At 63.4% G+C, this 102,730-nt stretch overlaps 9 protein-coding genes and 1 long non-coding RNA gene across 12 annotated transcripts; 5 read left to right on the top strand and 5 right to left on the bottom strand.

Moving 5' to 3' along the window:
* The first annotated feature begins 502 nt into the window (after positions 1–502).
* Positions 503–8,161, top strand: RELB (RELB proto-oncogene, NF-kB subunit). The gene is made up of 9 exons (XM_072029976.1): positions 503–546; positions 627–718; positions 798–929; positions 3,016–3,120; positions 4,308–4,523; positions 5,603–5,671; positions 5,751–5,828; positions 6,734–7,072; positions 8,070–8,161. The coding sequence occupies exons 3-9, from the start codon at positions 830–832 to the stop codon at positions 8,159–8,161; spliced, it is 999 nt and encodes a 332-aa protein (XP_071886077.1). The 5' UTR covers positions 503–546; positions 627–718; positions 798–829.
* Positions 8,162–9,238: 1,077 nt separating this feature from the next.
* Positions 9,239–19,239, top strand: CLASRP (CLK4 associating serine/arginine rich protein). Its single transcript, XM_072029977.1, is given in 21 exon segments — positions 9,239–9,362; positions 10,687–10,784; positions 11,019–11,120; positions 12,081–12,160; positions 12,261–12,345; positions 12,424–12,569; positions 12,654–12,750; positions 12,848–12,926; positions 13,032–13,105; positions 13,225–13,266; positions 13,378–13,460; positions 13,463–13,543; positions 13,817–14,057; positions 15,750–15,929; positions 17,596–17,635; positions 18,144–18,204; positions 18,349–18,407; positions 18,500–18,546; positions 18,646–18,728; positions 19,018–19,042; positions 19,130–19,239. Coding segments are annotated over 21 exon segments (1,845 nt in total). The 5' UTR covers positions 9,239–9,263; the 3' UTR covers positions 19,173–19,239.
* On the bottom strand, positions 19,235–22,212 carry GEMIN7 (gem nuclear organelle associated protein 7; the record flags this gene model as incomplete). The annotated part of the gene is made up of 2 exons (XM_072029930.1): positions 19,235–20,761; positions 22,008–22,212. Coding segments are annotated over 2 exons (768 nt in total), but the record flags the coding sequence as incomplete, so codon positions are not given.
* PPP1R37 (protein phosphatase 1 regulatory subunit 37) lies at positions 22,205–36,157 on the top strand. The gene is made up of 13 exons (XM_072029928.1): positions 22,205–22,586; positions 24,300–24,397; positions 24,822–24,867; positions 25,340–25,440; positions 27,611–27,730; positions 29,237–29,387; positions 29,805–29,960; positions 31,358–31,470; positions 31,789–31,930; positions 32,243–32,409; positions 33,544–34,297; positions 34,710–34,797; positions 35,246–36,157. The coding sequence occupies exons 1-12, from the start codon at positions 22,376–22,378 to the stop codon at positions 34,790–34,792; spliced, it is 2,142 nt and encodes a 713-aa protein (XP_071886029.1). The 5' UTR covers positions 22,205–22,375; the 3' UTR covers positions 34,793–34,797; positions 35,246–36,157.
* Positions 36,158–36,617: 460 nt separating this feature from the next.
* On the bottom strand, positions 36,618–41,910 carry NKPD1 (NTPase KAP family P-loop domain containing 1). Its single transcript, XM_072029929.1, has 4 exons — positions 41,663–41,910; positions 39,973–40,123; positions 39,195–39,326; positions 36,618–39,059 (listed from the first exon to the last, which is right to left on the bottom strand). The coding sequence occupies exons 1-4, from the start codon at positions 41,681–41,683 to the stop codon at positions 37,405–37,407; spliced, it is 1,959 nt and encodes a 652-aa protein (XP_071886030.1). The 5' UTR covers positions 41,684–41,910; the 3' UTR covers positions 36,618–37,404.
* A 1,900-nt stretch (positions 41,911–43,810) lies between these two features.
* LOC140000282 (uncharacterized) lies at positions 43,811–46,462 on the top strand. Its single transcript, XR_011805452.1, has 2 exons — positions 43,811–43,988; positions 44,711–46,462. It is a non-coding gene; the product is annotated as an uncharacterized lncRNA (long non-coding RNA).
* Positions 46,463–46,543: 81 nt separating this feature from the next.
* On the bottom strand, positions 46,544–53,728 carry CCDC61 (coiled-coil domain containing 61). Of its 2 annotated transcripts, none has more exons than XM_072030125.1 (13): positions 53,559–53,728; positions 53,386–53,468; positions 52,340–52,527; positions 51,486–51,587; positions 51,298–51,382; positions 49,891–49,970; positions 48,811–48,905; positions 48,653–48,732; positions 48,473–48,537; positions 47,790–47,838; positions 47,620–47,684; positions 47,477–47,534; positions 46,544–47,381 (listed from the first exon to the last, which is right to left on the bottom strand). In XM_072030125.1, exons 1-10 carry the CDS (start codon positions 53,707–53,709, stop codon positions 47,835–47,837), a joined length of 933 nt encoding a protein of 310 aa, XP_071886226.1. In that variant the 5' UTR covers positions 53,710–53,728; the 3' UTR covers positions 46,544–47,381; positions 47,477–47,534; positions 47,620–47,684; positions 47,790–47,834. The 2 variants fall into 2 exon arrangements, with proteins under 2 accessions (XP_071886226.1, XP_071886225.1); XM_072030124.1 differs by having other exon boundaries at positions 47,620–47,687.
* Positions 53,729–55,772: 2,044 nt separating this feature from the next.
* NANOS2 (nanos C2HC-type zinc finger 2) lies at positions 55,773–57,116 on the bottom strand. The gene is given in 1 exon segment (XM_072030147.1): positions 55,773–57,116. A coding segment is annotated over 1 exon segment (747 nt). The 5' UTR covers positions 57,093–57,116; the 3' UTR covers positions 55,773–56,345.
* A 961-nt stretch (positions 57,117–58,077) lies between these two features.
* Positions 58,078–79,675, top strand: SYMPK (symplekin scaffold protein). 2 transcript variants are annotated; one of them, XM_072030102.1, is made up of 27 exons: positions 58,078–58,414; positions 61,008–61,151; positions 62,515–62,580; positions 62,676–62,729; positions 63,178–63,251; positions 63,330–63,456; positions 64,362–64,611; positions 65,912–66,082; positions 66,823–67,062; positions 68,699–68,853; positions 68,952–69,102; positions 69,178–69,391; positions 70,973–71,123; positions 71,227–71,459; positions 72,542–72,623; positions 72,727–72,840; positions 74,049–74,196; positions 74,266–74,426; positions 74,501–74,609; positions 74,704–74,804; positions 75,619–75,709; positions 76,203–76,304; positions 76,378–76,565; positions 77,676–77,852; positions 78,782–78,868; positions 78,975–79,182; positions 79,497–79,675. In XM_072030102.1, exons 2-27 carry the CDS (start codon positions 61,041–61,043, stop codon positions 79,658–79,660), a joined length of 3,729 nt encoding a protein of 1,242 aa, XP_071886203.1. In that variant the 5' UTR covers positions 58,078–58,414; positions 61,008–61,040; the 3' UTR covers positions 79,661–79,675. The 2 variants fall into 2 exon arrangements, with proteins under 2 accessions (XP_071886203.1, XP_071886204.1); XM_072030103.1 differs by having other exon boundaries at positions 58,330–58,432.
* A 3,601-nt stretch (positions 79,676–83,276) lies between these two features.
* DMPK (DM1 protein kinase) lies at positions 83,277–94,486 on the bottom strand. The gene is made up of 11 exons (XM_072029978.1): positions 94,446–94,486; positions 92,830–92,921; positions 92,640–92,728; positions 92,282–92,372; positions 90,760–90,908; positions 89,794–89,887; positions 87,919–88,119; positions 86,546–86,849; positions 85,240–85,742; positions 84,204–84,421; positions 83,277–83,439 (listed from the first exon to the last, which is right to left on the bottom strand). The coding sequence occupies exons 3-11, from the start codon at positions 92,711–92,713 to the stop codon at positions 83,277–83,279; spliced, it is 1,797 nt and encodes a 598-aa protein (XP_071886079.1). The 5' UTR covers positions 92,714–92,728; positions 92,830–92,921; positions 94,446–94,486.
* Positions 94,487–102,730: the final 8,244 nt, after the last annotated feature.

The raw sequence follows: 102,730 nt of genomic DNA on the forward strand, positions 1-102,730 counted from the left end.
GCCGGGGGGGGGGGGTCTCACCTTGACCCCCCCCCTTTTTTTTTTGGGGGGTGGGGGGGGGGCCCTGATGGCTCTCTCCATATTCACCACCCCCGTGTCCCCATATTGTGAGACCCCCATTTTTTGGGGGGGAGGATCTATTGTGAGACCCCCAGGTTGTTTTTTTTTTTGGGGGGGGTCCATTGTGAGACCCCCTTTTTTTTTTTGGGGGGGGGGGGGGCCCTGATGGCTCCGATATTCACCCCCCCCGTGTCCCCAAATGACCCCTGGGCGCAGCCCTTTCCCCGCCACCCCACAACAACCAGCACAATGGGGATGGCCGGGGGGGGGTCTCACCTTTTCCCCCCCCCTCTTTTTTTTTTTTTTTTTTTTTGGTCCCCCCCCCAGCTGCTAAACTGCCAGGCCATCCCCGAGGTGAAGGTGACGGCGTGCCTGGTGTGGAAGGATTGGCCCCACCGCGTGCACCCCCACGGGCTGGTGGGCAAGGACTGCAGCAACGGGCTGTGCCAGGTCCTGCTGCAACCCCAAAAGCAACCCCAAGCACAGGTGGGTTCCCCCCCCCAGACCCCAAAAAAAACCCTCCTTGCCCCCCCCCAGCTTTTTTCATGCGCCCCCCCCCCCGGCAGCTTCAGCAATTTGGGCATCCAGTGCGTGAAGAAGAAGGAGATCGAAGCGGCCATCGAGAGGAAGCTGCAGTTGGGCATCGACCCCTTTAAAGGTGGTCCCGGGGGGGTTTTGGGGGATGGACCGGGGACCCCCCCCAATGGGTTCTGACCCCCGGTGCCCCCCCCTCATAGCCGGCTCGCTGAAGAACCACCAGGAGGTGGACATGAACGTGGTGCGCATCTGCTTCCAGGCGTCCTACCAGGACGGCGCGGGGCGCACCAGGATGCTCAGCCCCGTCCTGTCCGAGCCCATCTTTGATAAGAGTATGGGGCAACGGGGTCGATGGGGTCTATGGGGTGAATGGGGTCAATGGGGGCGATGGGGTCAATGGGGTGAACGGGGTCAATGGGGGCGATGGGGTCAATGGGGTCAGTGGGGTGAATGGGGTTAATGGGGTCAATGGGGGCGATGGGGTGTATGGGGTCAATGGCGTCTATGAGGTCAATGAGGGCGATGGGGTCAATGGGGTCAGTGGGGTGAATGGGGTTAATGGGGGCAATGGGGTCAATGGGGTCAGTGGGGTGAATGGGGTTAATGGGGGCGATGGGGTCAATGGGGTCAGTGGGGTTAATGGGGTCAAGGGGGGCGATGGGGTCAGTGGGGTCATGGGGTCAAGGGGGTGAATGGGGTTAATGGGGTCAAGGGGGGCGATGGGGTCAGTGGGGTCATGGGGTCAAGGGGGTGAATGGGGTTAATGGGGTCAAGGGGGGCGATGGGGTCAATGGGGTCTATGGGGTCAATGGGGTGAATGGGGTGAATGGGGTGAATGGGGTTAAGGGGGGCGATGGGGTCAATGGGGTCAAGGCGGTCAGTGGGGGTGATGGGGTCTATGGGGTCAATGGGGTGAATGGGGTCAATGAGGTGAATGGGGTCAAGGGGGGCGATGGGGTCTATAGGGTCAATGGGGTGAATGGGGTTAATGGGGTCAAGGGGGGCGATGGGGTCAATGGGGTCAATGGGGTCGGGGGGGTGGGGGGGGTTCCAGGACGGTTGTTGTATGTGGTCCCAGTGCCCGGTGTTTGATTGTGGTCCCAGTGTCCCTACGTGGTTCCTAATCCCAGTGCCTCATCCTAATCCCAGTCCCAGTGCCTGGTCCTAATCCCAGTCCCAGTGCCTGGTCCCAGTGCTTCATCATGGTCCCAGTCTCCCTACAGGGTTCCTAATCCCAGTGCCCCATCCTAATCCCAGTCCCAGTGCCTCATCCTAATGCCAATCCCAGTGCCTCATCCCAATCGCTGTCCCAGTGCCTCGTCCCAGTCCCAGTGCCTCATCTTAATCCCAGTCCCAAATGCCTTATCCCAATCCCAGTCCCAGTGCCGGTCCCAGTGCCCAGAACATTCTCAGTGCCTGTTCCCAATTCCCAGCCCGTTCCCAGTCCCCAGCCTGTGCCCCGTTCCCAGTCCCATTCCCAGTCCCCAGCCTGTTGCCATTCCCAGCCTATTCCCAGTCCTGTGCCCGTTCCCAGTCCCATTCCCAGTTTCCAGCCCATTCCCAGTCCCATTCCGATGCCTGTTCCCAGTGCCCATTCCCAGCCCATTTCCAGCCCCTTCCCAGTCCTGTTCCCAGTCCCCAGCCTGTGCCTGTTCCCAGTCCTGTTCCCAGTGCCCAGCCCATTTCCAGTCCCATTCCCAGTGCCCATTCTCAGTTCCCAGCACCCATTCCCAGCCTGTTCCCAGCCCCTTCCCAGTCCTGTTCCCAGTTCCCAGCCTGTTCCCAGTCCCATTCTCAGTTCCCAGCGCCCATTCCCAGTCCCGTTCCCAGTCCCATTCCCAGTGCCCAGTCTCATTCCCAGCCCCTTCCCAGTCCTGTTCCCAGTGCCCATTCCCAGTCCCTTCCCAGTGCCTGTTCCCAGTGTCCATTCCCAGTTCCCAGCCCCATTCCCAGTTCCCACCCGTTCCCGCCCCGCAGAGTCCACCAACATGTCGGAGCTGTGCATTCCCAGTTCCCAGTGCCCATTCCCAGTCCCTTCCCAGTGCCCATTCCCAGCCCCATTCCCAGTTCCCATTCCCATTCCCAGTCCCGTTCCCAGTGCCCATTCCCAGTTCCCAGCCCCTTCCCAGTCCCGTTCCCAGTTCCCAGCCCTGTTCCCAGTTCCCATTCCCAGTTCCCGCCCCGCAGAGTCCACCAACACGTCGGAGCTGCGCATTCCCAGTTCCCAGCCCCATTCCCAGTGCCCATTCCCAGTTCCCAGCCCCATTCCCAGCCCCATTCCCAGTTCCCAGCCCCATTCCCAGTTCCCAGCCCCATTCCCAGTTCCCAGTGCCCACCCCCATTCCCAGTGCCCATTCCCAGTTCCCAGCCCAGTTCCCATTCCCAGTTCCCAGCCCCATTCCCAGTTCCCCCCCGCAGAGTCCACCAACACGTCGGAGCTGCGCATCTGCCGCATGAACAAGGAGAGCGGCCCCTGCACGGGGGGCGAGGAGCTCTACCTGCTGTGCGACAAGGTGCAGAAAGGTGCGGACGCTCCAAAAAATCCAGTTTGGGTTTTTAGGGGGTGGCCCCCCCTCCCACCCCACCCCCCGGCTGACCCCGTGTCCCCACAGAGGACATCGCGGTGGGGGATTTCTCGGGATTGGGGACACAATTATTTTATTTTATTTTATTTTATTTTTTTATTTATTTTTTATTTATTTTTATTTTATTTTATTTTTATTATTATTATTTTATTATTTTATTTTTTTTTCTGGGGTCCCCCCGGCTGCCCCCCTGTCCCCACAGAGGACATCGCAGTGGTGAATTTCTTGTGATTGGGAACACAATTTTATTTTTATTTTATTTTATTTTATTTTAATTTAATTTAATTTTTTGAAATTTTTAATTTAATTTATTTTTTTTTAATTTTAATTTAATTTAATTTTTTGAAATTTTAATTGAATTCAAATTTAAATTTTTAAATTTAATTTAATTTTAATTTATTTTTTTTAATTTAATTTAATTTAATTTATTTATTTTATTTTTTTTTTTCTGGGACCCCCCCCGTCCCCCCCCCGTCCCCGCAGAGGACATCGCGGTGGTGTTCCGCAAGGAGACGTGGGAGGTGTGGGCGGATTTCTTGGGATCGGAGACACTATTTTATTTTATTTTATTTTATTTTATTTTATTTTATTTTATTTTATTTTATTTTATTTTAATTTAATTTATTTTAATTTATTTTAATTTTTTTAAATTTTTAATTTAATTTAATTTTTTTAAATTTTTAATTTAATTTAATTTTTTTTAATTTTAATTTAATTTAATTTTTTAAAATTTTAATTGAATTCAAATTTAAATTTTTAAATTTAATTTAATTTATTTTTTTTTTTAATTTAATTTAATTTAATTTTTTATTTATTTTCTGGGCCCCCCCCCGCAGAGGACATCGCGGTGGTGTTCCGCAAGGAGACGTGGGAGGTGTGGGCGGATTTCTTGGATCGGGGACACTATTTTATTTTATTTTATTTTATTTTATTTTTAAATTTTTAATTTAATTTATTTTTTTTAATTTTAATTTAATTTAATTTTTTAAAATTTTAATTTAATTCAAATTTAAATTTTTAAATTTAATTTAATTTAATTTTAATTTTTTTTTTTAATTTAATTTAATTTAATTTTTTTTTTTTTTTTTCTGGGACCCCCCCCCGTCCCCCCCCCGTCCCCCGCAGAGGACATCGCGGTGGTGTTCCGCAAGGAGACGTGGGAGGCGCGGGCTGACTTCTCGCAGGCGGACGTGCACCGGCAGGTGGCCATCGTGCTGAAGACGCCCCCGTACCAGCAGCTGGAGCTGGCCGAGCCCGTGCAGGTGGAGGTGTTCCTGCAGCGCCTCACCGACAGCGTCTGCAGCGAGGCCTTCAGCTTCACCTACCTGCCCCGACAGCACGGTGAGGGGGGGGGGGCAAATGGGGGGGGGCAAAAAATAATGAGGGGGGTACCTGCCCCGACAGCACGGTGAGGGGGGGGATTTGGGGTGGGGGGGGGGGTATGGGGTTATGGGGTGGGGGGGGGGTATGGGGGGGGTACCTGTCCCGCCAGCACGGTGAGGGGGGGGCACAACATGGGGGGGGCAAAAAATGGGGGGGGGGTATGGGGGGGGTACCTGCCCCGCCAGCACGGTGAGGGGGGGCACAAAAAATGCGGGGGGGGCAAAAAATAATGAGGGGGGTACCTGCCCCGCCAGCACAGTGAGCAGGATGTGGGGTTATGGGGACAAAAAATGGGGGGGGGACATAGGGTGGGGACAGGGATGGGGAGGTGGGGTGGGGGTGGGAGAAATGGGACAGGGACATGGGGAGGTGGGGATGAGGGATATGGGATGGGGAGGTGGGGTGGGGTGAGGATGGGGGGGCTGGGGGTGGGACAAATGGGATGGGGACATGGGGATGGGGACAGAAGTGGGATGGGGACATGGGGACATGGGGACTGGGACAGAAAAAATGGGATGGGGACAGGGATGGGGACAGGAGAGGTGGGATGGGGACATGGAGATAGAGATATGGGGAGATGGGATGAGAGAAATGGGATGGGGACACGGGGATAGGGCCATGGAATGGGGTAGGGGACTGGGATGGGACGTGGGGCAGGAGAGGTGGGATGGGGATGGGAGAAATGGGATGGGGACATGGGGTGGGGACAGGGGGATGTGGGATAGGGATGGGGACATGGGATGGAGATAAAAAAAGTGGGATGGGGACATGGGATTGGGACAGGAGAAGTGGGATGGGGACATGGGGATGGGGACGGGGGATATGGGATGGGGACATGGGGACAGGGGCTATGGGACTGGGGTGGGAGAGGTGGGATGGGAATGGGAGAAATGGGATGGGGACAGGGACGGGGCCATGGGGTGGGGACAGGAGACCCCGGGACAGGGAACACAGAACCGGGGGGGGTCAGACGGACACAGGGGACCGGGACACGGGGATTTCCCCCCCCCACCCCCCCCCCCTGTGCCCCCCCCCAGACGCTTACGGGGTGAAGGTGAAGCGGAAGCGCGGCATGCCCGAACTGCTGGAGGAGCTCTCGGGCTCAGGTGGGTGCTGGGGGGGGCCGGGGGGGGCACCCTAAATACGGGACCCCCCCCTTTAACCCCCCCCGGGACCCCCCCCCAGATCCGTACGGGATCGAGGCCAAGCGCAGGAAGCCGCCCCCCCTCTACATGGAGCACTTCGCCCCGCTGTCGGCAGCAGGTGGGGGTCACGGGGGGGGGGGGGGGAAATTTTGGGGACCCCCCCGGGCCTGGGAGAGCCCCCCCCCCAAAACCTGGGGGAGCCCCCCCACACGGTGCTGGGGGTCCCCGTTTCGGGGGGGTGACCTCAAGGGTGGGAGAAGCCCCCCCAAGGGTGGGAGAGTGCCCCCCAAAAATATTGTGCCCCCCCAAAAAATATTGTAGCCCCCCCCAAAAAAAATTCTAGAGCCCCCCAAAAAATTATAGCCCCCCCCCAAAAATTTATAGCCCCCCAAAAAATATTGTGGGGCCCCCAAAAATATTTTGGGCTCCCCAAAAATATTGTGGGGCCACCCAAATTATTGTAGCCCCCCCCAAAAATATTGTAGCCCCCCCCAAAAAAATTATACCCCCCCAAAAAATATTGTGGGGCCCTCAAAAATATTTTGGGCTCCCCAAAAATATTGTGGGGCCACCCAAATTATTGTAGACCCCCCAAAAAATATTGTAGCCCCCCCCCAAATATTGTGCCCCCCCCATGTTGTGGGGTATCCTCCCTATGTATCGTGCCCCCCCCCAAATTGTGCCCCCCCCCATCTTGTGCCCCCCCCCATGTCCTGGGATGACCCCCCCATCTCTCCCCGGCTCCCCAGCCCCCCCCCAATTGTTGTGCCCCCCCCAAATCACGGATCAAACACCGGGGGGAGGGCACTGCACATTTTGTGTTGCCCCCCCCTTATTGCCCCCCCTCCATCTCCCCCCCCCCACTTTAGGACCACCCTCCATCCCCCCCACCCCACACAACCCATTTTTTGGGGGGCACAAATCTCCCATTCTCCCCCCCCCAGCTCTGTGTGTGTATGGGGGGGAGGTGACCCTGACCCCCCCCCAATTTATTTATTTTTTTTTCCTCCCCCCCCCCCCCAGAAGAAACCTACGCCCTCCTGGCAGCCGAACCGGAGCCCCTGGTCCCTTTTGCTCAGCTTTACGCCCCTTTCCCCCCCCCGGCCCCCCCCCGCTTTGCTGGTGCCCCCCCCAGGAGCCCCCCCCCCGGATTTAGCCGAGCTGTTGGCCGAGCCCCCCCCGCACCCCCCCCCGGACCCCCACCCCACCGCCAGCCTGGTGGGCACCCACATGTTCCCCGGCCACGACCTGCGCCTCGGGGACCTCGGAGCCCCCCCCCCTCAAAATTTGGGGGGGGGTTCCCGCATATCCCCCCCCCACCCCACAATGCCCCCCCCCACAACCCCCCCCCACATGGGGGGCGCGGAGCCGCTTTGCACTATATTTATGGGGTGGGGGGTCCCCGGCACCCCCCTGCGCCCCCCCCCCCCAAAAATACAGGCAGCTGGGGGGGGGGGATGGGGGGGGGGGGGGGTCCTGTGTCACCCCCCCACACCCCCCCCCACGTTGTCCCCTTGTCCCCAGAGGGGGGGGGGGCAACAAGCCATCGAGTCCTCGTCTGCCTCTGTGCTGGGGGGGGGGCTGGGGGGGTCTGGGGGGGTTATGGGGGTTTGGGGGGGGGGTTGGGGTATGGGGGGGGCTGGGGGGGTTAATGGGGGCTGGGGGAGGTAATGGGGGGGTTATGGGGGTTTTTGGGGGGGTTTGGGGGGCATGGGGGAGGGTTGGGGGGGTTGGGGTATGGGGGGGGCTGGGGGCGGTTATGGGGGTTTGGGGGGGGGTTTGGGGTACGGGGGGGGTTGGGGTGTTTTTGGGGGGGGTTGGGGGTGGTAATGGGGGGGTTGGGGGGGTTATGGGGATTTGGGGGAGCTTGGGCGGGTAATGGGGGTTGGGGGGGTCGGGGGGAGTTGGGGGGGCAGGGGGGGTGGGGGGTGGGTTTTGGGGCATGGGGGGCTGGGGGTCAGTGGGGGGGTCGGGGGGGGCAGTGGGGGGGTTTAGGGGTATGGGGAGGGCTGGGGGGTCATGGGGGTGGGGGGGGAGAGAATTGGGGGGGTGGGGGGGGTTGGGGGCATGGGGAGGGTTTTGGGGTTGGGGAGGGGATTTGGGGGCACGGGGGGGGTTGGGGATTTGGGGGGCTCTGGGGGCACGGGGGGGCTGCGGACGCGCGAAGCCACGCCCCCAGCCCGAAACCACGCCCCCAGCCTTAAGCCACGCCCACAACCCGGAAAACCCCGCCCACCAGCCCCAAAGCCACGCCCCCTGCCCCGAAGCCACGCCCCCTCCCGTGCCCCCAAACTCCGCCCCAGCGAGACCACGCCCCCAACCGCCCCAGCTCCCCACGTGACCCTCCCTGCCCAATGAGCGGCCGCCGTCCCGTCCCGTCCCGTCCCCCGCCCCCGGAAGCGCCTTCACTTCCGCTTCCGGGGCGCTCCGTGGCCGCGGGCCCGGCGGTGAGTGGCTCCCGGCCCCCCCCTCCCCCCCCGGTACCCCCGGCCCCCCCCCCCCCCCCAAGCCCCCGACCCCAAATCCAACCCCGGGGTCTCCCCTTCCCCCCCCCGTTTCCCTCAAACCGGGGCCCCCCCGGGCCCCCCCCCGCCAAACCGCGGCCTCCCCGCCCCTCCCCCACCCCAACCGGCGGCTCCCCCCCCCCCCCCCCAAAAAAAACCGCCCCCTCCCCCCGAGAAGGGGGTCTCCCCAGTGCCCCCCCCCTAAAAAAAAAATCACCCCCCAATTCCCCCCTCCCCCCAGTCAGGGTCTTCCCATTCTGTTGGCCCCCGAAAAAAAAATAGGGTTTTCCAGTACCCCCCCCCCAAAAAAGATTGGGTTGTGCCCCCACCCCCCCAAAAAAAAAAGTTTGGGTGCTCCTCAGAATTTGGGCCCCCCCCCCCCAGAAAAGAAAATTGTGGGGGAGACCTGGGGTTTCCCTATCTCTCCTTCCCTAAATGCACCTCCCCCTGTTCCCTCTCCCCCTTCCCCCAAATAAATAAACGCCCCCCCCCCCCCAAAAAAAAACAAATTGGGTTCCCTCCCCCCCCCCCCCCCCCCCCCCGAAAAAAATTGGATGTGTCCTCCCCCAAACCTGGAGCCTCCCCATTCTCCTCCCCTAAACTCCCCCCTCTATTTCCCTACCCCCCCCCCCCCCCCCCCCAAAAAAAAAAAAAATTGGGGGTGCCCCCCCCCAAAAAATTGGGTGTCCTCCCCCACAAAAAATAAAATTTGGGTGCCCCCCCCCAAAAAATATTTGGGTGCCCCCCACAAACCTGCAGTGTCCCCATTCTCATCCCCTAAACTTCCCCCCTCATTTCCACACCCCCCCCCCCTAAAAAAAATTAATTTGGGTGCCCCCTCCCCCGAAAAACTTTGGGTGCCTCCCCCAAAAAATAGATACCCCCCAAACCCAGAGCCTCCCCATCCTCCCCTAAACCCCCCCCTCCCCATTTCCCAACCCCCCCCTTTAAATGACCCCCCCCCAATTAACCAACCGCCCCCCCCATACACCGGGGGTCTCCCCCCCAGGCGGGCCCCCCCCCCCGAGAGGGTCCCCCCCCCCGTCAGGATGTGGCACGAGGCGCGCAAGCACGAGCGCAAGCTGCGGGGGATGATGGTGGACTACAAGAAACGCGCCGAGCGCCGCCGGGAGTACTACGAGAAAATCGTGAGGGACCCCCCCGGGACACCCCCCCCCGGGACCCCAAAAGTCCTATGGGGTTGGGGGGTATGGGGGGGGGATATAAGGGGTTTTGGGCGGGGGTTGGGGGGGTCTTGGGGGAGATATAAGGGGGTTGACGGGGTGTTGGGGGGGATTTAAGGGCGTTTTGGGGGCGTTGGGGGGGATTTAAGGGGGCCTGGGGGGGGTTGGGGGGGATATAAGGGGTTTTGGGGGGGATTTAAGGGGGTTGGGGGGGATTTAAGGGGTTTTGGGGGGGGTTGGGGGCTTTGGGAGGGGGCTTGGGGGGATTTTGGGGGGATTTGGGGATTTTTTGGGGGGATTGGGGGAGTTGGGGAAGGAGTTTGGGGGATTTGGGGGGATTGAAAGGGGGCATTTGGGGAATTTGGGGGGTGTTGGGGGGATTTGGGAAGGGGTTTGGGGGGTTTTGGAGGGGGTTTGGGGGAATTTGGGGATTTTGGGGGGATTTGGGAGGGGGTTTGGGGGGTGTGGGGGGGTTGGGGGAAGGGATATAAGGGGGTTGGGGGGGGTATATCAGGGGTTTTGGGGGGGTTGGGGGGGGATATAAGAGGTTTTGGGGGGGATTTAAGAGGGGATGGGGGGGATATAAGGGGATATGGGGGGGTTGGGGGGGATATAAGGGGGCTGGGGGGGATATAAGGGGTTTTGGGGGGGCCGGGGGGATATAAGGTGATTGGGGGGGATATAGGGGAAATAGGGGAGGGTTGGGGGAGATTTGGGGGGGTTGGGAGGAGATTTGGGGGACATTTAGGGATTTTGGGGGGGTGTTGGGGGGGTTTGGGAGGGCGTTTGGGGGATTTAAGGGGGTTTGGGGGGAAGGAGGGAATATAAGGGGGTGGGGGCATATAAGGGGGTTGGGGGGTCATATTGGAAAGGGTTGGAGGTTTTTTGGGGGCGGGTGGAGGGGGAATTTAGGGATTTGGGGGGGTTGGGGAGGGGGGTTGGGGGGATTTGGGAGGGGGCTTGGGGGATTTGGGGAGGGTTGGGGGCTTGGGGATGGGGGTTTGGGGCATTTGGGGGGATTTGGGAGGGGTATTGGGGGATTTGGGGAAATATTGGGGGATTGGGAGGGGATTTGGGGGGGTTTGGGGGATTTGGGGGGGGGGGATCTCAGGCTTTGGGGCTGGGGGGGGCAGTTTGGGGGCAGCGCTGCCATTTTATTCTCAATTTTGGGGCAGAAAGGGGCAGATGAGCAACTTAGGGCCTGGCTGTGGGTTCCCCACCCCCCCGGCCTTGCCACAATCCCATTTTTTGACGTTTTCTCCCCATTTTTGCCCCCCCCCCCCCCCAGAAAAAGGACCCTGCCCAGTTCCTGCAGGTGCACGGCCGAGCCTGCAAGATCCACCTCGACTCCGCCGTCGCCCTCGCCGCCGAGAGCCCCGTCAACATGTCAGTGACACGGGGGGGGGCCCAAATCCTTCCTGGGGGGGTCCCCATTACCGGGGGGGGGCCCCAAACCCATCCCGGGGCCTCTCCGCCGCCCCATGGGGGGCGTTTGGCTTCTTCCCAGCCCTAAATCGGGGTGTTTTATCCCCCGGGGGGGGATTTTTTGTCCCGGGGGGCTTTTTTTTTTTTTCGGGGGGGGGGTTCAGGGTGCTGAGCCCCCCCCCCGTGTCCCTATAGGATGCCGTGGCAGGGGGACACCAATAATATGATCGATCGCTTCGACGTGCGGGCGCACCTGGATTACATCCCCATGTACACCCCCCCGCTGCTCAGCCCCGTGTAAGGCCCCGGGGGGGGGTCCGGGGGGGCTCAGGGGGGGCAGGGGGCTGGGGTAGCCCCCAGTTTGGGGGGCCCGGTATTAATGGGGTGAGCTGGAGAGTTGTGTAATGGGGGGGGGGGGGGAGGAAAAGGTCAGAATTGGGAAAAAATGGGGAAAGAATAGGGAAAAAATGGGGAAAAAAATAGGGAAAAAATAGGAAAAAAATGGAAAAAAATGGAAAAAAAAATAGGGGACAACTGGAAAAAAATGGAAAAAAAGGAGTAAGGACCTGGGGGGGGACACGCTGCGATGCTTGGAACGGGGACCAGCCCCGTTTTTTAGGGTTTTTAAGTGTTTTTTAAGGGTTTTTTTGAGAGTTTTTGAGTTTTTTTAAAAAAGTTGGTTTTTTTTGAGGGTTTTTAAGGTTTTATTTGAGGGTTTTTAAGGGGTTTTAAGTTTTTTTTTTAATTTTTTGAGAGTTTTTAGTTTTGTTTTGAGGGTTTTTAAGGTTTTTTTTTTGAGGGCTTTTAAGTGTTTGTTTTTGAGGGTTTTTAAGATTTTTTGTTTTGAGGGGTTTTAAGTATTTTTTGAGGATTTTTAAGTTTGTTTTTGAGAGGTTTTAAGGTTTTTTTTGAGGGCTTTTAAAGGTGTTTTTTTGAGGGTTTTAAGTTTGTTTTTTTGAGGGGTTTTAAGGTGTTTTTTTGAGCGGTTTTAAGGAGATTTAAGGTTTTGTAAGTTTGTTTTTGAGGGTTTTTAAGTTTCTTTTTGTTGTGTTTTAATTTTTTTTGAGAGTTTTTAAGGGGTTTTAATTTTTCTTTTTGTGAGGGTTTTAAAGTGGTTTTTTTTGAGTGTTTCTAAGGGTTTCTGAGGGTTTTTAAATTTGTTTGAGGGAATCCCACCCCAGCACCCATTTTTTTGGTCCCCGAGCCCCCAAAAGGGTGCAGCCCCCCCCACCCCAATGCCCTCCCCCAAGTTTCCAGCTCCCCCGAGCAGGAGTCGGACGAGAGGAAATGCAACTACGAGCGCTACCGGGGCCTGGTGCAGAACGACTTCGCGGGCAGTGAGTGTCCCGGGGGGGGCCCCCAATTCTGGGGGGGGGCTTACACGATGCGCCCCCCCCCCCCCCACACCACGCTGACCCCCCCCCGGTGCCGTTGCAGTCTCGGAGGAGCAGTGCCTCTACCAGATCTACATCGACGAGCTCTACGGGGGGCTGCAGAAACCCAACGAAGACGAGAAAAAAAAGTGAGGGGGGGGCAGAGGAAGGGGTGGGGGGCTCTTTTCTCCCTGGGGGCTGAATTAACCCCCCCCCCCCCACCTCAGGCTGGCGGAGAAGAAAGCCTCCATCGGCTACACCTACGAGGACAGCACCGTGGCCGAGCTGGAGAACTCCTTGGAGAAGCGGGGCGAGGAGGAAGACTCCGAGGAAGACAGCAACACGGACGAGGACGAAGTCATCCCCGATATCGGTAACGCCGCCCCGCGCCCCCCCGATTCATTATTTTTTTTGGGGGGGGGGCACTCTTTCGGCCCCCCCCCGTGCTCTGCCCCAGACGTGGAGGTGGACGTGGACGAGCTGAACCAGGAGCAGGTGGCCGACCTCAACAAGCAGGCGACCACCTACGGGATGGCTGACGGCGATTTCGTCAGGTAGGGGACCCCAAAAACGCCCCCCCCAATCCCCCAACCCCCCCCCCCCCGCCACGTGCACCCTCCTTGCTGAGGGTCTCTGCCCCCCCCGGGGAAGGATGCTGAGGAAGGACAAGGAGGAAGCCGAAGCCATTAAAAACGCCAAGGCGCTGGAAGAGGAGAAGGCCATGTATTCGGTGAGGGGGCTGCGGGGGGGGTCTGGGTGTTTTCGGGACCCCCAAAATTCCCGGGGTGGCCCCCACCGAGCCGTGCCCCCCCCCGAGCTCCGTTTTCCCCCCTAGGGCCGCCGCTCCCGCCGGCAGCGGAGGGAATTTCGGGAGAAACGCCTCAAAGGGCGGAAGATCAGCCCCCCGAGGTGAGCACCCACCACCCCCCCGCCCCCCCCGGCCCTTCCCCGTCCCCTAATAATTCCCCTAATTCCGCTAATTCCCCTAATTTACCTAATTCCTTCTTTTTTTGGTCTTTTCCCTGTAGCTACGCCCGCAGAGACAGCCCCACCTACGACCCTTACAAACGGTGAGCCCTAATTCACCCTTTGCGTTCGGGAGGGGGGCGATTTTTGGGGCGATTTTTGGGGCGATTTCCACCGCTTTTTTTTTTTTTTTTTTTTTTTTATTTATTTTTCAGCTCCCCTTCGGAATCCACTTCGGAATCCCGCTCCCGATCCCGCTCCCCTTCCCCGGGCCACGAGGAGAAGATCACTTTCATCACCAGTTCGGGGGCAGCGACGAGGAGGCAGCGGCCGCTCAAGCCGCCGCCGCCGCCCCCCCGGGCAAGCAGCGCTGCCCCCCGGGCAACCCCCCCGGGTCATAGCGCCTCGGCCCGGTCGGTAACCCCCCCGCACGCCCCCCCCCCCCCCAATTTTTTGCCCCCACGGGTTTGGGGTTTGAGGCTCCGCACCTCGCAGCCTCCCCCGGGGGGGTGAGAGGGAAGAGGGTGGATTGGATTTGGGTTGAAATTAAAGGGTTTTGGTGCTTTTAAAGAGCCGGGGAGGGAGCTGGGGTTGCGACGCCCCCCCCCCCAGCCCACGAACGGCTCGCTCTGTGTCCCCCCCCCCCCTTTCCAGGCGCCGCTCTTCGTCCTCCTCCTCCTCGCCCTCCTCCTCCTCGTCCTCCAGCTCCCGCTCCAGCTCCCCGCTCGCACCGGGCCCCCCCCCGCCGTTACCGCCGCTCCCGGTCCCGCCGCTACTCCCGGTCCCGCTCCCGCAGCCGCCGTATTCGGGGGGGGGCTCCCGGGACAGTCGTCGCCACCTCCCGCTCCTATTCCCCCGACCGGGGGTACCGCTACGGCTCCCGACGCCGCTCCAGGTGAGACCCCCCGGATGGGGACACCCCCCCCATGGTGGTGGTGTCCACCCCCTCTCTGGGCACACTTTGTGGGGTCTGGGGGGGTTGTTTTGGGGTGGGGGCGGTGTGGGGCTCGTTGTGCCCCCACAGAGGGGGAGCCCCCACGCATGGCGGCCTCTCCAGTGCAGCTTGGGCTCGTCCCTGGGGTCCCCAAATTGTCCCCTGGCTCCCCAGTTTGTCCCCGGGATCCCGGGTTGGTCATTGGGATCCCTAATTTGTCCCTAGGGTCCCCAGTTTGTCCCCGGGATCCCGGGTTTGTCCCCAGGGTCCCCAGTTTGTCCCCGGGATCCCGGGTTTGTCACTGGGATCCCCAATTTGTCCCCAGAATCCCCAATTTGTCCCCAGGATCCCCAATGTGTCACTGGGCTCCCAGATTTGTCCCCAGGATCCCAGGTTTATCATTGGGATCCCCAAATTGTTACCAGGAGCCTGGGTTTGTCCCTGGGATCCCCAATTTGTCCCCAGGATCCCAGGTTGGTCATTGGGATCCCTGATTTGTCCCCAGGAGCTCAGGTTTGTCCCCAGGGTCCCCAATTTGTCCCCGGGCGCTTGGGTTTGTCCCTGGAGTCCCCAGTTTGTCCCTGGGAGCTTGAGTTTGTCCCCAGAATCCCCAATTTGTCACCAGGATCCCCAATGTGTCACTGGGCTTCTAGGTTTGTCCCCAGGAGCCCCAAATTGTCCCCAGAAGCTTGAGTTTGTCCCCAGTTTTTCCCAGGTTTGTTCCCGGGATCTCCATTTTGTCACCAGGAGTTTGGGTTCGCCACCAGAGTTCACAGTTTGTCCCCAGGATCCCGGTTTTGTCATTGGGATCCCCAAGTCATCCCCAGTTTGGCCCCTGGATCTGTCCCCAGGATCTCGGGTTTGTCCCTGGGGTCCCCAGTTTGGCCCCAGGAGCTTGAGTTTGTCCCCAGGGTCCCTAATTTGCCACCAGGATCCCCAGTTTGTCACTGGGATCACGAATTTGTCACCAGGAGCTCAGGTTTGTCCCCAGGACCCCCAGTTTGCCACCAGGATCCCCAGTGTGTCCCTGGGCTCCCAGGTTTGTCCCCAGGGTCCCAGATTTATCATTGGGATCCCCAAATTGTCCCCAGGGTCCCTAATTTATCCCCAGGAGCTCCAGTTTGTTACCAGGAGCTTGGGTTTGTCCCCGGGGTCCCCAATGTGTCCCAGGGTCCCCAAATTGTCCCCAGGAGCCCGGTTTTGTCCCTGGGGTCCCCAATTTGTCCCTGGGAGCTTGAGTTTTCCGCAGGACCCCAGTGTGTCACTGGGATCCCCGGTTTGTCACTGGCTTGGGTTTGTCCCCAGGGTCCCCAATGTGTCTCTGGGATCCCCAATTTGTCCCCAGAATCCCAGGTTGGTCATTAGGATCCCTAATTTGTCCCCCAGGTCCCCAAATTGTCCCCAGGAGCCCGGGTTTGTCCCCGGGGTCCCCAATTTGTCCCCAGGATTATGGGTTTGTCCCCAAGCCCCATATTAGTGTCCCCAAACCCTCACCAAAACCCCAAAACCCCCCCTCCCATCCCCCACCTCGCCCCCTCTCCCCCCTCCCCACCCTCCTCCCTTCTCCCCCGACCCCGTTACCCCCTCACCTTTCAGGGGGGGCCCTTTTTCACCCCATAACCCCCCCTTTTTTGTTTTTGTCCCCCCCCCCAGGAGCCGATCCCGTTCCGGGAGCGCTGCCGGAGGGGGGGCCCGCTCGAGTCGCCGCTGGAGCAGCAGCAGCCGCAGCCCCAGCCCCTCGCCCAGCCCCAGCGCCTCCCGCTCGGCCTCGCCGCCCCGCGACAAGCCCCCGCGCCCCCCAGCCTCGCCGGCCGTGGGGGAGAAACTGAAAAAGTGAGCCCCCCCCCCTCCATTCTCTTCTAATTTTTATCAATTTTCATGTATTTGCTTCCTTTCCCCGTGCCGGGCTCCTCCCGTGCTCACCTGTCCTCTTTTATCCAAAATTTCCATCAATTTTTATTTATTTTCTTCCTTTCCCAAAATTTCCATCCATTTTTATTTATTTTCTTCCTTTCCCAAAATTTACATCAATTTTTATTTATTTTCTTCCCCTGTACTGGCCTGCACTCACCCTCCCTATTTTATCCTAAATTTATCTCAATTTTTACTTATTTTCTTCCTTTTCCTGTGCCAGGCTCCGCCTGCACTCACCCTCTATCTTTTATCCTAAATTTATATCAATTTTCATTTATTTTCTTCCTCTCCCAAAATTTACATCAATTTTTATTTATTTTCTTCCTTTCCCCATGCCAGGCTCCACCTGCACCCACCTCCCCTCTTTTATACAAAATTTATCTCAATTTTTATTTATTTTCTTCCTTCCCCTGTGCTGGCCTGCACTCAGCCTTCCTCTTTTATCCTAAATTTATATAAATTTTTATTTATTTCCTTCCTTTTCCCGTGCCGGGCTCCGCCTGCACCCACCCGCCCGCTTTTATCCAAAATTTCCATCAATTTTTATTTATTTTCTTCCTTTCCCTGTGCTGGGTTCCACCTGCATTCACCCTCTATCTTTTATCTTAAATTTATATCAATTTTCATTTATTTTCTTCCTTTCCCAAAATTTATATCAATTTTTATTTATTTTCTTCCCTCCCCATCCCAGGCTCTGCCTGTGCCCACCCACCCGCTTTTATTCAAAATTTACATCAATTTTTATTTATTTACATCAATTTTTATTTATTTTCTTCCTTCCCCTGTGCTGGCCTGCACTCAGCCTCCCTCTTTTATCCTAAATTTACATGAATTTTTATTTATTTTCTTCCTTTTCCCGTGCTGGGTTCCACCTGTGCCCACCCGCCCTCTTCTATCCAAAATTTACATCAATTTTTATTTATTTTCTTCCTTCCCCATGCCAGGCTCTGCCTGTGCTCGCCCTCCCTCCTTTATTTAGAATTTTTACTGATTTTTCATTTATTTTCTTTACTGCTATTCAAAATTTGTATTTACATTCATTTCTTTTATTTTTCCCCCATCCCAGGCTCCGCCTGTGCCCACCCGCCCTCTTTTATCCCAAATTTTGATTTATTTCCATTTATTTTCTTCCCCCCCCCCCCATCAGGCTCCGCCTGCACTCCCCTCCCTCCTTTATTTCAAATTTTCCTTTATTTTCATTTATTTTTCCCCTCCCCTGTGCCTGGCTTCACCTGTGTCCACCTCAATCTTTTATTGAAAATTTTGATTTCTTCTTGATTTATTTTCTTCCCTTCCCCCTGCCGGGCTCCACCTGTGCCCCCCGCCCTCCATATTTCAAATTTTCATTTTTTTTCATTTTTTTCATTTATTTTCATTTTTTTTCTTTTATTTTCATTTATTTTCATTTATTTTTCCCTCCCCTGCTATTTAAAATTCATATTTCTTTCTTTCCACCTCCCTCCTTGATCCCAAACCTTCATTTATTTCACTTTATTCCCTCCCCAGTGCCAGCCTCCACCCGCGCTCCCCCCGTGTTATTTTTTTTTGACTTTTTCCTTAATTTTCTTTATTTTCCCCCCCCCAGGGCTGACGCTGCTGCTGGTAAAGAGACAGGAGCTGCCAAAGTCAGTAAGAATTTAACCTCCCCTCCTTTATCCGCACCAAGCCGAGCAGACTTTAAGGGCTGGAGGAGGTGCGGGGCCGGCGCCCGGCCCCCCCCGCGCCCCTCCCTGGGGGGGGGAGGGTGGTGGGGACCCCCCCGGGCTGCCCCGGGGTCCCTGTGGGGCTCGGGGCTGTGCCCGGTGGTCCCTAAAAGGTTATTTTGGGGGGGGGATTTTGGCGGTGTCACCCTGTGGGGGGGTGGTCCCTGAGGAGTGGGGGCTGCGTTTGGCCCTGCTCGGCCCCCCCCCGGGGGGAAAAATTGGGGTGGGGGGGGATGCTCAGGGAGGAGGGGGGGCAAAAGGGGTGTGGGGGGGCCAAATGTCCCTGGGGGTGTTGGTGGCTCGGTAGGGGGCACGGATGGGGAGCTGGGGGGCTCGGGGTTGGGTTGGGGGGGGGATTGGGGGGGTCGGGGGGGCTGTCTGTGTCCCCGCGCCCCCCCCCGGCTCACACGCGGCCCCGCTTTGCTTGCAGCCCAAGCTGACGCCGCAGGAGAAGCTGAAGCTGCGCATGCAGAAGGCTCTGAACCGGCAGTGTAGGCACTAAAACCCCCCCTCAAAGCCCCCCCCCACCCCAAAATTGCCCTTTTCCACCCCCCCACCCCCAAAACCAACCCAAATCCCCCCCCCGAGCTCTCCTCCCCCCCCCTTTCTGAGCTCCCCCCTCTCTTCCCCCCCCGTTAAAGCCGACAAAAAGGCAGCGCAGGAGAAAATGCTGCAGCAGGAGCACGAGAGACAGGTGGGGGGGGGCATAAAGGGGCTGGGGGGGGGCACGGTTTGTCCTGGGGGGGCCCTTTTGGGGCTCAGGGCACGCTGGTTTCTCTCTTTCAGGAGCGGGAGGACGAGCTGCGGGCCATGGCGCGGAAGATCCGCATGAAGTAAAGCCCCCCCCTTGCTTCTTCCTCACGGGGGGGGGGCAAAATTGGGCGTAAATTGCCCAAATTCCTCGTTTTTTAACTTATTTTGCCCCCCCTCAGGGAGCGAGAGCGGCGCGAGAAGGAGCGGGAGGAGTGGGAGCGGCAGTACAGCCGGCAGAGCCGGTCCCCGTCCCCTCGTTACAGTGAGTGCCCCAAATTTTATTCTGGGGGGGGCCCAAATTTTTTTTGGGGGGCCCAAAATTTTGGGGAGGGACCCTAAAAAAAAATTTGAGGCCCTAAAATTTAAAAAAGGGGCGAGGGGAGGGCAGGGGGGTGCGGGGAAGGCAGCGCCCTCCTCCTGCAGCTCCTGGGGGGGGGATAAAGTGGGGGGGGGGAAACGGGGAGCAGAGGCTGATTTTGGGGGAAAAAAGGGTGGAAATGGGTCTGGGGGGGGTCCTGGTGCTGTCTCATCGCCCCCTTTTTGCCTTGCAGGCCGGGAGTACAGCTCCTCCAGGAGGTAGGTCCCCGTGTGGGGCTGGGGGGGTCCCGGGGGGGGGTCCTGGGGGGGCCAAGCCCCTTCTCAACCCCTTTCCCCCCCCCGCAGGCGTTCCCGGTCCCGCTCCCGGAGCCCCCACTACCGCCACTGAGGGGCTGCAGGGAGAGTTTGGTGTTAATAAAGGAAAAAATGTTTAAAATAAAAAACAATAAAAAGTGTCCCGGGGGTGCTGTTTATTTTTTTTTTGGGGGGGTTGGTTATTTTGAGGGGGGCCTGCGGCCGTTTTTGGGCTTATTTTGGGGAGGATTCTCTTGTTTTGGGGAGGCTCCGCTGCTGTGTTCAGTCCGGGAAGGGAGCACAAAATTTTGGGGAGGATTCCCTTGTTTTGGGGAGGTTCTGCTGCCATGTTCAGTCCTCGTTTTGAGCTGAAATTCCCTTATTTTGGGGAGGCTCCGCTGCAATTTTGGGTCCTCTCGTTTTGGGGAGGATTCCCTCATTTTAGAGAGGCTCTGCTGCTGTTTTCAAGAGGCAAGGGGAGCTCAAAATTTTGGGGAGAATTCCTTTATTCTGGGGCAGCCCCGCTGCTGTTTTCACTCCTCTTATTTTGGGGAGAATTCCTCTATTCTGGGGTCTCTCTGCTGCCGTTTTCACTCCCGTTTTGGGGCAGATTCCCTCATTCTGGGGTATCTCCGCCGCCATTTTCGCTCCTCTCATTTTGGGGCAAATTCCCTCGCTCCGGGGGTGCGGGGGGGGGCGGCATCTGCAGCCGCATCCAGTCCAGGAAGAGCTGGAGATTTTGGGGAGGATTCTCTTGTTTTGGGGAAGGCTCTGCTGCAATTTTCAGTCCTCTTGTTTTGGGGAGAATTTCCGTATTCTGTGCTGTTTCCAGGGGATATGGGGAGCTTGAAATTTTGGGGAGGATTCCCTCATTCTGGAGAGGCTCTGCTGCTGTTTTCAGTCCATGAGGGGAGCCCGAAATTTTGGGGAAGGTTTCTCATATTTCAAGAAAGGTCTCCTGCCGTTTTCACTCCTCTTATTTTGGGGAGGATTCTTTTCTTCTGGCGAGGCTCTGCTGCCGTTTTCAGTCCAGGAAGAGAGCTTGAAAATTTGGGGAGGATTCTCTTACTTTGAAGAAGGTCTCCTGCCATTTTCACTTTAATTTTGGGGAGAATTCCTTTTATTCTAGGACGGCCCAGCTGCTGCTTTCACTCCTACTTTGGGGCAGATTCCCTTGTTCCGGGGCCTCTCTGCTGCCGTTTTCACTCCCGTTTTGGGGCAGATTCCCTTGTTCTGGGTTCTTTCCGCCGCTATTTTCCCTCCTCTCATTTTGGGGCAAATCCCCTCGTTCCGGGGGGGCCGGGAGGGGCACCTCGAAGGCGTAGGCGATGATATCGGAGCAGCGCAGCAGCGCGGCCACCTGCAGCCCCAGGGGGGTGCACAGGGCGTCCACCTGGAAGGCGAGGGGGGGGGCGTCGGCGGCCGCCACCACGGCCCCCACCCGCCCCCCCTCGTGGAGGGTGAAGCTGACCGGGAGCCCCCGCATGGCCCCCAGGCTCCGCAGGTAACGGAGCCTCAGGGCCGCCCGCGCCGCCTGGGGGGGGGACGAGGTTTTTGGGTGCCCCCCCCCGGTCCCCAAAAGTGCCTGGAAGCGGGGGGAGGAGGGGCTGAAGCCCCTGCTGGAGCCCTCGGGGCCGCGAGGGAGGCGCAGGACGCTCACCGGGACCGCCATGGGGGTGGGGGCTGCGGGGGGGGGAAAAAAAGGGTCGTTAGGAGAAGGTAATTAACCCCCCCTCAGGGTAATTAAAGGTAGGGAACTGCCCCCCCCCCACAGCCTATGGGGAGCCGTGCTCATAATGCCCCATTGGCCCCTGCCTGTAGGGACCCCAAAAGCCCTCGGAGGTCCTAAAATTCTTCAGGGACCCCCCCCAGCGCCACCCCCCAAAACCTATGGATCACCCCCCCCAAAAAAACACCCCCCTCCTGAAGCCTCTGCCCCCTCCATCACCCCCCTCAAGCCCTCCCCCCTCTCCGTAACCCCCCCATGCCCCTCTCCAGCCCCCCCCAAAGACCTGTGACCCCCCCAAAACCCTCCTGAAGCCCCTGCCCCCCCGCTATCCCCCTGTGCCCCTCTCCAGACCCCCCCACAGCCCTGTGACCCCCCCAAACCCCTCCTGAAGCCTCTTCCCCCCCTCTAGACCCCCCCACTACCCCCCATGCCCCTTTCCAAACCTCCATGACCCCCCCAAACCCTTCCTGAAGCCCCTGCCCCCCAATTACCCCCCCAGTTACCCCCCATGTCCCTCTCCAGACCCCCCCAGCCCTCTGTGACCCCCCCAGCCCCCTCCTGAAGCCCCTGCCCCCCTTTATACCCTCCCCACGACCTCCCCCACGTCCCTCTCCACCCCCCAGCCCCCTGTGACCCCCCCAACCCCCCCATCCCTCCCCCACGACCTCAGCCCCCTCGGTGTCCCCCCCAGCCCCCTCCTGAAGCCCCTTACCCCCCCCCGGACCCTCCCCCAGTAACCACCCCGTGCCCCCCCCAGCCCCCTGTGCCCCCCCATCCCCTCCATCACCTCCCCCCCCCGACCCCCCCCCGAGGCCTTCCCCTCCCCCCCCGAGCCTCCCCCTGCCCTCAGCCCCCCCCAGCCCCCCTCCCATGACCTCTGCCCCCCCAAATCCCCCCTGAGGCCTCTGAGCCCCCCCATTCCGCCCCAAAATCCCCTAAAAACCCAAAAACTCCCCCAAAATCCCCCCCTCGTGCCCCCCCTCGTGCCCCCTCACGCCCCCCCCTCACGTTCCCGGGGTCTCCGCGCATGCGCGGCGCTTCCCGCCCGGAAGTGCGTCACCCTCCCCCCTACTCCCCCGCAGATTCGCCAAACGGCTCCGCGCCCCCCCCAATCCCCTCCCGGTTCCCGCCGCCTCCCCCCCCCGTTCCCATCCCCTCCCCCCCTCCCCGGTGCCCTCCGCCCCCCCCTCCATTTTTTACCCCTTCCCGGTGACGAAAGTGCTGTTGGTTCCCCCACACACACACTACAGCCGCCGATTCGCTTCCGCAGATTCGCCGCGCCGCTGCCCCCGCAGAAAAACAAAAAAAAATTACAAAAATTAAAACACCACGAAACGATTCGGAAACTCGACGCCTTCCCCCTTCTGGTGGTAAAAAGAAAAAAATATATTATTATTTTATTTTTTTATCGTGACGGCCCGGGGCTCCGTGACGAAAGTGCGGCGCTGAGGCCGCGGTGGCGGCGGCTCCGCTCCCGGTGCGCGGCGGCGGCTCCGGCCCGGCCCGGCCCGGCCCGGCCATGCCCCGCTGAGAGGCCCCGGCCCAGCCCCGGCCCCGGCCCCGCCACCATGGACGAGGCCCCGGTGCCGCCGCCGCCGCCGCTTCTCCCCCCCCTTCCTCCTCCTCCTCCTCCTCCTCCCGGCCCCGTTCCCGGTGAAGCGGGCCCCGAAGCGGCCCCCGAGGACGCGAGGCTGAGGCACGGGGCGAAGCGGGTGACGTTCCCGTCAGACGAGGACATCGTGTCCGGGGCTGTGGAGCCCAAGGATCCGTGGAGACACGGTAACGGGAGGCGGGGGGGGGACGGGGACGGGAGCCGGGGGGGAACGGGAACGGGATCGAAGAACGGGGAGCGGAGGGGAATGGGGCTGGGGGGGAGGAGGGGGCACCGGGAACCGGGGGTGAGCAACGGGAACCGGGAACCGGAGGGGAAACAGCCCCAGGGGTGAGGGGGGGGGGGACCTGGAATCGGTACCGGGAATCGGTACCGGGGGTGAGAGGGTGAGGGGGGGGGTGCCGGGAACCGGTGGGGAACCGGCCCCGGGGCTGAGCAACGGAGACCGGGAACCGGAGGGGAACCGGGGGTGAGCAACGGGGACCAGAGGTGAAATGGCCCTGGGGGTGAGGGGGGGGGGGACCGGGAATCGGTACCGGGAACCGGGTGAGGGGGGGGGCAGGAACCGGAGAGGAGATGGCTCCGGGGGTAGAGCAACGGGGACCGGGAACCGGAGGGGGAACGGGGCTGGGGTTGAGTGGGGGGGGACCGGGAACCAGCCCCGGGAGTGAGGGGGGGGCACCGGGAACCGGTCCCGGGGGTTGAGTGGGAGACTGGGAACCGGAGAGTTTTGGGTGCGTTTTGGGGGTTTTGGGTGCGATTTTTGGGGTTTGCGTGCTTTTGGACAGGTTTTGGGTGTGATTTTGGGGGGTTTGGGGTGTGATTTGGGAGGTTTTGGGTGCAGTTTTGGGGGGGTTTTCTGTGCGTTTTGGGGGTTTTGGGTGCCTTTTTGGGGGTTTTGCCTGCGTTTGGGGGGTTTTGCGTGCACGTTGGGAGGCTATGGGTGCCTTTTGGGGGGTTTGGGGTACATTTGTGGAGGTTTTGGGTGCGTTTTTGGGGGTTTAGTGTGCGTTTTGCGTGCCTTTTTGGGGGTTTTGCGTGTGTTTTGGGGGGGTTTGCGTGCGTTTTTGTTTTTTTGGGGGGAGTTTGCGTGTGTTTTGGGGGGGTTTATGTGCGTTTTTGGGGTTTTTGCGCACCCCCAGTGCTCGCAGGAGCCGGGAGGAGGGCGCTGGGGGAGCGGGGCCGTGGCTGGGCGCTGCCGCTCCCCTCGGCACCGCGATCATTTCCCTCCCTGCAGCTCAGGTTCCCAGCTCAGGTTGCAACGAGGCCACGAAATCGCCCCCAACCCCCCCCAAAACCCCCCCGTAACCCCCCCGCAGGGCCGGTGCCTGCGGTGTCGCGTGTGCTCTGCACCCCAGCTCAGTTTTCAGCCCCCGGGGGTTAAAAACCAGCCGAGGTTTTGGGGCAAGAAAGCTGGTTTTAGGTCCTGCGTGGCTGAGAGGCGCCGTGGGGGTGCGCAGTTCTCTGCCGTGGCTTGGGAAGGGGAAAAAAGGGTCAGGAAAAGGGGATAAAAACCCCAAAAAGAGCCAAAACGGAGCCAGAAGCTGCTGAGAGCTGGGCTTGCGCAGCCTGCAGCCCGGCAGGCTCGGGGCAGAGGGTTTTAGGGTGAAAAAGGAGAGGTTTGGGTTGGGTGGAAGGCAGAAATCGGTCGCGTTGAGGCCTGGATGGGGCCGCCCGGAGAAATTTTGGGTTCCCCTCGCTGGCGTTGGGTCGGATCCCGTGTGATGGGGAAACCGAGTCACGGAGCCTCGGGGGTGGGCAGTGAACATTTTTGGGGTAAAAATCCAACATGAGAGAGCCTAAAAACGAGGAATCTGAGGGGCTGGGGGGGGTGAGCAAGGGGGGGCTGCCCTCACGGGGCTCTTTTTCTTCTTTTTCAGCCCAAAACGTGACCGTGGACGAGATCGTGAGCGCCTACAAGCAAGCCTGCCAGAAGCTCAACTGCAAGCAGATCCCCAAACTGCTGAAGCAGATCCAGGTTTGGGCACCCCCGGGCCCTGCCCCTCGCCCAGAATTCTGTGGGATCGCCTCCAAACCCCCCTGCTCCCACCCCACAAAAGGCTCCCGGCCGGCTGCAGAGCGCCTAATTAGGCGAGGGAGCCTAATTAGCAGCAGCTTTCTGATTAATTCGTTGGCCCAGCGGTTTGGCCCTGGGATGTTTTTGGAATTAAAACATGCCCGTGCCTGCAGGGGGAGCGGGGCTGAGCCGGGTTTTGCCCCCCGGGCACCGAGGCCCGCTTCAAACCTCAGTCCTCAGGCACAAAGTGTAAAGATTTAGCTCTTTTTGGCATCAGAATTTACCCAATTTTCTGCGTTATCTCCTCATTCTGGTGCTGGAATCCCCCTCCCTTCCTCCCGCGTGCCAAACTCCTGCTTTTTGTTTTTTTTTTTTTTTTTTACAGGAATTCAAAGATCTGGCCCCCAGGATAGACTGCCTGGACCTGAAAGGTAACCCCTGCCACCAGGGGAATGAATTCTGCTGCTTTTTGGGCAAAATCAGGGGGGTTTTGGGGCCAGCTGGAGCCGGGCTCTGCTCCCCAGGGGACAAACACTCACTTGGGGTCTCTTTTTGAGCCTCCTGCTGCCCCCACACCAAGCACCCTCAGCCTCTCGTTCGGAAAACAGCCGCAGGAATCCCGGTTTGGGTGAAAAAACAGCATTCTGGTGGCTCAGGGCTGGCCAGGATGAGGGTTTTGGGGGCTCCCGTGCTGCTTTTTGGGTGGATTTCCACCTTTCCTGGTGCTGGAGCCTGCCCCAGGATGGGAGGTGAAGACAAATTCATTCCCACGTCTGGCATCGGGCTCTGAATTTGCCCCCAGCTGGGTTTTTGGGGGGGCTCAGGGAGGAGAAATTTGCCTTCGTGTGCACCCCAAAAGCTCCCAACCTCTTTTTTTTTTTATTTTGTTTCCCTGCCCCCCAGGGGAGAAGCTGGATTACAAGGCCTGCGAGGCCCTGGAGGAGATTTTCAAGCGGGTCCAGTTCAAAATCGTCGATTTGGAGCAAACGAGCCTGGATGAAGACGTAAGGCTCCTCGGTCCCAATTCCACAAAACCACAAAAAACCTTTTGGGGTTTTTGGCACTTTCTGGGCTCTGATCTTTGTGGGGTCCCCGTGCCTTTCCCCCTCATATTTACACCCTCGTTTGTTTCTGAGGGTGCAGCGTTCGCTGCTCCAAACCCAACCCTTTGAGCGTTCTGGGTGTAAAACCCAAGGAAATGGTTAAAAAGCCTTTTTTTGGGGCATCCCTGTGGCTGTCAGAGCTGTGCTCATCAAACAAAGCGGGGCAGAACCCACCACAGTGCCCGGTTTGTCCCCAGCTGCCTGCCCCCCGCCTGCCCTGCTCCTCTCAGCCCCCTGGCTCCCCGTGCCCTGTTTTTTTTTTTCCCCAAAATCAAAGTTTCTCCCCTTTTTTACCCTAAATCAAAGTTGGGTTTCTCCATCCCATCCCCCTGCCAGCTCTGGAGCATCCCCTCTCCTCGTGTCCTCCCCGTGCCATCCATCCCCATCCCACCCCACTGCGCTGCCGTGGCCCCTTGCTGCTTTTTTTCCCCTTTTTCCCCCTTTTTTTCCCCTTTTTCCCTCTTTTTTTCCCCCCCTGATTTTCAGCAAGGCCCCGTGGCATCAGCCCAGGAGAGGTTAAGGGGGGAATTCGTGGCTCTGGCTGCGCTCAGCATCGTTTTCCCCCTGACCCCCTCATGTCCCGGCATTTTGGTCCCCCGTGAGGTGCCCAGTGGGGCAGGAGGAGGCCGTTTCTGGGGACAGATGGAGCTGTTTTGGGGGACAGACGGTGCTGTGCCTCCCACCCAGCCTCATTACCTGGGACTGGGATCCCACAGAGTGCCCCAAGCTCATCCCATGCCTCTAGGAGGGCACCAGCAGGGTTTTTGCACCTTCCCTTCCAGCAGCACCCACGGGTGCCCGCGCGGGGCCGGATTTTGGCCCCTCTCCCTCCCTTTTATTCACCAGAGCGAGCCCCAAGCTCCTCCTGGCCGCGTGCTCCTCCGAACCCCGCTGCAGGAAAGATGAATTCCACCTCAGCTATGGTGTGGGAGGGAGGTTTGGGAGCCCAGCCCTCAGCAGGAGCTCGGCCAGGGCCAAAAATCACGCTCGGCCCCGTACCAAAAGGGCTGATTCACGCCGCCCCAGCCGGCCCCTGACTCACCCAGCGGCCAAAAAACGTGCCCAAATTCCCCTCGTGGCTTCCACCACGTTCCCCCAGGAGCTGTTCTCCTCCTGCTGCCCTTTTCCAGTCCTCCAGGTCCCTCTGCGTGTTTTAATTCCTGGAAACCTCGCAGCAAACACTTCGTGGCTCAGCCCCGCCACACGTTTCGGCTCGTCTCGCCCAAATGAGGCTCGTTATTCATTATGTAATTAAGCAAATTGGCCCCCTGCTGCTGCAGGCAGCTCCGGGGGCGCTGCACGGGCACAGGTCCTGCTCTGCCCGGCCCTTTCACTCCCAGCCTTGGCTTTTGGACAATTTTTTTACTGGTTTTGTTCAGAAATCACCCACTAAATGCAGCGTCACGCCTGGGGACCCCGCAGAAAAAGCCCTCGGGCAGGAATTTGTTTTGCCCCCTGGGGGGGACACAGTGGCCTCGGGCTGCCTGCAGGGGATCCCCCGGGAGCAATTTGGGACTTAATGCCCGAAAAGTTACCTGTGGGAGGCATCTGGAGGAGAGAGGGTGGTTCAAACCGAGCTGCTGGTGCCCCAGCGCAGCAAAACCACCTTGACCCCTTCTCCTCCAGACCTCTTTTACCCCTTCTCCTCCAAATTTTTTCCTCCAAACCTCCTTTCCCCCTTTTCCAAACCTCCTTTCCCCCTTCTCCAAGCCTCCTTGGAGAGAGGTTTGGAGAAGGGTTTCCCCTTCAAGGGTTGCCCCTCCAAGAGGAGCAACTGTGCCCTACAAAACCCCACAGCCCCTTGCTCCAAGGTGCTTGCGCCATTTCTGCCCGAAGGCAGCTTTGCCACCCCTGCTGCTTTCCAGCAGCACCAGCATTTGCAAAATAAGAGGGAAAAATTGAAAAATAAGGATAAAAACCAGGGTGCAGCACTGGGTGTTGCAAGCAGGGCCACAGCGATGTTCCACACACCCCTCCTGCGTGAGAGGAGGAGGCCTGGCCACAAATCGTTATTTTTTTTGACCTTTTATCCCCTTTTTATACCCATTTTCTCCACGCCTTCGTTCCTTAGGGCGCCTCGGCGCTGTTCGACATGATCGAGTACTACGAGTCGGCCACGCACCTCAACATCTCCTTCAACAAGCACATCGGCACGCGGGGCTGGCAGGCGGCTGCACACATGATGAGGAAGGTTCGTGCTCGCTCCCCTGCCCCCGTGGGCACAGGTTTTAAACACAAAAACCCCCCCCCGGGGGCTGCCCACGGAGCTTTACCCCTGGTTAGGGGCTGGCTCCAAGCGAAGTGGCCGTGGATGGAGCATGCAGGAAGAGCTGAGGTTCGTCAAATCCAAAAGTTTCCTCATCAGATCCAAAAGTTCTCCATCAAATTCACAAGTTTCCTCATCAAATTGAGGAATTCCTCATCGAATCCAAAAATTTCCTCTTCAAATCCAAAAGTTTTCCCTGTCAAATTCAAGTTTCCCCATCAAATCCAGAATTCCCTCATAAAATCCAAAAGTTTCCCCATCAAATCCAAAAGTTCTCCGTGAAATTCACAAGTTTCCTCATCAAATTCAGAAATTCCTCATCGAATCCAAAAAAGTCCTCTTCAAATCTAGAGGTCGTCCCTGTCAAATTCACAAGTTTCCTCATCAAATTCAGAAATTCCTCATTGAATCCAAATGTCCCTTGTCAAATCCAAGTTTCCCCATCAAATCCAGAATTCCCTCATCGAATCCAAAAGTTTCCTCGTCAGATCCAAAAGTTCTTCGTCAAATTCACAAGTTTCCTCACCAAATCCAGGAATTCCTCATAGAATCCAAAAATTTCCTCTTCAAATCCAAAAGACTTCCCCATCAAATCCAAAAGTCCTGTGTCAAATCCAAGTTTCCCCATCAAATCCAGAATTCCCTCATCAAATACAAAAGTCCCCCATCAAATTCAGAAATTCCTCATCAAATCCAAAAGTCCCCTGTCAAATCCAAATGTCCCTTGTCAAATCCAAAAGTTCCTCGTCAAATTCAAGTTTCCCCATCAAATCCAGAATTCCCCCATCAAATCCAAAAGTTTCCCCATCAAATCCATAAGTTCCCCGTCAAATTCAAAAGTTTCCTCATCAAATTCAGAAATTCCTCATCGAATCCAAAAGTTTCGCCATCAAATCCAAAAGTTCCTCGTGGGGAAAACAGCCGTGGCCTCCCCGAAATATTGGCTCGTTTTTGTAAACCCAAGCAAAACCCGAGTTTGTCCAGGCTCGTCCTTGGATGCAGGGGAGATCCGGGTTTAGGGCCTCTGGGGGAGTTTAGGAAGGGGATAAAGCTCCTAATGGGAAGGGGGGGCTGGTGGCAAGACCCCCCCCAGCTCCTCTCCTGCTGCTTTTGTGCTCTGCCCCTCGCCAAAAAGCGGCCGGCGGAGCTGCAGAGGGGATGGGCTCAGCCCCTGGGGCAGCTCGTGGCCACGTGGAGGGGCGTGAAGGGGCAAAAAGCCCTAAAAAAGCCCTAAAAGTGACAGGTACAGAGCCAGAAATGATCAATAATGGGGCTGTGGGGGTGGCTGTGCCAAAATCAGGTCCGGCTGCGGGTCCCGTGCCCGGCGGGATCCCTCCCAGCACCGTGCCAGCTTCTCGGGGTGCTCCCTCCTGGCTCCTCGCCCCGTGGGGTGCCCCAAAAATTGTGATTTTGGGGCTTTTTTCCCCCCAGACCAACTGCCTGCAGTACCTGGACGCCCGCAACACCCCCCTGCTGGACCACTCGGCCCCCTTCGTGGCCCGCGCCCTGCGCATCAGCAGCAGCCTGGTGGTGCTGCACCTGGAGAACGCCAGCCTCTCGGGGCGCCCCCTCATGCTGCTGGGTGAGTGGAGACCCCCCCCCAAAAAAAAAACAACCCGGGGACCCCACTAAGGGTGCAGGGAGGAGGGTGGAGGCCAGTGCCCGGTCGTTAAGCTAATGAATTAGGAGTCAGTCACCCGGCTTAAGCTGACGGAGGCGTCGTGATGGCAGGGCAACGTTTTTTGGGCTTTAATTGCTCGTTAGGGCAGCCCGACTGGGATAACGACCGCGGGCGCACGTGCGGCTGGCGCTGACCCCCCCGGAAAGCCACCAAACGGTGCCAAGGGGGGGAATTCTTCAAGGTTTTTAGCCCTCGCTCAGCTGCACGGGGTGCGAGCGCCTCTCGCCTCTTGCCTGCGGTGATTTTGGGGGGGATAAAGTGATTTTTGGAGTGTTTTTTACCCGCTAAATGTGAGCCCCCCCTGTTTTCTGCCGTCAGCCACGGCGCTGAAGATGAACATGAACCTGCGCGAGCTCTACCTGGCCGACAACAAGCTGAACGGGCTGCAGGACTCGGCGCAGCTCGGCAACCTCCTGAAGTTCAACTGCTACATCCAGATCCTCGACCTGAGGAACAACCACATCCTCGACTCAGGTCAGGCTCCCTCTGCCTCTGCGGAGCAATTTGGGGGATTTGGCCGCATGCAAGGAGGAAGGAAAACCCCCAGGTTGTGGCTTGGGGGAGAAAAAAGAAGAGGATTGCCCTTCCCTGCCCGATTTCTCACCAGGCTGCGGCCATTTGGGTGCTTTGTGGCAGCTTTTTGGGGTGAAACGAAGCAAAAAGACGCCGAGGTGGTGTCCCTCGTGCCAAGGGTCCTGACCCTGCTCCCTGCTGTGAGCCACAGCCACACGGGAGAGATCTGTCTGCACCACCAGGCTCTGCCCTTCCCCAATTCCCCGTGATCTCACCCCAAATTTAACCCTGCGTGCTTCCAACCCCCCAAAAAAGGCATAACCACGACAAACGCAGGGCTCCGAGCAGCTTAAACCTTCGGGAAGGGTCAAAACCCAGCGGGGCACGTGAGGCTCCTGGCGCCTCCGGGTGGTTTTCCTCCAGCTCCGAGCTGGTTTTTCTCCTCTCCATCCCACTCACCGCGGCCTTGCGGGGCGGCCAGCTCTGCTACCAAAACACAAATTACGAAACGCCCCCACCCCGGGCTCCGACAGCAGCTAATTCGGGGTGTGGGCACCTCCCGGCGGCGCCATCACCGCTCCGGCCTCGGCGCGTGGCCCTGGTGGGCATGGAAGCAGCCCCAGCCTGCCTGGCTCGGCGCTGGGGTGGACGCCCGTGCATCCGGACGGGTCCCACCCTAAAGTGCAAATATTAATTTGCCAGCTGGCACGGCCCCGTGCGTCTCTGGGCACTGAATAATCCCCAGCAGCGCCAGGCTCGACGCGTCCGGCGTCACCCGCGAGGTGTTGCTGCGGGCTCCTGCCCCTTGATCCGACGTGCTTATCAAAATAAATTTGTTTACAGCCACGGGAAGCGGCTCGGGGACAAGCAGAGGCCAGCCAGCCTTACTCATCGCCCCGTGGGCTGCCTCTTCCTGCGTTTCTCCCATCCCCGTGCGGGCGCGGGGGGCAAATCCCAGCCCCCTGCTCCGGCCCCGTGCCCTCCAAGCTCCATTCTGTGCGTTTTTTGCCCCATTTTTGAGGCTGGCACTGATTTAATGCGTACACCGAGAGGTTGTTGCCTGCCTGGGTGTTTCACCCAGCCCGAGGCTCAGAAGTGCTCCCTTCCCGGGATGTGGGGCACAAATTCCCCCCCGTGCCCACGTCCCCCTCTGCACAGGGGGGAATTTCACATCCCCCTCTGCACGGGGATTTCAGCCCCATTATCCCCCCTGGGGGTCTCCCAGCCCCACGGAGCGAAGCGCAAAGCCATAAAATCTCCGATAAAACCCGCTGGTGTCGGGGTGGTGCAACCGGGGGGGCTGGACCACCTCGGAAAACCCCAAATCCTGACCCCCCCCAATTTTGTCGTTCCTCCAGGCTTGGCGTACATCTGCGAGGGGCTGAAGGAGCAGCGCCGAGGGCTGGTCACCCTGGTGCTGTGGAACAACCAGCTGACTCACTCGGGCATGGCGTACCTGGGCATGACGCTGGTGAGCGCGGCTCCCTCGCCCTCGCCCCCCCCCCGTGCCCCCTTTTCCTACATCCCACCGCCTCGCCGTGTCTCCCACACGTCCCTTTTTACCCCCCTCCAAACCCTGCAGCTTGGGGACGGAGCCCAAAATTGAAATTTCCCCCCCCTCAGCTTCGGGACGGAGCCCAAAATTGAAATTTCCCCCCCTTCAGCTTCAGGACGGAGCCCAAAATTAAAATTTCCCCCCCCTCAGCTTCGGGACGGAGCCCAAAATTGAAATTTCCCCCCCTTCAGCTTCAGGACGGAGCCCAAAATTAAAATTTTTCCCCCTCCACAGCCTCACACCCAGAGCCTGGAGACCCTAAACCTGGGCCACAACCCCATTGGCAACGAGGGGGTCCGAAACCTAAAAAACGGCCTCATCGGGAACCGCTCCGTGCTGCGCCTCGGCTTGGCCTCCACCAAGCTGACCTGCGAAGGTGAGCCTTTTTCCAAGGAGAACACCTCGGTTTTGCCCCAAAAAAGCCTTTTTTTGGGGTCTGGCAGAGGCAAGGTGAGCCTTTTTTTCAAGGAGAACACCTCGGTTTTGCCCCAAAAAAGGCTTTTTTTGGGGTCTGGCAGAGGCAACCCTACCCCTGGGGTGTCCTCTCCTCACTGGTGGCCACCGTGTCCCCCCCAGGAGCCCTCCTTCCAGGAGATCGCCTCGGTTTTGCCCCAAAAACGCCTTTTTTGGGGGTCTGGCAGAGGAAACCCTACCCCGGGGGTGTCCCCTCACCCGTGTCCCCCCCCAGGTGCCGTGGCGGTGGCCGAATTCATCGCGGAGAGCCCGCGGCTGCTGCGCCTCGACCTGCGGGAGAACGAGATCAAAACGGGGGGGCTGATGGCGCTGTCGCTGGCCCTCAAGGTCAACCACTCGCTGCTGCGCCTCGACCTGGACCGCGAGCCCAAAAAGGAGTCCGTAAGTCCCCAAAAATTGGTCTTCGTTACCCCCAGGACCCCTTATCTCAGCCCCAATTGACCCCAGGGACCCCCAGCTCCCCCAGAACCCCCTATTTGCCCTCCCAGTTGCCCCCAGGACCCCTTACCTCAGCCCTAATTGCCCCCATGACCCTTTCTCTGAGCCCCAATTGCCCCCAGCCCCCCCCCCCAGCTCCCCCAGGACCCCCTATTTGCCCTCCCAGTCGCCCCCAGCACCTTACCAGCTCCCCAGTTGCCCCCAGCCCCCCCCAGCTTCCCCATTTACCCTCCCCATTGCCCTCAGGACCCCTTATCTCAGCCCCAATTACCCCCAGAGCCCCCTATTTACCCTCCCAGTTGCCCCCAGGACCCCTTACCTCAGCCCTAATTGCCCCCAGGACCCCTTCTCTGAGCCCCAATTGCCCCCAGGGTCCCCTATTTACCCTCCCAGCACCCCTTATCTCAGCCCCAGTTGCCCCCAATAGCCCCCCATTTCCCCTCCCAGTCACCCCCAGCACCTTACCAGCTCCCCAGTTGCCCCCAGCCCCCCCCCCAGCTCCCCCAGGACCCCCTATTTACCCTCCCCATTGCCCCCAGGACCCCTTCTCTCAGCCCCAATTGCCCCCAGGGTCCCCTATTTGCCCTACCAGTCACTCCCAGCACCTTACCAACTCCCCAATTGCCCCCATGGCCCCCCAGCTTCCCCAGGGCCCCCAATTTATCCTCCCAATTGCCCCCAGCACCCCCTCTCTGAGCCCCAATTGCCCCCAGGGCCACCAGGGTCCCCTATTTGCCCTCCCAGTTCCCCCCAGGACCCCTTATCTCAGCCCCAATTGCCCCCAGGACCCTCTATTTACCCTCCCAATTGCCCCCAGCCCCCCCCAGCTCCCCCAGGACCCCCTATTTACCCTCCCAGTTGCCCCCAGCACCCCTTACCTCAGCCCCAATTGCCCCCAGGGTCCCCTATTTACCCTCCCAGCACCCCTTATCTCAGCCCTAATTGCCCCCAACAGGAGACAGGAACGGCGATGGCTTTGAGGAGAAACCCCCACCCTCCGGGAGCTGAATTTTGGGGCAAAAACGCTTCCAACCAAACATTTCTCCCACCACCAACCCCTTCCTCTCCCTGCCGCAGGTGAAAAGTTTCATCGAGACGCAGAAGGCTCTGCTGGCCGAGATCCAGAACGGCTGCAAGCGCAACTTCATCCTGGCCAAAGAGCAGGAGGAGAAGGAGCAGAAGCTGCAGCAGTCGGCCTCCATGCCCGAAATCACCGTCACCGAGGCCCTGGAGGAGGAAGGCCCCGGGGAGGATGAGGAGGATGAGGAGGAGGAGGGTGAGGAGGCCGGGGAGGGCCCCGTGTCCTCGGAGAACGGCGCCGCGGAGCCGGCGGAGGACGGCGCCGGAGCCACGGACTCCGACTCGGACACGGATGAGGATGAGGAGGACGCGGGGTTGGCGACAAAGGACTTGAGCCGAGCGCGGGGACAAAATGATTCCGGTGGCACCGCCACCACCACCGCGGTGTCCCCGCAGCAGGCGGGGACCCCCCCCGCGTCCCCCCAGGGGAACGAGCGGAGGATTTCGGTCTCCAGCCCGGGGCGAGGCCACAAAATCTTCGTGGTGACGCGCGTGGAGAGCCTGCCGGAGCGGCGGGAGGCCACGGACGGCCCCGCCGCCAAACCCCCCGAGCCCCCCCCGGCCCCGACGCCGGCCTCGGGGTCCCCAAAACGGGCCAACGGGGGGGCTCCGAGCCCCGAGGAGCTCGGCAGCCCCCTGCCCTGCGAGGGCCAGGCCCTCCCCAACGGGCTGAAGACGGATTTCGCGCGGGCGCTGCCCGACGCCTCTCCAGAGGGCGATGGGAAAGCGGGGAGCTGCGCGGCCGAGCACGGTAAGACCCCCCTAAACGCCCCCCGGGGGGGGTCCCGAGCCCTTTTCCCTGCCCCGGGGTCCTTCAGATCGCCCGCTGTGAGCCGCAGAGGGTTTTTTTTCCATGGGAATTCGGAGCCTGCTGCACCGCTGCCCTTCGGAGCCCGGCAGGGCTTTGAAATTCCTTTGAAATCCGTTTAATGAGGCGCGTGGAGAGGCCGAAATTAAGGAAATTAAGGATGGCTGCGGGGAGGCTCCGAAATTAAGGATGGCTGCAGGGAGGCTCCAAGCTCAGAGCCTCCCGGGCACGTTCAGCAGCGCGGAGCCGTCCCTTGATGTGGTTTCACGGGGGGGGGACGGGGACAGGGAGGGGGACAGGGAGGGGGGCAGCTCCTCGCTGGGCGCCCCCCGGACCCCCGGCCCTTTTCTTCCAGAGCTGAATTGCTCCAAGAACGAGAAGGAACTGGAGGAGCTGCTCCTAGAGGCCAGCCAGGACACCGGGCAGGAGCCGCTGTGACGCAGGTGAGGGGGGGGCTGGGGGGGTCAGGGTCCGGCCCCCAAGGGAACGGGGGCACGAGATGGGGGGCCCAAAGGAGCTGGGGGGTCCCAAAAAAGGAGCTGGGGGTTCCTAAGGAGCTGGGGGGTCCCAAATGAGCTGGGGGGGTCCCAAACGATTTGGGAGTCCCAAAAAAGGAGCTGGGGGGTCCCAAAAAAGGAGCTGGGGGTCCCAAACAAGCTGGGGGTTTCTAAGGAGCTGGGGGGTCCCAAAGGAGCTTGGGGGGTCCTAATTGAGCTGGGGGGGTCCCAAAGGAGCTGGGGGTTCCCATACAAGCTGGGGGATCCCAAATGATCTGGGGGTCCCAAACAATCTGGGGGGTTCCTAACGAGCTGGGGGGATCCCTAATGAGCTGGGGGGGTCCCAAACAAGCTGTGGGGGTCCCAAATCACCGCTCCCCCCCCTCTCTTTCAGACCCCGTGTCCGGGAGGCTGCGGCCGGCGCCCGCGTGGCTTCGTTCTCTTCCCGCTCCGCACGATCCCGAACCTCGGGCTCCAGGACGAGGGGCGCTTCCCCCCCCGCGCCCCCCACCCCCGCTGCCGCTTCCCCCCCCTCCCGGCCGCTCTCCCCGCTCCTTCCCCGGGGCAGAGCCCGCAGCGGGGCCGGGGGGGGGGCACCGGCCGCACACTACAGGGCCCTGGGGACGCCGTCACCCACGGAGGAGCCCGTGCCACCCGACGAGCTGCCCAGGACAGGCTGCCTCCGCAGCCAGAATGGTTATTTATTTTAAAAATTCCTCTTTTTTTTTTGTTTTTTTGTTTTATTTTCCGGTTTTGTTTCGTTTTTGGTATCTATTTATCGTGAGCTGCAAAGAACCGGGTGGGGATGTAGAGGACGGGGTAGAATTTAATTCCTCCTAGGCTAACCTTGCAACCTCTCTGAGCTGCTCCTGGCCTGCAAAAAAAAAAAAACACAAAAAACTGCTGGAAAATGGGAAAAAAAAAAAGAAAAAACACACAAAAATAGGGCACTGCTCGCGGCCGTGGGGAGAGGAGCGGGGTCGCCGCGTCCCTGCCCCTGCCCTCCTCGCGCCGGGAGCGGCGCTGGCTTTTCTCAGGGGCCGGCGGGGGGGGGAACGCGCGCGGGGCTTGGATAATTATAATTATTATTATTATTTTTTTTTCTGAAAAGTGCAATAAATCTATCAGGGAGCCGAGGGCGCGGGCCGGGGTGGGCATCGCGTGCCCGGGCTTTGGGGGGGGGGGGGGGGAGCTGCGCGGTAACACTAAGCCCGGGGGGCCGGCGGGCGCTTGGCTCGCGTTGGTTTCTTTCCGTCGTGTATTTTTGTTAACACTGTTTTCTATTAAACGAGAACCGCATTCGTCACCCCCGCCTGCTGCCTCCGGATCGGGGCCAAATCCGCCCGTTTTGGGGTTTTTCTGGGGGGTGAAATGGGGTGAGGTGGGAGAGGAACGCGCACAAAGCCTGGGGCTTCACCCTCGTGTGCCAGGGGTGAGCAAAGCGGCTCGGCACCGTTTTGGGCTGATTTCCCAAGGAATTGGGACTGGTGTTGATATCAGCAGCTCGGCACCGCTTTGGGCTGATTTCCCAGGGAATTGGGACCAGCACCAACATCAGCAATTTGGCGCTGCTTTGGGCTGATTTCCCAAGGAATTGGGATTGGTGCTGATATCAGATAAGGACCAGTGCCGATATCAGCAATTTGGCACCACTTTGGGCTGATTTCCCAGGGAATTGGGACTGGCAACAACATCAGCAATTCAGCACCACTTTGGGCTGATTTTTTGGACCCCCAAAAAAATGATTTTAGGTGGAGACACAGAGGTTGGGTTCACAGCTTTATTAGGGCATCGCAGGAGGGGTCCCTGGGGGGGGGTTACACCCTTGACACCCCCCCCATGGGTGGCAGAGTCCCCTGGGGGGGACTGGGGGGATTCGTCCCCACAAAGGCTCCGCGGCCATCCTGGGGGGCTCCTTTTTGGGGCCTCAGGAGGGGTCGTGACCTCCCAGTCCCCCCCAGTCTCTTCCAGTCCCTCCCAGTTTCCCCTGGACCCTCCCCAGCGCTGTCCGCTCCGCAAGTTCCTGGTGCTGGTTGCAGCCCCTGATGTGGCTCCTGGGGACAGGGGGACAGGGATTGTCCCTGTCCCCATCCTGCCCCTGTCCCTGACCCCATCCCTGTCCCCAACCTCATTCCTGTCTGTCCCCAGCCTGTCCCCATCCCCGTCCCCATCCTGTCCCTTTCCCCGACCTCATTCCTGTCTGTCCCCAGTCTGTCCCCATCCTGTCCCCATTCTCATCCTCTCCCCGTCCCATCTAATCCTTGTCCCCATCCTTGTCCCTGTCCCCATCCTGTCCCTGTCCCCATCCTGTCCCTGTCCCCATCCTGTCCCCATTTCTGTCCCTGTCCCCATTCCCGTCCCTGTCCCCATCCTTTCCCTGTCCCCATCCTCTCCCTGTCCCCATCCCATCCCTGTCCCCATCCTCTCCCAGTCCCCGTCCCCACCCCCCCCAGGTCCCAAACCTCACCAGACGCCAGCTCATGGCCACCCCCGCTGCCACCCAGCTCCGCGCCCCTTTTGGGGGTGCCGAGGTGCTGCTCCCCGTCCCCTCCGTCACTCGGGGTGGGGACACTGCACCCCGCGGGACACCTTGGCGGCGGCGGCGGCCTCCTTGGCCAGGCGGTCGAGGCCTCGCAGGAGCCCCATCTTGTGCCGGATGGAGTGGTCCAGGTTGACGGTGACGGGGAGCAGGGCGCGGGCGTCGCGGGCGGTGAAGGGAAAATCGCGGGCCAGGAAAGCCTCGAAGAGCTCGGGGTCCTCGTCCAGCCCCAGGGCGTTGTGCAGGGGCTGCCGCAGGGCGCAGAGCTCAGCCAGGTGCTGCCGAAAAACGTCCCAGAGCGACCGCTCCTCGAAACCGGGGGGCGGCCGCGCTTGCCACGCGTCCTCCAGGCACTGCAGCACCCAGCTCAGGCGGCACGGCCAGCGGTCGGCCAGCACCACCCAGGCGGCGGCGGCGCGGGGAGCGGGACCTTGGGGACGGCCGCCGCGGTGCAGCAGCAGCCGGAGGGTGACGGGGACGGTGTTGACGATGCGGCGCAGCTGGGTGCCGTTGGAGGGCAGGTAGCGAGCCAGGAGGTCGGCGCCGTCGTGGAGGCAGCGGAAAGCCTCGTGGATGCAGCGCACGGCTTCGGCCTCGGCCACCTCGTGCCGCGGCGGTGCCCCCGTTGCCCCCTGGTCCTTGGCGCGCCGCCGCCGCCGCTCCACGTTGCCGGTGATGACTCGGTACATCAGGTCCTCGCGCGTCTGCACCGCCGCCTCCAGGCACTGCAGCCGCGAGCGCGAGCCCATGCGGGGGATGGAGAAGGGCAGCGTCACCGTCCGGCTGAGGTAGAGGTACCCGTTGTCCGCCAGCCCCTTCATGCAGCCCGTCTGCTCCAGGCAGGGCACGATGACGCTGGGGTCCACGGCCAGGACGAAGATGAAGGGGGCGTTGGCGTCGGAGAGCAGCGTGTTCATGGCGTTGAGGACGCCGGCCACCTTCTCCGGGTAGCAGAGGTCCAGGCTGGTGATCTCCAGCACCACGCGCAGCCGCCGGCGCTCGAAGATCTCCATGAAGGCCAGGAAGCCGATGAGCACCTCCACCTCGCCGCGCACCTTGCTCATGAAGCCCAGCTGGCTGGTGAACTTCTCGCTGTTGGTCAGCCGCTCGATTTTCTGCTTCTCGCTCACCAGCAGGTTTTTCAGCACCGAAAGGGCTCCCAGCACCAACCCGGAGCCCGAGAGCGAGGTGACGGTGCTGCCCACCACCTTCAGCGCCCGGTGCTCCTTCAGCCCGGGCACCAGCAGCGCCGCCAGCAGCACCCCCAGCCCCGCGCCCAGCACCAGCAGCAGCCCCCAGAGCTTCAGGCAGGCTCCTCGCTTCAGCACCCACTCCTTTTGGCTGAAGCCCGAGGCGAAGCGGGGCCGGGCGCCCATCACGTGGTAAACGCTGAGGGGCAGAGCCCCGAAATGGTGCCGGACGCTGGAGCAGAGCGTGGTGACCAGCCCGGCCCAGAGCTTGTCGCAGCCGGCGTATTGCCAGGCGCTGAAGCGGATGAAGATGAAGCCGATGTTCTTCCTCCTCAGGTGCAGCTCGGTGATGATGGGTTTGTAGAAGGCCAGGTACCAGAGGAGCAGGGGCAGCCCCCAGCCCTCGGCGCTGCGCGGCTTCGCCTGGCCCCGCTGCAGCTCCCGCTCCTCGCGCCGCGCCGCCTCCTCCCGCATGAAGCCTGGGATGGGGACGGGGTCACCGGGATGGGGACAGGGTCACTGGGATGGGGATGGGGTCACACCGCGGCCCCCGGGGACACCGAGGAGGCAGGGAGGGGACGGGGACAGGGAAGGATTTGGGGACCCGCACACACCGGTGACCTTGTCCAGCAGCGAGTAGAGGCGGTGGCTGCAGGGCGCGTAGAAGCCGACGGTGACGGGGGTGGCCGTGTGGCACAGCGTCCGCGACAGGCAGCGGCAGTAAACATCGTCCTCCGTCAGAGCCCCTGGGGACACGGGGACACGAGGGGGTGGGATGGGGTGGGGGTGGGATTGGGATGGGATTGGGATGGGATTGGGATGGGGTGGGGGTGGGATGGGATTGGGATGGGAATGAGAATGGGATTGGGGATGGGATTGGGACTGGGACTGGGATTGGGCTGGGTTGGGTTGGGGATTGGATGGGGATAGGGAAGGGATTAGGATGGGATGGGATGGGGATGGGGATGGGGATGGAATTGGGATGGGGATGGGGACAGGAAATGGGAATTAGGATGGGATGGGAGGGGATGAGATGGGGATGGGGATGGGACTGGAATGGGGATGGGGATTAGGAATGGGATGGGATTTGGGATGGGATTGGGGATAGGATTGGGATGGGGATGGGGATGGGGATGGGGATGGGGATGGGGATGGGGATGGGGTGGGGATGGGTTGGGAATGGGATTGGGGATGGGATGGGAATGGGGATGGGGATTGCGATTGGGACTGGGACTGGGACGAGGATGGGGATGAGATGGGATTGGGGATGGGATTGGGATGGGATTGGGATTGGAATTGGGGTTGGGAATGGGATTGGGATGGGATTGGGATGGGGGTGGGCTACACAGGACATTCTGGGCTGCAGAGGAGGCCCCCACCCCGTGCCCCTACCTTCGTGCTCCGCGGCCTCCCCCTCCACGGTGTCGCTGTCCCAGAGGGTGCAGGGGTGTCCCCCGGGGTGCCCCCCGCCATGGTCCCCCCCCTCAGCGCAGCACAGGCACGGCCGCCTCTCCTCGCACGACCCCGTGGGCGAGCAGCACCCCTGGCAGGGAGAGGGGTGGGTGGCAGGGGGGGGACAGGGGGGGACAGGGGGGACAGGGGGGGACAAGGGGGGGGACGGGGATGGGGACACGGGGACATGGGGGGCGTGAGAACAGGGGGATAGGGGACAGGGACAAGGGGAAGGGGGAATCTGGGGGGATGTGGGGCCAGGGGATGCGTGGGGATATGGGGACATTGGGGCCATGGGGACATGGGGACGTTGGGATATGGGGACACAGGGTCATGGGGCCATGGGGACATTGGGGACATGGGGACCACGCTGCCTGATGTTTTGGGGCACTTTGGGAGCCCCCATCCTTGTCCCCAGGGTCCTCAGGGACCCCACGTCCCCTCCTGGGCACCCCAGTGGGGATAATGGGGGGGTTGGGGGGGGAACTGGGATGGACTGGGATGGACTGGAATGGACTGGGATAGCCTGGGGTGGGGTGGTGGGGACTGGGGGCTGTGCCATAGCTGGCGCTGGGGACACTGGGGAGAACGGGGCAGGCTGGACTGGGAGCACTGGGGACACTGGGAATGCCTGTACTGGGGACACTGGTGGCTGTGGCCAGGCTAGACTGGAGATACTGGGACTGGAGGCACCAGTGACCACAGCCCAGGCTGTACTGGGGACAGGGGTGGCCACTGGGAAGGAGACACTGGGGACATTGGGACAGCCTGGACTGGGGACACTGGGGGCCACTGGCCAACACAGACACCCCATAGCACCCCGTCCCTGTCCCCATCCCAATCCCTGTCCCCATCCCAGTCCCTGTCCCTGTCCCCATCCCTGTCCCTGTTGCTGTCCCCTCCCCCATACCCCCATCCCAATCCCCTGTCCCTGTCCCCATCCTAATCCCCAGTCCCTAATCCCCAGTTCCTGTCCCTGTCCCCACACCCATCTCCATCCTGTCCCTGTTCCTTTCCCTGTCCCCATCCCCAACCCCGTCCCCATCCCTATCCCCATCCTAATCCCTATTCTCCAGTCCCTATCCCAGTTCCTGTCCCTGTCCCCATCCCTGTCCCTGTCCCAATTCCTAATCCTCAATTCCTGTTCCTGTCCTTGTCCCCATCCCCATTCCTAATCCTCAATCCCTGTCCTTGTCCCTGCCCCTGTCCCTATCCCAATCCCAGTCCCAGTCCCTGTCCCCGTCCCCGTCCCAATCCCCATCCCAATTCCTAATCCTCAGTCCCTGTCCCCATCCCTATCTCCATCCCAATCCCAGTCCCCGTCCCAATTCCTAATCCTAAATCCCAGTCCCAGTCCCAGTCCCTATCTCAATCCCAGTCCCCGTCCCCATCCCTGTCCCAGTCCCCGTCCCCATCCCCATCCCAATTCCTAATCCTCAATTCCTGTCCCTGTCCCATCCCCACCCTTGTCCCTGTCCCAATTCCTAATCCTATATCCCAGTCCCTGTCCCAATCCCTATCTCCATCCCAATCCCTGTCCCTGTCCCATCCCCGTCCCAATTCCTAATCCTCAATCCCAATCCCAATCCCCGTCCCCATCCCCACCACCCCCCCCCGGGCCTGGTCTCACCGCTGTCCCCGCGGGCTCCATGCCGGGCTCCCTCCGGCCCCATTTGTCCCCCCCCCGCGGCCTCCCCCGGTTTTATGGGCCCAGTGCCGGCCCCACCCGCGGTGGCGCTGCCGGTGCCGGGGGCGGCCGCGGGCGCGTGGCCGGGGCAGAAATTCTGGCTGTGCCGGTGGCCATGAGTCACGGCCCCAAAAAACCGCGCCCCGGCACCACGCACGCGCCCCACAGGGTGGGATTGGGGTCGGGGGAGGATGGGATTGGGATTGGGGTTGGGGTTGGGGTGGGATTGGGGTGGGATTGGGGTTGGGGAGGGGGGGGGATTGGGATTGGGATGGGATTGAGGTTGGGGTAGGGGTGGGGAGGGGGTGGGATTGGGGTTGGGATTGGGGTTGGGGTTGGGGGGCGATTGGGGTTGGGATTAGGGGAGGGAGAGGATGGGGTGGGTATGGGATTGGGGTGGGATTGGGGTTGGGGATGGGGGTGGGATGGGATGGGATTGGGGATGGGGCTGGGGCTTGGGGAGGATGGGGTGGGTATGGGATTGGGATGGGATTGGGTTTAGGGTGAGATTGGGGATGGGGATGGGGATGGGGAGGGGGTGAGATTGGGGTTGGGGATGGGGAGGGGGTGGGATGGGATTGGGGTGGGATTGGGGTGGGGGCTGTCAGACCCTGCAGGGGGCCAGGGGCGGAGGGGACCGGGACGACGCCGGGCATGGGGGGACAGCGCTGACACCCCCACCCCCACCCCCACCCCAAAACCCCCCCCGAGCACGGGGCCAGGCGCGGGGGACAGCAGTGACACGGCCCCGGGACATTAAAATAAAATAAAATAAAGTAAAATAACATAAATAAAAAAAAATAAAATAAAATAAAATAAAATAAAACAAAACAAAACAAGAGTAAAACAAAATAAAATAATAATAATAATAATAAAATGAAATAAAATAAAATAAATAAATTAAATGAAATATAAAGTGAAATTAAATGAAGCAGTGAAATAAATGAAATAAAATTAAAATTATATAAAACAAAGTAATATAAAATAAAAATGAAATGAAACAAAAATAAAATAAAATAAATAAAATGAAATAAGATTAAAAATAAGTAAATTAAATGAAATATAAAGTGAAATTAAATGAAACAGTGACATGAGACAAAATTATATAAAATAAGTAAAATATAAAGTAAAAATATAAAATGAAATGAAATGAAACAATGACAGCAATGAAATGAAATTAAAATTACATAAAATAAAACAAAATAAAATAGAAATACTAAACTAAATGAAACAATAAAATAAAATAATAAAACAAAACAAAATAGAACAAAATAAAATAAAATAAAAAATAAAATGAAATGAAATAAAATAAATAAATGAAATGAAATTTAAAGTGAAATTAAATGAAACAGTGAAATAAATGAAATAAAATTATATAAAATAAAATAAGTAAAATAAAAAATAAAAAATGAAATGAAATCAATGAAATGAAATACAATTAAAATTATATAAAACAAAGGAATATAAAATAAAATAAAATAAAATAAAATAAAATAAAATAAAATAAAATAAAATAAAATAAAATAAAATAAAATAAAATAAAATAAATAATAAAGCACCCGGGGCCATCGGGTCGGGGGAGGCACGGGGACATGGGGAGGGTATGGGGGGAACTGGTTTTGCCTGGGGGCACTGGGAGGAACTGGGAGCAGGGAGGAGGGGCTGACTGGGAGTACTGGGGAGGGGTGGGGACAGCCACTGGTCATACTGGTGTCCCCATGGCCCCCCCCAGTTCCCCCAGTTCCCCCAGTTCCTCCCAGTCCCTTCCAGTTCCCCCCAGTGTTTCCCAGTACTCCCAGTCCACTCCAGTCCCTCCCAGTTCCCCCCAGTCCTCCCAGCCCCTCCCAGTCTCCCCAGTCCCTCCCAGTCCCCCCAGTCTCTCCCAGTTCCCCCCAGTCCCTCCCAGCCCCTCCCAGTCCCCCCAGTCCCTCCCAGTTCCCCCCAGTCCCTCCCAGCCCCTCCCAGTCTCCCCAGTCCCTCCCAGTTCCCCCCAGCCTCCCCCAGTCCCCCCAGCCCCGCCAGTTCCCCCCAGTCCCTCCCAGTCCCTCCCAGTCCCCCACAGTCCCTCCCAGTCCCCCCAGCCCCTCCCAGTCCCTCCCAGTTCCCCCCGCCCCTCCCCGCGCATGCGCAGCCCGCCCGGCGCTGCCCGGCCGCCATGCCGGGTGAGGGCACTTCCGGGTGCGTCAGCCGGGCACGTCACGTCACGTGACGCGACGGGCGGAAGGGGGCGGGGCTGGGCAGCCCGTCACGTGATCCGCGGAGAAGCCCAGTACGGGGAGGGGGGGGGGGAGGCTGGAAATGGGGAAAATTGGGGGAAAATGGGAAAAATGGGGGGTTGGGGGGCCTGGGGGGCTGGGGGAGGGTTCTGGGGGGCTGGGGATGGGGGAAATGGGGATGGGGGGTGTTGGGGGGGGGTGGGAATGGGGAAAATTGGGGCAAAATTGGGGGAAAATGGGAAAAAATGGGGAAAAAAAGGGGGAAAATGGGGGGTGGGGGGGGCTGGGGGGTCCCATAGGGCTCGGGGGGGTTGGGGGGGACCCTTGGGGTTGGGAATAGGGGAAATGGGGGGGGTCCGTGGGGCGGGGGGGGGCAGGGGGGTGTTTGGGGGGGGGCCCTGGGGTTGGGATTGGGGGAAATGGGGGGGGGCCGGGGGGGGGTTTGGGGTGCGGGGGGGGGGGGCAGGGCTGGGAATGGGGGGTCCTGGGGGCTGGGGGGGGGGGGTCCCATGGGGATGGGGAGGGGTTTGGGGGGGGGGGGGCATGGGCTTGGGATTGGGGGAAATGGGGGGGGGCAGGGGGGGTCCCATGGGGCTGGGGGGGGGGCACTGGGGGTGCTTTGGGGAACCCCGGGGGGGGCGTGGGGGTAAAGGGGGGGGAAGGGGGCAAAGGGGGGGGGGGCATGGGATGAATGGGGGGGGCACAGGGGCAAACGGGGGGGGCTGGGGGGAATGGGGTCGTTGGGGGTCCTGACCCCCCCCGTGCCCCCCCCCAGGCCATGTCCGCCCCCCGCCCCCCCACGCTGGTTTTGGGCGAAGCCTCGGAGAGCGACTCGGAGCCGGAGCTGGGGGGGGGGGGGGGCCTACCCCGGGGGGGGCCCTACCCTGGGGGGGGCTTCCCGGCGGGGCTGAAGGTCCCGGGGGAGGCGTCGGAGAGCGAGGACGAAGCCGAGCCCCCCCGGCCCCCCCCAGAGCCCCCCTGAACCCCAATCCCCCCCCCCAAATGCTGGGGGGGGGTCGTGGGGGGGGTGGGGGGGGCCCCCCCTCCCTGCTGCAGCAGCGCCTGGGGGCGGGCGAGGGGCGGCTGCGGGGGGGGGTGGGCGCCGCCTGGGGGCGCAGTTTCGGGGGGGCCGCGCGGCTGCTGGGGGCGCTGGGGGGGCCCCTGGGGGGGGCGCAGGCAGGGGCGGCCGCTGCCGCTCACTGCCTGCGCCTGGCCCGTCGCGACCTCGCCGCCGTCGCCGCCACCCTGGGCACCGTCACCGCCTGTCGCCTGCTGCCCCCCGGGGGGCTGGGGGGGGCCGGGGGGGCGGCGGGGGGATGTCGTGACAGGGGGGTGTGGTGGTGGTGGGATAATGGCACGGGGATGTCACGACATGGGGAAAATTACGCTGGGATGTCGTGACAGTGGGATAATGGCATGGGGATGTCACGACATGGGGACATCGTGACACTGGGATGTCATGACACTGGGACAATGGCACTGGGATGTCGTGACAGTGGGTCAATGGCACTGGGATGTCACGACATGGGGACATTGTGACACCGGGATGTCGTGATGGTGGGACAGTAGCACTGGAATGCCGCGACATTGGGACAATGGCACTGGGATGTCACGACATGGGGACATCGTGACACCAGGACGTCGTGACACCAGGACATTGTGACACTGGGATGTCACGACATGGGGACATCATGACACCAGGACGTCGTGACACCAGGACATTGTGACACTGGGATGTCACAACATGGGGACATCGTGACGCTGCGATGTCGTGACACTGGGACAATGGCACTGGGATGTCGTGACAGTGGGACAATGGCACAGGGATGTCACGACATCGGGACACCGGGATGTCGGGACAGTGGGACAGTGGCGCGGGGATGTCACAACATGAGGACATCGTGACACCAGGACAGTGGCACTGGGATGTCACGACATGAGGATATCATGACACTGGGATGTCGTGACAGTGGGACAGTGGCACTGGGATGGCCCAGCATGGGGATATCGTGACACCAGGATGTCGTGACACCAGGACAATGGCACCGGGACATCGTGACACTGGGAGAATGGCACTGGGATGTCACGACATGGGGACATCGTGACACCGGGATGTTGTGACACCGGGACAATGGCACTGGAACATCGCGACACAAGAAAATGGCACTGGGATGTCACGACGTGGGGACATAGTGACACTGGGATGTCGTGACACCAGGATGTCGTGACACTGGGACAATGTCACCGAGACATGGGGATGTCATGACACTGGGATGTCACGACATGGGGACATCGTGACACCAGCATGTCGTGACACGGGGCCGTCAGGACATTGTCACCGCAGGCACCGTCCCCTTGCCGCCCACCCCCACCACGCGGGGACATCCCCCGGCCCCAAATCCCGTGGTTTTTGCCCCATTTTGGGGCTCTGTGAGGTGGCGCTGAATAAAGCCCCCGGGGGGGCACTGGGGGGGGTGGCAGCGGTGTCACCCCCACCCTGGTGGCCCCCCTGGGTCCCCTGGCCTGGGCCATGTCCCCGATGTCACCTGGGTGCCCCCCCCCCCCCCAGCTGGGGACAGTGACAAGGACACAGGACACGCCGGGGGGGGGGGCACACGAGTTTATTGTGGGACTGCCACCGCTGTCCCCCCCCCAGGGACACTGCGGGGGGGGGGGGGGATACGGGGGGGGGGACACAGGGGCCTTGTGGCACCGAAACACCTCGGGGGGGGGCTCCCAATGTCCCTGGGGAGGGTCCCAAATGTCCCCAAAGGGTCCCAAATGTCCCGGGGGGGTGTCCCAATTTCCCTGGGGGGGGGTCCTGGTGTCCCCAGGGAGTTCCCGATGTCCCCGGGGGGGGTCCCAAATGTCCCCGAGGGGGTCCCGATGGCCCCAGGGGGTCCCCATGTTCCCGAGGGGGGGGGGGGGTCCCGATGTCCCTGGGGGGGTCCTGGTGTTCCCCAAAGGGGCCCAGATGTCCCTGGGGGGGGTCCCAAATATCCCTGAGGGGGGGTCCTGGTGTCCCTGGGGGGGTCCCAAATATCCTTCTGGGGGTCCTGGTGTCCCCAAAAGGTTCCAAATGTCCCAGAGGGGGGGTCCCAATTTCCCTGGGGGGGGTCCTGATGTCCCCAAAGGGTCCCAAATGTCCCTGGGGGGGGGTCCCACTGTCCCCAAGGGGTCCCAATATCCCTGGGGGGGGGTCCCACTGTCCCTGGGGGGGTCCTGGTGTCCCCAGGGAGTTCCCAATGTCCCCAGAGGGGCTCCCAATGTCCCTGGGGGGGTCCCAGTGTCCCTGGGGGGGGTCCTGTGTCCCCGGTGGGGGGGTCCCTGTCCCTGAGGGGGGGGGTCCCGGGGGGGGGGGTCTCATTGCCGGGCGTGCAGCGCCCCCAGGCATTCCTGCAGCGCCTGCAGCCGGGCGTCGATGTCCCACAGCTCGCCCACGTTCTCTGGGGGGGGGGCAGGAGAAAATGGGTGAAAAAACAACAAAAATTGGGGCCGGGGAGGGGGGGGGGTGATAAATTAAGGGGGGGGGGGGGCTCACCTTTCTCGCGGCGAGCTCCGGCCCCGCTGCCCGGCGGCTGCTTGCGCCCCCGAGGTGCCTGTAAAAGGGGGGGGCACTTGTCCCATGTCCCCCCCCCCCAAATTTATTGCCCCCCCCCCCCAAATTTATTGCCCCCCCCTCACCTCTCCGGGGCTGTTCCAGGCTGAGGAGCTGAGGGGTCTCCGGCTGCGGGCCCCCCCCCTTGCTGCTGCTGGCAGGGGGGGGAAGGGGTTAAATGGGGGTGTGTCCCCCCCCCCCCGGGGGGGGGTAGAGGTGCCCCCCCCCCCCATTTTTTGTGACCCCCCCCACTTACCCACGGGGCTCGGCCTCGCTGCCTGAGTGGTGGCTCCGGAGACTTTCAGCTGGGGGGGGCAGGGTGGGGGGGGGCAAGGCCATTGGGGGGCTCCCCAATTATTGGGTGCCCCCCACCAACCCCTCCAGGTGCCCCCCCAGCCCCTCTGCCCCCCCCCCCCCCCCCCCCAGACCTTTTGGGTGCCCCCCCAGCCCCTCTGGGTGCCCTTCCGTGCCCCCCCAGATCCATTGGGTGCCCCCCCCAGCCCCATTAGGTGCCCCCCCCGACCCACTGAGTGCCCCCCCCAGCCCCTCCGTGTGCCCCCCAACCCCATTAAGTGCCCCCCCCCAACCCTATTAGGTAGCCCCCAGCCCCCCCGGGTGCCCCCACAGCCCCTCCATGTGCCCCCCCAACTCATCAGGTGCCCCCCCAGCCCCTCCATGTGCCCCCCAACCCCATTAAGTGCCCCCCAGCCCCTCTGGGTGCCCCCCCAGCCCCTCTGTTGCCCCCCCCAACCCCTCTGGGTGCCCCCCCAGCCCCTCTGTTGCCCCCCCCAACCCCATTAAGTGCCCCCCAGCCCCTCCGTGTGCCCCCCCCAACCCATCAGGTGCCCCCCAGCCCCCTCCAGGTGCCCCCCAGCCCCTCTGTTGCCCCCCCAACCCCATTAAATGCCCCCCCAGCCCCTCCGTGTGCCCCCCCCTCACCCGAAGAGCTGCGCCCGCGCCCCCCCCTGGGGCTGCCCCCGCTGGGCCCTGCCGCTCGCCGCTGCCTGCGGGAGAGGGGAGACAGCACTGGTGGGGGGGCACAGGGAGGACCCCCCCATAAAAAAAAAGGGACGTTATGGGGGGGGGGGGGGGGGCCACCTTTAATGCCCCCCCCCTTACTTTTGGAGCTCGACCTCCCGGCGGCGGCCGCGCGCGGGCTCGGACGAAGGCGGTGGGGTCAAAGCGGGGCGCCCGTGGGCCTGGGGGGGGGGCAAATGGGGGGGTCTTGGGGGTCCCGGGGGGTCGTGTCCCCCCTGTGACCCGCCCCCCCAAATTACCGGCCGGTGATGGGGTCCGGTGGCGGCCCCGGCTGCTGTCCCGGGAGCCCGAGCGGCGGGGGTCCCGCGGGGGGGGCACCGGGGGGGTCCTGCGGCTGAGGGAGGGAGGGGGCGTCATGGGGGGGGGGGCACGGGGGGGTAATGGGGGGGTAATGGGGGGGTGGGGACAAGGAAATGGGATGGGGATGGGGTTTGGGGGTGGTAAGGGGTTTTGGGGACAAAAATGGGGTTTGGGGACAGGAATGGGTTGGGGACAGGGGTTTGGGGACAAGGACAGGGACTGGGGATGATAACGGGGTTTTGGGGATAAAAATGGGGTTTTGGGGACAGGAATGGGGTGGGAACAAGGACAGGGGTTTGGGGACAGGGACTGGGTTTTGGGGACAATTGCAGGGGTTTGGGGACGGTGTTGGGAATGATAATGGGGTTTTGGGGACAAAATGGGGTTTTGGGGACAGGAATGGGTTGGGGACAGGGGTTTTGGGGACAGGAACAGGGGTTTGGGGACAAGGACAGGATTTGGGCACAGGGCCAGGGATTTGGGGCCAGGGCCAGGATTTGGGGCCAGGGCCGGGATTTGGGGCCGGGATTTGGGGCCAGGGCCAGGATTTGGGGCCAGGGCCGGGATTTGGGGCTGGGATTTGGGGCCAGGGCTGGGATTTGGGGCCAGGGCCGGGGTTTGGGGACAGGGCCAGTATTTGGGGACAGGGACAAGGGATTTGGGGCCAGGGCTGGGATTTGGGGCCAGGGCTGGGATTTGGGGACAGGGCCAGAGATTTGGGGCCAGGGCTGGGATTTGGGGACAGGGCTGGGATTTGGGGCCAGGGCCGGGGTTTGGGGACAAGGACAGGATTTTGGGGACAAGGACAGGATTTGGGGACAAGGCCGGGATTTGGGGCCAGGGCCGGGATTTGGGGCCAGGGCTGGGATTTGGGGACAGGGACAGGGATTTGGGGACAGGGACAGGGATTTGGGGCCGGGATTTGGGGCCAGGGCCAGGATTTGGGGCCAGGGCCGGGATTTGGGGCCAGGGCCGGGATTTGGGGCCAGGGCCGGGATTTGGGGCCGGGCCCCCCTCACCCCCTGGTGGCCGCCAGCTCTGCCGTCAGCTCCCGCAGGCGGCCCCGCAGCGTCCCCAGCGCCTCCCGAGCCTCCCGCAGCTGGGACAGGGACAGGACAGGGACAGGGGCTGGCACCGGGGGGGGACAGGGGGACATGGGGGACGGGGGGACACAGGGACACCAGGGGACACACGGGGGCCACCAAGGTGACACCAGGTGACACAGGGACACTGGGGGATGTAGGGGGACATGGGGACACTGGATGGACAGGGGGACATGGGGGGACAGGGGACAAGGGGGATGGGGGGGACAGGGGGACACAGGGGGACATGGGGGGACATGGGGGGGACAGGGGGACACAGGGGGACACGGGGCACACAGGGGGACATGGGGACACCGGGGTGACACTGGGGGGACACTGTGTGACTCTGGGTGACACCAGGTGACACTGGGGACACTGGGTGACACTGGGTGACATGGGGACACTGGGGGACACCAGGTGACACAGGGGGACATAGAGACACCGGGGTGACACTGGGGGGACACCGTGTGACACTGGGTGACACCAGGGGACACGGGGTGACACAGAGTGACACTGGGTGACATGGGGACACTGGGGGGACACTGGGTGGCACTAGGTGACACAATGACACTGGGGGACACAGGGGGACATGGGGGCACCAGGGTGACACCGAGTGACACTAGGTGACACCGGGGGCCACCAAGGTGACACCGGGTGACACCAGGTGACACAGGGACACTAGGGGACAAAGGGGGGACATTGAGACACTGGGGGGACACTGGGTGACACAAGGTGACACTGGGGGCCACCAAGGTGACACTGGGTGACACCGGGTGACACGGGGACACTGGGGTGACACTAGGTGACACCAGGGGCCACCAAAGTGACACCGGGTGACACTGGGTGACACTGGGGACACTGGGGGACACAGAGGGACATGGGGCCACCGGGGTGACACTGGGGCCACCAGGGGCCACCAAAGTGACACTGGGTGACACTGGGTTGACATGGGAACACTGGGTGACACAGGGGACATGGGGACACCGGGGTGACATGGGGATACTGGGGGGACACCGAGTGACACTGGGTGACACTGGGGGCCACCGAGGTGACACTGGGGGACACAGGGACACCGGGGTGACACCGAGTGACACTAGGTGACACCAGGGGCCACCAAGGTGACACTGGGTAACACTGGGTGACATGGGGACACTGGGGTGACACTAGGTGACACCGGGGGCCACCAAAGTGACACCGGGTGACACTGGGTGACACTATGGGACACCAGGTGACACGAGGACACTGGGGGACACAGGGGGACATGGGGGACACTGGGGGCCACCAAGGTGACACCGGGTGACACCAAGGTGACCCCGTGCCCCCCCCCCGTGCCCCCCCCCTGACCTCCTCCTCCAGCCGCCTCCTCCTCTCCTCCTCCCGCAGCCTCTCGGCCTCCAGCCCCCGCGCCTCCGCCCGCGCCCGCCGCAGCCTGGGGGGGCACAAATTTTTTGGGGGGGATGGGGGGGGGACACGGGGCTGTCCCCTGGGTGTGGGGGGCGGGGGGGGGACACGGGGGGGGGCTCGGAGCTCACTCGTCCCGCAGGGTCCGCACCAGGCGCCGCAGAGCCTCCGGGGGGGGGTCGGGGTCCTGGGGGGGGGGCGGGGCGGGGGGCAGGGGGAGGGGGTAGTGGATCCTGGGGGGGGGGTGAGGGGGGGTGAGGGGGGCAGAAAGAGGGGTGACCCCCCCCAGCACCACCAGTGCCCCCCAATTCCCCTCCCAGTGCCCCCCAGCACCCCCCAGTTTCCCCACGACCCCCCCCATACACCCCCAACCCCCCCCCAATTTCCTCCAGCCCCCCAATCTCCCCCCAGCCCCCCCCAAAGCCCCCGGTTTCTCCCCCCAACCCCCCCCCCAGGACCCCAATTCCCCCCCCACCCCCCCAGTCTCCCCCCCAAGCCCCCCAAACCCCCCATTTCCCCCCCCCCAACCCCCCCCAGTCTCCCCCCCCAACCCCCTCCCAGGACCCCAATTCCCCCCCCCCAGCCCCCCAAAACCCCCAAAGCTCCCCCAACCCCCCCAAAACCCCCCAAACCTCCCCCAACCCCCCCGGTTTCTCCCCCCAACCCTCCCCAGGACCCCAATTCCCCCCCCAGCCCCCCAGCAGCCCCTCCCGTACCCCCAAATCCCCCCCCAACACCCCCAAACCCCCCCCAAACCCCCCCCAAGCCCCCCTGTACCCCCCAGTGACCCCCCCAAAGCCCCTCCAGTTCCCCCCCAACCCCCCCAATCCCCCCCCCAATCCCCCTAAAATCCCCCCAGTTCCCCCCCAGCTCCCCCAAACCCCCCCCCAAACCTCCCCCAAACCCCCCTAGGTCCCCCCCCTAACCCCCCCAATACCCCAATTCCCCCCCAAACCCCCCTGTACCCCCCCCAAAACCCCCCCACCTGTCGAACTCCACGCAGTAGACCAGCAGCAGGTAGCGCTTGGCCCCCAGCCCCGGGGAGGCCGGGGCGGAATGGGGGGGGGGCCTGGGGGGGTCCCCGGGGGGGCCCGCTTCCCGCCCCCTCCCGCGGCACCGCAGGGCCTGGAGGTCCCCAAAGGTCAGCAGCTCCAGGCTGACCGAGGGGCTGCTCTGCGGGGGGGGGACAGGGGGGGTCAGTGGGGTTGGGGGGGGGGGAAAAGGGGGTTTGGGGGGGGGTGGGGGGGTCACTGGGGGGGTTTGGGGGGGGGTTGGGGGAGTCACTGGGGGGGTCACTGGGGGGGTTTGGGGGGGGGTTGGGGGAGTCACTGGGGGGGTACAGGGGGGTTTGGGGGGGTCACTGGGGGGGTACAGGGGGTGTGGGGAGGGGGTTTGGGGGGGTTTGGGGGGGTACAGGGGGTTTGTGGGGGGGATTGGGGGGGGTTGGGGGGGTCACTGGGGGGGTACAAGGGGGGTTTGGGGGGTTTTTTGGGGCGTATTGGGGGTATTTAGGGGTCGGGGGGGCAAATTTAGGGGTGTTGGGGGGGCATTGGGGGGGTTGGGGGGGCTACAGGGTTTTGGGGGTTTGGGGGGGGGTTGGGGGCGGAATTGGGGCTGTGGGGGTGATTAGGGGGCAGTATGGGGGGGGTACTGGGGGAATGGGGGGAACTGGGGGCTGGGGCGGGGGGGAACTGGGGGTGGGGGGGGCATTGAGGGCTGGGGGGGGGCATTGGTGGCGGGGGGAGTGCCGGAGGGGAATTGGGAGTGGAATTTTGGGGCGGATTTGGCAAAAACGGTTCCTTTTATTTTTTTTATTTGGGGGGGGGGGCACTGGGGGGGGCTGGGGGGGGCATTGGTGACCGGGGGGGTGTGCCGGAGGGGGGATCAGGAGTGGAATTTTGGGGCAAAATTGGGCAAAAACGGTGCTTTTTTTTTTTTTTTTTTTTTTTTCGGGGGGGGGGGGAATATTTCACACCGGGGGGGGCCCCCCCGCGCCCCCCCGCGCCCCCCCGCGCCCCCCCCCCCCCTCACCTCCATCAGCGCCGCCTCCAGCATGGCACAAAAGACCCCGAAACGCTTGAAATTCCCGGTGCGCCGCGTCAGCTCCTCCACCGCTACCCCAAAAAAAATTTTGGGGGGGGGTCAAACCCCAAAATATTTTTGGGGGGGGGGTCCTCAGCCCCCTAAATAACCCGGGGGCTCACCCTGGGCTTCGAAGCGCCCCCGCCAGCGCTGGGCTGTGCTGAGCGCCTCCACCTCCACCTCCAGCGCGGTGGGGGCCAGGCGCAGGCGGACCCCGTGCGGCCCCCCCCCGAGAAAAAGCTCCGCGCGCACCCAGCGCTGGGGGGAGGCCATGGTGGGGGGTGCTGGGGGGGGAAAGGGGTTAATTGGGGGTGTGGGGGGGGGTAATGGGGAGGGGGGGAATGGGGGTGGGGGGGTGAGGGGGGTAATGGGGGTGGGGGGGGTGAGGGGTAAGGGGGGGGATAGGGGGATATTGGGGGGGGGAGGGGTAACGGGGGGATGGGAGGGAATTGGGGGATGGGGGGGGGATTGGGGGGGTTGAGGGTGGGGATGGGGGTGGGGGGGAGTGGGGGGGTTAATGGGGTGGGGGGGTGAGGGGGGTTAATGGGGGTGGGGGGGTTAATGGGGGTGGGGGGGGTGAGGAGGGGTGTGGGGGGGTTAATGGGGGGTTAATGGGGGGGTGGGGGGGGTGAGGGGGGGGTGAGGGGGGGTTGGGGATAAGGGGGGGGATGGGGGGTGGGGGGGTGGAGGGGATGAGGGTAAAGGGGAGGGGATAGGGGGTGGGGGGGTTGATGGGGGGGTGTTGGGGGGTGGGGGGGTTTGTTGGGGGGGTAATGGGGTGGGGGGGCTATGGTGGTCTTGGGGATATGGGGGGGGGGGAATGTGGAGTTGGGGGGGGGATTGGGGTATGGGGGGGTTGATGGGGTGGGGGGGCAAGAGGGGGTTGGGGGTAAGGGTGGATGGCTATGGGGGGGTATTGTGGGGTGGGGGGGTTGTTGGGGGGGTAATGGGGTGGGGGGGGCTATGGGGGTCTTGGGGGGGCTGGGGGGTGAATGGGGGTGTGGGGGGGTATTGGGGTAAGGGGGGGTGGGGGTAAGGGGGGGATGGGTGGGGGGGTTGTTGGGGGGTAATGGGGTGGGGGGACTACGGGGGTATGGGGGGGGCTAGGGGGGACTTGGGGGGGGTCCAGGGGGTGTGGGGGCCCTGGGGGGTGGCCAGGGGAGGGTATGAGGGGAACAGGGGGGTCCTGGGATTTGGGGGGGGTCTCTGGGATTTAGGGGGGGCACCTCTGGGGAACAGCGGGGGGGGATCGATGGGGAACACGGGGGGGGGGCTGGGGACTTGGGGGGGTCACTGGGGGTGTGGGGGGGGCTGTGGGGAATGGGGGGGCTGGGATTTAGGGCAAGGGTCTTGGGGGGGGGGCAGGGGAAACCTTGGGGGGGGGGCTGGGGAATTGGGGAGGGGCTGGGATTTGGGGGGGGTCCCTGGGATTTTGGGGGGGGTCCCTGGGATTTTTTTGGGGGGGGGCTTTGGGATTTTGGGGGGGGTTCTGGGGACCTGGGGGGGGGGTCTCTGGGATGTGGGGGGGGCACTGGGGGGAGCTGGGATTTTGGGGGGGGTCTCTGGGATTTTGGGGGGGGGGCTTTGGGAATTTTGGGGGGATTTGGGGGGGGCTTTGGGATTTTGGGGGGGTTCTGGGGACCTGGGGGGGGTCTCTGGGGCCCGGGGCCGCCCCCGGGACACGGGGGGGTCCCGGGGGGGTCCTGGGGGGGTCCCCCCCTCCCCCCCGCCGCCTCCCCGCACTCACCGCCCGCCGCTTGCCGCCTCCGCCCCGCCCCCTCCTCTCCCATTGGCCCGCCGCTCCCGCCGCGCTCACCCCATTGGCTGCCGGAGCCGCCCGTCACCCGCCCCCTCCGCCGGGCATCCGTTGGGCCCCGCCCCGCCCCTCGGCGGAGCTGATTGGCTGCCGCTGCTGTCGGTCAGGAGGAGCCGTGACCGCCCCCTCCTCTAGGCCACGCCCCCTCCCTCCAGGCCACGCCCCCTCCCCCGGCCCATTCATTCCCGCGCCGCGAATGAATGGGGGGAGGGAAACGAATGGGGGAGGGGAAGGGGGGGGATTTGGGGGGCACGGGGGGGGTTTGGGGGGCACGGGGGGGGGTTGGGGGGCACGGAGCAGACACGAGGCTGAAGCTGAACCCGGTTTTATTTTGGGCACCCCAATGCCCCCCCCCCAAAAAAAATAACGGGGGGCACCCATGGGTGCCCCCCACCCCCCCAACACGGGGGTCAACGCACACAACACCCCCAAAAAAAACACCCCCCCCCCCAACGGAAATCACAGCCCTGATTGGCTGAGTCCCCCCCCAAAAAAAAAACAAACATGGGGGGGGGGAAATGGGGCCCCACAAAATGGGGGGTGGCCCCCCCCCTGCACCCCCCCATGGGGCAATGGAGCCGGCTGTGGGGCTGGGAGTCCATCCGTGGGTCTGGTCGTGGGTCGAGTCCTTGTGTCCGTGGCTCTGTCCGTGCATCCGTGGGTCCGTCTTTGTGTCCGTGGGTCAGTCTGTGGGTCAGCCCATGGGTCTGTGGGTCAGTCCGTGGGTCCATGGGGCTGTCTGTGAGTCCGTGGGTCAGTCCCTGTATCCGTGGGTCTGTCCGTGGGTCTGTCCATGGGTCCATTCGTCCACTTGTGGGGCAGCCCAAGGGTCTGTGGGTCAAGTCCTTGTGTCCGTGGGTCAGTCCGTGGGTCAGTCTGTGGGTCTGTGGGTCTGTCTGTGTGTCCATGGGGTTGTCTGTGGGTCCATGGGTCAGTGCCTGTATCTGTGGGTCAGCCCGTGGGTCTGTCTGTGGGTCCATGGGTCAGCCCCTATATCCGTGGGTCAGTCCGTGTGTCCGTGGGTCAGCCCCTCTACCCGTGGGTCACTCCGCAGCTCCATCCCCATGTCCGTGTGTCCATCCGTGGGGCTGCCTCACCGCCACAACCTGCGCCCCACAGCGTTTCGGCGGCCGCGCCGTGGGGCCGGGCCGGGCTGGGGGTTTTGGGGGCAGTGGCGCAGGGTGTGCGCGGTGTCCCCCGTGGCCCCGCAGAGGGGACAGACGTAGCGGCGCAGCACCGGGCAGCTCACGGCGCCGTCGGGGCCACGCAGCTCGTGGGACAAATGCACCCGCCGCGACTCCCTGTTGTGCCGGCAGAAGCTGCATCCCCCCAGGCCGCGGCGCTGGGCCCCCGTGGGGACCCTTGGTGGCACCATGGGGACCCTTGGTGGCATTGTGGGGACCCTTGGTGGCTTCGTGGGGCCCATCGGTGACACTCCAGGATCTGCTGGTGGCACCATGGGGACCCTTGGTGGCATCGTGGGGACCCTTGGTGGCACCATGGGGACCCTTGGTGGCACTGCCAGGCCCACTGGTGACACTCCAGGATCTGCTGGTGGCTCTCCAGGGGTTGCTGGTGGCACCATGGGGACCCTCTGTGGCACCATGTGGCCCACCGGTGACACTCCAGCCCCCCTTGGTGGCACCGTGTGGCCCACCAGCATTGTCCCATCCACGGCTGGTGGCACCGCGTGGATCGGGGGGGTCCCATCTCAGTGCCCCCCCCCGGCCCGCTGGGGGTGTCCCCGTCCCCGCGGTGTCCCCAAGGTGTCCCCCGGTGCCACCAGTTGGGCCAGCCCCAGGTAATCGCGCCAGGGCTCGAAGCGGGGCCGGGTGCCCATGGTGGTGGTGTGGGGCCGAGGGCCTCCCCCGCCCCCAATCCGCCTCCCTCCCACCCCGGCCCCTCTCCGTCTCGGCACCGTCTGGGTCTGGCTGGAACCGCCGAGGGGGGATGGAAATGGGGGAGGGGGCTGGGGGGGGCACTGGGGGGAAGTGGGAGGGAATGGGGGGGTGGGGGGGATTTGGGGTGTGGGGGGGGTGGGGGGGGGTTAGGGGTGGGGGGGCACTGGGGGGAATTTGGGGGGCGGGGGGGGAATTTGGGGGGGTGTTGGGCTGGGGGGGGGGCACTGGGGGGAGATGTGGGGGCTGGGGGGGAATTATGGGCTGGGGGGGGTGAATTTCAGGATGGGGGGGAATTTGGGGGGGTTTGGGGCTGGGGGGGGCACTGGGGGGAATTGAGAGGGGGGAATTTGGGGCTGGGGGGGGAATTTGGGGGTTGTGGGGTTGTGGGGGGCACCGGGGGGAGATGTGGGGCTGGGGGGGGATTTGGGGCTGGGGGGAATTTGGGGGGGTTTGGGGCTGGGGGGGGCACTGGGGGGAATTGAGGGGGGGAATTTGGGGCTGGGGGGGGATTTGGAGCTGGGGGGGGCACTGGGGGGAATTTGGGGCTGGGGGGGTCTGGAGGGAATTGGGGGGGTATTGGGGGGCTGGGGGGTTGCGGGGAAATGTGGGGCTGGGGGGGGCACTAGGGGGAAAATGTGGGGCTGGGGGGAGCTGTCAGGGAATGGGGGGGGGGCCGTGGGGCTGGGGGGGGGGCGGGGGGGCAGCAGGACCCCGATGGCCGGAGGGGGGGGCCGTGGGGATTTGGGGACCCCCCCCATGACCTCAGATATTTGGGGACCCCCCCCCCCGATCCTAAATATCTGGGGACCCCCCAAATCCCGGGGGGGTCCCGGGGGGTCCCGGGGGGGGGTCCCGGTGGTCCTGGGTCTCGGGGGTCCCAGGGGGCGGGGCTACGCGGGAGAGGGGGCGGGGCCACGAGGAGGGGCGTGGCCTCTGAGGGGGTGTGGCCTATGTGGGCGTGGCCTAACAGGATTGGTGTTTGCCTATGGGGGGCGTGGCTAAGGCGCAGTGGGGCGGGGCTCCGCGCGGGGCACGCTGGGAGTTGTAGTTCCGGCCCCGCAAATGGTGTGGTGACATCACGTGATGAGCTTAGCCCTGCCCCCTCGGCGGTGTGTTAGGGGGCGTGGTCTCGCACAGCCCCGCCCAATCAGCGACCAGGAGCTATGGAGGGGGCGTGGCTTACCCTGCCGGCGGCCCCGCTGACGTCACGGGGTGGGCGGGGGAGGGAGGTGCGCGCATGCGCGGTGCGCGCGTGGAGGCGGTGAGCGCGCGGGAGGCGGTGAGGGGGGGCTGGGGGGCCATGGGGAGGCCTATAGGGGGCTATAGGGGCCTGTGGGGGCCTATAGGGGGCTATAGGGGGGCTATGAGGGGCTGGGGGGAGGCTATGAGGGGCTATAGGGGCCCATAGGGGGGTTTATAGGAGGCTATAGGGATCTATAGGGGGCTATGGGGGGGGCTATAAGGGTCTAGGGGAGGCTATAGGGACCTATAGGGGGTTATGGGGGCTTACAGGGCCCGTAAGGGGGTTTATAGGGGGCTATAGGGATCTATAGGGGGCTAGGGGGGTCTACAGGGGGGCTTATAGGGGGCTATAAGTCCCTTAAGGGGTTTCTAGGAGGCTATAGGTGGCTATGGGGGCCTATAGCGGGCTATGAGGGGCTATAGAGGCCTATAGGGGCCCATAGGGGGGTTTATAGGGGGCCATGGGGGTCTATGGGGGCTTACAGGGGGTTTATAGGAGGTTATAGGGATCTATGGGGGGCAATGGGGGGCTATAGGGACATATAGGGGGCCTATAGGGACCAATAGGGGGGTTTATAGGAGGCTATAGGGATCTATAGGGGGCTATGGGGGCCATGGGGGGCTATTGGGGGCCTATGGGGGTTTATAGGAGGTTATAGGGATGTATAGGGAGCTATGGGGGGCTATAGGGACCTATAGGGGGTTATGGGGGCCTATAGGGACCCATAAGGGGGTTTATAGGAGGCTATAGGGATCTATAGGGGGCCTATAGTGGGGTTTATAGGGGGTTATAGGGGTCTATGGGAGCCTATGGGGGGCCTATAGGGGGTTTATAGGGGGCTGGGGGGGCATAGGGGCCCGTGGGAGGCTATAGGGGATCTATAGGGGGCTGGGGGGACCTATAAGGTGTTTGTAGTGGGCTGGGGAGGGGCTGTAGGGGGTTTATAGGGGGATGGGGGGGCTATATGGGGCTATAGGGGGCTGGGGGAGCTCTAGGGGGGGTTATAGGGGGCTGGGGGAGACTATAGGGGACTGGGGGGCTATAGGGATCTACAGGGGGCCATAGAGGACTATAGGGGATTTGTAGGGGGCTGGGGGGTTATAGGGGGCTATAGGGGCATGTGGGGGGGCTATAGGGCCTTATAGGGGGCTATAAAGGGCTTATGGGGGCCTTTTAGGGATCTGTAGGGGCCTATAGGGGCCTGTAGAGACTTCTAGGGGATTCCAGGGGCCTATAGGGGCAGGGGGGCACCCTATAGGAGGCAGTGGGAGGAGGGACGGGCCCTATAGGGTCTATGGGGCTGGGGGGGCTCTGTAGGGGCCTGAAGGGGCCTATGGGGTGGAGGAGCTCTATAGGGGCCTGGAGGGGGGTTGGGATATCCCAGGGGCCATATAGAGCGTCCCCGGGGCCATATGGGGGGTCCTGGGGCCCTATAGTGGCATAGCAGCCCCTATATGGAGCACCCTGAGCCTATGGGGCATCTGGGGGCCATATAGGGTGTCCCAGGGGCGTCCAAGAGGCCCTATAGAGCGTCCTGGGGCCATATAGGGCATCCTGGGGATCTTATAGGGTGTCCTGGGGGCTGTGCACAGCATCCTGGGGCCATATGTGCCCCTATAGGGCATCCTGGGGCCATATATGGCATCCCAGTGGCGTGCCAGGGCCCCTATAGGGTGTCCTGGGGCCATATAGGACACCCTGAGGGCAGTCCGTGTCCCCATAGGGCATCCCAGGCACCATATGGAGCGTTCAGGGGCCCTATAGGGTGTCCCAGGGACCATATAGGGCATCCTGGGGCCCTATAGGCACCCCAGGGACCATATGGAGTGTGCTGGGGCCCTATAGGGCATCTTGGGGACTTTTAAAGTGTCCTGGGGCCCTATAGGGTGTTACAGGGACCCTATGGAGCATGCTGGGGCCCTTGTAGAGTATCCTGGGGCCCTATAGGGGGTCACAGGACCCTATAGGACATCCTGGGGCCCTATAAGGCTTTCTCTGGGCCCTATAGGGGGTCCTAGGGCCTTATAGGACATCCTAGGGCCATATAAGGCACCCCAGGGACCATATGGAGTGTTCTGGGGCTCTATAGGGCATCCTGGAGGCCCTTTTAGAGCATCCTGGGGCCCTATAGGATGTTCTAGGGCCCTATAAGGCATCCTGGGGCCTTATAAGGCTTCTCTGGGCCCTATAGGGGTCCTAGGGCCCTATAGGGCATCCTGGGGCCCTATAGAGGGTCCTAGGGCCCTATAGGACACCCTGGGGCCCTATAAGGCTTCTCTGGCCCCTATAGGTGCCCCATGGCCCTATAGGACACCCTGGGGCCGTATAGGGGGTTCTGGGGCCCTATAGGACACCCTGGGGCCCTATAAGGCTTCTCTGGGCCCTATAGGGCATCCTGGGGCCCTATAGAGGGTCCTAGGGCCCTATAGGACACCCTGGGGCCCTATAAGGCTTCTCTGGGCCCTATAGGGGGTCCTGAGGCCCTATAGGACACCCTGGGGCCCTATAGGACATCCTGGAGCCCTATAAGGCTTCTCTGGGCCCTATAGGGGGTCCTGGGGCCCTATAGGGTGCCCCCTGGCCCTGACGGTCGTCCCGGGGTCTCCCCTAGGCCCTGGGCTCCCCCTGACCCATTTTTGGGGTCATGGCGGGGCCGGGGGGCTCCGAGGGCCCCCCCAGCACGCGGATGAGCGTGGCCTCGCAGTTCTTCAGCGAGGAGGAGTGCGGGGCCGACAGCATGAGCACCTCCGAGAGGGTGGGGGCACGGGGGGGGCGCGGGGGGGGCCCTCTGGGGGCGGGGGGGCTGGGGGCGGGGTTGGGGGTGGGGGGCACTGGGGGCGCTGTTTTGGGGATGGGAGGGAAATGGGGGGGCCCAATTTGTGGGTGGGGCTCTGGGGGGCTTGATTTGGGGGTGGGGGGGCACTGGGGGGGCTGATGGGGGGAACTGGGGGACTGGTTTGGGGGTGGGGGTCATGGGGGGGACCCCACTTTGGGGGTGGGGGGGGCTGGGTTGGGGGTGGGGGGGCACTGGAGGCACTGGTTTGGGAGTGGGGGGCACTGGGGGGGCTGGTTGGGGGGCACTGGGGGGACTGGTTTGGAGGTGGGGGGCATGGGGGGGGGACCCCACTTTGGGGGTGGGGGGCTCTGGGGGGGCTGGGTTGGGGGGAACTGGGAGGGACTGGTTTTGGGGGTGGGGGGCACTGGGGGCTGGTTTGGGGGGCACTGGGGGGGCTGGTTTTGGGGGTGGGGGGCACTGGGGGCTGGTTTTGGGGGTGGGGGGCTCTGGGGGGGCTGGGTTGGGGGTGGGGGGGAAATGGGGGGATTGGTTTGGGGGTGGGGGGCACTGGGGGGGTTGGTTTGGGGGTGGGGGGGGCACTGGGGGGGTTGGTTTTGGGGTGGGGGGCACTGGGGGGGCCCCAGTTTGGGGGCAGGGGGGCTGGGGGGCTGGTTTGGGGGTGGGGGGCACTGGGGGGGCTGGGTTGGGGGTGGGGGGGAAATGGGGGGGTTGGTTTGGGGGTGGGGTGTATGGGGGGGGCTGGTTGGGGGGAACTGGGGGGACTGGTTTGGAGGTGGGGGGGCACGGGGGGGCCCAGTTTGGGGTTGGGGGGGAAATGGGGGGGTTGGGTTGGGGGTGGGGGGACTCTGGGGGGGACTGGTTGGGGGGCACTGGGGGGGCTGGTTTGGGGGTGGGGGGGCACTGGTTTGGGGACAGGGGGCACGGGGGGGACCCCACTTTGGGGGTGGTGGGGAAATGGGGGGGGCTGGTTTGGGGGTGGGGGGCACTGGGGGGTTGATTGGGGGGAACTGGGGGGACTGGTTTTGGGGTGGGGGGGCACTGGGGGGGGTAGTTTGGGGGTGGGAGGTATGGGGGGACCCCCCTCTGGGGGCAGGGTCCTGGGGGGCTGGGTTGGGGGCGGGGGGGCTCTGCGGGGGCTGGTTTGGGGATGGGGGGGGCACGGGGGGGTCCCCACTTTGGGGGGGGCAGTTTGGGGACCCAGACCAGCAGGGCTCCAGCGCCCCCCCTCTACCTTTGACCCCCCCCCGGTGTCCCCATCCCTTCCCCAATGTCCCTGTCCCCCCCCTTGATGTCCCCGTCCCCCCCCCGTGCCCCCCCCCAGGTCGTGGACCTCCTGAACCAGGCGGCGCTGGTGGGCACCGACTCCAAAATCACCATCCTCAAGCAGGTGGGGGGGTCGGGGGGGGGGGGCACATCCTACCCCGGGGGGGGGCACCACTACCCCCCCCCCCCCCTCACCCTGTGTGTCCCCCCCTCCCCCAGGTGCAGGAGCTGATCATCAACAAGGACCCGACGCTGCTGGACAATTTCCTCGATGTGAGCAAAAAGGGGGGGCACGGGGGGGGGGGACGACACTGGGACGGATCCTGCTTGGTGCTGAGCCCCCCCCCCATTTTCTTTTACCCCCCCATTTTTTTTTGCCCCCCCCCATTTTTTGTTACCCCCCCCATTTTTTTTTGCCCCCCCCTTTGTTTTTTAACACCCCCCTATTTTTTTTAATTTCCTCCGTTTTTTTTAATCCCCCTCCATTATTATTTTTTTTGACCCCCCATTTTTTCCCCCCCCCATTTTTTTTGCCCCCCCATTTTTTTAACCCCCCCAATTTTTACCCCCCCCGTTTTTTTTAACCCCCCCCATTTTTGTCAACCCCCCCCAATTTTTTCCCCCCACCCTTTTTTTATGTCCCTCACCATTATTATTTTTTTGCCTCCCCATTTTTTTTGTCCCCCCCCCCCCATTATTTTTTTTGCCCCCCCCCCTCTAGGAGATCATCGCCTTCCAAGCCGACAAATCCGTCGAGGTGCGCAAGTTCGTGGTGGGCTTCATCGAGGAAGCCTGGTAAGCAAACGGCGATATTTTGGGTGAAAAAACCCCGATTTTGGTACAATTTTCGCTAAAAACCCCAAAACCTCGTAGCAAACGGGACATCGAGCTGCTGCTGAAGCTGATCGCCAACCTCAACATGCTGCTGAAGGACGAGAACGTCAACGTGGTGAAAAAAGCCATCCTCACCATGACCCAGCTCTACAAGGTGGCCCTGCAGGTGAGACCCCTGGGGGGCACCCATGGGTGCTGCTGGGGGGGGGCACCCTTGGGTGCTGGGGGGGTCACTCGGGGTCTCCTTGTGTCCCCCCCCCCCCACTGGATGGTGAAGAAAGCCATCCTCACCATGACGCAGCTCTACAGGTGGGACCCGCAGGGTGGGCACCCATGGGTGCTGGGGTGGGGGGGGGGGCACCCATGGGTGCTGGGGGGGTCACCTTTGGGTGCTGGGGGGGTCACCCCAGGGTGTGATTGTCCCCCCCCCCCCAGTGGATGGTGAAGAAAGCCATCCTCACCATGACACAGCTCTACAGGTGGGACCCCCAGGGTGGGCACCCATGGGTGCTGGGGGGCGGGGCACCCTTGGGTGCTGGGGGGGGGGCACCTTTGGGTGCTGGGGGGGTCACTTGGGGTCTTATTGTCCCCCCCCCCCCAGTGGATGGTGAAGAAAGCCATCCTCACCATGACGCAGCTCTACAGGTGGGACCCCCAGGGTGGGCACCCATGGGTGCTGCTGGGGGGGGCACCCTTGGGTGCTGGGGGGGTCACCTTTAGGTGCTGGGGGGTCACTCGGGGTCTCCTTGTCCCCCCCCCCCAGTGGATGGTGAAGAAAGCCATCCTCACCATGACGCAGCTCTACAGGTGGGACCCCCAGGGTGGGCACCCATGGGTGCTGCTGGGGGGGGCACCCTTGGGTGCTGGGGGGGTCACCTTTAGGTGCTGGGGGGGTCACTCGGGGTCTCCTTGTCCCCCCCCCCCAGTGGATGGTGAAGAAAGCCATCCTCACCATGACACAGCTCTACAGGTGGGACCCCCGGGGTGGGCACCCATGGGTGCTGGAGGGGTGGTGACACCCATGGGTGCTGGGGGGGTCACCCCAGGGTGTGATTGTGCCCCCCCCCCCAGTGGATGGTGAAGTCCAAGACCATGAGCGAGCTGCAGGAGGCGTGCTGGGACATGGTGGGGGCCATGGCCAGCGACATCCTGCTGCTGCTGGACTCGGACAACGACGGGGTGCGCACGCACGCCATCAAGTTCGTGGAGGGGCTGATTGTCACCTTGTCACCCCGCGTGGCCGACTCCGATGTCCCCAAGCGGCACGAGAATGACATCAGCCTGGAGCGCATCCCCAAGGACCACCCCTACATTAAATACAGTGAGACGCGGCCCCAAAACGCCCTGTCCCCGTGTCCCCAAGTCTACGTGGCCCCGTGGCCCCATGTCCCTATCCCCATGTCCTGATGTCCCCATATCCCCGCATCCCTGTGTCCCTACATCCCCATATGTCCCCCCATGCCCCCACGCGTGTCCCCAAGTCCCTCCACCCCGGTGTCCCTGTGTCCCCACGTGTGTCCCCATGTCCCAAGTCCCTCCATCCCCGTGTCCCCCCATGCCCCTATGCATGTCCCCAAGTCCCTACATCCTGGTGTCCCCACATATCCCTCCATCCCCGTGTCCCCCCATGCCCCCACGCGTGTCCCCAAGTCCCTCCAGCGCGGTGTCCCTGTGCCCCTCTGCATGTCCCCAAGCCCCTCCACCCCGGTGTCCCCATGTCCCCCCCCGTGTCCCCCCAGACGTGCTGTGGGAGGAGGGCAAGGCGGCGCTGGAGCAGCTGCTGCGCTTCATGGTGCACCTGGCCATCTCCAGCCCTGTGTCCCTGTGTCCCCACGCATGTCCCCATGTCCCAAGTCCCTACATCCCTGTGTCCCCCTGTGCCCCCACGAGTGTCCCCATGTCCCTACATCCCCATATCCTCGTGTCCCCATGTCCTTTTGTCCCCATATCCTTGCATCCCTGTGTCCCCACGTCTCCATATGTGTCCCCGTGCCCCCACGCGTGTCCCCAAGTCCCTCCACCCCGGTGTCCCTGTGTCCCCACGTGTGTCCCCATGTCCCAAGTCCCTACATCCCCATGTCCCCCCATGCCCCCACACGTGTCCCCATGTCCCTACATCCCCATATCCTTGTGTCCCCGTGTCCTTTTGTCCCCATATCCCTGCGTCCCTGTATCCCCACATCCCCATATGAGTCCCCGTGTCCCCATGCATGTCCCCATGTCCTAAGTCCCTACATCCCTGTGTCCCCATGTCCCTACATCCCCATATCCTTGTGTCCCCGTGTCCTTTTGTCCCCATATCCCTGTATCCCCACATCCCCATATGTGTCCCTGTGTGCCCCCGCGTGTCCCCAAGTCCCTCCACCCCGGTGTCCCTGTGTCCCCACGTGTGTCCCCATGTCCCAAGTCCCTCCATCCCTGTGTCCCCCCATGCCCCTATGCATGTCCCCAAGTCCCTACATCCTGGTGTCCCCACATATCCCTCCCCCTCCATCCCCGTGTCCCCCCATGCCCCCACGCGTGTCCCCAAGCCCCTCCAGCGCGGTGTCCCTGTGCCCCTCTGCATGTTCCCAAGTCTCCCCACCCCGGTGTCCCCACGTGTCCCCCCCGTGTCCCCCCAGACGTGCTGTGGGAGGAGGGCAAGGCGGCGCTGGAGCAGCTGCTGCGCTTCATGGTGCACCCGGCCATCTCCAGCATCAACCTGACGGCCGCGCTGGGCTCGCTGGCCTCCATCGCCCGCCAGCGCCCCATGTTCATGGCCGAGGTCATCCAGGCCTACGAGACCCTGCACGGTGAGCCCCCCCGGGGACGGGCTGGGGGCTGGGGGTGGAGGGGGTGGACCCCCGGGGTCCCCGCTGCCAACTGCTATTAGGGGTGGGGGTGCTGGAAGCACAGTGTCCCTGCTGCCAGCTCCTATTGGGGTTGGGGTCCTGGATCCCAGTGTCCCACCCCCCCCACCTCCTTTTAGGGTTGGGGTCCCAGATCCCCAGTGTCCCCCCCCCACCTCCTATTGGGGTTGGGGTCCTGGATCCTCAGTGTCCACACACCACCTCCTATTGGGGTTGGGGTCCTGGACCCCCAGTGTCCCCACAGCACCTCCTATTGGGGTTGGGGTCCTGGACCCCTGGTGTCCCCCCCCTCACCTCCTATTGTTGTTTGGGGTCCTGGACCCCCAGTGTCCCCCCCCCCACCTCCTTTTGGGCTTGGGCTCCCTAGACCCCCTCTGTCCTCACCCCCCCCCTCATTTTGCTGCCGCTCTCTGTGTATCCCAGACCCCCGCGCGTCCCCACACCACCTCCCCTAGGGGTTGGGGTCCTGGATCTCGGTGTCCCCCCCCACCTCCTTTTGGGGTTGGGGTCCTGGATCCTGGTGTCCCCCCCCCCACCTCCTTTTGGGCTTGGGCTCACAGACCCCCTCCGTCCACCCCCACCTCATTTCCCTGCGTCTCTCTGCGTACCCCAGACCCCCGCGCGTCCCCAACGCGTCCCCATCATTGTCCCCTTGTCCCCCCCCCTCCTTTTTTTTTTTACAGCCAACCTGCCCCCCACCCTGGCCAAATCCCAGGTGAGCAGCGTGCGCAAGAACCTGAAGCTTCACCTGCTGAGCGTGCTGCGGCACCCGGCCTCGGGGGACTTCCAGGCGCAGATCACCACCCTGCTGGTGGATTTGGGCACCCAGCAAGCCGAAATCGCCCGCAGCATGCCCAGCCCCCGCGACGCCCGCAAGCGCCCCCGCGACGAGCCCGACGCCACCCTCAAAAAGATGAAGATCGGTAAGGGGGGGGTGGGGGGGGGGGGTCCTACTCGCGGTTTTTGGGGTTAAATGGGCCTCCTGGTGCTCCCGGTGCCTCCCGGGGTCCTCCTGGGGTCCCCCAGGGTCCTCCCAGTACCCTTCTGGGGACATTGGGGGCAGGTGGAGTGGCTTTAGAGACCCCCCAAGACCTCCCAGTGCCCCCCAGGGTCCTCCCAGTAACCTCCCAGTGCCTCCCAGGAACTTCCTGGGGGTACTGGGGATAGACAAGGTGTCCTTAGTGCCCCCCAGGGTCCTCCCAGTGCCTTTCTGGGGACACTGGGGGCAGGTGGAGTGGCTTTAGAGACTCCCCAGGGTCCTCCCAGTACCCTTCTGGGGACACTGGGGGCAAGTGGAGTGGATTTAGAGACCCCCCAAGACCTCCCAGTGCCCCCCGGGGTCCTCCCAGTAACCCCCAGGGTCCTCCCAGTGCCTCCCAGGGTCCTCCCAGTGCCTTTCTGGGGACACTGGGGGCAGGTGGAGTGGCTTTAGAGACTCCCCAGGGTCCTCCCAGTATCCTTCTGGGGACATTGGGGGCAAGTGGAGTGGATTTAGAGACCCCCCAAGACCTCCCAGTGCCCCCCGGGGTCCTCCCAGTAACCCCCAGGGTCCTCCCAGTGCCCCCCGGGGTCCTCCCAGTAACCCCTAGGGTCCTTCCAGTGCCTTTCTGGGGACGCTGGGGGCAGGTGGAGTGGCTTTAGAGACAACCTGAGACCTCCCAGTGCCTCCCAGGGTCCTCCCAGTAACCCCCAGGGTCCTTCTGGTGCCTTTCTGGGGACACTGGGGGCAGGTGGAGTGGCTTTAGGGACCCCCAGGGTCCTCCCAGTGCCTTTCTGGGGACACTGGGGGCAGGTGGAGTGGCTTTAGAGACTCCCCAGGGTCCTCCCAGTATCCTTCTGGGGACATTGGGGGCAAGTGGAGTGGATTTAGAGACCCCCCAAGACCTCCCAGTGCCCCCCGGGGTCCTCCCAGTAACCCCCAGGGTCCTCCCAGTGCCCCCCGGGGTCCTCCCAGTAACCCCTAGGGTCCTTCCAGTGCCTTTCTGGGGACGCTGGGGGCAGGTGGAGTGGCTTTAGAGACAACCTGAGACCTCCCAGTGCCTCCCAGGGTCCTCCCAGTAACCCCCAGGGTCCTTCTGGTGCCTTTCTGGGGACACTGGGGGCAGGTGGAGTAGCTTTAGGGACCCCCAGGGTCCTCCCAGTGCCTCCCAGGGTCCTCCCAGTACCCTTCTGGGGACACTGGGGGCAAGTGGAGTGGCTTTAGAGACCCCCCAAGACCTCCCAGTGCCCCCCAGGGTCCTCCCAGTAACCTCCCAGTGCCCTCCAGGGACCTCCTGGGGGAACCGGGGATAGGCAGGGTGGCCGTAGTACCTCCCAGGGTCCTCCCAGTGCCTCCCAGGGTCCTCCCAGTACCTTCCTGGGGACTCTGTGGGCAGCTGGGTAACCTTAGAGCCCCCCAGGGTCCCCGCAGTGCCCCCCAGTACCCTCCCAGTACCCTCCCAGTTCCCTCCTGGTGCCACCTGGTGGCACAACGCCCCCTTGTTTCCCCTCGGCACCACCTCGGGGGGGGGGGGGGGGGGCTTCCCTGACCCCCTCCCTCCATCCTCCAATTCCCCGCAGAGCCCCCGCTGGGGGAGGACGACGAGGACAAGGACCTGGAGGCGGTGGCGGTGGCAGCCCCCAAGGGGGGGGGCCAAACCAGCGCCCCCTCCGACACCGACATCACCGCCGAGTTCCTGCAGCCCCTGCTCACCCCGGAGAACGTCGCCAACCTGGTAACCGGGGGGGGCACCCACATTTGGGGGGGATACATGAATTTAGGGGGGACGAATGAATGACGGGGGGGGTCCTAAGCCTCGTGGCCCCCCCCCAGGTGCTGATCAGCATGGTGTACCTGCCCGAGGCCATGCCAGCCTCCTTCCAAGCCACCTACACGCCGGTGGAGTCGGCGGGCACCGAGGCGCAAATCAAGCACTTGGCGCGCCTGATGGCCACGCAGATGACAGCAGCGGGGCTGGGCCCTGGTAAATTCATATTTAATTTTTTTTTGGGGGGGGTTTGAATGAAATTTGGGGTCACCCCCGTCCTCTCCACGGCAGGCGTGGAGCAGACGAAGCACCTGAAGGAGGAACCCAAGGAGGAGAAGGCGGCCAAGCCGGAGAGCGTGGTGATCAAGCGGCGCCTCTCGGCGCTGGCGCAGGGACAAGCCATCGCCGTGCTGGGGGCGCAGGGTTCCGCCGGGGGGGGCGCCGAGGAGGAAGCCCCCCAGGCCAAACGCAGGCCGGAGCCCATCATGCCGGCCACGCAGCCGCGGTGAGACCACCCGAGATGAGGGGTTTGGGGTTTTGGGGCGAAACGGGACGCGTTTGGGTGCTGAGGTTCTCAGGGAAAGCCCAGTGCTGCCCCTTTCTGTTTTTGGGGTGAAACGGGACACGTTTGGGTGCTGGGGCCCCCACTGTCCCCCTTTCTTTTTGGGGTGAAATGGGACACGTTTGGGTGCTGAGGTCCCCGGGGAGACCCCCGTGCTGCCCCTTTTGGTTTTGGGGCAAAACGGGACCCGTTTGGGTGCTGGGGTCCCCACTGTCCCCCTTTCTGTTTTTGGGGTGAAATGGGACCTGTTTGGGTGCTGGGGTTCCCCACTTTCTCCCCTTGTTTTTTGGGGGAAACAGGACCCATTTGGGTGCTGGGGTTCCCGCTGTCCCCCTTTCTTTTTGGGGTGAAATGGGACCCGTTTGGGTGCTGAGGTCCCCGGGGAGACCCCAGTGCCATCCCTTTTTGGGGGAAAATGGGACCCATTTGGGTGCTGGGGTCCCCGCTGTCCCCCTTTCTTTTTGGGGTGAAACAGGACACATTTGGGTGCTGAGGTCCCCAGGGCAACCCCGGTGCTGCCCCTTTCTGTTTTTGGGGTGAAACGGGACACGTTTGGGTGCTGAGGTCCTCGGGGAGACCCCCGTGCTGCCCCTTTCTGTTTTTGGGGTGAAACGGGACACATTTGGGTGCTGAGGTTCCCAGGGAAACCCCTGTGGTGCCCCTTTTGGTTTTGGGGTGAAATGGGACACGTTTGGGTGCTGAGGTCCTCAGGGAGACCCCCATGCTGCCCCTTTCTGTTTTTGGGGTGAAACGTGACACATTTGGGGGCTGAGGTTCTCAGGGAAAGCCCGGTGCTGCCCCTTTCTGTTTTTGGGGTGAAATGGGACCCGTTTGGGTGCTTAGGTCCTCGGGGAGACCCCAGTGCCATCCCTTTTTGGGGGAAAATGGGACCCATTTGGGTGCTGCGGTTCCCCACTGTCCCTCTTTCTTTATGGAGTGAAATGACACCTGTTTGGGTGCTGAGGTCCCTTTTTTGGGGGCAAAACGACACTCATTTGGGTGCTGAGGTCCCTTTTTTTGGGGGAAACTGGAGCTGTTTGGGTGCGAGGTCCCTTTTTTGGGGCAAAACGACACTCATTTGGGTGCTGAGGTCCCTTTTTCAGGGCAAAACAACACTCATTTGGGTGCCAAGGTCCCTTTTTCGGGGCAAAACGCCACCCGTTTGGGTGCCGAGGTCCCATTTTTGGGCTGAAACACCGACTGTTTGGGTGCCGAGGTCCCTTTTTTGGGGGAAATGCCAGCCATTTGGGTGCCAAGGTCCCATTTATGGGGCAAAACGACACATGTTTGAGTGCTGAGGTCCCTTTTTGGGGTGAAATGACACACATTTGGGTGCTGAGGTCCCATTTTTCAGGCGAAATGCTGCCTGTTTGGGTGCCGAGGTCCCTTTTTTGGGCAAAATGCCACCCGTTTGGGTGCTGAGGTCCCATTTTTGGGGCAAAACTCCGCCCGTTTGTGTGCCGAGGTCCCTTTTTTGTGCCGAACCCCCTCCCGTTTGTGTTCTGAGCCCCTCCTACCCCTCAGGCTGGCGGGCGCGGGGGGCCGCAAGAAGGTTTTCCGCCTGAGCGACGTGGTGAAGCCGCTGAGCGACGTGCAGGTGGAGAAGCTGAAGCTCGGCGCCGTCACCCGCATCCTGCGCGCCGAGCGCGCCGTCGCCTGCAGCGGAGCCGCCCAGGTCCGGCACCCTCCTTCCTGATGTCCCCCACCCCCCAAAAAAAAACCCAAAAAACCCAAAAAAAAAACAAAACACCCAAACCTGATATTTTTCTCCATCCCAGGCTCGCGTAAAGATCCTGGCGGCGCTGGTGACGCATTTCGAGGTGCCTCTGCAGAGCGAGCTGCTGGCTTTCGTGCTGGAGGACGTCCGGGGGCGCCTGGATTTGGCTTTCGCGTGGTTGTTCCAGGAGTACAACGCCTACCTGAGCCGCGGCCCCCCCGGGCTGCAGCGCTACGACGACTGCCTCATCGGGCTCCTCTCCGGCCTCCAGGAGAAGCCGGATCAGAAGGACGGGTGGGGGACGGGGCAAGGGGCGCAGGGGGGGCAGGGGGCGTGGGGTGGGGATGGGGAGGTGAGGGTGGGGGTGGGGACACCAGGATGGGGATGGGGAGATGAGGAAAGGGCCACTGGGATGGGGATGGGGACACCAGGACAAGGACAGGGCCACCAGGATGGGGAGGGGGAAACCAGGATGGGGATGGGGATACTGGGATGGGGATGGGGACAGCAGGATGGGGATGGGGACACCAGTACAAGGACAGGACTGTTGGGGATGGGGATGGGGACGCTGGGATGGTGATGGGGACACCAGGATGGGGCCATCAGGACAAGGACAGGACTGTTGGGATGGGGATGGGGACGCCGGGATGGGGATGGGGACGCTGGGATGGGGATGGGGAAACTGGGATGGGGATGGGGCCACTGGGATGGGGCCACTGGCGTGGGGATGGGGAGATGAGGACAGGGCCACCAGGATGGGGTGGAGAAACTGGGATGGGGATGGGGACACCGGGATGGGGACACCAGGATGGGGAAACTGGGATGGGGATGGGGACACCAGTACAAAGACGGGGCCACCGGGATGAGGATGGGAAAACCAGGATGGGGATGGGGACACTGGGATGGGAATGGGCCCCCCATAGGGTCCCAAACCTCCCCCATGGAGTCCGAAACCACCCCCTTAAGGTCCCAAATTGCCCCTTAAGGTCCCAAAATGCCCCCTTAGGGTCCCAAGACACCCCCATAGGGTCCCAAATTGCCCCCTTAGGGTCCCAAACTGCCCCCATGAGGTCCCAAAACGCCCCCTTAGGGTCCCAAATTGCCCCCTTAGTGTCCCAAATCACCCCTTAGGGTCCCAAACTGCCCGTTAGGGTCCCAAATCTCCCCATGAGTGTCCCTAATCTCCCCCATAGTGTCCTGAACCACCCCCACAGGGTCCCAAATCACCCCCTTAGTGTCCCAAATCACCCCTTAGGGTCCCAAACTGCCCCCTTAGTGTCCCAAATCACCCCTTAGTGTCCCAAACCACCCCCATAGGCTCACTGCCCCCATCGGGTCCCAGCCCCCCCCCCCCCACAGCGTCCCCCTCCCCGCAGGGTTTTCACCAAGGTGGTGCTGGAGGCGCCGCTGATCACCGAGAGCGCGCTGGAGGTGATCCGAAAATACTGCGAGGACGAGGTGGGCACCAGGGGGAGGGGGCTCAGGAGGGGGGCAGAGGGGCTGGGGCCGGGCGGTGACATGTCCCCGTGTGTCCCCGTGTGTCCCTGTGTCCCCCCCCCAGAGCCGGACCTACCTGGGGATGTCCACGCTGCGCGACCTCATCTTCAAGAGACCCTCGCGGCAGTTCCAGTACCTGCACGTGCTGCTGGACCTCAGCTCCCATGAGAAGGACAAGGTGGGGACACCCCCGGGGACATCCCCGTGGTGGGGACACCCCTGTCATGGCCCCACCGTGGGGACGTCCCCCGTGATGGTGACATCCCTGTGCTGGCGAGGTCCCCAAACTGGTGGTGTCCCCATGCCGGTGATGTCCCCACAATGGTGATGTCCCCATGGTGGTGACGTCCCTGTGACAGTGACAATCCCCGTGTCGTCCCCACAATGGCAATGTCCCCATGATGGTGATGTCCCTGCAACGGTGACGTCCCCATGCTGGTGACATCCCTGTGCTGGTGATGTCCCCATGATGGTTATGTCCCTGTGCTGGTGATGTCCCCACCCTGGTGACGTCCTCGTGCCGGTGATGTCCCCACCATGCCAGTGTCATCCCCATGCTGGTGACATCCCTGTGATGGCAATGTCCCCGTGTCAGTGACATCCCTGTGCTGGTGACATCCCTGCGATGGCAATTATCCCAATAATCCCAAATTATGTCCCTGTTCTGGTGATGTCCCCACTCTGGTGACATCCTCGTGCCAGTGACATCCTCGTGCCAGCAATGTCCCCATGCTGGTGACATCCCCATGATGATGCTATCTCCGTGCCAGTGACGTCCCTGTGCCGGTGACATCCCCATGTGGGTGACATCTCTGTGCCAGCGACATCCCCATGATGGCGATGTCCCTGTACCGGTGATGTCCCCACTCTGGTGACATCCTCATGCCGGTGACATCCCCATGCCAGCAATGTCCCCATGCTGGTGACATCCCCATGATGATGCTATCTCCGTGCCAGTGACGTCCCTGTGCCGGTGACATCCCCGTACTGGTGCCACCCCTATGATGGCAATGTCCCCATGCTGGTGATGTCCCCACTCTGGTGACATCCTTGTGCCAGCGATGTCCCCATGAGGGTGACGTCCCCGTGCTGGTGACATCCCTGTGCTGGTGACATCCCCATGATGGCGATTATCCCAAATGCTGGTGATGTCCCTGTGCCGGTGACGTCCTTGTGCTGGTGACATCCCCGTGCCAGCAATGTCCCCATGCTGGTGACATCCTCACGATGATGCTATCCCCGTACCAGTGCCGTCCCCGTGCTGGTGCCACCCCTATGATGGCGATGTCCCCGTGCCGGTGCCATCCCCGTGCCGGTGCCACCCCTATGGTGGCAATGTCCCCATGCCGGTGCTGTCCCCACCCTGGTGCCACCGTGTCCCCGCAGGTCCGTCAGCAGGCTCTGCTCTTCATCAAGCGCATGTACGAGAAGGACCAGCTGCGGGACTACGTGGAGAAATTCGCCCTCAACTACCTGCAGCTCCTGGTGCACCCCAACCCCCCCTCCGTCCTTTTTGGCGCCGACAAGGACACCGGTGAGCCCTCGGGGACCGCGGGGGACACCCAGAGGTTGGGGACGTGACGGTGACAGGGGTGTCCCTTAGAGGTGGCGGCGCCCTGGACGGAGGAGACCATCAAGCAGTGCCTCTACCTCTACCTGGCGCTGCTGCCCCACAACCACAAACTCATCCACGAGCTCGCCTCCGTCTACACCGAGGCCATCGCCGACATCAAGCGCACGGTGCTGCGGGTCATCGAGCAGCCGGTGAGCTTTGGGGACACCCCAGGGGACATTTGGGGACATTGGGGGACCCTGTGGTGACACCGCTGGTGCCGCAGATCCGCGGGATGGGGATGAATTCTCCCGAGCTGCTGCTGCTGGTGGAGAATTGCCCCAAGGGCGCCGAGACGCTGGTGACGCGCTGCCTGCACAGCCTGACGGATAAAGGTGGGGACACGTGGGGACATCCCTTGGGGACACGGTGGCACCGTGTGGCCCCCCCCTCCTCATTCCTTCCTCTTCCTCCTCCTCCTCCTTGCAGTGCCACCCTCGCCCGAGCTGGTGAAGCGCGTGCGGGACCTGTACCACAAGCGGCTGCCGGACGTGCGCTTCCTCATCCCCGTCCTCAACGGGCTGGAGAAGGTGGGGACGTCCCCTAAGTGTCCCCAACCCCGTGTCCCCAACCCCGTTTTCTCGTCCTATGTCCTTGTGTTCCCGTCCCTGTGTCCTCATCCCTGTCCCAACCCCATTCCAAGTCTCCTGGCCCCATCCCTGTGTCCCCATCTCGTGTCCCCACCCCTACACCCTGTCCCCATCTCCGTGTTCCCATCCCCGTGTCCTGTCCCCATCCCCGTGTCCCCAACCCCGTTTTCCCATCCTATGTCCCCATCCCTGTGTCCCCAACCCTACACCCCGTTTCCTATCTCCTGTCCCCATCTCCATGTCCCCATCCCATCCTGTGTCCCCATCCCCGTGTCCCCATCCCCATTCTGTGTCCCTATTCCCATCCTGTGTCCCCATTCCCTACACCCCGTGTCCCCATCTCATGTCCTGACCCCTACACTCTGTCCCCATCTCCGTGTCCCCATCCCCATGTCCCCAACCCCGTTTTCCCATCCTATGTCCCCATCCCTGTGTCCCCATCCCATGTCCCCAACCCTACACCCCATTCCCTATCTCCTGTCCCCATCTCCATGTCCCTGTCCCCATTCTGTGTCCCCATTCCCTACACCCCGTGTCCCCATCCCCGTGTCCCCATCCCAGTGACCCCATTCCCACCCCGTGTCCCCACCCCTACACCCCATTCCCCATTTTTTGTCACCATCCCGTGTCCTGTCCCCTCCCCTTGTCCCCATCCCCATTTTCCCGTCCCGTGCCCCCCTCCCCATGTCCCCTCCCTGTCCCCTCCTCCTGGCGCTCGGGGTCAGCGCTGAGGGGGCCGTGATTTTTGGGGCAGAAAGAGGTGATTCAGGCGCTGCCCAAGCTCATCAAGCTCAACCCCATCGTGGTCAAGGAGGTCTTCAACCGCCTGCTGGGGACGCAGCACGGTAGGGACCCCCCCCCGGGGACAGTCCTGGGGGGGGGACACGGGGACACCGTGGGGACAGTCCTGGGGGTGGCAGGGGGGGCGTGGGATGTGCAGGGGGGGCACGGGAGCAGCTTGGGGATGGTCCTGGTGGGAGGTGTGGGGACACGGGGACCCCCCAGGGACACCCCAGGGACACCCCGGGGACACCCCAGGGATGGTCCCGGTGCCCCCTCCGTCCATGGGATGTCCCTGGGGGGGGTACATGGGATGGGAGACGCCCCCAGGGATGATTTTGGTGCCAGATTTGGGGTCACTGAGCTATGGGGGGGGTGACATGGGACATGAGACCCCCCCTGGGGACAATTCTGGTGCCAGATTTGGGGACACTGAGCCACTGTGGTGCCAGATTTGGGGACACAGGTCCACCGTGGTGCCATTTTTGGGGTCACCGAGCCACCACAGCGAGGGGCCTCGGTGCCGCCCCCCCCCTCGGTGACAATTCCCCCCCCCAGGCGACGGCTCCTCGGCGGTGTCCCCGCTGAACCCCGGCGAGCTGCTGATCGCGCTGCACAACATCGACTCCTCCAAGTGCGACATGAAATCCATCATCAAGGGTGAGTGGGGGGGGCCACAAATTGGGGGGGGGGACACACAACCCCACTGAGACCCCCCCCCGCCCCCCCGCAGCCACCAACCTGTGCTTCGCCGAGCGCAACGTCTACACGTCGGAGGTGCTGGCGGTGGTGATGCAGCAGCTGATGGAGCAGAGCCCCCTGCCCATGCTGCTGATGCGCACCGTCATCCAGGCGCTCACCATGTACCCCCGCCTCGGCGGCTTCGTCATGAACATCCTGTCGCGCCTCATCATGAAGCAGGTGGGGGGGGGTGGTCGTCACGATAGAGGGGGGTGGTCATCGCAATAAGGGGGCTGGCTGGCGCGATAGGGGGCTGGCTGGTGCAATAGGGGGGCCAGCCGGCACGATAGGGGGGCGGCTGTCGCGCTAGAGGGGGGTGGTCGTCATGATAAGGGGGCTGGCTGGCGCGATAGGGGGGTGGCTGTCGTGATAGGGGGGCCAGCCGGCACGATAGGGGGGGCGGCTGTCGCGATAGAGGGGGGTGGTCGTCGCGATAGGGGGCTGGCTGGCGCGATAGGGGGGTGGCTGTCGTGATAGGGGGGCCAGCCGGCACGATAGGGGGGCGGCTGTCGCGATAGAGGGGGGTGGTCGTCGCGATAGGGGGCTGGCTGGCGCGATAGGGGGGCGGCTGTTGCAATAGGGTGGCTGGGTGCCGCAATAGGAGGGCAGCTGTCACGATAAGGGGGGTGGCTGTCATGATAGGGGCCGGTCGGTGCAATAGGGGGGGCAGCTGTCGCGATGGGGAGGTGGCTGTCGCAATAAGGGGGGTTGCTGTCGCAATAGGGGAGCCAGCTGTCATGATAGTGGGGCGGCTGTTGCGATGGGGGGGGGGCTCCCGAGCCCCCATACCCCCCAAGGTGTGGGAGGGGGACCCCTATTCCCCCCCATTTATCCCCATTCTGGAATCCCCCCCCCATGCTGTGGATGGGACCCCCTGGGACCCCCAACTCCAGACCCCCCCAGGCTTTTTTTGGGGGGGGCTCTTGACCCCCCCCGTGCCCCCCCCAGGTCTGGAAACACTTCAAGGTGTGGGAGGGGGACCCCTTGAAGCCCCCATTCCCCCCCATCCCTGCAACCCCCCAGCATGTGGCTGGGACCCCCAGTCCTGAGACCCCCCCCAGTTTTTTTGGGGGGGGGGGCTCCCTGCCCCCCCCCCCCCCCCCATGCCCCCCCCAGCCTGGAAACACCCCAAGATGTGGGAGGGGGACCCCTTGAAGCCCCCATTCCCCCCCCATTTCCCCCAATTTCTCATATCCCGGGACTCCTGCCAGCCTGTGGCTGGGACCCCCAACCCCAGCCCCCCCCCAGTTTTTTTGGGGGTCTCCCTGACCCCCCCCGCGCCCCCCCCAGGTTTGGAAGCACCCCAAGGTGTGGGAGGGGTTCATCAAGTGCTGCCAGCGCACCAAGCCGCAGTCGTTCCCGGTGGTCCTGCAGTTGCCCCCCCCCCAACTCGCCGCCGTCTTCGAGAAGTGCCCGGAGCTGCGCGAGCCCCTCCTGGGCCACGTGCGGGGGCTCACCCCCCACCAGGTGACCCCCCCCCGGGAAAAAATTACATGGGGGGGGTCCTGAGGGGTTAGGGGGGTGGTGGAGGGGGTGTGGGGGGGGAAAGGGGGTGGGGGGGGGAGGGGATTTGGGGGGGTAGAGGGGAGGTGGGGGGGGTCCCAAAGGAGGGGGGGGTTAATAGGGGATGGGGGGGGGCAGAGGATGTGGGGGGGGGGTCCTAGGGGAGGTGGGGGGGGGGGTCCCAAATGGGGGGGGGTTGGGGGGGCACAAGGGTGGGGGGTGAGGGGGTTGGGGGGGTCCTAGAGGAGTTGGGGGGGGGGTAATAGGGGATGGGGGGGGTCCCAGGGGATGGGGGGGGTGCGGGGGGGGTAAGGGAGTTAGGGGGTCCTAGGGGAGGTGGGGGGGGTCCCAAAGGAGGGTGGGGGGTCCCAGGGATGGGGGGGGGGTCCCAAAGGGTGTGGGGAGTGCAGGGGGGGGCACAGGGATGGGGGTTAAGGGGATTGGGGGGGGGGGGGCAGGGGATTTGGGGGGGGTCTCAAAGGGTGGGGGGGGTAACAGGGGTCGGGGGGGCCCAGGGATGGGGGGGGTAGGAGGATTGGGGGGGGCAGGGGATTTGGGGGGTCTCAAAGGATGTGGGGGGGCGGGGGGGTCCCAAAGGGTGAGGGGGGCAGGGAATGGGGGGGGGGGGGGGCAGAAAATTTAGGGGGGTCCCTAGGGAATGTGGGGGGGTCCCAAAGGATGTTTTTGGGGGGGGTCTCAGGGGATTGGGGGGGCTTCTGGTGGGTTGGGAGGGGGTGCTCAAGGAATGGGGGGGTCCTGGGGGATCCGGGGGGGTCCTGGAGCTGTGTGGGGGTGTCACTGACTCCCTGCATGCTCTGAGGGGTGTGGGGGGGGGGTCAGGAGCCCCCCCATCCCCCCCCCCTTATTTTTGCCCCCCCCCCCCCCCCCCCCAGCAAGCCCACATCCCGCTCTCCACCATGGCCATCCTGGAGGCCTCCGCACGGCCCCCCCCCGAGCCCCGCGAGGGACCCCCCGGAGAGGTGGGGGCTCGGGGGGGGCACCCAAGGGTGCTCTCGGGGGGGGGGGGAGGGAGTCTGGGGGGGTCCCGGCTGCTTCACCCCCATCCCTGCCCCCCCCCCATTTCAGGAGAAGCCCCCCAAGGAGGAGGCGAAGGCGAAGGCGGGCGCAGCCCCGGGGGGGGGTCCCGCTGCCACCGCCCCCCCCCACGCCGAAGCCTCCCGAGCCGGGGGGCGCCGACCTCGAGCCCCCCCCCATCTTCATCAGCGTCCCCGAGGACGAGGACAGCTCGGGGGGGGGCGGATCCCCCCCCGACACCAGCCTCGATCCCCCCAAGGTGCGTAACCCCCCCCCCAGCACCCTTGGGTGCCCCCCCACCCTGATTAATCCCCCCAAGGACCCTTGGGTGCCCCCCCCCTCCTTGGGTACCCCCCAGCACCCTTGGGTGCCCCCCCACCCTGATTAACCCCCCCCCAGCACCCTTAGGTGCCCCCCAGGACCCTTGGGTGCCCCCCCCCTCCGTGGGTGCCCCCCCCTCTGTGGGTGCCCTCCCCCCAGGACCCTTGGGTGCCCCCTCTCCCCCCCCTGGGTGCCCCCCCAGCACCCTTGGGTGCCCCCCCCTTACCCATCCCCCCCCTTTTCTCCCCCCAGGACCCCCCCGCGGGCCCCGAGCCGGCCCCCCCGGGCCCCCCCTTTCCGAGGCGCCCCCCGGCAGCCCCCCCAGCTCGGAGCCGCCCCCCCCCGGCACCCAGAGCCCCGAGGTGCCCCCCCCGGGGGCGGCCCCCGAAGCCCCCCCGGGCCCGGCCGAGGGCTGAGGGGGGAGGGGGCGGTGCTGGGACCCCCCCACGCCCCCCCCACGCCCCCCCCCCCCGGACCTGGGGTCAATAAAAATTTTTGGTGGGAAAATGGGCGGAGCTTTGGGGCAGGGGGCGGGGCTTCTGGGCACGGGGGCGGGGCCTGGAGGCTCTGGGGGCGGGGCTTGTGGGGTGGGGGGCGGGGCTTCTGGGGGTGGGGGGCGGGGTTTGTGGGTGGTGGGCGGGGCTTGTGGGCTCTGGGGGCGGGGCTTAGGAGCCGGGGGCAGTGGCTGAGAGCTGGGGGCGGGGCTGGGTTTGGGGTCACAGAATTTGGGGACATAGAATTTGGGGTCACAGGGATGGATTTGGGGACAGGGGCTGGATATGGGGACATAGAGATGGGTTTGGGGACATGGGGATGAATTTGGGGACACAGGGCGGGGTTTGGGGACACGGGACTGGGTTTGGGGTCACAGGGATGGATTTGGGGACATAGAATTTGGGGTCACGGGGATGGATTTGGGGTCGTGGGGCTGGATTTGGGGTCGTGGGGCTGGGTTTTGAGGACACGAGGATGGATTTGGGGTCACAGGGCAGGATTGGGGGTCATGGGGCTGGGTTTGGGGTCACAGGGTGGGATTTGGGGACATGGGGCTGGATTTGGGGTCATACAACTGATTTGGGGACACGGGGATGGATTTGGGGACGGGGCTGGGTTTGGGGTCATACAACTGATTTGGGGTCATAGAGATGGATTTGGGGTCATGGGGCTGGGTTCGGGGTCACAGAATTTGGGGACATAGAATTTGGGGTCACGGGGATGGGTTTGGGGTCACGGGGCTGGGTTTGGGGACAGGGCTGGGTTTGGGGTCATAGGGATGGATTTGGGGCTGGGGGCTGGGTTTGGGGTCACAGAATTAGGGGACATAGAATTTGGGGTCACGGGGATGGATTTGGGGACATAGAACTGGATTTGGGGTCGTGGGGCTGAGTTTGGGGTCACACAGATGGATTTGGGATCAGGGCTGGATATGGGGACGTAGAGATGGGTTTGGAGACATGGGGATGAATTTGGGGACACAGGGCGGGGTTTGGGGACACGGGACTGGGTTTGGGGACATAGATCTGGATTTGGGGTCACGGGGCTGGGTTTGGGGTCACAGGGATGGATTTGGGGTCACGGGGATGGGTTTGGGGTGACGGGCTGAGTTTGGTGTCATGGGGCTGGATTTGGGGACACAGGGCTGGGTTTGGGGTCACAGGGTGGGATTTGGGGCTGGGGGCTGGGTTTGGGGACAGGGGGCTGGATATGGGGACATAGAACTGGATTTAGGGTCACGGGGATGGATTTGGGGTCATGGAGCTGGGTCTGGGGACATAGAACTGGATTTGGGGTCACAGGGAGGGATTTGGGGACACAAGTATGGATTTGGGATCACAGCGATGGTGCCACATGGGGACAGACGGGGGCTGTGGGGACACTTTGGGGACACAATTTGGAGGGTGACGGGGGCTGGGTTTGGGGTCACAGGGCTGGATTTGGGGACACAGGGGGGGCAGGTTGTGCCTGGGGACACTTGGGGACACTTTGGGGTCACGGGGGACATTTTGGGGATGCTCTGGGGACAATCTGGGGACACTTTGGGACATTTTGGGGCATTTTGGGGACACTTTGGGGACACTGGGGACACTTTAGGCCATTTTGGGGACACTTTGGGGACACGGCGCCACTGCCCCCCCCCACCGGGGACATTTTGCGTCCCCCCCCCAGCAGAGCGGTGACACCGGGCGCACAACCACAACTTTAATCCCATTTCCTCGGGGGGGGGGGGGCAACAACAAACAAACCTCGTGGGGGGGGGGGGGGCAAAAAGCATTGGGGGGGGATAAAACAACGGGGGGGGGGGGGGCAAAAAAAACGGGGGGGGTCTGAAACCATGGGGGGGGGGTATAAATAAGGGGGGGGGCTTAGTGCAAACGTGGGGCATCCCTAGAAATAAATTACTAGTGGGGGGGCCCTGGGGGGGGGCGAGGTGTGTGTGGCCCCCCCCCCCCCTTGTCCCGGACGCCCCCCCTCCCCCCCCCAGGGAGAGGAGGGGGGGGGGGTTGGTCCCCGCCACCCCTCGGCTGGGTGCCCTCGGTCATGGGGGTGGCGGCTGCGACCCCCCCCCCCCCAGGGCCCTTGGGGGGGGGGGTTCGGGGGGGGGGGTTCAGGGGGGGCCCCCGGGGGGGGCGGGGGGGCGCAGGCCGGTGGCGCAGAGCAGCAGCAGGTCCTTGGCGGCGCTGGGGGCATGGGGGGACACGGGGTGAGGGTATGGGGGGGGGGCATGGTCACCCCCCTCCCCCCCCCTCCGGGTCCCCTCTGTGTCCCCTGGGGCTGGGGGGGGGCTGGGTGCAGGCGGTGATGCGGTGAGGGTGACACAGCCCGGGGGGGGTGACACAGCCCGGGGGGAGTGACACAGCCCGGGGGGGGTGACACGGCCCGGGGGGGGGTGACACAGCCCGGGGGGGGGGGGTGACACGGCCCGGGGGGGGGGGGCACAGCCTGGGGGGGGGGCACCCAGAGGTGGCGGTGGCAGCGCGGGGGGGTGGCGGTGGCTGTGGGTGGCAGGGTGACACCCCGGGGGGGTGGCAGCACCCATGGGTGTCACCCAGGGGGGGTGCCTGTGCCCATGGGTGACACCCCAGGGTGGTGGCAGTGCCCAGAGGTGACAGCCCGGGGGGGTGGCAGTGCCCGTGGGTGTCACCATGGGGGGGGTGACAGTGGCCATGGGTGGCAGGGTGACACCCCAGGGTGGTGGCAGCGCCCATGGGTGTCACCCTGGGGGGGCGGCAGCACCCATGGGTGGCAAGGTGACACCCTGGGGGGGTGGCAGTGGCCGTGGGTGTCACCCTGGGGGGGGGTGACCGTGCCCATGGGTGACACCCCAGGGTGGTGGCAGCACCCAGAGGTGACACCCCAAGGGGGGCGGGGGGCGGTGGCAGTGGGGGGGTGGCGGTGGCGGGTGGCGGTGGCGGTGGGGGGGTGGCAGTGGGGGGGTGGCAGTGGGGGGGTGGCAGTGGGGGGGGGGGTGGCGGTGGCGGTGCTGTCCCCACGTACCCGTGCCCAGAGCAGCAGCTGCCGGGACAGGGGCACCCCCAGGGGGGAGCGGAAAAGCCGGGGGGGGGCCCCGAGGCCGGGCTGCGGAGAGAGCAAAGAGCGTCAGCGGCACCGGGCCCCCCCCTAGGACCCCCCCCCCAGGAACCGCGTCCCCCCCCCTCCGTGTCCCCCCCCCTTGTCCACTGTCCCCCCCCACCCCCCCCCAGCTCCTTACGTCCGCCGGTTGCTCCGCGGGGGGGGCCGTGGTGGCGGGGGCTGCGCTGTGCCTCCTGCGGGGGGGGGGAAATTTTGGGGGGGGGGGTCAGGGCTGCCCCCCCCCCAGTAAAGATCTTGGGGGGGGCGCAAGGCTCTGATGTCCTCCACCCCCTAGGGAGGAGTGGGGGGGGGGGGGGGTCTTGGGGGTCTGGGGGGGGGCTGAGAGCTGGGGGGGGTCCTGGGGGGTGCCCAGGGGATTGGGGGTCCTGAGTGACTTGGGGGGGGGTCTCTGGGGGGGGTGACCTGGGGGGTTGGGGGGGGCAGAGCGATGTTGGGGGGGGTTCAAGGGCACCCAAGGGTTTTTTTCGGGGGGGGGGGGCGTGGGGTGCTTGGGGGGGGGGGGGTCCTCGCCTTCGTGCGTGGGGGGCCGGGCCCCGGGGGGCTCTGCAGCTGCCGCAGCTTCGCTTCCAGTTCCAGGTTGCGGCTCTCGGCCTCCTGCAGGCGCCTGGGGGGGGGGGCACGATATTGAGGGGGGGGGCAGGGGACAGCGACCCCCCCCCACCCAATGTACACCCCCCCCCAGAGCACAACGGGGTCACACGGGGTCACTGGTGCCCCCCCCCACAGTCCCTGGGTCTGCCCCATCCCAGTGCCCCCCGCCCCCCAGTCCAGGCACCCCCCCCCGGTACCTGTCCCGGTGCCCCCCCCCATCCCGGTGCCCCCCCCCCCCCCCAAAATCCTGTGTCCCCCACCCCGGTTCCCCCTCCATCCCAGTGACCCCCCCCCCAGTGACCACCATCCCAGTGCCCCCCCCCCCTCCCAGTGACCCCACCGGTGCCCCCCCCCTCCTGGTACACCCCCACCCCGGTGCCCCCCTCGGTGCCCCCACAGGTGCCCCCCCCTCCCGGTGCCCCCCCATTCCCGGTATCTCCCCTCATCCCCATCACCCCCCATCCCGGTACCCCCCCCCTCCTGGTGCCCCCCCCCCCCGGTGCCCCCCCTCCCGGTGCCCCCCCCATCCTGGTGACCCCCCCCCCAGTGACCCCCCGGTCCCCCCCCCCTCCCGGGCCCCCCCCCATCCCCGGTACCCCCCTCATCCTGGTGCCCCCCCCATCCCGGTATTTCCCCCCCCCCCCCCCGGTGCCCCCCCTCCCAGTGCCCCCCAATCCCGTTACCCCCCATCCCGTTACCCCTTGCCCATCCCGGTGCCCCCCCTCCCGGTGCCCCCCCCCCGATGCCCCCCCCCACCCCCCGGTGCCCCCCCCGTACCGGGCCAGCCCCTGCCCCGCTGCCCGCAGCAGCCCCAGCTCCCGCTCCAGCGCCTCCCTCCCCCGCCGCTCCGCCGCCAGCGCCTCCCGCAGCGCGGCCTCGGGCTCCGGGACCGGCCCCGGGACCGACCCCGACCCCGGCCCCGACCCCGCCTCCGCCGCCACCGGGACCGGGCCCGCGGCCGCGCTCGGCTCCGCCGCTACCGGCACCGGCAGCACCTGCGGGAACCGCGTCAGGGAGGGCACCGGGACCCCCCCCCCATAGATCCGGGATCTCCGGGACGCCCCCCCCAAGAGACCCGGGACCCCCCCCCCAGAGACCCAGAACCTCCTGGGACCCCCACCCAGAGATCCGGGACCCCCCAGGACCCCCCTCCCAGAGACCCGGGACACCCCCCCAGAGACTCGGAAGGCTCCTGGACGCCCCCCCAGAGACCAAAACCTCCCGGGACCCCCCCCCATAACCCCCCCCCAAAGACAAGGGACCCCCCCCCCCAGAGATCCGGGACCCCCCCCAAAGACCCGGGACCCCCCCCCACCAAAAACACGGGACCCCCGCGGACTCCCCCCCAAAGAGCTGGGACACCCCTGGACCCCCCCCCCAGAGACCCAGAACCCCCCGGGACCCCCCCCCCAGAGACTCGGGACACCCCCAGAGACCCGGGACCCCCCCCAGAGATCCGGAACCCCCCGGGACACCCCCCCCCCCCAGAGACCCGGGACCCCCCCCAGAGACCCGGAATCCCCCAGGACCCCCCCCCCAAAGACCTGGAACCCCCCCCGGGACCCCCCCGCCCCGAACACCCCCTCCCCGCCCCCCCCCCCGTACACCCGGGACCCCCCCAGATCCTGGACCACCCCCCGAGCCCCCCAAAGGACCCCCCTAAACCCTGGACCCCCCCCCCAAGAACCCCCCCATATACCCTGGACGCCCCCCCCGAGCCCCCCAAAGGACCCCCCCCAGACCCGGACCCCCCCCACTGACCCAGGACCCCCCCCACAACCCCTCAGTTTCCCCCCCCCCCCCCCCCCCGTACCGCTTCCTCGGGGGGTGTCCGGGGGGGCTCCGTGCCCGCGGGAGCTTCGCAACCGGGGGGGGGGGCGTCCGCGGGGGGGTCCCCGTGGCCGGGGGGGGCTCCTTGGGTGGGGGGGCCCCCAAAGGCGGGGGGGTCCCTGGGCGGCGGGAGGCCCCTTTGCGCAGGTGCCCCCCCTTGTGCGGGTGGGGCCCTTTGTGGGGGGGGGGCCCTTTGTGGGGGGAGGGACTTTTGGGGGAGGGGAGGCGATGGGCGGGGGGGGCCCCCAACGGGCGGGGGGGACCCCGTGAGTGGGGGGGGCCCTTTTTGGGGGGGGTTCCCCGGAGCCGGGGGGTCCCTGCGGGTGGGGGGGGCCCCCGGGGGTGACCCCCCCGCTTTGGCTGGGAGGGCTTCTATGGCTGGGGGGGGTCCTGGCAGCGGGGGGTCCCTATGGTCGGGGGGGGCTCCATGTCCGGGGGGGCCCCCCAGCCCCCCTCCAGCTCCATGGCCATGTCCTGGTCCCAGTCCTCATCTTCATCCTCCTCCTCCTCCTCCTCCGGCTGCTTCTCCTCCCTGGGGGTGGCAGAGGGGGGGGGGGGCTCAGAGTTCCCCCCCCCTCATCCCCATTGCCCCCCCTTCATCCCAATACCCCCCCGCGCCCCCCGGTGCCCCCCCATCACCCCAGACCCCCCCCCATATCCCCACCTCCCCCCCCTTACCCTAACACCCCCCACCCCATGACCCCCCCCACCCCAACACCCCAACCCCCAGCGCCCCCCCCTGTGCCCCCCCATCACCCCCAGCCCCCCCCCATATCCCCATCACCCCCCCTCGCCCTAACACCCCCCCCATTACCCCGCCCCCCCCCCAAACCCCATAGCCCCCCCAACAAGCAGACCCCCGGCACCCCCCCATGCCCCCCCCCTCCCGGTGCCCCCCCCCCGTGCCCCCCCCCCCCACTCACTCGGCCTCCCCCCGGGCGTACGAGTACCCCACGAAGGGGAGGGTGCAGCCCCAGCTCGGGGGGGTCCCACGGCTCCCCCAAGAGGCTCCTGTTTGGGGGGGGTAGAAGAAAATGGGGGGGGTGTCCCCCGTGGGGGTGTCCCATGCCCCCCCCCATCCCCGTGGGTCCCCCGTGCCCCCCTTTAGGATGCCCCATCCCCATTGCCCCCCCCCATTTAGTGCCCCCCCCATTTAATTCCCCCCCCCCTCACCGGCTGGCTGAGGCAGTCATCCACCCCCTTTAGGACACCCCCCGCCCCCTTTAGGATACCCCCCGCCCCCCCCCTTTTAGGATACACCCCCCCCATGCCCCCCCCCCATTTCGTGCCCCCCCCATTCGGTGCCCCCCCCCTCACCGGCTGGCTGAGGCAGTCGTCCAGCACGTCGAAGTTGGAGGTGTCGGCGGCTCCTTGTGCGGCGGGGGCGAAGGGGGCGGCTCGGCGGAGCCGGGCCCAGCGCAGCCCCGCGAAAATGGGGAGGGGGCGAAAATCGCGCGCCCCCCCCCGGCCCAACCGCGTCTCCCGCGCGCACAGCAGCCCCCCCAGCAGGGCTCGAGCCTCCGCCGGAACCCGGCCCCCCCCCCCCGCCCCCCCCGCCGCTGAGCCCCCATCCTCGGGCAGCTGCAGGTGCTCCTGGAAAAAAGGGGGGGGGGAGAAAAAAAGGGGGGGGGAAAGAGGGGGTGTCGGGGGGGGGGCACGGGGACGCAGGGGGAGCAGGGAGACCAGTGCTCCCAGTAATCCCAGTGCTCCCAGTGGCACCAGTGGCACCAGTGCTTCCAGTAACCCCAGTGATAGCAGTGATAGCAGGAATCCCAGTGACACCAGTAAACCCAGTGACACCAGTAATCCCAGTGCTCCCACTGACACCAGTGCTCCCAGTAATCCCAGTGACACCAGAGATCCCAGTGCTCCCACTGACACCAGTGCTCCCAGTAATCCCAGTAACCCCAGTGACACAAGTAATCCCAGTGCTCCCAGTAAGCCCAGTGACACCAGAGATCCCACTGCTCCCAGTAATCCCAGTAGCACCAGAGATCCCAGTGCTCCCAGTGACACCAGGGATACCACTGCTCCCAGTAATCCCAGTGACACCAGTAAACCCAGTGACACCAGCGATCCCAGTAGTCCCAGTGCTCCCAATAATCCCAGTGACACCAGTGACATCAGTAACCCCAGTGGCACCAGTGATACCAGTAACACCAGTGGCACCGGTGATACCAGTAATCCCAGTGCTCCCAGTAATCCCAGTGCCCACATTCCCTCCCAGCACCCCCTCCCAGTACCCCCATCCCCCTCCCAGTCCCTCCCAGCACCCTTCTCCCAGTGCTCCCATCCCCTCCCAGTACCCCCATCCCCTCCCAGTCCCTTGCAGCACCGCCTCCAGCACCCCCCCCTCCCCTCCCAGTGCTCCCAGCGCCCCCCTCCCACTACCCCCATCCCCTCCCAGTCCTCCCAACCCCCCCAGCACCCCCCTCCCCTTCCAGTCCTCCCAGTCCCCCCCACCTCCTCCCAGTCCTCCCAGTCCCCCCCTCCCAGTGCTCCCAGTCCCCCCCACCCCCTCCCAGTCCTCCCAGTACCCCCCTCCCAGTGCTCCCAGCACCCCCCTCCCAGTGCCCCCATCCCCCCTCAATCCCTCCCAGCGCCCCCCGCCCAGTCCCCCCACCCCCTCCCAGTGCTCCCAGTGCTCCCAGTGCCCCCCCACCTGGAAGTGCAGGATCTTGGCGTATGTCTCCAGGACGCTGTCGGCGAAGAAGGGGGGGCGGCCGTAGAACATCTCGTAGGCCAGTACGCCCAGTGCCCACCAGTCGCACTCGCAGCCGTAGGAGCGGGCGGGGTCCTCCACCGCCAGCAGGATTTCGGGGGACAGGTAATCGGGGGTCCCCACCGCCACCGAGGAGCGAACCTGGCACCGGGCACACGGGGACACGGGGGGGGTAAAAAAAGGGCGTGGGTGGGGGGCGAGGGGGTGAGGGGAGGGGGTGGGGAGGGGTAAAGGGGGAGGGGGTGGGGGGCGAGAGGGTGGGGGGGGAGGGGGTAAGGGAAGAGGGGGAATGAGATGGGGGTATGGGACATGGGGATAGGGGACATGGGGACGTAAGACATGGGGATATGGGATACGGGACATGGGGACAAGGGACATGGGACATAGGGACAGGGGACAGGGGACACGAGACATGGGGACATGGGGATATAGGACATGAGGAAATTGGGATATGGGACATGGGGACATGGGGACAAGGGACGTGGGACATGGGGACATGGGGATAGGGGACATGGGGACATGGAAAGGGGACTCGGGGATATAGGACATGAGGATATGGGGATATGGGACATGGGGACACGGGGATAGGGGACATGAGACATGGCGATAGGGGACATGGGGACATGGGGACGTAAGACATGGGGATATGGGGACATGAGACATGGGGACGGGGACTCGGGGATATAGGACATGAGGATACGGGGATATGGGACATGGGGACATGGAGATGAGGGATGTGGGACATGGGGACAGGGGACATGAGACATGGGGACAGGGGACATGGGGATAAGGGATCAGGGGACAGGGGACGCGAGACATGGGGACATGGGGATATAGGACATGAGAATATGGGGATATGGGACATGGGGACAAGGGACATGAGACATGGGGACAGGGGACATGGGGACGTGAGACATGGGGACATGGGGATAGGGGACACGGGGATAAGGGACCAGGGGACAGGGGACACGAGACATGAGGACACGGGGATATAGGACATGAGGATATGGGATATGGGACATGGGAATAGGGGACATGGGGACGTAAGACATGGGGATATGGGGACATGGGACATGGGGACATGGGATATGAGACATTGGGATAGGGCACATGGGGACATAAGACATGGGGACATGGGGATAGGGGATATGAGACATGGGGACAGGGGACACGAGACATGAGGATATGGGACATGGGGATAGGGGACATGGGGACACAAGACATGGGGATAGGGGACATGGGGATATGGGGACAGGGGACACGAGACATGGGGATATAGGATGTGAGGATATGGGAATATGGGACATGGGGACGCGGGGACAGTGGGATATGGGACATGGGGATATAGGAAATGGGGACAGGGGACACAAAACATGGCACATGGGGACATGGGGACACGAGACAGGAGGATATGGGGACATCAGACATGGGGATATGGGACATGGGGATATGGGGACACAGGACATGGGGACATGGGGACAGGGGACACGAGGCCGTGGGACGTGAGACACGGGGCTGTGACACAGGGGACACAGGGACGCGGGGCTGGGGACAGGGCTGTGGGGTTCGGGGACACGGGGACATGGGACAGGGGGACACGGGGACGTGGGACATGGGACATCAGCCGTGGGGACAGCGGGGTGGGGGGGAGGACTCGGGATTGGGGACACCGGGGGACACCAGGGGCTCGTAGCGGGGCTGTGCTCCGGGCCACCCCTCAAAGGTCCCCGCAGCCCCATAATGTCCCCAAGTGTCCCCACATCCCCTCCTTGTCCCCATGTGTCCCCAGTCCCCCGCGTCCCCCCCCCCACTCACGGTGCCATCAGGCCCCAGCTTGAGGCAGGAGCCGAAGTCCCCGAGGCGGATGTGTCCCCAACGGTCCAGGAGGATGTTGTCGGGTTTGATGTCCCTTGGGGGGGGGACACAGGGGCTGGTGTCACCCCGTGTCCCCCCCCGACCCCCTCGCCCCAAGGCCACCCGGGTCCCTCTGTGTCCCTTTATGGCCTTATTCTGTTCCCTCCCTGCATCCCTATGTCCCCAGTGTCCCCAAGTGCCCCCAGTGTCCTCATGTCCCCCCAGTGTCCTCACGTCCCCCCCATCCCCAATGCCTCCCCCATGTCCCTTCATCCTCCCCAGTGTCCCCCAGTCACCCCACGTCCCCTTGCCCCCCATGTCCCCTCTTGTGCCCCCATATCCCCCCCATGTCCCCATGCACCCCCCATGACCCCAAGTGTCCCCATGTCACCCCAGTGTCTCCCCAGTGTTTCCGTGTCCCCCCCATGACTCCCCCATGTCCCAATGTCCCCTGAGTGTCCCCATGTCCCCTTGTGTCCCTCATGTCCCCCCACGTCCCCATGCACCTCCCATGTCCCCAAGTATCCCCATGTCCCCCCAGTGTCCCCCCAGTGTCCCCGTGTTCCCCCCCACGCTCCCCCATGTCCCAATGTCCCCACAGTGTTCCCGTGTCCCCTTGTAACCCCATGTCCCCATGCACCCCCCATGTCCCCCCAGTGTCCCCCCAGTGTTCCCCCAGATTCCCCCAACAGTCCCCGTGTCCCCTTGTGCCCCCATGTCCCCCCCACGTCCCCATGCACCCCCATGTCCCCCCCCCAGTGCCCCCACATCCCAATGTCCTCCCGCCCCCCCAGTGTCTCCCCAGTGTCTCCATGCCCTCCCCGTGCCCCAACGCCCCCCCGGCATCCCCATGTCCCTCCATCCCTGTGTCCCCAAGCCCCCCCCCATGTCCCATGTCCCCAGGTGCCCCCCCCCCGTGCCCCCCACCGGTGCACGTAGCCCAGGCGGTGCACGGAGTCGATGGCCATCACCAGCTCGGCCAGGTAGAAGCGCGCCATGGCCAGGGGCAGCCGGTCCCCAAATTTGCTCAGCAGCGTCAGGAGGTCCCCCCCCACGTAGTACTCCATCACCAGGTACTGCGGGGACACCGGGTGGGGGGGAAAGGGGGGAAACACGGGGACATGGGGCATGGCGTGGGGACGTGGGGCAGGGGACATGGGATTGGGGATCATTTGGGGACATGGCACAGGGACAGGGGACATGGGGACACGGGGACACGGGGATGGTTTGGGGACATGGGGACAGGGGACATGGGGATGGTTTAGGGACATGGGGATGGTTTGGGGACATGGCACGGGGACAGGGACACGGGGATGATTTGGGGACATGGGACAGGGACATGGGACATGGGGATGGCTTGGGACATGGGACAGGGACATGGGACAGGGGACATAGGGATGGTTTGGGGACAGGGACAGGGACATGGGACATGGGCAAGGCTTGAGGACATGGGACAGGGACATGGGACAGGGGACACAGGGAGGATTTGGGGACATGGGACAGGGACATGGCACAGGGACATGGGGATGGTTTGGGGACATGGCACAGGGACAAGGGATAGGGAACACGGGGATGGTTTAGGGACATGGGACATGGGCAAGGCTTGGGGACATGGCACGGGGACACAGGACAGGGGACACGGGGATGGCTTGGGGACATGGGACAGGGACAGGGGACAGGGGACATGGGGATGATTTGGGGACATGGCACAGGGACAGGGGACAGGGGACACGGGGATGGTTTGGGGACATGGGACATGGGACATGGGACAGGGACATGGGGACGGTTTGGGGACATGGCACAGGGACATGGGACAGGGGACACGGGGATGATTTGGGGACATGGCACAGGGACATGGGACAGGGGACACGGGGATGGTTTGGGGACATGGGACATGGGACATGGGACAGGGACATGGGGACGGTTTGGGGACATGGCACAGGGACATGGGACAGGGGACACGGGGATGGTCTGGGGACATGGGACAGGGACAGGGGACAGGGGACACGGGGATGATTTGGGGACAGGGACATGGGGATGGTTTGGGGTCATGGCACAGGGACAGGGGACATGGGGATGGTTTGGGGACATGGGACAGGGACAGGGGACAGGGGACACGGGGATGATTTGGGGACAGGGACATGGGGATGGTTTGGGGTCATGGCACAGGGACAGGGGACATGGGGATGGTTTGGGGACATGGCACAGGGACAGGGACTGGGGACACGGGCACGTCACAGGGACATCAAGCATGGGGACACAGGACAGGGGCCACGGGCACGGGGCATGGCAGGGGACACTGGGGCATGGGGACACGGGGATGGGGACACGGGGATGGGGACAGGGGCATAACAGGGGGCCACGGGCAGGGGGACATCGCCAGGAGGTGGCACAGGGTCCCGGGGGGGACACTTTGGGGACATTTTTTTTTTGGGGGGGGGGGGCTCACCAGGCACTGGGGGTCCTGGAAGGCGAAGTGCAGGCGGGTGATCCAGCGCTGGTCCCCCCGCGCCAGCACGTCCCGCTCCTCCCGAAAAACAGGACACCTGGGGACACGGGGACACGGGGACACGGGGACAGGGTCACCCCCGGGGACACCCCCAGCTCGGGGTGTCCCCCCCCCCCGTGTCCCCTGTCCCCATCACCCCGGTCCCTTTGTCCCCATCCTTCCCTGCTCCCACGTCTCCAAACCGCACCTCGCGTCCCCCCGTGTCCCCCCGTGTCCCCGCGTGCCCCCCCGTGTCCCCACGTGTCCCCCCGTGTCCCCCCGTGTCCCCACGTGTCCCCACGCCCCCCCGTGCCCCCCCCTCACCTCTCCCCGCCGCAGCATGTCCCACTTGTTCATGATCTTCATGGCGTAAATCTGCCCCGACTCCTTCATCCGCACCACGGCCACCTGCGCCCGCAGCACCCCCGCTGTCACCGGGTGTGTCCCCGTGTGTGTCCCCGTGTCCCCAACCCCCCCCCGGACTTGTCCCCCCCCCAGGCCACTGTCACCTCGCTGAAGGCTCCGCGCCCGATCACCTTCAGGACCTCGAAGTCGCTGCGCTGCAGCTGCAGCTCCCGCACGTGGGCGGCCACCGGCTCGGCTGGGGGGGGAGCACCCGGGGGGGGTTAAAAACGTGTGTGGGGGGGTAAAGAACCCGTTGGGGGGTGGGGGAACCTCGGGGGGGGTGAAGATTTTGGGGTCCGGTTTGGGGATGGGGGGGCACGGTGTGGCAGGGGGCAAGCACAACCCTATACGAGCCACTGGAGAATCCACTGCAGGAGCTTGTGGGGGGGGGGGATTTGTCATGGGGGTGTTGGGGGGGGCAAAGGGGTATTGGGGGGGGTAGTGAGGTATGGGGGGGGCCTTGGGTTATTGGGGGGGGGGCTTGGGGTGTTGGGGGGGGTCCAATGGGATTTGGGGGGGGTCCTGAGTTTGGGGGGGCCTTGGGGGGCTTGAGGTATGGGGGGGCTTTGGGGTTTGGGGGGGGCTCGGGGTAAAGGGGGGCGGGTATGGGATTTAGGGGGGGGGGTCCCATGGTGCGGGGCTTTGGGGTTTGGAAAGTTTTCTTTTGGGGGGGGGGCGCGAGATTTTGGGGCAGCAGAATTTGGGGGGGGGAGGGAGGTGTTATGGGGGTGGGAGGCCGTGCCCCGGAGGGAGGGGGGAAGGGGGGATGGCGGAGGGGGGGTGCCGGTGCCACCCCGGTGCCGCGGGGGGGGGGCGGCCGCGCACCCGCAGCCCATTTATGGCCGCGCAGCGAGCGGCGCCCGCGGGGGGGGGGCCGGGCCCAACGTGCCCAGAAAAGGAGCGGCGCCGCCGGGCCCCCCCCCCGCCCCCCCCGGCACCGGCTGTTCGGGCCCCCCCCTCACCCGGTGTCATGGTCTGGGGGGTCCGGCGGGACCGGTTCCGGGCCCCCCCCCGGTCCCGTCCCGGTGCCAGCGCGCACCCACCCCCCCCGCCCCCGGTGGGGGGGCGAGGCCCCCACCCCCTCCCCGGTCCTGTACCCCCGGTGCCGACCCGGACCCCCGGTTCCCGACCCCCCCCCAGGTTCCCCGGTCCCGGATCCCCCCCCCCCCCCCCAAATTTGGGACCCCCCCAGTCCGGGACACCCCGGGCCGGTGTCACCCCCCCTTGTACCGGACCCCCCCCGGTCCCGGTCCTGGTCCCGGTCCCGGCCCCCCCCGGTCCCACACCCCCCGTCCCGGTGTCCCGGGTGCTGGTCTCCCCCGGTCCCAAATCCCCGAGCCCGTACCCCCCCCGTCCCGGTGCCCCCCCCCGGTCCCGGTGTCCCCCCGGTCCTGCACCCCCCCGGTCCCGGTGCCCCCGGTCCCGGTGTCCCCCCCGGTGGTCCCTCACCCCCGCTCCCACACCCCCCCGGTCCCGGTGCCCCCGGTGCCTCCCCGGTCCCACCCCCCCCCTGTCCCGGTGCCTCTCCCGGTGCCCCCCACCGGTCCCGGCCCCCCTCGGTCCCTCACCCCGGCCCCACACCCCCCAGTCCCGGTGTCCCCCCCCGGTGGTCCCTCACCCCCAGTCCCACCCCCCCCCTGTCCCGGTGCCGCTCCCGGTGCCCCCGTTGCCCCTCCCGGTGCCCCCGGTGCCCCCCCCCCGGTGCCCCCTCCCGACTCACCCCAGCGGAGGAAATCCCGGACGTGCCTCTCGGTTTCGGGCTCCCCCTCTGCCGGTTCCCGGTACCGGAGCCCCCCCGCCAGCGCCAGGAGGAGGTCGAGCAGCGCCTCCAGCCCCGGTTCCCCCCCCCCCCAGCGCCAATTCCCGGAGCCGTTCCCGGCGCCGACCGGGGGGCGCCGCCATCCCCGGGACCCCCGGAGCCGGAGCCGCCGCCGCCTCCGTTCAACGCCGCTGCCCCCCCCCCGCCGCCGCCGCCTCCTCCATCCGGGAGCGGCCCCCCCCCGGGGAACCGAACCGGGCAGCGAAATTTGGGGAAGCTCCTCCCGGGGACAAACCGGGAACCGGGGCGGGGGCACCGGGGCCGGGCCGGGACAGCACCTGCGGGAGCGGGACCCCCCCCCGGAAACACTGGGGGGCCGCCACGCACGCCCCCCCCCCTCTTCCTCCTCTCCCCCCCCCCCGGTACACCGGGATCCGGGATACCGGTCCCCTCACCCCCCCTAAGACCCTCTGCCCCCCCCCGGTACACCCGGGACCCCCGGTACACCCGGATCCCCCCCCCCCGGGACACCCGATCCCATCATCCCGCACCCCCGGGTCCCCCGGTACCTGTATACCGTTCTCAGCCGATATACCGGGACCACCCCCCCCCCCGGTACTTCGGGTACCCTCCCCCCGGGACCCCTCACTACGGACCCCCGGGACCGCCCCCCCCCGCCCCGGCCCCCCCCTCCTCCAGCACACGCTGCCCCCCCCGGTGTACCGGGACCCCCCCCCGCCGTACACCGGGATCTTCCCCCCGGGACCCCTCTCTACAGACCCCCGGGACCGCTCCCCCCGGCCCCCCCCCACGGGACCCCCGCCCCCCCGGTATACCAGGACCCCCCCCGGTGCACCGGTACCGCCCGCAGCACCCCTCTCTCGCGGCCAGGCCCCGCCTCCGGTACCAACCGGCACCCCTCCAGCAGAGACCGCCATCTCTCCCGTTCCCAAGAACCCCAGTCGGCACCCCCGCCCCCCCCCCCGCCCCCCCCCTCCCGGTGCCCCCCCCCGGTTCCGCGGCGCCCCCCACCGGCTGCCCCCGGCGCCGCCGCCGCCTCCGCCGCCGCCGCCGCTGCGAGACCCGGCGGGGCTGCCGCGGGTGGGGCCCACCGGGAGCGGCGGGGGGGGGGGGGTGAAACGGGGGGGGGACACGGGGGGGGGCGCCGCGCGTTGCCCTTTTAAAGCGCGCTCGGGGCCGGGGGCCGGGTTATCCTTCGTCTGCTCGCCCCGCGCCCCGTTCGGCTCCGGGCTCCGCCCAACGCTGGACTGGTGGCGAAGGTGAGCTTTATATACCTTGCCTATACTCCCAAATACCCCCATATAGCACCTATAGATACCCCATATAGCTCTATATACACCCACTGTCTCCATAATTGCATACACCATATATATATATATATCATCCTCTCCAGAAACCCTAAATACCCCCGACCATATAGAGCCCATCCTGTACCCATATAGAGACCCAACCTGACCATATAGAGACCCTATAGACCCTACAGAGCCCCCCCGAACCTATAGAGCCCCCACCTTGACCCTATAGAGATCCTACAGAACCCCCATCCTGTCCCTATAGAGACCCTACAGAGCCCCCACCCTGACCCTATAGAGCCCCCACCCCACCCTTAGAACCCCAAACACCCTCCCCCCTAACCCTAGACCACAGCTCCATCCCTCACCCTCACACCCCCAACAGACCCCACCCTAACCCTCATAGCTCCACCCTGTCCCACAGAACGACATAGCTCCATCCTGACCACAGACCCTAACAGCTTGACCTCATACAGATCGTATAATGTTCCCACAGACCCATCCTGTCCCCCACAGAACTCATAACTCCTCACCGACTATAATCTGAGCAATATACTCGGCATATCTCACAATCCTCTCCATCATCGCACGACCCAAGAACCGAGACCATCCTTCATCCCAAATACCTGAAATCTAAATCCTCTCCATATAACCATAAGATTTTGTTCCTATTGATCTACAGTCCCCAAATCCTCTTATAATCCTCCAACCTCATATCCCATCATATCTTATCTCATGTACTCAAGTCCATCTCAAAAACCAGGCACATATCCCCTATGATTCCATGCCACACCCATCCCCACCACAGACCCATACCCTCATTTGGATCTGATCCCCTATAAATCTTAGATCCTCATACCTTCACAAACCCTCATATCCCTGATACATCATTCCATACCTGCATAAGCTCATACCTCCAAAAACCCTCATATCCCTGAGTATCCTTATGATTATACCACCAATCCATTATATTCCAATCCTCATCTATACCCACAAATCTCCAATCCCATAATAAATCTATAACTTCATATCTCAAATTTATGCAGTATCGTTCATTCCTATAATCCTCATACTCGGATCCCCAAATCTTATAACTCGCTTATAATTCTCATTCCTATAAACCCTATACTCATAGTCCCCAAGTCCCTATATTCGGGTATATACTCCATCCCGGGTATATACCTTATAGACCTTATCTCCAAACCCGCCCATACCCAGGTATAGTTACCCCTACCTATAGACCCTATAGACCCCACACCCGCAAACCCCATACCCCTAGGACCCCCATCCCCACACCCCCCATAGCATGACACACAGCTCACCCAAAAAAATACCCCAAGCAACGGCTAGCCCCGAGTCGATTGGGGGCTCATGGCACTTGGGGGAGGGGAAGGGGCCCCACAGCCGGCAGGGGAGGACAAATGGGTGCCGCTGGGGTCAGGTGCCCACAGGGACTGGGATTGAGGTCACAGTTGGGGCCGGTCTGACCTCAAATCCATCGCAGCTCTCAGGAGTACATGGTGAAGCTGCAGCCATCTTGCTAGAAGTGCTGGGTACCACGGTGGGCACAGCTGTGCCAGGGCTCTTTGCATAGGGATGGGGGCACGGCTCACAGGGGCTCTGGGCCATGCAGGGGCCAGTTTGGGCTCCCCGTGGGGTTTGGGGCTCCCACGGGGTTTGGGGCTCCCCGTGGCAGATCCCCTAAGGCCTTGGGCTGCTCAGTGTTCGCCTGGAGACCAGACTCATAGATGTATAGGAGCCTGATAGCAGGGGGAGGGCAGGATTGGGTTGTGTTAGAACTGCAAGTGGCATCGGGATTGGGTGGCCCAAAGGGGTTGGGGTCGGAGGACTGCCTCTCTGGGACTCTGGCTGCTCAAGGCCTGGCCCCAAGGGGTCTGCATGCGCCAGAGGCCTGGGGCCTCATAGAGGGGGAGCTTTGGAGGGGTATGTTCCCGTGTCATCAAGGAGGTATAATTTTGTAAATTTAGTTATTTGGGTTGCTCCCAGAATCTGGGGAAACCCATAGGACTACTGTAGGCATAAGCATTGTCTTTGCCATAGGGATTGGGTAACTTTTAAGGATTAGGACTCTTTCAAAGCTTGCTGGGCCACAGCACAGAAGGCAGCCCATAGTGCAGGCACTGCTCTGACTTGGGAGTGTCTTGTGACTCAGGCTCCAAGGCCAGTGTTTATTGCACTTAGGGTCTTTGCAGTGTACCCGGGTACCCTGGGGATTGAGGGTCTTCAGAGCACTCTGGGTACCTGGGCATCCAGGGTCTCTCAGTGACCTTTGGGTGCTCCTGGGTCATCCGGGTGTCTAGGGCACTGGGTACCTGGGGATCCAGGATCTTCTATGGGGTTTTGGGGCTCCTGGCCATCCAGGGTTTTTAGGGCACTGGGGCTCTGGGCAGCGGGGCTGGAGGGGGTGGGCAGTTTGGGGGCTCCTCCCCCCAGTTCCAGGCACACCCAAAATTGGGACTGGGGGGGGGGGCGGGTCCCCAAACCCACCTCCTGGAGGGCTGCCCACCGTGCTCCGTCTCCATCGTCGATCCGAGGGACTCGGTCTCAAGGCACCTTGGGGACAGCCCCCTGAAATTGGGGGACCCCAAAGCGGGGATGATGGCCCCCACACTCCCCGCACATTGTGTGGACCATCTCTGGTGCACCTGGTAACCCAGGGTATTCTGATATTTGGGGTCCCCAATAGATTTGTGGGGTCCCCAATATCTGGGGACCCCCATATATTTGTGGGGTCCTCATAGATTTTTGGGGTATACTTGACCAAAGTTTTGGGTATTTTGCTGCGATGGGTGTTCCAAAACCTATGTGTATGTGTCCTCAAAACATCTGGGGTCTCCAAATCCGTGTTCCATATACCTGTGGGTGTTCCCAAACCGTGAGGTGATCCACATCCCCACCACATCCCCAAAACCCTGGGTATTCTTGATTTGGGGTCACCCAGATCTGGGGGGTCCCATGACCCTAGGGGTCCCCAAACTTGGTGCTCCCCATCCACATCCCAAGTTTAGGGGGTTGCAACCACCACCCCACCACCACCTTAGGGCAGTAACTTGTGGAAAAACCTGGGGTTCAAACGTGGACCAAATCTCATTCCTTTAAGTCTCAGTAGGGTAGGTTTATGTCCCCCATCCCCAAACCTTGGGGGTAGATTTATGATCTTTGAGGGGTTCCAAGATTTGGGGGCTACACCCTCACCCAATCTCGGGGGGTTGCATACCCTTGGGGGGTTCCAAAACTTGGGGGTATCTATACCCCCATCCCCAAACCCTATCATCCCACAATTATTCCCAACATCCCCAAAATTGGGGGTCCCCAATGGGGGTCCCAAAATTTGGGTTACCCCCTGAATTTGGGGGTTCTGCCGATCCAAAACATGGCGTTTGAGGTCAATCAGCTAGCCCACGAGTTGTCCAAGTTCAGGTTCCCCCCGCCCCGAAGCCTCACACACCTCCAAGTTTGGGGGAGCTCCGTAAACTGCGGGGGACAGACCCCCTCGCCCCACCCCCAAATCCATGAGGCAGCCCCTCCCCCCAAAAAATATACTCCCCCTCATTAAACAGTCCCGAAATCCAGCAGCTCCAAAGTCCTCTCGAGGATGTCCCAGCCCCAACCTCCACCCCCAAAACACAACCCCTCCCTCAGCCCCGCTCCATTCTAGTCCTCCATCACCTCCCATCACTCCCTCAATTCCTCACTCCCTGACTCTCATTAGCTCTCCATTACTCCCTCAGTCCCTCAATTCCCACTACTCTCTCAATTCCTTGATTCCTCAATTCCTCTCCATTCTAGTCTCCATTCTCCTCAGCTCCTCTATTCCATTCTCTCCGTTCACCATTCATTCCATTCCACTCTTTCCATTTAATTTCTCTAGCTCCATTATTCTAGCTTCATTAATTCACTACTCGAAACCTCCATAGCTCGTACAATCGCTGACGCCGTTTGGGTTGTCTTCCACAGTCCCGCCTGCACAGCCTGGAGCCCAAGGCCCCACTTGCACTTTGCCATGTCTTAGTTGTGTTCAGTTGCTGATCACCTGGGGCACGGGGCTGAGATGGGGGTCCCCAGTCCCTCACTGCATCCTCCCGACCCTACCCCCTCACCTCCACCTCCTTTTCTCAGTGCCTCCCTTTGCTTTGGCTCCCCTCCCCAAAGGGTTTTGTGCCCCCCCAAAAGATTGGGGGCTGGGGGATGCACTAAACCGGTCCGGGGAGGTGAGCCCCTCCCTGCTGCGTTTCCTTGATCCCCAACATTGGGTTTGGCTTTAAATATTGTGACCACTCCACCACCTGGCTTTTCCACCAATGTTCTCTCCCCTTAACATCTTCCCCCATTAAATTTTGTGGGTCCCATATATTTGGGTTTTCCCCCCAATTTGAGACCCCCTCCAACCATATTTTGGGTCCCCTCCTTCCAATTTTTTTCTCTCACTCTCCCCCCCAAAAAAAAATTTTGGTGTATCCCTGAATTATTGTGGCTCTGATATTTATAGCTCCATCGTGTTTCCCTCTATGCGATGATTTCTCCATGGTGTGTTCCCTCCCATGATGGTTTCTCATGGTGAGTTTTCCACCAGGGGGTCATCCTTCCATTATGGGTGATCTCTCCACAAATTTTTGGGTGCTCATAGTGACAACTTCCTAGGTTGTCTCCATGTTTCATAATTTCCAGTCAACCTCCCTGCCGGGCCGCCGGGGGTCAGGAAAAAAAAAAAAAAAGGGTGGGGGTATGGGGACCCCCCCACACACCCAGCCACCCTCCTCCCGCCCCCCCCAAACAAGGACATCATCATCGCCAGCCTGTTGCACTCAGAGTTCAGGCCGATCCTTTCCAATGTCTTGGCATCTGTGAAGTGCAGGTGCATTAGAATTTAAAATTAGCCGAATTCTCAAATAACCCCAGCTGAAAATGAATTTTTTTTTTTTAATCGGTTCCCCCCTCTCCCCCCACTCTTTTTTCATGGCACTGAAGTGCTGACTGGTGCCCCCCCTCCCCCCAATGCCCAGTGTGAAGAATTGGGGGTGGGGACCCCCACCCCACCCCGCCCCCTGGCCCAGTGGGGGTATCCCGGGGTGGGGGCACTCACCATGGCTCTTTGCCATTGTCGAGGATGTTTATGAGCTCGGTGGGAGTCATCCCCATGTCCGCGCGGGAAACGGGTGCGTTGGGGGACGCCCCATACCCCCCCCCTAAAAAAATACCCCCCCCCCCCCAAAAAAAAACCCCCCAAAAAAAAAAAAACCCTTCCCCAGGCCCCAAGCTGGGGAACAGCGGGGATGGGTATCAGGGCTGGGGGGTTTGGGGGGCTGCAGAGGGGATGGGGGCTCAGATTGGGGGCTAGAATTGGGGGGTGCTCATGAATTGGGGGGTGCAGGGGGATTGGGGGCAGCGGGGATCCAGTAGGGGAGCTCAGGGATTGGGGGGTGCAGGGGGGTTTTGGGGGGGGTTGGGGGGGGATTGGGGGGGATAGGGGGGGTTTGGGGGGAGATGGGGGCGATGGGGGGCTGGGAGAGAATAGGGGTCCCGGGGGCTCAGGACCGGTTTTTTGGGGTGGGGAGTCAGGGGGTCTTGGGGGGGGGCTCCCCGGGGGCGGGGGTATCTGGGGGTCCCGGCGGGGGTCCAGGGTGGGGGTCAGAAGGGGGAAGTGCAGAGAAGAGGAGGGGTGATGGGGGGGGGCCCCACCACACAGGCTTTTTGGGGTGGGGGGAGTCAGGGGTCTTGGGGGGGGTCCCCGTGGGGGGGGTCCCCGGGGGGGGGTCCCTGGTGGGGGGGAGCCCACCAGACCCCTGCGGCTAGCTGGGAGCTGTCCCTTGGACTGCTGCCGCACTCCCTCTGCTGGGTCCACCATGGGGATGAAGAAATGGGGCCGGGGGGCTGGGGCACTGGCAGTTAGGGCTGGGGGTCATTGGACCCCCAGGCCCCCAAGTCCTGGGGCTTGGGGAATAGGGGGGGGGGTCCAGGTACACTTACCGGGGCTGGGGGCCCACATGGGGTGTCGCTTGCTCTCACTGCGGGGTGGGGGGCATGGGGGGACGGGGACCCATCAGAGGTGGCCCCCCTCCCAGAGGCACTCCCATGTCCCACCCTCCCCACCTCCACCATGCTCCTCCATCGGCATCCCGCTCCATCCAGGATCCTCTCCATAATCCTCCATTCCCAGGCATCCTCACCAGGTTCCATAAGCCACCCTCCATCCAAACAGCCCTCCTCATCCCATTTGTGCCCCAATCCCCATTACGATTGATCCTTGTCCTCCACCTTCCCAGGATCCACCCAGCCTCCCCATCCCACTCCCTCCCATCCCCAGGCACCCTCCCCAATCCCCCATCCCCATCCCCACCCCCAAGTCCCCCCCACCCCCATTCCCCACCCCCCCATCCCCAGGACCCCCCCCCACCCCCCCCCACCCCATTACCCCCCCCCCCCCAAAAAATTGCCCCCCCCTCCACCCTATGGCGCTGATGACGCCCCCCAGGATTCCCATGGCCCCCCCGGCTCCTCCTCCGCGCCCCCCCCCGGCGCCCCCCCCGCTCAGCAGCAGTCTCCCACCCAGCCCAGCCCCGCCGGGAGCCCCCCCCCGCCGCCCCCCCCCCCACCTCCACCGCCCCCCCCCAGCAACCCCTTCACCAGGAACATGGTGCCCGCGGGGGGGGGTTACTGGGAGCACTGGGGGAGTACTGGGAGCACTGGAAGGATACTGGGGGGGTACCGGGGGGGTACCCGATACTGGGGGGGGGCGACTGGGAGCACTGGGGGGGTACTGGGGGATACTGGGAGCACTGGGGGGGTACTGGGAGGGCTCCTGGGGGGTTACTGGGAGCACTGGGAGCACTGGGAGAGGCTGGAAGAGAGCAGAGCGCGGCGTTAGGGGCGTGCCAACCGTCCCGGCGCCCCCCCCCCGGTGACCCCCCCCCG

Source organism: Anas platyrhynchos, chromosome 33, assembly GCF_047663525.1.
Source record: "Anas platyrhynchos isolate ZD024472 breed Pekin duck chromosome 33, IASCAAS_PekinDuck_T2T, whole genome shotgun sequence".
NCBI classification, from domain to species: domain Eukaryota; kingdom Metazoa; phylum Chordata; class Aves; order Anseriformes; family Anatidae; genus Anas; species Anas platyrhynchos.

Coding starts and splice junctions, on each gene's coding strand:
- DMPK (XM_072029978.1), bottom strand. CDS start 92,713: ATGAAGGAGTCGGGGCAGATTTACGCCATGAAGATCATGAACAAGTGG. Junction 88,120..89,793: donor AGCTGGGGCCTGATGGCACC/GTGAGTGGGGGG, acceptor GCCCGGTGCCAG/GTTCGCTCCTCGGTGGCGGT. Junction 85,743..86,545: donor GGGGGCACCGAATGGGGGGG/GCACGAAATGGG, acceptor GATGAAGATGAG/GACTGGGACCAGGACATGGC.
- RELB (XM_072029976.1), top strand. CDS start 830: ATGAACGTGGTGCGCATCTGCTTCCAGGCGTCCTACCAGGACGGCGCG. Junction 930..3,015: donor CGAGCCCATCTTTGATAAGA/GTATGGGGCAAC, acceptor TCCCCCCCGCAG/AGTCCACCAACACGTCGGAG. Junction 5,672..5,750: donor GGAGGAGCTCTCGGGCTCAG/GTGGGTGCTGGG, acceptor ACCCCCCCCCAG/ATCCGTACGGGATCGAGGCC.
- PPP1R37 (XM_072029928.1), top strand. CDS start 22,376: ATGGACGAGGCCCCGGTGCCGCCGCCGCCGCCGCTTCTCCCCCCCCTT. Junction 22,587..24,299: donor CAAGGATCCGTGGAGACACG/GTAACGGGAGGC, acceptor CTTCTTTTTCAG/CCCAAAACGTGACCGTGGAC. Junction 24,868..25,339: donor AGACTGCCTGGACCTGAAAG/GTAACCCCTGCC, acceptor CCTGCCCCCCAG/GGGAGAAGCTGGATTACAAG.
- SYMPK (XM_072030102.1), top strand. CDS start 61,041: ATGGCGGGGCCGGGGGGCTCCGAGGGCCCCCCCAGCACGCGGATGAGC. Junction 71,460..72,541: donor AAGCCGGATCAGAAGGACGG/GTGGGGGACGGG, acceptor CCCTCCCCGCAG/GGTTTTCACCAAGGTGGTGC. Junction 76,566..77,675: donor CGCGCCTCATCATGAAGCAG/GTGGGGGGGGGT, acceptor CGCCCCCCCCAG/GTTTGGAAGCACCCCAAGGT.
- CCDC61 (XM_072030125.1), bottom strand. CDS start 53,709: ATGGCCTCCCCCCAGCGCTGGGTGCGCGCGGAGCTTTTTCTCGGGGGG. Junction 52,528..53,385: donor TGGAGGCGGCGCTGATGGAG/GTGAGGGGGGGG, acceptor CCCCCCCCGCAG/AGCAGCCCCTCGGTCAGCCT. Junction 48,733..48,810: donor CCGGACCCCATCACCGGCCG/GTAATTTGGGGG, acceptor CCCCCCCCCCAG/GCCCACGGGCGCCCCGCTTT.
- NKPD1 (XM_072029929.1), bottom strand. CDS start 41,683: ATGGAGCCCGCGGGGACAGCG. Junction 39,327..39,972: donor GGAGGCCGCGGAGCACGAAG/GTAGGGGCACGG, acceptor CCGTGTCCCCAG/GGGCTCTGACGGAGGACGAT. Junction 39,060..39,194: donor GCTGCTGGACAAGGTCACCG/GTGTGTGCGGGT, acceptor TCCCCATCCCAG/GCTTCATGCGGGAGGAGGCG.